Raw genomic sequence first — 144,179 nt, 5'->3', positions numbered from 1 at the left:
ATTGGGTATGCTAGGGGATGACTTCAGAGTAGTAATGGTCAAATCTAGGTCAATGTTCTAGTTACTATATAAAACTTGATATATTTAATGCCATGTCAATGGTATTTTTGCATGATCTAGTACCCTTGTGGTGCATCAAACCCTGGTTCTTGGGGCTAGGAGACCTTTTGAGAAATTTTACCATTCACTTGCCAAATGAAATGACCTTATGGCCAAAAACCTTTCTATCTACTAGTTCAGTGGGTCACCCATGCCCATGAAGATATCCCACATTCTCACGGTCCTTAGTAGAGACAACAGTCCCTTGTGAAGTTATGCCCCTTGGGAAGTAGATCTTGGTAGCCTCGAGAAGTGAGTGCACTGTAAGGGGGAGCTTGTGGTGCCAAGATTCTAAGTTCTCTACTCTAAATAAGTGCGATTAAACTTTAGTTCAAATGGGAATTCAGTGGATACAGTCCTAAAGCTTAGGTTGTGGTGTGTCTTTTCACTTTAACAATACCTATTCTTGTATTATTGTGTCTTGTGTGTGTGTGTGTAAAACATTAATCAAGATAAAATCCAACTTTCAAATTTACACCTTGGATACTATTCAAAACTTGTGAAAACTTCAAACATTTTCAAAACATTAAACCTTTGTCAAAACTTTACAAACTTTGTTCCAAAACATTCAAGAATCAAAAAACATGTCAACTTGTGATCCTGGATGTGCTTGTCATAACTTAGATTTCATCTTTGCATAGCATCCACTTATATTCACCATAGTTTGAGCCTCATACTTTCATCATCTAGGCTTTATCTTACATATTTTATTCCTCATTATGCATCTCTCATCTGTCATATTGCATTCCTTAGGGTTCACTTAACATCCCTTAATCTTTGCATTTCAACCTCAAATCTGCATCTTGCATCTCCCATTTGCATTCTTGCATTACCCAAAATTCATCTTTCACACTCTAATCATTATTCCAAGTGTCTTAATCATCATTTTTCACCTTCAATCTGGTCTTGGGACTATCCTCTACTATTTAGCTCACTATCACATCAATCTGGAAACCCCAACACCTTAATTTTAGCCCAATTTACCAACTGCACTCTAAAACTACCAACTACACCCAAACTAGCCCCAACTACACCATAAGTGTAGTAGGTATTTTTTGAGTGCATTGGTAGTCTAAGAACCTAGTTTGGACTTCTAGACAACATTTTGAGGCTTTAGCAATGCCCTTAGGTACCTGGATAGACCCCCCTATCTTAGCATGTCTTGGTCTGTATTTTGCATGTCCTAGCCATCATTTCCTTCACTTAGTACTTCTTTCCTTAGGTTATAACCTTTATTCTGCATATCCTATCCAATCATAACATCAACCCCAACATCCTAGCTCTTTGGTATACCAACTTAGCCATCATCTAGCTTAGAATCAACAAACGTTCAACCCAGTCTCATAGTTGTGCCATGAAACTACCAACTACACCCAAACTAGCCCCAAGTAAACCATAGGTGTATTTGGTGCTATTGGAGTGCACTTGGTACTAATAGAGCACACTTGGGTACTTGCATGACCATTTTGGGCCCCCAAACTACATTTTGAGACCCTAAAATTGCATTTAGAAGCCTATGTAGGTCCTTATTTTGTATATGACTCAAAATAGAATCTTGCACCCAAAACTTCATTTTTCATCTTAGGACCTTTGAATATTTCATATCCAATCATCATAGCCATCATTTTGAGCCCCCTAAACATCATTTTGAACCCAAAACTTTGAACTTAGTCAAAAATATGAATAAAGTATGAGTCCTAGAGTATCTCCTAGTGTTAATGGATGATGGATCTTGACTAGTCCTTTTGTCATTTTTATCATTTTCCTTTAGGAAAAATCTATCTATTTCTTGATGGATTTGACCTTGTTTTCTTTATGAACTTTATCTTTTGTCTTTTATCACTTTTTGGTCAAGATTCAAAGTCCATCTTCACAAGGTTAAACTCTTAGACAAAATACTTTCCAAAGATTTGATCCTAAGTTCAAAACCTTTTCGTGCACCCTTGTCATAGCATTGTCATATTCCTAGTCTCCTTAAACATCATTTTTACTTACCTCAGTGGTATATCCCCTTCATCTTGCATTGATCAAAACCCTAGCATCATTTCCACTATCAAACCCTATCACCTTGTCTATCAACCTACTTGTCTCCTTGATTACTTATCCTCATTTTGCATATCCCAAACATCATTATCAACCTTATTACACCATCCCTTGCATAGTCCACATTGCATACATCAACTTCCAACATCATTACCAATTCCAAAGTCTAACCATAATCATCATTTTGCATACCATAGAGTCATTTTCATCCCCTTTAGTCAAAATTCAAAAATATCATTTACATTTGCATTTACATAGTTTCCCTAGGACATTTGCATCCTTCATATCAAAATCCTAGTTCATTTGGCACTTCTTAGGTTGCATAACATCCCTAAACACCTAAAAATCTAAAAAACACTCATATCTTTCATACCCACTTCCAGATTTCCAAGTTTTGCCCTATTTTATCAACTGTATGCCTATTTTACCAATTGCACACTTAAGGTGCACAGTTGGTAGTTTTAGTGCACAATTGGTAGTTTTAGAGTGCACTTGGTAATTAAGAATTTCATTCTAGGTTCCAAAACCCTAATTTTCACTTCCATAGCTTACATTGCATCCCTAACCTTGGAAAACACTCAAAAACACTCAAATCATTCACATTGTACATTTTAGTCACCCTAACACCTCTATTTACTAACTACATACCTTCTACTTACCAATTGGCTACTTTTAGGGGCCCAAGTGCACCAAGGGTGCACTTGATACTATCTAAGTGTAGTTAGTAGTTTAGGTGTGCACTTGGGAGGTAGAGCATCCATTTAGGCTTTCCTCCATTGCATTTGCATCTTTAGGTACCATGCCAACACTTACAAGGACACAATCAACTTAGAGACCAGAAGAACTTTATCAACCCTTATTTTATGAGGTACAAACTCAACCAAAACCTCATCCAAGACCAAATAAGAGCAAGAAAGCCCAACAAACATTTGATAATGACCAAACGTAAGCATTAAAACCCTTACTTGTGGACCCCTTAAGCATGTATCCAAAAGGTCACAACCATCAAGGGATGTCACAACATGCCTACCATGATATTTATGTCAAATACTTCTCCTACACATGGAATGGTTCAATGGGGCCCTAACTTTGAACTTATATTCATATCAATACCACCTAGAGGTGGAAATGTACCAACCACACCTAAGGATGAACAAACACACTCCTTCAAATTCAAAAAACCCAACATGAGTACCTTCAACCCTAACACATCAAACATGCAAAAAGGTACTCTACACCTAAATGATGACTCTAACACTGATTATGACATCACTGGCAAAGAAATGGCTAGGATTTTCCAAAACAAAACTATCCGCAAAAACTTCAAACTTTTGGTAGCCTAAGAAATTGTCAAATTCAACCCAAACTTGGAGGGACCTAAGTCTAAAAATCAAGATGTTCCCACATTTGAACACATCCATCCTATGATCAATTTAGACTTATAAAAGGGTAGACAACCTTTGGAATTCTAAAATACAATGATGACACCTTTAAAATCCCATCAAGAATCAACCATCAAAATCTTCCAAAGTACTTTTGAACACATCAACATCAATCCTTTGTTTGAAGAACCTTCATCTATCAATAGAAACAAGACTCTTCCTAAATATCCCAAAAGGAAATTAAGGCTTGATCTCAATCACATAATGAAATAAGAAAATGTTCCTAATGGGACTTGTACTCTAGGGATGCCAAATATACATCCTTTGGAGGAAAATCAACAAAGTGCACCCTTGCTCCTAACTTTACCAAATGTTATAACATCAAATTTTATGGGGCCTCCCATGAGTAAACAATGCAAAACATCAATTGAAACAACCCCTATTGATATACAAAGGAAAATTTTTATTGACATTTCATCCATTCCCAAAAGGAACACATCTCATTGTTAAATCAATATGATGTTCCAAGGAGAAACATCTAACACACAAAGGTATCAAAACAACAACCCAAACATGATGTTCAATTCTCAAGGACATAACCAACTCCCATGAGAACATCAACCTACAATGGTACAAAGACTTAACATTTTTAATCCACAACCAAGTTTAAATCCACTCAACACATATTCAACATATCAACAACAACATCAACCACAACAACAACAATGACCTCAAGTGGTGCAAATATCCAACATCCCTAGTATGCAACCAAATGTAAATCCACTTGACTTTCATGCAATGTACCAACAAAAATAAGCCTTGTTTGCTAAACAACAAGAGAAACTCAAACAATAGTTATAATACCTAAGACACCTTGAGAAAAAAATTTCCTATCAACAACACTTGTTACAACATCAGCATGTGTCACAACAACCTCAATAGATACCTCTACAAAAAAATTCACATACATGGTCTCACATGCAACCAATAGAGGTGTCTCAACAACAACCACAAAAAATGGAACAACAACTACCATAATAAGTGATGCAGCAACAACACATGGTACAACAATTGCAGTTGATACTAAAACAAGTACCACAATAAATATGCCAACATGTATCACAATAAGGACCCTTTTATCTTTGGGGTACCAACATACCTCCACCACCTAGTGACACATCACTTGACTGTTCAGACATAGAAATGTTAGAACTTAGTAGACATAGTTCTCACCTTAGAAAACAATCTACTTGTAGACACAAAAGACTTGAAGAGAAGGCTATCATGCAAAACCCTAATGAAGAGTTATTACAACAATTCAAACAACTTTCCAAACAAGTCAAGGCATTGGGAGTCCCAAAGAAATAGACTATATATATAGAAAGAGACTTACATCCTAATCCATTTGATAAAAGTTTGTTTATACCTCCATTCCCAAAACATTGTGAGCCTCCAAGATTCAAAAAATATTGAGGGAAAGGCAACCCTATTGATCACATCAAGGAATCTTGTGCCTCTTTTACTAAACTCAATGATGAGCCCACCTACCTCATGAGACTATTCCCTAATTCTATAGGTGGGCCTACACTTGAATGGTACTCCAAACTTCTCGGTACCATAAAATCTCGGTCAGAACTCACATACAAGTTCATCTACAACTTTTCCTTCAACATTAAAAATGAAGTGACACTTTCTAATTTGTGCTCAACTAAACAAAAGATGGGAGAACCATGTATCACATTCTTACTACATTGGAGAAGCTTAGCCAATCAATGCTCACTAAATATTCTTGAAGAACAACAAGTTAACCTATACATTGAAAACCTAGTCCCCAACTTAATGTATGAACTCAAGATCAAAAGTCTAAGCACCATTTCCAAATCGATGAAGAAAAGGGAAAGTATTGAAGATGCTCTTATCTATAAGGGAATCCTTAAAATGAACAAGGAAAACACAAACACTAATTTGTCTAATGATAAGAAAAAAAATTTCTCCAAAAATAAGAATGTGACTAATGATGATATTGTAAATGCATGTACAATTATCATAGCACAACCTCAACTAAATTTGAAAGGTACAAACCCTATGAATTCACAAACTCTAAATCAAACACCACCTCCAAAAAAAAAAGATGAGACTTCCATGCAAGATGGACCTCAAAGATATCCTAGAACCAAAAATAGAAAATTCACATCCTTGGGGATACCTCTTGAGACTGCACTTCAACAATTACCTAGTAATAACTTCCTACAATTACCCCCAATCAAAGATGAACCACTAACTAAAGCCTCTTGGTGGGATGAAAAAAATTCTATGATTACCACCACACTAAAGGACATAAGACCTCATTGTGTTTCCAGCTAAAACATGCAATGCAATACCTTATTGATGATGATGTAATCATAGCTGATCCATCAGTGCTAGCATCCAACTTTGATCACACTATTTTTAAAGATCCTTTGGGTAATCATGACAAAGAGAAGGCCTCTAGTTCAAACTCAAACTCACAAGCTAATGTGAATTACACACACTGGATATGATTACAACATCAACTATTTCAATGATACTAATTCCCACATATCCACATTCACCTTAAAGGCTAAGGACCCTTGTTGTGCTATCACTACACGTCGTACCAAGATCACCCTACTTGGAGGTCCTTCTAGACCTATTGCCTCTACTAAATCTACACCCCCTACTAGACCTAATGCTCCTACTTCATCAGATTATTGCCTTGTTGAACAACTTAGTAAAACCCCTGCACAAATATCCATCTTGGACCTATTGTGTGTGTGTGTCTCCCCAACATCAAAAGATCTCGGATCAAGCCCTTAAAGAGTTAGTAGTCCTAGATAACATTGATTTTTCCCAATTCTAGGCCATGGTTGGGAACCTATCCACATTACAACATATCACCTTTTCCACTTAGGATATTCCTAAGGATAGACCCAACCACAATGACCCCCTTCATCTTGAAGTCTTTATCCATAATGCCAAGGTCAGACATATCTTAATAGGTGGAGGAGAAGGACTAAACATTTTTACTCTTAAGGTTGCAAAGGGTTTCGGTTATTCTAAGGATGTTGTGGATCCCTCTTAAAGAATCACAATAAAAGCCTATGATGATGGTGAACCTTCTCTACAAGCATCATCATCTTACCCATTAGAGTTGGTCCTAGATATTGAAATGAATTACAACATGATATTAGGACACCCCTGGATCCATGCTATGATAGAAATTCCATCTACATATCATCAATGTCTGAAGTTTTTCTACAACAATTTCGAGGTTACCATCCCTGGTGATCCAGATCCTTTCCATTTTTGTGCAAATCTGAGAGATGCTACTACATACCAAGTCCTAGTAAACAATGAAGCATAACCCATAGATTCCTCCAAATATGTGAAAGCTGATATACTCCTTAGGAAGGCCAAGGAAAAGCTAAAGATTGAAGACAAAGGGTGTGGAGAATACTTTATGTCTCAAGTATCCCACATTAGGGAGTCACAACTTTCTTCCCAATCTTATGGTAAATCACAACTATTGCAAGACCAACACTCTAAGATTAGTACACAAAATGCCACTTCTATCAATGAGAATACATCTATATGTATTGAGAAAGAAAAAGAAAAAAAAAAAACCACTTTGATATCTCTTAGCAAGTATGGACTTGGGTTTACTATCATGTAGAAATAAGGCTATGATGGACAAAGTGGTCTTGGATCTCATAAACAAGGAATACTTGAATATATCACTACAAAAGGATGACCTCCTACTTTGGAGCTTGGACTCAAACCATTGTAAATAGGTCCTCCTAGTAGTAAGGTACCTACGTGTAAGACTATGAATATTTTGAATGATGAAAAGGTATTTGAGGAAACCCAACCTAAAATCAATAATACTTATGCACTTAACCATATCTTTGTTGACCATAATAATACAATTGAATCTAATACCCACATATATACCTTCAATCATAGCCCATTCCATACTGATGATGGTACCCCCTCAAGTTATCTTGAACAATTGGATTGGGACCAGCATAGACCACTAGTTTTTGATCAATTTGACAATGATGATGCTATTGTAATAGACTTTGAAATATATGAAGGCACTATGATTCACAATCATAAAGAAAAAAATTATCCTAAAGTGAACACATTGGCATATTTTGGGGAGTCAAATCCATCTTCCAAATACAAAATTGAAAAAAAAAATGAAAAAAAAATGACAAGGATAGGTCTCTTGGTGAAAACTGAAAGGCACCATTAGACCATGAAAAATCAAAAGCTAAGTAGCTCCCAAGGATACAAGGTGAACAAATTGATGCCATGAATACAAGTGTTCCAGTGTTCAACATACCACAAAGTATTTTTGAGCTCTCTTGATTAGCATTCATGTGGAAAGTCATCGGTCTCAATCCTCCCAATCCTTCCTTATATCCAATAGTTTATCCCCCAATCCTACTACCTAATCTATCCAACACCCAAAATCAAGCCTCTGCCCAACAAACCTTTTAGTACATCATGAATCAGTGATATCCCACATAATAGATCCTTTGACCCATTTATCCTTAGATACCTTGATTTGCAAGATGCAAACATTCTCTTACATATGGTACATGATGTTATATCTCAAGGTCTTCCAATGGTTTGATTTTAGCTACAAGCTCAGAATGAATCCTGCATAGTTATGGTTAGTCATGGATCTAGAGATTATCAGCTAGTAGCACCAACAATAGATTTCTTCTTAGAATTTGTCAACAACATTCATGATTCCATCTAAAAGTCCTAAAAAAATAGCAAAAAAATGGCAAAAAGTCCTAAAAATATAAAAAATAAAGGCAAAAAGTCCTAGAAAATATCAAAAAAAGAAAGAAAAGAAAAAAGTCAAAAAATTCATGGAAAAATGAATGCCTTGATGAAAACTTGGCAAATAGGCATCTTGGCACAAAAATCTAAGTCAAGAGAAAAAATTCATCCATAAGTGAAAACTTGGCAAATAGGTGCATTGGGAAAGTACCATGGTGAAAACATGGAAAATAGGCACCATGTGTAATTAGTTGTTTCTCCTCCATCTATTGAGATTCCATCTGGTTTTTCCCCCTTTTGTCATTTCATGATTATATCCTTCATATTGCAAGACATCCCTAGTCCTCGATCATGGCCTATGAACTAGTTAATGTCCATTGTTTTCTTACCTAAGCATCACTTGTCTATGCATACTCTATCTTTGGCCTTTGCACATAGCCTATGTCTTATCTAGGGGAATATTACCTACATGGTGCATGAATTTAAAATTAAATTGGGGGCATAGCCCTAACCACTTCTTATCCATTAGACTTATCGCATAACAGATTGGAGCTAACACTTGTATATGATTTTATGATCTTGAGAAAATCCTAAAAATCATAACATGTCCAAAAAATTTCTCTAAAAATCATATAATATCCTGAACAAATTCATAAAATTCATAAAATATCTTGAACAAATTCACTAAAAATCATAACATGTCCTTAAAAAATTCACTGAAAATCATATAATGTCTTGAAAAAATTCATAAAAATCATAAAATTTCCTAAAAAAATCACTAAAAGTCATAAAATGTCTTGAAGTAAATGCTAAAAAAAAATAGTAAAATGTCCTAAAGAAACCAGTAACACAAAAACATCAAATGTCTTCAAAAACCCTAAAAATCACAAAACCAATCAAAAATTTGTAATAAACCTTGTACATAATCATCCCTTTTGCATAAACACTTGCACTTTTGCAAACTAAACCTCAAAGCACTATAGTTCAATGGCAATCACACTATCTAAGTAGTGTGAACCAACAATCAATCCAACATGTCACTATGAACCTATCAACTGAATCCACAAACAAAACCATCACATAATCAACCTATCAAACACTATTTGAAGGCTTAAAACACTAAAAAGAAAGTAATATTGGACAAGAATAGTTGTTGGCTCACATTGTTTAGTGAGTGATTTATTTTTTCTTTATTTTTCTTTGATCATGTTCCTATGCCACTCAATGATATAAATTGATCTATGAGAGTGGCCATGATGGTTCATGGTCATCTTTTTCTTTTTTTGTCTATTATACAATGTACCTTTAAGAGTCTAGGGCATGTGTATATGCCTTAGGAAGGACAAGGTCATTTTTATCTTCATTTTTTTGTTTACACAAAAGGTTTGCATTTGCACACTGGCCCGTTATGCCATGATGCATTGCATTCTATTTGTCATATCAAAATAATGCTCCATTTGACATATAGTGCACTTTCTGAAAGTAAAAGTCTTCAAATCAATATAACTAGTCATCATCTCACCTCCTTGATCTTCTATCATTAATCTTTTTAGCCACCACCATGATCATGTATTTTGATACACCAAATCATCTTCCTCCTTCATCTTGCATTCTTGTATCATCATACACTATTTGTCAACCTTCTATGGCTTTCCACCTGTTCTAGCCTTAGTCTAACCTTTGTTTGACCAATATTGACCAAATTTGATCATGTTTGACTAATTTCACCCATGTTATGGCCTATTTTTATCATTTTGGCCATGCATGCAAAGTATCAGGTCATTCCAAGTCTAGTCGGGCTGATTTTGGCGCTCAAAGACTTCTGGGGTGCAATTTACACTTTCAGAGCACACTTTGGCTTCTTAGGTGTGCTCAGGGCACATTTGGTACTATCATAGTTCACTTTGTCTTATCAAGTGCACACTAGGCACACTTGGGTGTGTTTTGGGTGCACTTGGGGTAGTTAGATGCCCATAACTACTTCTAGAGCAAGTATGCTGCACTGCGGAGCCCATAACTGTTGTGTTTCAACTCTAATTTTTAATCCATTAGTTGCATTGTATTTTTATCTTCATTGTGAACAAATTGAAATATCATTTTAATCATTTTGTAATTATCTTGAGTAGTAACCCCTAAAACTACTCTCGACCCTCGATTGACCCCCGTTCTACACTTTGGACTTCATAACTTTCGCATTTGAACTCTGATTTGTGATACGTTAGTTGCTATGGATTTTTCCTCTCATTGTTGATAAATTGACCTATTATATTCATATCTCCATCAATCTCTTGAGGGGCACCCATATATATCATCATCCCTACTAGGGTATGTTGCATGGCTTTCTCATCAGTTATTCTTTGACACAACACTCTATATCACATTGTATCAAAGAGGGGCAAAATGTAGATGCTTAAAAATGGTTTACATCTACAATTTCATCATTTATTCATATTAACTCATCCCATTTTTTTAATTTAAACAATTCTAATCTTTTGGCCAACTTGATCATCATTTGATTATAATATTCTTCATCATTTGTATCCTCTTTTGCATCATATCAAATAAACTTCAAATAATATCAAATCAACATTGAATTACCCAAAATCACCTAGAACCAATCTTAATTAACTTAAAGCATGTCAAACATCCCAAATATATCATGATTCATCCAACCTTGTCCATTTTCATGGCTCTCAATGCCTTGAAAACCTATCAATCTATCAAATCTTATAAATCTGACCTTAGTATTATCATGGCTCTCAGTGCTAGGTCAAACTATTATTCATGTCATTTGATCTTTGACATTTTCAAGTCTCTCAGTGTCAAATCATGGTATTATCATTCATTTAATAACATTTATAGTGTTTTTTGATGTTATTATGATCAACCCTATCAACCAATCTAGATCTTGTAGCATTTTACAATGTCAGTTAAATGTTACATGTCCTTAATTCATGTCATGTTTCCTTGGCATGTTATCAATTTCAATCAATCAATCAATTTGACCATGGATTTGGTCTATCCACCATCATCCTAGTCAATCTCCATTATCATCACATTTCATCGAAAGGATATTGTCGCACTTATTTAATCAAATTGGCCTATCATCAACTAATTTTCTCTATAGGATTAAATAACCCATAATTTAATCCTATGTCATTTTATTAATTGTTCATCCTAACTAACATCCTAAATTAATTGATTTTATTAATTAATTGATTCATCATTCATAAACTATGGGAATTCTTAATTTCCTAAGTTCCATTTTCCACCATTAATTTCATTTTTTACTAATTTCTATTTGTGTGGAATAATGGATTTTTTATTCAAATATTCCACATAATATTGACATCATCGTGACACACGGGCATGACACGTCATGGATTCTCCATTTGCACTTGGCTAAGATATGTCATAATCCACATATTCTTATTTCCTTATGCATATCTATATTTGGCTTTCATTGTCATAGATTCTTGGCTTTAAGTAGGTTTGAGGTGTCACGTGACACGTCATAGATCCTCTTCTATTTTTAGCCATGTTTGACTTCCAAGCATCATACAATCCTACATTTGGTATCTTATGTCATATGTTTAATCGATTATCAAAGGAATCTCTTGCAAAGTTGCATATCCAAGGTGAGAAGTCCAATACTCTCATCTTGCATGATGATTATAAATTGAGAATTCTTCCTCTCATTTCAGCCCCTAAGTCCTTGAGTCCTTAGGTTCTAAGTCTTAGTCTTTTTGGTCTCTCAAACTTAAATAACTTCTTCTAATATTCTCATATTATTATCATTATCATATTCTTTTGCTTGCTAATTGTGTGCATTAGGCAATTTGAGCTACATCACATGGAGAAGAAAGCACATGGGAGATACAAATGAAAGAGGGGGTTTTTAACTATATGCTACTTCCTTTTGTTTATTTTTATTTCATGGTAGACTAGAGGGTATCAATGTATGTTTATTGGGTTTGTGATTTTCTCATAGTATGTTAGATATCAGCCCATTTTCTAGTCCTACAGAAACATTTTTATTTACTTCTAGCTTTTCCATGCTTAATCAATAAAAACCCCTCGATAGGGATAATATCATTTTGATTCCAAAATAGCTTTTAACCACTCTGGCATGCTACATTAGCCACATAGTCAGAAAATTGATTAGTTTCTCTATAGTTGTGAGTGACAACACAATTTTCAAAGTAATTGATAAGATCAACGGCCTTACCTATAATATTATTAATAGTCCAAGAAGGACTAGTAACTTTATTAAGACAATTAATTATATTAAGAGAGTCTCACTCAAGCCATATCTTATTCAAATTCAAACCTTTTGCATGGCTAATACCATATAGGGCTGCACTTGCTTCTACCACATGGTTAGTTTGAACCCCAATAGGAATGGCCATTCCACTAACTCTATCCCCATTCATATTCCTAATGATGATACCATAGCCAGTTGTTCCTAGGCTGCCCTTCAAGGCCCCATCAAAGTTAATCTTATACTAATCCTTTGAAGGACAATCCCATCTAGCTAGATCCCTAAGGTTAGGAGCATTTTACACTAGACTAAGAGCATTCAAATTCCCATTCTAAAGCACTAATTCTTCCTAAGAATTTTAAGGTTGGTGCCCTTTTCCATAATATTTGACATTCTCAAATTCCATATTCTTAATCTTATAGAACAACTGATCTAAAATAGTTTCCTTCCCCCTAAATGCCCTATCATTACATTCCTTCCAAATGCCCCAGCAAAGGAATGGGAGTATAAAATCCCACAACATTATTACCAAAGTATTAGTAGAGGGAGACTTCCAACCATTGAAAAAATCTTGAATGGTAAAGGGGAAAACCTAGGTAATATTCAGCAAGCCACAAACCTTTTCCCATAATCTTTTAGTATAAGAAAAATGAATATTCATATGATTAACTTTCTCAATAGCTTCCTCATAGAGATAACATCTATTGAAAATGTTAAACCATCTCTTCAACAAATTATCCATTGTCAAAATTTTGTCCTGCAAAAGAATCCAAAAAAATATGTTAACTTTGGGAGTCATACCTTTAAACAAAGCTTTAGCCCAGCAAGGCTCTTGATGCTCATCAAAAGAATTAGCATACACCAAATACATAGAAAAAATATATTAGGATTATATTTCCATATCAGAGCATCTTCCTCTTGGCTTAAAAAGACAACATTTAGAATCTTGTTGAGATCATTAAGGTTTTTATCCAAACTATTGAGGTTAAACCAATTATTCTCCTCCTAATAGTCAACTACAAAAATTCCAAAAAGATTCTTACATTGCTCCATAAATTCATTCCACCTTTGATCAAAATTGAGGTGGTGATCTAGAATCCAAATATTATCCCAAAAAATGACAATCATCCCATTTTCCACCTTCCATCTAACCCCTTTATTAATAATCTTCATTTTTTTTGCATGTTTCCAAATCATTGAACCTCCTTGTAAAGTCTCATCATTAAGGAAGAGTCTAAGATCCTGATTCTCCCTATTATACTTATCATTCCAAATATCTCACCATTCTCCTTCTTCTTTATGCCATCTCCATATCAAGTTGGAAAGCAAAGAGTCATTCATAGAGACAACTCTTCTAAGACTGAGGCCACATTTATTGAAAGGCATGCAAAATTTCTCCCATGAAATCGACGCTAATCATTTCTTTTTTTCCATACTTGTCCATAAGAAAAGCTTCTAAATTTTTTCAATTTCCAAAGAAAACTTTCTTGGGATCTTAAAAACACTCAAAGAATATAATACAACATTATGTAGGGTGGATTTGAGAATAATAACCTTACTGACTAGGTTGAGGGGGGACCCTTTCTACCTTGCTAACTTCAAATGGATTTTATCAATCAGCGAACTCCAAAAAATCTTAGGTGGGTTCAGAAAAAGGGTTAAACCCAAATAAGAGCTCAATAAGGTACCAATCTCTCAACTAATAAGTCTTTTACTTTTATTCTACCTATTATCATTAACATTGAAGAAATATATCACATGTTTGTTCCAATTAATAATTTGTCCAAAAGATTGCCCATAATCCTCTAGACCTTTCTTGATATTTCTAGCATTCCTAACTAAATCTTCTCCCATCACTATAGAATCATCCAAAAATTTCTAAAGAGGACAAGTTAGCTCTTTACATGAGGGTTTGAGCCCAAAAAAATCCCCAGTAATCACCATTTTCTCCAAAAATCTACCTAAGCATTCAATGATTAGAATGAAGAGGATAGGAAAAAGTAGATCCCCTTGCCTCAAACCATGAGAAGCTTGGAAGAAAGGAGTTGGAGAGCCATTCACTAGAATAGAGAAGGTTGCAAAAGAAACTATCATAAGGACCATCTCCCTAAATCTCTTATTTAAACCAAAAGCTTCCAACCCTCTTAACAAAAAAACACAATCCACCCTGTCATAATCTTTCGACAAATCAAGTTTAAGAAGGAACCCCTCTCTCTTGGACATAGTAAGGGAATGAATATTCTCATGGACCATGATGATAGAATCCAAAATCTACCTATCCAAAACAAAACCATTCTACTATTTGGAAATCATATTAGGAAGAAAAGATAAAATTATGAGAGTTAGCCGTTTATATATAACTTTATAAAAAGAGTTACAAAGACTAATTATTCTAAACTGATCCATGCAATCAACACTTGACTTTTTAGGAATCAAAGAAAGGAAAGTACCATTTAGCTCCTTGATAATTTTCCTAGATTCAAAGAACTCCTTAATCTCATTACAAACATCTTCTTGGATGATTCACCAATACTTGTGGAAGAATAGGAAAGGGAACCCAACTGGCCCTAGTGCCTTTTCTCCATCAAAGGAGAAAATAGCCTGGGTAATTTCATCATTAGACAAAATAGTAGTGAGCAATTTATTCTAATTTCTAATATATGGTTTGGGATATAGAATAGAAACATATTATGTTTATCATTGTCCAAATTTGGATCAACTTTTAATAAATTGCTAAAAGAAATCCATGGCTTCCCTTTTTATAATCCCCACATCCTCAGTAGGAGCCCCATTAGCAATAAGTCTAGAAATTCTATTAGCCATTATATGTTTCAAGGTAGTCATGTGGAAGTACTTGGTATTCGGATCCCCTTCCTTTAAAAAGAATTTTCTATATTGTTGTCTCTAATACATCTCCTCCTTAGTGGTAATATCATGTAACTATCAATTTCACACTCCTCTTCCCTGGATACAGTGTCATATCCACCACTTGAATATTGTACTAAATCTCTTTAATTTCCTCAAAAACCTTCCCTTTATTGTCAAAAATGTTTGCAAATGTATCCTTATTCCATCTTTTGATATTCCTTTTAACATTTTTCAACTTATTTGCAACTTTGAATATGGCAGTACCCTCCACTACAATACTCCACCATTCCTTATTAAGGTTTTCCAGTCTTGGATGAAGGGTCCAAATTTTTTCAAACCTAAAGGGATAATTCTTCTTAAAGATTAAAGGATCAGCCATAAGTAAAATGGGATAGTGATCCAACCCAACTTGAACCTATGCAGAAAGAGAGCATTTATACTTTAAAAACTAGTCACTACTAATAAGGGCTCTATTCAATTTGACTTGGATGAGGTCCTTCCTAGATCTTCTACTAGTCCATGTATAGTCAACCCCATGCAAATCCATATCATACAAGAGATGATTGTATTAGAATTATTTTAGAATAATTGAGAGGGGGAGTGAATCAGTTATTCAAGGTCCAATAATGTCTAATACAATTTTTTTTTAATAAAACAAGGGTGAATCAAAAGTACTAGCCTTTTTACTTTCTTGTCAAATCCTTAATGGCATATAATTGAAATTATCATGCATGCAATTAAACATGCATCACCTCATAACACAAAGGATTTTGGTGACCTAGAAACCCTCTAGGAATAAGAAGGTAAAATTGGGGTGGGGATGACACCCACAAAATTACTGTGCAATTGATTTCAAACACTTTTGATGGTTTGCCCTGTTAAAGGCTTTACACACTGTCAGATATGACCTTGTTAAAGGATTTCTACACCCTTTTAGGAGTGTGCCCTATTAGAGGACTTAAGAACATTCAACTTAGAATGCCACCTTGTTAAAGGATTTACACAGAGTTGTTAGGCCCACCCAAGTCCATGGCATTTATAGTCACCTTCTCAAAAGAATCTTTTATCCCTCTCTAAGGATCTCCTATCCTTCTCCTGAGGATCTCTTATCCTTCTACTGGGGATCGTCTATCTTTTTCTTGAGGCTTATCCACCTAGCTGTTAAGCTAACCTAGCAATGTAGGATTTCAATGTCTAATACAATGATAAGAAAGTATTAGAAAGGTTTTGACCTGATAAACCTTGCAGCTCTAACCTTGCAGATTTCATATCACTCTTCAATTATTTTCTTTGCTTGGCTTTTCTTCCTTGCAGTGCTAACAACTTGTCCACCCTTCAAGATCTATCTCCTTGAATTCTTCCACTCATTATGCCAATACACTCTATGGTCACTTGATCAACTCAAAGTCTTGATGCTTTGTGCTTACTCCTCACCGTGTCCTCTTCTTGACACTTCACACTAGCCTTCTCTTGGCTTCTTCACATGACCACACTTATGACCAACTCACTCTCTCATTTTTGATCTTTGACCTAGAGCTCCTTATAAAGACATTCTATTCTTCATTTTTCGCTCAAGTCTTCCCACTTATCAATTTGAACTAATTTTAGAAATTGTTTTCCCTCCAAACTATTTCTTCTAGAAAATCCATTAGTATTTGCCTTGAATTGGTTTGCATGGTTTACATAAAATTTTGTGACATCTACTCATCGTCCTTATCATCCAACTAATTCACAAAATTTAATGTAAGAAAATGATTGTTACTAATCTGGCAATTCTTTTGACTTAACAAATAATGCAGCAACTCGGCATCATTAGTTTACTGATGCTCGACATTAACTGGGTTACTTAGCTTCTACTTCTATTTACTGATGCTCAGCACCCTAAGAGATTTGCTTGGCATCCACTACCTTTTTTTGATGCTCAACACTTGAAGGATTGCTTGGCACTCACAGATGAACTTAGTCAGTCTTTGCAAATGGTTTAGTCAAACCTTGCATTTTTTAGTGTCCATTTGCTCTATCTTAAAGTATGTCATTAATACATGATTTCATCATTGTCTTAGCTGATCCTTATACTTCATTACAACATCATAACTTTAACCTTTCTCTAGGTGTTATATTTACATCTCATCAATCAACTAAGTGATAGTATTTGGATCACTTAAGCAATTGTCATTCCTATAGTTAGCAAGTTTGACATCAATGACAAAAAAATGATTGAAAGAATTCTTTACTAATTCCATCATTCTTCATTCAAATATCTTTTCAATCATTTCCAACAATCTCCCTCTTTGGCAATGATGGCAAACCAAACTGATCAATTGATTGAGCTGATCAACTTAGTTACCACCAAAATTATATACCAAATAGAAAACTTGTTTTCATTACATATCTTCCTTTTTGTATCATGTCTCCTTCTTTTGTTGATACAAACTGAATCCTTTGTTCTGCTTCTCCCTCTTGACTACTGCATCCTTACTCTGTATTCCTAATCCTTCATAGCTATTTGCTGATTAGTTTCTTATCTCTTCTGAATCTCCCTCTTTCATCTCTCTTTTTTTTGGTCTACTACTGATCTCATACATTCTCATAAATCTCCATCTTACCTTTTATTAATCAGTTTCTCATAAATCTCCCTCTTTGACATAAATGCCAAAGGTGTAGCATCTTCAACATGCTTGGTGTAAGCTTTGCATCTTATGTCTTTTTCCTCTATCACCATGCTTGTGACTGATCTAGAATTTATGTTCTTGTTGTCATCCTCTACATCATTCTTGCTAATATTTCAATGATCAACTCCTATTGATGCAGGGAAAATTATTTGTTTCTTTAGACTGCTTGAGTTAGGGGCTTTACCCCCAACTTGCCTCTAAGATATTCATAAGTATCCTTGGGCAATGGTTTGGTGAAGATATCTGCAATTTGTTCCTTTGTGTGAATTTACTTCATCTTTACTTATTTTTCTTCCACCAATTCTCTGACATAGTGATACTTGATTGCAATATGCTTAGTTTTTGCATGCATTACTGGATTCTTGTATAAGTTTATAGCACTTGTATTATCACAATATAGTATCACAGGTTTGGTTACCTCTTCTTTCATTCCTTTCAATAGATGTTTGAGCCACACAATGTTTGTGCAATTGATTTCTACTGCCACATATTTTGCTTCTATAGTGGACTGAGATGTGCATGTTTGTTTCTTGCTAGTCCAAGTAACTATCCTTTTACGTAAGAATAATGATCCTCCACTTGTTCTTTTCTTGTCATCAATGTTGCCTCCTCAATCCATGTCTATGTATGCATTAAGCTCAAACTTCTCATTCTTTTTGTAGTATAGGCCAAAATCATCAGTTCCTTTGAGATACCTCATTATCCTTTTAACTTTCATGAGATGATTTTCTCTAAGATTAGTAGAGAATATAGCCACTATTCCAACTGCTAATGCTATGTCTGGTCTGCTATGTACAATATATTGTAGTTTTCTAATTATGGATATATACATTGTTTGATTGACTTCAGTTGATTCATCATTTTTGGATAGATTATGTCCTATTGCCATTGGTGTGCTGATAGGTTTGGAGTCTTCCAATCCAAAATTCTTGAGTATCTCTTTGATGTACTTTGATTGTGTCACGAATATACCATGTTTTAGTTGATGTACTTGCAATCCAACAAAGAACTTGATTTCTCCTAACATAGACATCTCAAACTCATGTTTCATTTTGTTAGCAAAACTTTTGCAAAGCACTTCCTTTCCTCCAAAAATTATGTCATCCACAAAGATTTCAAATACAAAGATATTCTTAACTTCTTCTGATTTGATGTACATGTTGCTGTTATCATCAGTTCTTTCAAATCCTATTTGTACTAGATACTTTTGAAATCTCTCATACCAAGCTCTAAGGGCTTGCTTTAATCCATATAGAGCCTTATGCAATTTGCATAACTTGTTTTTGTTATTTTCATCAAAAAATCCTTTGAGTTGCTCTATGTAGACTTCCTCTTCAAGTATACCATTCAAAAATGCAGACTTAACATCCACTTTAAATCCTTTGAAGGTTGCATATGCCAGTAAGGTTTTAGTCCTTCCAATCTAGCAACTAGAGCAAAATTTTCTTCGTAGTCTAGTCCTTCTTCTTGTGCATACCCTTTACAAACTAGTCTTTCCTTATTCCTTGTGAGTTCACCATTCCCATCTAACTTGTTTCTAAACACCCAATTGGTTCCAATTACATTCTTGTCAGTTGGTCTTGAGACTAAGGTCCATGTCTTATTCTTTTCAATTTGTTCTATTTCTTCGTTCATAGCATTGTACTAGTCATCATCTTTTATGGCTTCACTTACTATTTTTGGTTCCATTTTGTTTAGAAAACATGTCTCACTTCTAAGTCTATTCCTTGTCATTGGTCCTGCCTCTTTGTTTCCAATAATTTGATCTGCAAGATGATGTCTTCTTACATACTTTGCCAATACTAGTTCTTTCCTTGTTTACATGTTGTCTCTTTCAGAATCTAAATCTTCATGTGTATTTTCATCGAATATTTCTTCATTTCCTTCATGTTGATAGTTCTTAGAATCTAAATGAACAATCTCTATATTCTGTAGCTTGGCTTTTGAATGTGTCTGTTGCTCGGCATTCACTATCCGTGACTTGATAGATATTGGATTTTGTTGCTGATTGTCATTCTAAGTTGCAACTTCACCATTATTAGGTATACCTTCATAAAAGTATAAAAAGGTCTTGTATTCTTCTTCTTTCTTGGTGTTTTCAACACTTTGAACTTCTTTCACATTTTTTCTTTCTACTACTTTGTCAGTGTTAACATTCAAGCACTTATAAGCTTTGCTTCTAGAAATGTGCCTTCCTCACTCTTTGCATCAAACTTTTCATTTCTAGACTCTTTATATATATAGCATTTGCATCCAAATATTTTGAAATATTTTACATTATGAGAATGCCCATACCATAATTCAAAAGGTATTGCATTTGTAGCTTTCTTGACTTGAACTCTGTTGAGTGTGTAGACTACAGTACTTACAGCTTCTCTCTAGTACTTGAGTGCAACATTTTTCTCCATCATTAAGGTTTTGGCGTAGTCAATAACTAATCTATTCCTTCTTTCTACTATACCATTTTGAGGTGGAGTCCTGGGTGTTGATGTCTACCTTTTGATCCCTCTTTCATTGTAGAATTCTTCAAATTCTATTGATGTGGATTCACCTCCTCTATCAGATCTGAGACATTTTAGACTCTTCCTAGTCCCTTTCTCAACTTTTTCCAAGTACCATTTAAACATTTGGAATTATTATAATTTTTTTAACCTCATAATGGTTTTTGACACTTGAGCGCCAATACACTTAACCACTTTCTATATTGGAGCCGAGTACACCATATATGTTGAGCCACAACATAAGCTGAGTCAAGAAAGACTTTAGGTGCCGAGTGATCTTCATGTGCCGAATAGTCTTCAAGTGTCGAGTGAAGATCAGGTGCCAAGTGAAGTTCAAGTGCAAAATGACTTTAGGTGCCGAGCAGAATCAAGTGTCGAGCAGATATAGGTGCTGAGTGATATTCAAGTGCTGAGTCACAAATGATGCTGAGCAATACAAAAATGCAATAGGTGCCGAGCAAGCCAATTTGTCATTAGTGCTGAGCATCTGAAATCAGCAAGTGTAGAGTAACATAGAATGTGGATATGAGTTTGTAACTTCATTGATTCATATGTAAACCATTTTTATGGTTGACATGTGATGAATCTCAAAGGATTAAATGATAAGATCAAATATTTTATATTTCCTATGCAGCCAATAAGAAAAATGGAGAAGGCATGCAACTAATAGAATCAGTGTAAACAATGAACGGGAAATAGAGATTGAATATGGATCGTAGATTCATACCTAACCCTAAATCCTCAAATGTCTTTATAAGGAAGACAAAATTTTAGTGATAAAAAAAGGAGTGAGTGGATATACAAGGGTGTTAAAAGGAAAACTATTTCAGAGAAAAGAGTATCAGATCACAGAGGATCAAGATCAGAGAGAGCAGAATCAAGTGCCTATATTCAGCAATCGAAGAATTGTAATCTATCAGGTTTATTATATCTAATATTCTCTAGCAATTAGAATGAAAAACCCTATGGTGATAGGTTAGCTTAATAGCTATTTTGTACATCCTTTAAATAGGCGATTAAATCCTTTAACGTGGTGACACTTCATGTAAAGTGTTTGTAAATCCTTTAACCAGGTCACTATTGATACAGTGTAAAGCCTTTAAAAGGGCAGACCATCAGAAGTGGTTAAAACCTTATTGGTGCAGTAAATTTTGTGGGTATCATCCCCACCCCAGTTTTACCTACTTATTCTTGGAGGATTTTTGGGTTATCAAAATCTCAAGTGTTATGTGGTGATGCTTATGTGTTTCTCATAATTGTTTGATATGTTTATATGCATACAATCTACTTTTAGTTAAAAATTTTAATGGTAAAAATACAATACTTCAGATTCACCCCCCGCCTCTCAGAAGCATTCTTCCTATTTGAATATTCCAACAATTGGTATCAGAGCAATTGGTTCTCACAAAAAGAAGTCTAACAACTTGAAGAAAAAGATCTAAAGATGGATGTCTTCAAACTTGGGAAGATTATTAACAATCAAGTTATTGATATGCAACTGGCTCTACACAAAGTAGAAGAAGCAAGGGAAGAATTGAGAAAATCCTTGAAGAGAAGGAAAGATATAGCCATAGCTGACAATGATATAAACTACAAGGAGATTGATACCACAAAACTGTGTGCCAATGGAGACACTAAAGAGTTTGATCCAGCAATAGCAGAACTGATGGAGAAAAAAAAAGTTCAAGCAGAGGAGATAAGATCTCTCAAGATAGAACATGAAAAATAGGCCATAATGTTATGTGGAATCACTAAATAGAAGAAAAGAGTAGTTGAGGATAGAGTCATGATGGAAAATGACAAAATAAATCTTGCAAATAGACTTGAAGAAAAATGTACTGAATTAACAAGGATCTCAAACATGCAGATGGATACACTTTCCCAAATAATGAATTTTCATCATGAGCTTAATATGAAAGATATTGAGATCTCTACTTTGAAGATGCAGAATCAACAACTGTAGAATGAATTGAACAGAGAAAGAGAGATAGCAGAGAATCTCAACAAGTCAAGTGAAGCCATCAAGTATTTTGAACAGTTGCTAAAATCCCCAAAATCTTCCCATGATACATCAAGACTTGGATACAACAGTATTGAAGTTGGAGAATCATCAAAGAGTGTTGAGAAAAAAGATGACACAGGTAAGAATTCAAAACCCACTTGTCATTACTGTAATAATAAGGGGCATACTACTAATGTTTGCAAGAGTGGGAGATTCAATCAGCCAAATACACCCAAGAGCAAGAGCTACTATCACAAATGCAACATGCGAGGACATATGACACAAGATTGCAAATCTAGAATTACAAGGAGACAAAAATTTGATGGACATTGTCATAATTGCAAGAAGTATGGACATAGAGCATTTGAATGTAGATCAAAGCCTATATGGACATCAAATCAACCAACAAAATCAAAAGGAAGTGTAAGTCACTATCATTGGGATTACAACACCAGGTATAGCTGTCATTACTATCAAGAATATGGACATATACCATAGAACTACATAAGAACACATTTCAAAGGAAACTATAAAAGATGGTTGAATCAAAGCACATGTTTCAGTTGTCTGAAAACTGGTCATATCAGCAAAAACTGTCCTACAAGGTCAAAGGCACCTAAGAATGAAGAAAATAAGGGCAAATAAAAGATTGATGTCGAAAAGATAAGGGGGCAAGCGAATAAGACTTGGAAAAAGAAAGATGAATGCAACACGTCAAGTGGAGGGATCACTTCACCCAATGGGTCAAGTGATCACACTTCATCAAACTAAGCATGAGAAGTATATGGGAATGATATATAAAGCTATATCACAAACTAGTCCCAAGACAAAGAAGCAATGCAAAGTATAAAATCTGCATAAGACAAAATCTAAATGGTGTTGCCGAGCTATTTTTGGATGCCGAGTTAAACTCCAACACATGTTGAGTTCCTATCAAGCGACCAAGTTGATAACTGATGCCGAGTTGGTTAACTCCAATGGAAGCTAAGTAAAGTGAAAATATAGTGCAAGCTAACTTAGGTTAAAAAAATTTAGAAGCTGAGTTGGTAGTTGAGCATTTAATGTGATGGAAATAGGGTATATTATCGTGATTCCAATCAGTTTTCCTCATCATGATCAAGAAGTAAAGAAGAGAAAGAGAGAAGAGAAACTTCATAACAGAGAATCTTGCACTTCAAGCAGATTGCAACATCTCTCAATGCATTTCCATTGATCTTGAGGTATTTCTCATTTGTACTAAGTTATGTAGTTTCATATTTCATAAAAAGGAAACCCTAGTTTTCCTAAATGGCGTCAAGTTCCAAGAAAATCAAAGACAAAGAGTCATTTGAAGTTCAGTTAGTGTCAAATGAGGTCAAGAAACCTGATTTTCATCCCATTCCTGAAGTTGCATACAAAAATAACCCAGTTGGAGCTCTCTCCCAAATACCCCCAAAAGTTGTAATGGTTCAAGACGTGAGAAGATGCTACAATTGTAAGATAGGAGCCCTAGGAGATATGGAGATAAGGCAAGCCTATGGGAAATTGTGCTTAGATGGAGTCTTAAAAGATGAGTTCAAAATTGTTGAAAGAAAGGGTTTGACCCAAGTTTTGAGCTTTCCCACCGTATTCAAAATAAAATGGGTTAAACTTGTGTTAAGAAAAATTCATGGCAGAAGTTTGTGGTTGGAAGATATTCCCATCAAATTAACCAAAGAAATCATACATAGGGTAACTGGGTACCCTACCCTAGATCGGTTCAAAACCTTGAGAAGTGAATCAAAGGAGGTTATTAAAAAGAACACTAGTGCTCAGTGGAATAAGAGAGGAATGACAATTCACACCATTCAGGATCCTCTAATTGAGTTTGCTATTAGAGTCATTGCCCATAAGTTCTATCAATCCAGTAGACTCAACAGTGTGCCATGTATTGCAGTAGATGTAGGTTACAAATTGGTGAAAAAGGATCATACTTATGCTCTTGCAGAACTACAACTACAATAGATTACTGAAAACCTAGCTGCCATAAGAAGGACAAAGGGTGCTCAATGCAAATTTGGAGTAATTCTAATTTATATATTCTTTTATGTTCAAAATGAGTTTCCCTCTTTCGGAAAAGTTACATGGAGGAATGATAGAACTATCATTGCCCAAATCAATGAATATATAGAATAGATGGGAGAAAATTTTGATACCCTGATGACAAGTTATTTTGAAGATTTTAAGAAATCCATGAAGCAAAGGGTGAGAATACCAATTTCTTTAGTAGAAAAACATGTTAATGATATATGCTTCTTGGTTGATATTGACTTTACATATATTCAAGTTGCAATTCTAAGAGTGAGATGGCTAAAGCTATTTGGATATGAAATCAATGTTGATGAGGCATCTATAGCAATAACTACATTATTGGCAAAAGAGATAGATAAAAGTGCTCCACATTTTGGCACTTATGATGTGGTAAGATCAAAAATAAATATGGAATTAAAGACTGCTTCCACATTAAAGAAGAAAGACAAATTGTTAAAGAAGATTAAGAAGAAATTTGGTGAAGAAATTGAGGCTGAAGCAGAAGAAGATGAAGATGACAATGATGATGATGAAGATGAACAGGAACAAGGCCCAATGGAATTAACTCAAGGCCTAGGTGAAGACAAGGAGACAGGTGCAGAAGACAAAGAAGCCAAGGAAGCACCAACTGAAGCTAAGTCAAAGAAAAGAAAGACAATAGAATAGCCTCTAGCTTAGCAAAAACCAAAGAAATCTGCCATGCCATCACCTCAAAAGCCAACAACCCGAGCTACAACAAGGGCCTCCACTCAAAAGGCTAAAGAGGAAGCCACAAAGAAGAAACCAATCAAGGAAACACAGGAAGAGCCAAGGAAAAGAGAGAAGAAGAAAAGAAAGAAGAAGAAAAGAGGAAGAAAGAAGAAAAGAAATATGGAGAGGAGGTAGAGACATAAAAACAAGATGTAACGGCAACAATTGAGCAAGAGTAGCAACTAGACCAGAGTGTGCAAGACACATAATTGCCACCCTCTAGCCCTCCTCATGTACCCATCACATCTGCAGAAACTGTAACTATTATTGATGTCCCTGACACTTCTGGTTAGAACATCAATCCATTAACTGCAAAAGATCTCAAAAGAATCCTTGACCAATCTAAACATCAAACAATATTATGTGCAGATCTAGTATTGGTCAGTATGGATGAACTGCAAAAACTAGTAGAAAGCACAGTTAGAGATAAGGTGAATCCATAAGAACCACCTTCCATCATCTCTATAGCTACTAATGGTCAACCTCAAATGCCCATAGTTATTTCAACAGGCATAATTGACACCTTAATATAGAAGATGATTGTAGCTATAGAAAAAAGAACAGAAAAAATAGGACAGACTATTACATCTGATCCTATAGCACAAACACAAGGTGCACTTCCTAAGATTACTATAATTGATCAAGGAAGTAGACAAGAAGAGGAGAAAATAGAGGAAACCCCTAAAGAGTAGGAGGAAATACAAACACTAATAAATTTTCCTACCTTGTTAACTCCTTCACAATAGCCATTACAAATATCTGTACCAAGATCTAGTACTACAAAAGTTGCATGGGTACTTCACTATGGAGACCCTAAATTAGATGAGGAGATAGTCATACCAGGCTATGAATCAAAAACAATAACCATTGATCAAATCAATGAGGTGCAGGAAGCGCTGAATAGGAGAAAGAGACAAGAGATACTCAGGAAGGAGTATAAACAAAAGCAAACACGACATGAGATTAAGGACATCTTTATGGATGCCTTCAGTTTGCAATCACTAGATGAGTCAAAGCATATCATGGAGCAATTATCAGATATTCTTGACCAAGTGACAAATGAAGACCAAAAAAAAAATGCAAAACTTATGGAATGGTCTGAAGGAAAATTTCAAGAAAAAGTAAATGAGCAAATATCAAGTCAAATTGCACTTTCCCAAGTTGAATTGGCAAAATTAATAGACAAAGTGAAAAAGGTACTTGAAAATATATTCTCATTGTACAAAAAGTTGTGTGACTTTTCATATTTCACACAAGAGACAAGCCAAAAGATACTGAGCTTGAAGAGAAATTTAAACATTTCAAGCATACAGCTACCAAATGATCCAACTCAAAGTGAGAAGCATTTTGCTCAATCGCTTCACACTCAGAAAGAAATAGCTATATTAACAGTAGATGAGGCCAATATCAAGGCAAAACTGATACAACTATAGTCCTCCATTACCCCACATTTGGAATTACTCCATAAGGAACAAGTCTATCCAGAAACTATTTTTAAGAAAGATCCTAATCTTTTTACATTAGATGGACTTATTCATCTTGCTGTAGAGACTGCCATCTAGCACAAGTCACTGGAAATTGCTTTGAACATTTGGGATGCAGCTCTCAAGATGATTATGGAGGTAAACAGAACATTTTTGGTGAAATATGGTCTCAACCCTTAAAACCCTTTGACATAAGTGTCAAAAAAGGGGGAGATAAGAATAAAAGGGGAGTTACAATAATTTTGAATATCTTATTAACTAAGGGGGAGATACTATAAGATGCATAAGGCACAACCAACTCAGGGGGAGTTACAATAATTTTGAGGTATATATTGTAAGTTACAAATTTTGATCAAGTTTTCTTTAAACTCTGTATATACCAAATAGATTAGTGAATGTACTAATAAGGTCAGTTAAGTGTTTTTGTCACTCATGTCAAAGGGGGAGATTGTTAACCTCATAATGGTTTTTGACACTTGAGGGCCAATACACTTAACCACTTTCTATATTGGAGCCGAGTACACCATGTATGTCGAGCCACAACATGAGCCGAGTCAAGAAAGACTTCAGGTTCCAAGTGATCTTCATGTGCCGAATAGTCTTTAGGTGCCAAGTGAAGATTAGGTGCCGAGTGAAGTTCAAGTGTTGAATGACTTTAGGTGCCGAGCAGAATCAAGTGCTAAGCAATACAAAATGCAAAAGGTGCTGAGTAAGCCAGTTTGTTATTAGTGTCGAGCATCTGAAATCAGCAAGTGTCGAGTAACACAGAATGTACATATGAGTTTGTAACTTCATTGATTCATATGTAAACCATTTTCATGGTCGACATGTGATGAATCTCGAAGGATTAAATGATAAGATTGAATATTTTGTATTTCTTATGCAATCTACATGAAGCCAATAAGAAAAATGGAGAAGGCATGCAACCAATGGAATCCGTGCAAACAATGAACGGGAAATAGAGATTGAATATGGATTGTAGATTCATACCTAACCCTAAATCCTCAAATGTCTTTATAAGGAAGACAAAATTTTAGTGATAAAAAAAGGAGTGAGTGGATATACAAGGGTGTTAAAAGGAAAACTATTTCAAAGAAAAGAGTATCAGATCACAGAGGATCAAGATTAGAGAGAGCAGAATCAAGTGCCTATATTCAGCAATAGAAGAATTGTAATCTATCAGGTTTATTATATCTAATATTATCTAGCAATTAGAATGAAAAACCCTATGGTGATAGGTTAGCTTAACAACTATTTTGTAGATCCTTTAAATAGGTGATTAAATCCTTTAGCAGGGTGACACTTCATGTAAAGTGTTTGTAAATCCTTTAACCAGGTCACTATTGATAGAGTGTAAAGCCTTTAAAAGGGCAGGCCTTTAACAGGGAAGACCATCAGAAGTGGTTAAAACCTTATTGTTGCAGTAAATTTTGTGGGTATCATCCCCACCCCAGTTTTACCTTCTTATTCTTGGAGGGTTTCTAGGTTACCAAAATCTCAAGTGTTATGTGGTGATGCTTATGTGTTTCTCATAATTGTTTGATATGTTTATATGCATGCAATCTACTTTCAGTTAAAAGTTTTAATGGTAAAAATACAATATTTTTGATTCCCCCCCACCCTCTCAGAATCATTCTTCCTATTTGAATATTCCAATAGATTTTTGTTTCAGTAACATGACTATCATCATCCTTGAATAGTCATCCACAAATATCATTATGTATCTGTCACCTTTGTAGCTTTGCACTTCAATAGGACCACACAAGTTAGTATGAACTAGCTCTAATACTTCATTAGAAGTATAAGCCTTGCTTTTGAAAGTTGACTTGGTCATCTTCCCTAGTTTGCATTGTTTGCACATGGTGTTATCAGGCTTCTTCAACTTTGGTAGACCTCTGACTTTCTTCATTTTGCTGATGCTTACCAGATTATCAAAATTTACATGACATAGCCTCTTGTTCCATAACCATACATTATCAGTTTGAACAATGAGAAAAGAAGCATCTTCCATGTCTAGGTAGAACAAATTACTCCTAATCTAGTCACCTTTTCCTATTAGACTTCCTTGAGAATCATAGATCTTGGCAACTCCATTTTCAAATTCAACCTTGCATCCTATGTTTCCTAACTGTATGACACCTAACAAGTTATAATTCATCACATGATATCTTTTTAGTAAGCTCGATACTATCTTTCCCTTTGATCTGACATGGTGCATTGTTACCAAATCTAACACAATTTCCTTCATATTGAATAAAGGTAATGAACTTACTTTTATCTCTAGTCATGTGATGAGAGCATCCACTTTCTATGATCCATTTGTTATTCTTGTTCATGTAGGTTACTAGGGAAGTTGCTTCATCTTCATTTGATTCATCTTTCATAGCCACATAGACTACTTCATCATCATTCTCGTCAGAGTCTTCTTCAATGATGTAGCATCTTTTGCCTTTACCTCTGTAGTCCTTGTTGTCCTCTTTCTTGTTCTTGAGGTTGTCTCCATCCTTGTAATTTTTCTTTTGTGTGCATCTGGCTACAATGTGACCAACTTCATTACAATTGAAACAAATAATTGGTAGCTTACCTTTGAATTTTCCTCTTCCTCTATGAAATCTTCTTTCTAGTAATGCCTCCAATTGGTCTACATCATCTTCATCAGTGCTACTGTCACTAGATACATACTTTCCTTTTCCACTCTTTTTCTTTGTTTGCACGTCCTCATTGTCTTTTATTGTCATCTTGGCTTTGAATGTAGATTCAAAGTTTTTTGGCTTGTAGTTGTCAAATTGGATAGCTCAAAGGCAGTGAGTCTTCCAATTATTCCTTCAAATGACAATGTGTTTCCTAGTACACACCTTAGCTCTTGGATGGCTTATACTCTTATAACATAGATAGGAAGCAAAGTTCTCAAGTATTTGCTACATACTATTTCTTCTGATAACTGTCCTCCTAGGCTTCTTATGGCACTTACCACTTCTTTCATTCTTGCACCGTATTGAGTAGCATTCTCTCCTTCTTCCATTTTCATGTCATCAAACTTTCATCTTAGGCTCTCTCTTTTGGCTCTCTTGACATTGTCATCTCCTCCATAGATGTTTGATAATGTTTTCCACATCTAATGTGTAGTGCCACATTCTTTGATGTCATCATACTTGGCATAGCTTAGTGCTGAAGAAATCTCTAACATCGCTTGATTGTACTCCTTCTTCTTGTTCATGTCTTCTGCAGTGAGGGATCCTACAAGGTCTACATGATCAGCTATGATTGAGGTCTATGCATAGTCACCTATTGATCCAAGGTGCAACTTCATCAGACTTTTCCATGCAACAAAGTTGTCTTTGTTTAGCTTGGGAACTTCTCTCTTGGACATCTTGATCTTCATACTACTAGTACCTTGAAACAAATCAGTAGTGGGTTGTGATGGCAATTGTTAGAATTCTTTTAGAATAACTATGAGAGGGGGGGGGGGGGGGGGGTGGGGTGTGAATCAGTTATTCAAGGTCCAATAATGTCCAATACAATTTTTTTTTAATAAAATGGGGGTGAATCAGAAGTACTAGCCCTTTTACTTTCTTGTCAAATCCTTAATGGCATATAATTGAAATTATCATGCATGCAATTAAACATTGAACAATCATGAAAAGTAAACATGCATCACCTCATAACACAAAGGATTTTGGTGACCCAAAAAACCTCCAGGAATAAGAAGATAAAAATGGGGTGGAGATGACATGCACAAAATTACTGTGCAATTGATTTTAACCACTTTCGATGGTTGCCTTGTTAAAGACTTTACACACTGTCAGATGTGACCTTGATAAAGGATTTATACACCTTGTTAGGAGTGTGTCATGTTAGAGGACTTAAGAACATTCAACTTAGAATGCCACCTTATTAAAGGATTTACATAGAGCTGTTAGGGCCACCCAAGTCCATGGGATTTACAGTCACCTTCTCAAAAGAATCTTTTATCCCTCTCTAAGGATCTCCTATCCTTCTCCTCAAGATCTCTTATCCTTCTCCTAGGGATCTTCTATCCTTTTCTTGAGGCTTATCCACCTAGCTATTAAGCTAACCTAGCAATGTAGGATTTTAATGTCTAATACAATGATAAGAAAGTATTAGAAAGGTTTTGACCTGATAAAGATTGCAGCTCTAACCTTACAGATTTCATGTCACTCTTCAATTTTTTTCTTTGCTTGGATTTTCTTCCTTGCAGTGCTGAAAACTTGTCTTCCCTTCAAGATCTATCTCCTTGAGTTCTTCCACTCATTATGCCAATGCACTCTATGGTTACTTGATCAACTCAGAGTCTTGATGTTCTATGCTTACTCCTTACTGTGTCCTCTTCTTGACACTTCACACTAGCCTTCTCTTGGCTTCTTCACACGACCACACTTATGACCAACTCACTCTCTCATTTTTGATCTCTGACCTGTAACTCCTTATAAAGACATTCTATTCTTCATTTTCCACTCAAGTCTTCCCGCTTATCAATTTGAATTGATTTTAGAAATTATTTTCCCTCCAAACTATTTCTTCTAGAAAATCCATCAGTATTCGCCTTGAATTAGTTTGCATGGTTTACATAAAATTGTGTGACATCTACTCATCATCCTTATCATCCAACTAATTCACAAAATTCAATGTAACAAACTTATCGTTACTGATCTGGCAATTTTTTTGAGTTAACAAATAATGCAGCAACTCGACATCATTGGTTTACGGATGCTTGGCATTAACTGGGTTACTCGACTTCTACTGCTATTTATTGATGCTCAACACCCTAAGAGATTTGCTTGGCATCCACTACCTTTTTTTGATGCTCAGTACCTAAAGGATTGCTCGACACTCACAAATGAACTTAGTCAGTCTTTGCAAATGGTTGAGTCCAACCTTGCATTTTGTAGTGTTTATTCCCTGTGTCTCAAAGTATGACATTAATACATGATTTCATCATTGTCTTAGCTGATCCTTATACTTCATTAAAACATCATAACTTCAACCTTTCTCTAGGTTTTCTACTTATATCTTGTCAATCAACTAAGTGATAATATTTGGATCACTTAAGCAATTGGCATTCATGTAGTTAGCAAGTTTGACATCAATGACAAAACAATGATTGAAAGAATTCTTTACCAATTCCATCATTCTTCATTCAAAGATCTTTTCAATCATTTCCAATAGATTGTGAATAAGTTCCATTAATTCCAATTTGTTATTTAAGTTAGTTTGACATCCTCCCATCTTCTTATTTTCTTTCAATGGAGTATTAAAATCCACCATAATTATCCAATTTTCATCTACAAATTTTTTTCTCTAAATGGTAATAGCTTCCCAAAGTGCCTTTCTTCCCCATTTGGAATTGAGAGCATAAACATTAGTAAGCACCCAATTAGAGCCATCCTTTAAATTGGTAAATATAATGTTCATCATATTTCTATTTTGAGAGATAAGTTCCCCCTTTGTATATTTATCATTCTAGTAAATTGCCATCCCACCTGAGGCCCCATCAGAATAATTATCAATAATCTTACCTCCTCGAAACAACAAAAGACCTTCAACTTTATCCTCTAATATTTTTTGTTTCTTGAATAAGAACAATATCTAATTTGTTTTCCCTAATCATATTTTTCATTATATCTTGCTTGTGAGAATTATTTAGTCCTCTAATATTCCATGATATAGACTTTATTTCTTATGAAAAGATTTTGAGTCTAAGATAGTCCTTTGACTACCATCTTCTATACTTCTATTAGCCTCCAGTATTCTTCTCTGCACATTGGATGGCCTTCCTATGGAAGAAGGAGATAGACCAACATCTCTAGCTTTGATACCTTTACATGATAGTATTAGAGGTAAACAAGTGTCCCTAGCCTTGTTTTTCTTAAAATTGCCTTTTTTAATGCCTTTTCTAGATGGTGTGCTTAGGATATATCCTTTCTTATTACTCTTGGTTTTAATAGTGCATTCTCTTTATTCTTTTTAGAAGATAAAACCTCCATTTTCTCTTTTAATTTAGTGGTTTTTTTAGCCCCCACTTTCATCCAGTCTACCCTAGAGTCATCATCGTCCCCCTACAAAGCTTTAGAGATTTCTTCAACATCCCCCCACTTTTGATTACTCTCTATGGCTATAACATCTAAAAGAGGTCTAACCAAACTTTGAGTTTCCTTTTTGATAATGATACACTCATGTTCCTCATGGGATTCAAACTCATATTTGTTAATATCTTCCATCTGAATCTCCCCATTACCTTCTTCATCCCCTTTACTAGAACTATCCATATCTCTTTCCTGTGCTAATATAATATTTTTGGCTTCACTACTATGATCCAAAGGTAACTATTCCTAGTTTTTCACTTCGGCATTCTCCTTTGTTTGAGTTGATTCCACCTACTCTAAATTAATAACCACCAAGGTTCCCTTCACCAAAACACTTACCTCTTTAGTATTCCCTTCCTTACAATTTCTTTTCTTAGCTTCAACCTGATCATTCAAGCCTTTTTTAACCCAATTTTTTTAAAACTTTTTGGGAGCTCCATTTAAAGATGGGAATTTTTTAGCCCCCATATTTTTGCAATGAAAATAGACAAAGGGGATTGATTCATACTCTATTTTATGTTTCTAAATTCCTAGTTTAGATTTGAGAGAAATAACATCTAGCATATCCATACCTTGAAGAACTCCCACACAAATTCTTGCACAGGTCAATCTTCTTCTCAACATTGTAACTGGGTCCATAGAAAGAAGTTCACCAAAGGTAGTAGCAATACCTTAAAATACATCCTCCACCCAAAACTCTAGAGTTAACCCTATCAACCTAATCCATATTGGTGTTTGAATCCTAGATTCATCATGATAGTTCAAGTTTGGTGCCCATTTTTGTAGAATCAAAGTATGTTTACCCACAACCCAAGGACTATTGCATAGAATCTCTTGTTTATCATCTTCACAAGAAAAACTAAAGGATAGGTAACCTTTCACCATAGCAATAATGTCAACTTGGCCCTTTAGAGATCATTTCCTTTAAACAAAGGCATGAACAACCTCAATGTTGGGCTTGGCCCCTAAAAACCTCCCCACCAAAGTTAAATCCATCTTAGAAATATTTTTATCTATGTTTGATTTGGGATTTCTAGTGTTAACATACCTTGCCTATCCAAAGAAATATTCTTTACCAGTGAAAAGGAGGACTTACCTATTGACTTGATGCCAAATAGACTAGACCACTTTTTTGTCAGAAAGATAGCCTACCTAGGACCCCCCTAGATCCTCTATTGTCCCACCTTCATCAAGATCCTTCCCCTTTTTAGAGTCCATAATTGTCCCTTCTTGATCTCTAGATCCAAATGATTCTGCTTCATTCCCCCTTGAATTTTTGAATCCATCTTTCCTGCTCACCACACCCACTTTTCCCTTAGCCATCTCGCTCAATAGTATTTTTTTAAAAATTTTATTGTTATATTGAGTAATAAGTTGAGGATTTTATTTAATCCTATTTGGTGCTAAATGAACATGAAATTGTATACACTAATAAGTTTCTTACAATTTATGATGGTACAAGAATAAGATAATTATAACCTTTACCTTAATTATAACTCTAACCATAGTTCCAAGGATACCTTTAATTATATTTGTACTTGTATCCTTAATTCTGTTATTAACAAAACAATAACCTTAACATTAATAGTAGTGCTAACCATAATTATAATCTTACTCCAACGATAAAACATTCAAAATTAGTAGTTGTTATGAAACCCTTACGAAAAGTTGGGTAAAGAAACCTATACTATAACGAGATATGGATAACAAGAAAAAAGGAAATAGATGAGGTTTTCAATATTATCAAATAAAATAAAACAAAAGCATCATTTGATGAAGTTATAGATCCTCAATGTATTCTCAATATTATTTGAGTTGAAGTTGTTTAAATCCTAGCTTAGGTCTTACGAAATATGTTAAAATAAAAAAAAATTAAGTGGTTAGAGGGAATTTTTTTTTAAAAATCCATGTTAATAGGTTGAAGAAAGAAATGAGTAAGGTTTTACTATTAAAAATTCCATGCTAAATACTCCTCTTGATGTAAAATTTATTTTTCAACATTCTTGTAATAGTAATTATAGATATAGAGCATTGGTAAATCATTATTCAATGAAAATACTATTATGTGACCATGAGATCCTCTAAAGCTTTTAAGTGACACCATTTTGTTTTGGTCATGGGAATCACAATTTAACAAATGAGATAAACCATAGCCTATAAAAGATAATGCTTGAAAAGAACCAAAAAAGCAAAAAAGTGTATGCTTTAACAATCTTATCAACTAAAAAAATTGTCATTTTCAGAACAAGTTAAAAAAATAAATAAAATTAAAAAAGAAAACTTAAAAATGACTCCCAAAACATCTATTTTTTGGACCAATCATTTTTTTTATCGATAAAAGGCTTTTGCATATTTTTATTAATTTTAAACTTTACAATGAAGTTTTCCCTATTCAAAGTGGAGGCATTGGGGGAAAATGAATGGGAAAGAAAGCCCCCAATCTATCCCTGGATGCAAACATCCTATCAATATTGTGATATATTTAACTTTATTTTCATAAAAGACTTTGAAAAGGAACACCTTCTCTTACATGAGAAATATTATATCTTTGAATCATTTATCAACTTATTTTACTTTCTATTTGATAGTATTTCTATCTTTTCATTTTCCTTGTATTTTATGGATACTAAATGCAATCATCCATTACTTTTTTCAGAATTTGACCATCATTTTGACTTCTTTATTCATTTTCTCCTTTGTTGATATCAAATTACCTTTTTAATATGTTTAGTTGTTTTCTACTATACATATTGCCTTCTTGATGAATTAATGTTTCTTTTGATAATGCACATACTTTTAGAGCTTTGACTAAGATCAATATTAGTACTATCAACATAATATAGAAATCGATCTTGAAATTTTTCATTATTTTATTAAATAATTCCTTGATATGAGATATTTAATGACTCTCTATTTTGTGGAAATAAGAGATGAGGTAGAGAAAAATATAATCTAGATAATAACCTATCTTTATGTGAACAAAAAAAAAAAGAATAAAAGAAAAGTTAACTTTGCTTATCTATGTTATTCAAAATATGATGATAACTTTGCAAACCAAAGAAAGATCCTAAGGATGTTTGCCCCAAGTTTTTATATCCATAGATCTTATGTGGATTGTAGATATAACAAAAAAAGGAGAAATAATCTTACTTCAAAAAGTTACTTACTTAATGAAACTAGAATCCTACGAAATAGGAAAAATTGGGAAAAAAACAAAGACATTATAAAGAGGGCCATAGAAAGAAGGAAACCAAAATGTAGCTAACAAACCCATGAATAATACTGAAGAAAAAAAAAAAAAAAAAAAAACTTAAAGAGGGGGACTAAAAGGGAAAAACAAAATAGCCAATAAAAGAAATAACCCTTGTAAGAACTAGGATGGAAAGCACCCAACAACAAAAAGAAAAATAAGGGGAGAAGATAAGGAAAAGGCTAAGAGGGGGAAGAAACAAAAAGTCTAAGCCTTGGCTACCAAAAAAAATACTAACTAAAATGCAGAGGATAGCACACAAAATATAGACCCTGAATAACTTAGATTAAAATCATAGGTAGGTTGAGAGCTTAGAGAAAAATAACATCAGACAATAGAGATAAGATGAGCTATCAATAATAATGGCTACATTATGTATTTCACATGAATATTATACTCATAAAATTATGTTTACTAGCTAATACAATAATTAAAAACTTATATCTAAATCTAACGATTAAGAGTTTGATGAAACTTTTGTATTGAGAGAAAACGTATTAAAAGAGATATGACACATAAATCTGGATTGCTGAATTTAATTTAGGAGACCCTTAAATTAATGGTATTGTTGACTATAAAGTTTATAATTATCTATTCAAAACATGGTCTTCAATAATATTTCCAATAAAAATATCTAACCAAATACTAAAAGTTTTGTTTATTCTTGACATTGGATTTATGGAAATAATGAAGACAAAATGAAAGTTAGAATTAAACATTTATTATTCTTTAAATTACTATATTCTGATATATTTTAATTATGTTACTAAAATTTATAACAATTATATGTTCAATCATACTTGGAGAAAAATATATTATGATAGATACAATTCCTCTGTAAAGCTAAGAAACTAAGATTGACATATTCTTAGATCAATGGCATCCGAGAATGATTATGCTTGCTAATTCTTTTGAGTATATCCTAAATATATGAGATTGATTAGGGAATTTATTTTAAAACATTAAATTAACTTTTCTATCACATTTTTTTATTATAAATAAAATAGGTTAGAAGGGCCCCTAAAACCCTTTACAGTACAAGAGAATAAAGAATTAAAAGACCAAGCTAAAAAGAAATAGAGCTAAAGAGGGAAAACAACCAAAAAGTGCAACTAGAAAGGCCATCAAAATAGGGACAACTTGAAACAACACAAAAAGTACAACTAGAAATAGAAGTCCATGTTCATAAGGAGGTTCACATCCTCCTTCTCCAAAGTTTCCATCTTGCTTGCAACCTCTTTGATCTCAGTGAGCTCATTATTGTAATTAGAGACTTTGTTCTTCTTGCTAGACCTAGTCCAACTCCCTAGGCCTTTTGTATCAACTCCAACACCCCCATCATCTACAATGATCATTTCCTTTTCCATTCCATTACCCTCTAGTCTATTGATAAGAGCCTTGAGGTTTTCATTGGAGTCTTTTAGGATAAGGTAGCTCTGGTTAGACATGCCTTGTAGGGTAGCTTGAGTTGCATTTACTTTATTGGAAAGATCCAACACTTTAGCTTCTATGCTATAGAAAGCAACAAGGTCAGCATAATAGTTAGACTCAGCGTTATCCCCTTTTGCATAGGTCTTCTTTCCTTCCATTAGGCTCACTATCTCCTTAATCTCAGCAATCTAGTGGAATAACCATTTAATGGCCCTGAAGTTGTCCATTATGTTGCTCTTAGAATTTTTTAGAGAATTGAAGTCATCTTCCTTGCTAAATTCACTCATGGTCAACATAGTAGTGTCAAAGAGCTTCTATAATTCCACCTTCCCTTCCAAGTCTTCATGAATTTTTAGGCTGACAATTTCTCTGGTGATCTCTAAGAAGATGTTGTCCATGTTAATGTTTTTCCAAGTTGTCATCATCCCTTTAGCAAATGTAGTAACTATCAAATTTTTGTCTTTCATTTGTTCTTCCACAGGGTTGGTGGGAGTCTCAAATCCCTACTAGTCTTCCAGGTCCATATTATTGATAGGGCTCTACTCCATGTACTCCTCAAATCCCATAGTCTCCTCTTGATGTGGTTGCTTTTCCATTTCCTTAGAGGTCAATCTCACAACCTCTTCATCCCGTTCCATTTCCATCTCCTCACCTTCCTCCTCATCATTCTCAGAAGACATCTCCCTTCATTTCTTCTTCCAAGATTTCAAGGGATTTTCATCCTTCCTATATTTCTTAGTAGTGCTAGTCTTCCTGAGTGTATACAAAACCTCCATATCCATGCATGTGTCATTCTCACTAGAGATAAGATCATCTTCAGAGTTAGCATGGTTGTCCTTTTTCATCCTTTTGTGAAGCTTCTCTCTAGAAGTTTTTCTTTTAACATTTTTCTTCTTACTATTTCTTGGTTCAAAGTCCTCATCAAAGTTAGGGCCATCTCTATCCTCCTCCTCTGAGGAATCATCATAGTCATCAGAAGCATCCCCATCACCCTTTGTAGTCTTGATTTCAATTAACTTCCCTACATTGTTAGCTTTAATTTCCTCATAAATGAGAAGCACAAGGCCATAATAAAGGGGGGATTAGTAATAGTCTGATCTCTAATCCCATTGATGTTATTGTTTAGTGAATCATATAAATAAAAAGGAATAGAAATATTAACATTATGCCTAAAGTGATTAATCATAACAAAATGATACTTATAAACCCTAGATAATCTTCCATTAAGGGTAATATAGGAAATAATGGCCCTAAGAATAATCCTCCAAAATTTCTTCAAAGAGTTAGATTGAACGTAGGTAATACCTTTTTTCTTCACCTATTGCTTCTTCTCCTCGGGCATCTTTGAGAAGGTGCCCACTACAAAGTCAAAGATCTTCCTGTCTTTGTAAAAATTCATACCAATGATTGGGATGCCCATGACCTTGGAGATATACTCCTCAATGATGGAATACTTCCTTCCATTCATAGTCAATTATCCCTCATTCCAATTTTCCAAAAACAACTAGGTAACTTGGGGATTGCCCCCATGTAGCTTCTCAAGAAAAGTAGCAATACCTCTTTTTCTCAACACTTCCAAAATTTCCATTCTCTTCCTCTATTTATCACATCTAGCAGGCTCTCAACATCTTCTTTGGCCTTCCATTCCTTTTTTTTTGTATGTAGAGAAAAAGAAAGAGATGAAGGGAAACACAACAGATAACAAAAAGACCCAGAATCCATGTGATAAAAAGGCATCTAGTAGGCTCCCAATGTCTTCTTTAGCCTCCCATTCTCTTTTTTATGTATGTAGAGAAAAAGAAAGAGATGAAGGGAAACACAACAGATAACAAAAAGACCTAGAATTCATGTGATAAAAGGCATAGTTATGGTGAGTACCAGCACCACCTCTACCACTCCTCATAATAAAAAGTATATCTAACGTAGCATACATCACTATCTTTAATGATGACCCCTTTAATACCAACCATCCATATTTGTAAGATTTGACACATAATAGCCACGTTGGCCATGGTATCAGTAGCCCCATTGGCTTTATGGTAAGTATGACTAATGAAGTAGTCCTCAAAAGTATTGAGGATAGAAATATTTTCATTTATAATGTTGTCTATAATCCAAGAAAGATAAAATTGGCCTTTAAGACATTTTAGAATGTTGACTGAATCATCCTCTAGCCAAATTTTTGAAACAACCCTCTCTATCACATTTATTGCTAAAGGGTAAAGGATGAATTTAAACCCTTATAAGTAGAAAATGATATCATTCAAGTATTACTTAATTTTCCTATCATAATATTTTCCAGTATTGTCCTTAGATGAATTAGAGCTATTATTCATAAGATAATTAGTTGACATGTAGTCCTATGCCTTTATCATACTTCATTACTTTATAGAAATGAAGTGTTTATTTGAGTTTTTTTCTTAAATTAATATTAGTTAATGTGTGATTTTAGAAAAATTAAAGCTTCTTCTAACAATATGGGTCAAATATTTTTAAAAATATTACTTGATTAGGACTATGATATGATATAAATATGTTTAATAAGTTATATTTTTTAATAGTGATTTATATTTATAAAGACCATTCTTCTAGCTATACTTTATAAATAATTCTAGAAAGAGCTATACCCTAAATATAGGAATTCAGATGCAGGGCAAAAAGTAATATAGAAATCACATTACCAAATAGAAAACTATGATCAAAGTAGTAAACACCATAATTCATGTGCTTATAACTTGACTTATAGTTGATGCTTGAAAGTTTATATAAAATATTTCAGCTCAATTCTATATGATATAGGTGGATACCAGACAAAAATAGAAAACTTTGATTACCAAAAATCCCCATCCTAGGAAGATTATAAGGAAAAAAAGAGAATATAGAGAAAAGATAAAAATAGGACCCTAAATTCAAAACTATAGTAAAATAAAGATAGAGAGAGAGACAACCATATATTGTATGGAAACTAACAATATTAGACCTAATCCATAAAAAAATATTATATGAGTGACCATAAGTGACAGAATACTTGACCAAAAACCATGATTAAATCCTCTTGCACATCTTCATTGGAATCTAGGTCATCTAGTCCCAATAGCTGAGTCTTTTTTACTTGTCCTCTTGTTGTACTTATTAATATTTGGAAGTAGAAGAGTTAGTCAGTTGAGGTCACTAGCGTCAATTAAGGGAGATATATGAAACCCAAATATATTTATATATTTGTCAAAGCAGATTTCGTTATCTTCCAAGATAATTTCTCTCCAATATAGAAGAAACTAGAGAGTGTATTCCATCTCATGCCACACTTGGTTAAATTGATTGGGATCTCTAGTGAATAAATATGGTCAATGAATAATAAGAGTATTTAATAGACTTCTCAATCGATGTTCCATATAATATTCAGGGTAAGGGATTTCTAAAAGCCTATTGATACTTAATAAAACATGTTAAATACCTTCCAACCAAGTGGATTCAAATACATTTAGACAAATCCTAATAATATCTTAGTGAGAAGTTGATTCTTTGGCTAGAACAACTATGAAAAACCAAATTATAGAACTATTATTCATCCAGGTTCTTTTGTAATTGAAACATCATTATCCTAGTGCCTTGAAAATTGCATACCTAGTCATTTCATCTACCTTTTAAAGCATAAAATTTCATCTTTCATGTTTGGTATCCCCCTTAAAGGCCATAGAAATAATTTTATAGGAATAAAATAAAACTACAAAGGAATCCATTCTAAGAACCCATTTATGTAGGAAACTGAGAAACAAATATAAATATAAAGGAAATCTGAAAAGGGAAGAGATAGGAAAGGATGTAAATGCTAAAGTAAATACTAGAAAGGTCTAGAAAAATATAAAAATATGATAACAATGAGAATAATGGAATTATTAAAGTGATGAGAAACTGCTAATTTTAAAATCCACTTAGTAATATGATGGCTCATTTTCTCATAATAAAGATGTCCTTGTAACTTAGATACTAAAAAGATAAGTTAAGTCTAATGAAACATAAAAGAGGTATTATTGTCTAAAATATTATAAGATTTAGATCTAAATGTGAAGAGAGATTAAGCATAATACTAAAATACCTCTGTGTGTGTGTGTGTGTGTGTGTGTGTGTGTGTGTGTGTGTGTGTGTGTGTGTGTGTGTGTGTGTGTGTGTGTGTGTGTGTGAGAGAGAGAGAGAGAGAGAGAGAGAGAGAGAGAGAGAGAGAGAGAGAGAGAGAGAAACTAAATAAGGAAAGAAAGATTACAATGGAGAACCTAGGGAAGCTACCATAGAAGACAACAGAACATAAGAAAAGGGAGAGGAAAGAAAACAAGTGAGAATAGAACTAAAGAAGAAACTAGGAGGAAATTATTATTTGAAGATATATTGTAATGTTCAAAAGTAGTAATATTTTCAAACATACAATAACCACCCATAGCCAAATTTTGAAGAAAGAAGAGGGATACAGATAGCATAATTGGAAGGAAAAGATTATTATATACATAGGCTAGCCAAAAGGCATTAGTCAGAATGCTAAAAATAGAGAAAATCATAAAATAAACAAGGAGAAAAAAGGAAATGACCAATTGTTAAGGCACTATGCAAGAGCTAATTACCAATCTAAATTAAGAATAAAGTATAGATATCCCATATTCAATGATTCTTGATTAGGTCTAGAAAATTATTATGTTTAATTTCTATACTAATTGAGTATGAATTAGTTTTGATTATGAAGATTTATAACATCTATTTTCTAGTTATTTAGTTGAGTAGGTTGAAAAGAGTGTCCATTGGAAGTTCCTAAGAGTTGATTTATCCATTTATCTGTATTCCTTATTCAAAAGTAGTTATATTAATTTAATTTTTTTAAACTTAATTTGATATTGACCTAGATAAGAGATTTATGGTAGCAAGCCTTAGGGAAACTATACTAATCCCCATTTTTAGTTGCACTCTTTTTTACGAAACATCTTGGGTAAACTTTTAATTACATTTCATTTAGATTTTTGATGACTAAAGTTTTAATCACATCTCATTTAGACTTTATATAACTATACCATTAGTTTATTTGACGTACTACATGTATGCATTTACTTTAATCCAGATGGATCAAGTTATTCATCAAGAAGGATTGTTCATCATTTTCTCCTTTCTTAACTAATTAATTTTCTTCTTTATTTCCTTCTTGATATATATGTTTAATGGTTATTTCTTCAAACTTATCCAATGCTATAATAACATATTCATGTTTTGAATTTAAAGATCATTTTTGTGTGCTTCTTTTCCTAAGGGCATTTAATATAATTTCAAAATCCCCTTCTATTATTAATCTTTTAATCCCTATCTTCAAGCTAAAGTTTAGGTTCTCAATTAAAGCTTTTGATTCTGCTAAGTTATTAGTTTCGGTTCCTAACTACTTAGATTGCTTGATTAACCAAAAATTATTATCAGAGTGAATAATATAACTAAGGCTCACAAGCCCTCAATTACCTCTTGATGTCCCATCAAAATTGAGTTTGGCTTAGCCAAATGATGGAGGCTCCTATTTACAATTATATCTAGCAAGTTTGCTAGTTTTTAAATGAATTAATGGTAGGTTTATAAGATTAAACCATTTTTAATGCATTTCAACATCCCATTAAGATAAATACCCTTCTTCGATTTGATAGTTTATTAGATTATTATTTTCAACTTCTACAATGAATGCTTCTATTTTACTAATTAGAAAAGTCTAATACACAGTTTCATTGGTAAAGATCCTTTTGTTTCTCTCCTTCCATATCTCCCATATAAAAATTGAAGTGGATAGTTTCCATAGATCATTGTAAACTCTCGATTTTCCCTTTAGGTCAACTATTCACAAAGTATTTGAGTGTTTTTTGGGAACATTGTTGACTAAATCAATTTATTACATAACCATTTATGAAATTTATTAGTGTCAGGACATTGCTAAAGAATAAGTTATGTCATTTCTAAGTTGTTTTCACATAAAGAACATCTTGTGGGACCCTCAAATCCCTAGTTGGTGAATCTATCAGCTATAAGTATTCTATCTTTTCATGTTTTATGGAAACTACAATTGGAAAAAAAATTGTTTTCTCATTGATGTCAAATATACTAATGAGACATGTTACTATTTGATTGATGAAGAGAATTTGAGAAGTTTCTCATAACAATAGAAAATAAAGGAAAGGTTGAGTTATGAAAAGGAAGCTACAATGGATATTTGATTACTTAGACTCTAATAAGACAATGTGGTTGTTTATATCATGTTGATGCTCAAGTATTTACAATAAAAGTTAGGATATATCATTGATGTAAAGCTTGACCAAGCAATAGAGTGAAAGTGTAAGGAATGTCAAGTGATGCTAGTGTCAACCAAGCCACAGTAAGTACTAAGAAAATTCAATGTTGGTCGAGAATCGGTATTAACCAAGAAAGATAGTTGATGTCAAGCCAAGAGTTCTACAAGAATTGAGTAATTTAGTGATGATCAAGTGTTAGAACTTACCAAAAGCCAAGTGATAGTATTTTGAATGCATATGATAAATCATGATTTCTAGGTGACTCTATTGATTTCTCGGGATATGGAAAGTGCATTGAAGATAACATTAATGAGTTGGACCATTTAATTCAATTATATGATTAGTTATAATACCTATGATCAACTTTTATGGATGAGAAGTTTCTAGAAAAGAAGGAAGATAAATAGATATAATGAACCTGATGAATCAGATTGTAAACCCTAAGATCTATGGTAATCATGAAAACTGGAAAAGCTAGAATTACCTATTTAAGGAGGCATAGAGTCAAAGACAAAGTGTGTGTGAGAGAAAACCAAGAGAAAGGAAATGCTTGTGTAGATGTTTTTGAAGTTGATAAGTGAATTTGAGTAGAAGGATTAAAGTTTGTTATGAAAAGAATATTGATTTCTTGAAGAGTTGTCAAGAGAATCAAAGATGGATATGACAAGATAGAACTTATTAGAGAATCAAGACATGAACCGAACATTGATCTAAAACTACAAGTGAGTTGTAATCATACAGATCAAAATCCTACTATTTTCTTTCTAATCATTATAAACAATTTGCATTGAAATCCTTTTAATCAAAGATTAATCTAATAGTCATTGAAGGACTTAACAATCTATGTAAATCCTTTGGAAAGGTGACATTCTCAATGGAATGATCAAAGTCCTCTCACAAGGCCACTCCTAATAGGGTGATTAAATCCTCTAACCAGGTCACATTTAATAGTGTTTATTGTAACCTTTAATAGGGTTGGCTCCTAATAGATCTCACTTCAAAAGAGTGAAAAAGTGGTAACATGTTGTTGGTGGTTTTTCTCAAATTGGATTTCCATGTTAAATCTTAGTGTCAAACTTGTGTTGAATGTTTTGTAGTGTTTTACATTCAACAATTCTATTACCCTAGGAGAGTGAACTACAAGCAATTTATTTTATCAGTATATAATAGAGACTGAGCTACAATAGGATAAGCAAAACAGTGAATGTTTAATGTTTGATTTTTTAAATGGTACTTATGGACCTTGAGTAACTAATTCACCCCCCCCCCCCCCTCTTTCATTATTGTAAACATTTCTAACAATGTTGCACAAATAAAAGTGCATGCCTTTGGAAGACATGTGAGATTCCAAAAAAAATTGAGAGGAATGCCAATTTTTTCCCATTATTGAGAGTTTCATATCATTTTGTAGCCTTTCTTAACAAATATTTACCCAACTTAAATGGATCCCAAATTAATATACCCAACTTTTATTTATGGTTAGTTGGTCTATTATTTAGAAATTGATTATAAATATATTTTTCCTGGTTCGATAGATTAGTATCTTGGATGAATTTCCAATTCCATCAATTCTTATGGTTATATTGATAAAATTGCATATAATCACAAACTTGTTTGCCTAATATGTTAGTAAGAGTAGATTTTATGTTTGTTGGTAAATTTAAGATTTCAGGAGGAGGTAGTTTGTCCCAAGAATCTTCCCATAATAGGGCCTCCCTACCTAGACCTATGTCCCATGTTGGGTTTTTAGAGATACGTGGATGACATTGTAATGTGAAGTTCTATATTCTAGATCATTTAGGTGGGTTTTTAGTTCAAAAAGAGAAGTGGGATATGAGCTATTTAGGTATTTATGGAATAAAATTTAATGCACATCTACTATCATTTTCTTGATACATTCTCCAAACAAGATTTTCTCCCAAAGCTTCATTTTTCTAGTTCAAATTATTAATGCCTACTTCTGTACGTCCACAAATTTTATCCCATTGAATTAGAGCTTTCTTTTTTCTTTTCATCTACATACATTGATAAAAGAAGTTTCTTAGTCTATTATCTAATTTATTTTTAACTCTCAAAAGAAGGAGGCACAAAATTTGATGCGTAGGAATTGTTGATACTACAAATTTAATCATAATAGTTCTACCATCTTTTGTTAACCATTTTCCTTTCTAATTTTACAATTTTTGGTCTAGTTTTTTTTACAATAAGGTTCCAAGTATTAGTTTCTCTAATCCCTTTATCAAGTTGGATCTCTAAATATTTATAGAGGAAATTTACTTTCTTGTATCCCATAATGTTACAAATATTTCTTTCTAATTTAGGTGATATATTTAGGAAAAAGATCTCAAATTTATCTAGATTAACTCTTTGTAATGAAGATTCCATGTAAGCAGTAATAACTTGTTTAAAGTTCCTTGGATCTTTTATTGTTCTTTCTCCTTGGCAAATAGTATCATCTATGAATTATTAATGGGTCATTTTAGACATCTTCTATGCAATTGTGATTCCCCAAATCTTCCCTCCTAATTGAGCTTCTTTAATCACTTTTCCAAATGCTTCAACCATTATTATTAATAGAAAAGGGGATAAAGGATATCATTTCCCAATACTTTAGATACATTGAAATATCCTTCAAGATTTCCATTTATGAGTAGGGATATTTTAGGGGTGGATATGCAATTATAAATTACGTTTATCCATTGCTTGGAGAAAACAAAGGTTTCCATGACTTTACAAAGAAATCGCCAATCCACCTTACTGTAGGCCTATTGTATTTCTAATTTTATTTACATACAAGCTTATTTATTAATTTGAATCAAATGTATTAATTCATAAAATAATTATTTATTTGAACTAAATGTTGGGTTGGTCCCCAATTCAACTTGCTATTAATGTAATATTTGATGATTCAAACTTTTGTATTGAGCAATGATTTTGGGTTTTCTTTTTAATTCTTTCCCAACTAAGCTTTTGAATTAGTTTTATCAATAAAATATTATAGTGGTCTGACCTCTTTTTTCTAAAAAAAAATTATTCCATAAAATATTGATCTATTTGGAACAAAGCCAATTTGTTCTTCTAAAATGAGTTTTTGAAGGACTCTGTTGAGTCTATTAGCTAATGCTTTGGAATATATTTTATGAATAGTGTTACATAGTGCTATAAATCTAAATCTTGATGGACTTCATGTTCTAGTTTTTTTAGGTATTGATGTAAGAAAGTATTGTTGATTTTAGTTAAACAGTTCACAGAACTTATGGTAGCTTCAATAACTTCCCACAAATCATAGCCTAGGATGTCCCAACAATTATTGAAAAAAGAATGGTTCAAAGCCATCTAGACCTAGGGATTTATTTGGATTTATTTTAAATAGAGCCTTATTAATTTATTCGATAGAAAATTTCTTACTTAAAATCTTGTTATCCTCATCGATTTTTACTTTGGGAATATAATTTTCATTATATTTTGAGTGATGAGATTAGGTGTTTCATAATTATTTAATATGTTGGTATAATAATCTACAAATATTTTTTCTATTTGATCTCCATTTTTGCATATATTTCCTCGTTATCCTTGATTTTTTTTTATTATATTGGTATTTATTTTAATAATAGTGCTATTATGGAATAATTTCATTTCTCTATCTCCTAGTAACCATGACTCTTATGATTTCTATCTCTAATAAATATATTTTTTGCTAAGATATTTTCTTTCTTAGCTAGAAGTTATTTTTCTCTCATATATTTATCATTATTCATTCGCTTCTCATTGATTTATTCATTATGTTTTTTAATTTCCTCTTCATTTTATAGCTTTTATTTAAAAATAGTATTGAAGTGTTCCTTGTTCCATTTTAAAATCATTTTTTAACATTTTTAGTTTTTCTACAAAAAAAATATTCTAGATCCTTCAAAATTACTCTCATGTCACTATTGTATTATGTTGTTAAAAAATATTTCATCTAAATATCATATTTGTTCACATTTGAAGGGGTTTTTAGAAGGCTTTAGTTGTTTTTTTAATTCAAGTCTTACTAGGAAACGATTAGAACCTGCATAAGGGAGAATTGAAGTTTTGAAACTTGACCTAAAAGTACTAAGGTCCCTTTTGAATAAAAATATATCCAATATTTATGCTATATTATAGAATCCTATTCTTCTATTATTCCATGTTACATTTCATTAGAGATTAGGATACCAATCAAATAATTATCTAATAGTCATTCTCTGAAGTCCGTCATAATCTATGTGATTGATTGGGAGCCTCTATATTTTTCTTCTAGGTTAGGAATAGCATTGAAATCTCCACCTAATAAGATTTTTTTATTATGATTTTATTCTAAGAAAATACTAATTTCATTCCATAATTTGTTCATGTTCACCATAAAAATTGGTCCATACAAATTTATGAGTATGAATTGAATTTCAATTTTGAGACTTCTAATGTTTCCACCGATCCAATTGGTATATAAGAAGTTTGAAATCAATTTTACCCATATCCTAAATAATTCCAATGCCACCTAAAGCTCCTCAACATTATATCATTTTAAAGTTCTAGATTCCTAATTTCTTATTAAGTTTTTCTCCCTCTTCTTTATTTGGCTTAGTTTCTTGTAATAAAATAATTATTTATTCAAATAAGCTAACATTATGTTTTAATAATATTTATTTCTTAGGGATGTTTAGGCCCCTACTATTCCACATTGTGATTTTCATGGTTTTTTGGGAAGGACTTTCCCCTTCCCAGCATGTAATAAATAGTTAATCTTCCTTTTATTCATATTCAACCCTACTACTAACCTTAGTTCTACTAGTGATTTCCTATCTCACCTTTTATTTTTCTTTCTACATTTTGGTTGATCAGTGCCTTTTAAGGTAGTTGTAATACCTAACTTATCTAGATTATTATTGACATTTAATATTCTATTTTTATTGAATTTTCAATATTTACTTCATTTTCTTCCCTAAGCTCCTAAATAATTTTGTCACTAAATCCAGAATTAGAGTTTTTATCTTTACCTATGTTGTGTATTGCATCCACATGCATGGTTTGGTTCTCCATTTCATTGCATGTTATCTTGTCTTGTTCTATTAATGGGTTTTTTAGAATTCTAAGTTTTTTCTAGTGTTGAGTAATAATATCATTTTCTAGTGCAGAAAAAAGATCCTCTTGGTTGGCAATCTCGCAGTTCCTTATATAATTTTCTTCCTCTAAATGAACTTGTATGCCAACTTTATTTTTATTAACTTATTTCTCTTGGGAGTTAGTTAAAACTTTATCATTTTTAAATAGGCATTTACCTCCTTCTAGGTTTGCCAACATTTATGAAGTTTTTATTTTTATTTTTTAAGTTTTTTTGGTTATTTGAAGCTAAATTACATGTCTTAGTTTTTAATATCAATTCATTTATTACTATTATGCTATTAATTTTATTATATTTACTTCCATATTTCTACCCTTTCCCCCTTACTACAAGGACAAGTTAGGATATCATTTGTATGCCTTGAATTATTTATCTTATCTAATTTATGCAGTTTTTCAAGGATAAGTCTATTAGACTCTTCTAATGTCCCTAGTGAATAGAATCTATTTTTCACTATTCTATTGATTTGACTTTGGATTGAGTCAATGTTAGTTTCCTAAAAGAAATTTGTTTCTGAGATATTCTTAGTTACTATATCAATACCAACTTCTAGAACTAGGGGTTGCAAAATTGTTTGTTGATGTTTTGAATGTTCTTTTTTACCATAAGATTATTTGGTTATTAATATCATTTTGGATTATAAAGAGAACTTTCCTTAGTTGTTTACATGTATTCAAGTTTTCTTTAATATCTTCTAAATACACATTTTGATGGTAACATAAATTGTATTGTTGAGTGTTGTATGTTTTCTTGCTAGGAATATTGTTTATAGGTTATATACTCCTAGCTTCATTTAGATTCTTAGTAGATTATTCCTAGGCTAGGGCCTTATTGAATGTAGGACTACTAAAGTTGTCAACAGATTGGATCACTATCTCCTCTTTTATTTTTCCTTATTCAATATATCCTATAAGAACAATCATGCTAGCGAGACTGAGTTTTGGACCATATATTTGATATTAGTTTGGGGGGTGTGAACTAAATTTGGATTGTTTGATTTTTTCAATTTGATTTGATTCTCTTTTCCTTTCTTTGATAATATTAGCCAATATATTTTTTAGATTTTTCTTTCTTTTATATTCTTTAAGACTTAAGGTACTATTGTCTTTTTTACTTTCTGATACAAGAACCATTATATTGTGAGTACTTTTCACACATTTACTATAATTTATTTTATATATGCATCTATTAGTTAGAAGTTTGATTATTTTTCCATCTAGTTTTTCTTGTTTGATATTAACTAAGACCTTAACATCATTAGTTTCCTTAAAATTATCTTCAAATTGAATGAATTCTCCAATCAAGAATCCAATGTGTTCTATTAAATGAAGATTAAGTAATTTAATTGGTAAATATTTTATAGAAATCTATGTTGGAATTATTATTTTTTCATCTTTTCTTAGTTGTATTAGGTCTCCATTTAAAGAAATTAAAACTATAAACTTTATAAAAGAAAAAAGGATTTGATAGAAGGTTTTCTCTCCTGAATTTGTTCCTACAGTCAAGGTATACCAAACAATTAGAAAGGTTTGAAAATCTAACCTATTAGAATATAAATTCTCTTAAACAATTAGCTAAACCTAGATTTAATGAGACATGACCACTCTAGTAAGAAAAGATATGACAGTTTTCACATTCTTGCCAATATTGTTTTCTATGTTCATTATTGATAATAAGGAATTTTTCATTCTTGACTTGATTATTTAAGGTATTTATATTTCTATACTTGGTTAATTGCTCTCTATCTGAGATATCTGAGGTAAGGCCATTTTTTATTGTTCTTAATAAATGTTTCCTTTTGGTTGTAAAGACATTTATTCTTTGAATTAAAATTAGGGTTTCTCAAATTATTAGACCGGCCCTTATTGTTTGATTCTTTATAGATCTTCAAAATTACTCTGTTATTTGGTTTAGAGTTGGTAAAATAATCTACAACGTTCTTATTATTCTTTTGTTCCCAAGTTTTTAAATCCTTAGATCAACATTATTAAAAGGAATGCTAGGGTTTAGTTCTCCACTTGATGAATCCCTATTCCAATTAGGTTCTAAGATAGCTTTAGGGCTATTATCTTTATTGTGATGAATGAAATTAGTTTTCTTAACTAGATGAGAAAAACCTAAGTTGGAACTAATGTCTATATTATTTGAAGGCATCCTATTGGTCTAATTAGCAACCTATGTTTATCTCTAAAGCATTTTTTTTGTATTAATGGAAGACTTGATTTCCACATCATCTACTAGATTATAATCTATTTTCCCTGCATACAAATTAAGGGTTAGAGTAAATACCTTTTCCTTGACATACCTTCTTTGTGTCTTCCTTTGTTCTAGAAAATTCCATCTTTGAGTTGTTAATGGCTTGACTGAATTCAACCATGAAGCCTAGGCATATTTGATTTTCGAGAAGAAGAGTTGTCTTTCCTCACCTTTTCTTGTCATGTTTTTTTTATTTAATGTTTGGATTCCTTCCCTTTACATGGTTTTCCTTTGTCTTACTTAGATCTTTCCTTAGGGATTTATCTTTCAAACATTTCCATGGAAAAAATTTAGTGAAATATGTTTTAGTTATTCTCATTCTAGGTTTTTCTTTTCTTGATTTTTTCTAAGTTTGATCCAGCCTTCCTTATCCACAGTAATGTTACCTTAATTGTGATCAAGGGTTGATTGGTAATATCAAGGGGATCTTTCATGTTCTTATCTACATTCACCTTTAGTTCTTGAATAATTTCTTGATCCTCTACATAATTTTCTAGGGCATCAATTTTTTTCAAACATTGCAAAGGCATTTGAAACTATTAGAAATATGGATTACTAAGAGGGGGGTGGAGGGGGGTGGGTGCTGAATCAACAATCTATAAATGTTAGTCAAAAACTAGATATTATTTCTTACTTTAAACCATGCATAACAAGTTAATAAAGTAATGCTAAATAGTAATAGTAACAGTAGCAATGTACAAAGATAACTCGTAACACCATATTTTGTTAACTACAAAAACCCTGGCCAAGGGAAAACCTCTGTGGCGATGATACCCACTAGATAATATACTTATACATAAGTTCCTTATTAGAGGGTAGGCCTTTTTAGGATTCAATGAGTAAATTTAGTATAAGTAGTCCCTGTTAGGAGACTTTGAATACCTGGTAAGAGATTCCAACCCTATTAGGAGTTCTAGTATAGTAAATGCAAGATGAGCCCACTACCCAAACATGCACTTCCAATTACAAGAAGAGCTCACTGCCCAAACAAGTAATCAAATTTCTAGAATATAAGTATTGTATCTTCTTCCTTGATTGATCTCTAATCTTTAGCTCAATCTTAGATCACAAAATAGCTTGTATAAAACTTCACATATATTGCTTTCACAAAAGTTCACATACAATTGATCAAAATCTTAATTACATGATAGCACACTCCTTCTCACAAAATGTCGTTTGCATAAATACCATGCCTTTACAAAAAAATTGTTGGGTTAGCTAAGACCACAATCCACTTTTTCAACTTAGAGTAAACATCTAGGATGTCGACCCTAATTAGACAAGTAATTATCTTGTAAACAAAATAATCCTTTCCTTCAATTCTACTATCCTATTTTGCTAGAACATGATTATCTATGTTTTATGTAGTGCGTACTAACTTTCAAGGTTATATACATCATCTCCAACATGTATACCATCTTCATCAAACTTCACTAGTCATAATATGACATCAACGAAAAGTTATAGACAAAACAATACATTGTTGTGAATCAAATTCTATACTTAGACAATTTTTTGATTAACAAACACTAAGTATCTTTATTTTTGAGGTTTCCTATGAGCATGTACATCATGTGTTTCCATAAATGACAATAATTACATATCTCTATTAGCTAATTATCAACAATCTCCCCCTTTGGCATTGATGGCAACAAAATAGGGAAAATTGGCTAGGTGACAAAAACTTAACACAACAAAAAATAAGCAACACATTACATTACATCTTATTACAATTTGTCCAACTTTACGTATGATCCCTCTTACAATATGTTTCACATTATGTACTTACAATATTCTCCCCTTTTTTTTCTTTTCTTTTTGAGGGGTAAACACTTTGACCTGGAGCTATGAACTAGTGAGGCCACAAAAAGGGGACCTCATCCCCATTAGATTTGAACCTTGATGGCAAGGATAACAACTCAACAACTTAACCATCACAACATGCCACTATTGGCACAATATTCTCCCCTTTTGACAATTCAAGAACTTTTCATTTTTCTACAACTACTCCCCCTTTAACATCAATGAAAAAGGTCAAAATGTCAAAAATATATCCAAAACTATCAAAAATGTTGTCCTTCCTTATGATAATATGATCTTCATGCAATCATCAAAGTTTTCCTTTAGACTATCCATACCCTTAGTCCATGTTTCCTTGGTAGATTTAACTAAGGTGATAATTGCACATAAAGCATATGATGCAACCTCAATTACATTAAGATCTGAATAAAAAATGTTAGAATATGTGTCATTAGCCTTGACACATTCCTCCAATAGTTTCTCAATAAAATATACTTTCATAGGAATAGATACTCTAAAATGTAATATTCTCTTCAAAATTTATTCTTTCCAAAGTAGAAGCATGGTGGGCCCATAGCCCTTTCCCTAGTTAACAAAATATGGTGTTATGAGTTATCTTTGTGCACTATTACTATTACTATTCAGAATTATTTTATTGCTTTGTTATGCATGGTTTAAAGTAAGAAATAATATCTAGTTGGTGACTGAACTTTGTAGATTACTAATTCACCCTCCCTCACCCTCTAACAGAGACTTGATCTGATCATTGATTTTTCCATCTTCCCCATGTTTCATATGAGAGAAGTGATTAATTTATTTCAACATCTTTTATAAATTATTGTCACTTTTTGAGGAAGAATTTATCGTGTTTGGTGCAAAGATAATCATATTTAGAGTAGAGATATTCACCATGATTATTTTAATTATTGTTACTAATTAATAATAATAAGTACCTAAAAAATGACTTATAAATGATTTCTCTCTTCTTTTTGGCCTCGGTTTCCATAAAAACCTATTGGCTTTGGTCCTTCCTCTTCAGCTCCTCTAGGTGGCTTCAATTCATCTTCCTAGTTGGGTTTTATTTATTGTAAGCCATTAGATCCAATTCTAATAAGGAATTATTTCTCTTCTTTTATGGAAGATCTATTAATTTCAGTAAAGAGGAAAGTTTCCCTTGGTTTCAATTTTGTGATTCAGACAAAGGACTTATATAACATCTATTTGAAAGAAGAATATTACAAAGGGATGGTACCCAAATGTAAGGAAACTCAGGTGTGGAAATAGCTTCCTACACTAATCTCTTAAGAGAAGTATGGTGCAAATCCTATTAAAATCTTTTACAATTATAGATTCAATGTCATGCAAACAACAATATTTCAGCAAACCAAGCATAAAGAAAATAGATAGAGAAAGAAACACATAACACAAAGATTTGCCGGTGGGGAAAAACCTTTCAGTAAAACAACCCCACCCCTCCAGAACCTGCACAATGTATTATCTTCAACACAATGTTACAATACACTTGCAATGGAAGTTCAGCAGTGACAATAGAAGACTCCAGTAGCAACTGATAGTACCAACAATACACTTTCTCGAATACCACCTCTTCATAACCCTAAAAATGCTTATAACATGCGCTTCACTTTAGGGTTACTCCCGAAGGTAACCGTATTAGGGTTTTACCATTCTCTGAGAAAATAGGAACCCTAAAAAAATTTCAATGTATAGTACTCAAACTTATCAGTTGCCACATGTCTTCACCTATCATTGAATCTTCCTAACATATCTCTTAAGTGTCATAGGAATCCATCATAACTGTTTTAGCAATGATCTCCTTCTACACAATTCAAGATGTCAACACATCAACATTATTTGCAAGAAATACATATTACAAAACAAATAATAAGAATAGGAATTATCCAAGGTTGAGACACCTTATTCCTAACACCAAAGGGGCAAAAATAAAAACTATTTTGGTCATTCAATGAATGATTGCATATGTATCCTCCCCATAATCTCTTTCAATAAAAAATCTAGGGCTTCTGCTATTCCTTTAAGCCCATCCAAGAGGCCTAAGGGCCCTCCCTTGGCACATCCAATTCAAAAGAACCTCAATCTGGTTAAATATTTGATTAAAAAAATTCAAGTCCTAGTGTCATTAGTAGGAAAATAGAATGATTCCCCTAGGGTTTCAAATATTATGACTATGAAGGAGCCCAAAACTAGTATCATTAATTATGTCATTAAAAATGGTCTCTCATAATAGTGTCAAATAAATGGACTATTTTTAAAATGGATAAGTGAGGATCCTTCTAGAACCTGAGCGTGAGATTGGCTAGAGACTACATATGGTGAGAAGGTAAGAATTTCTTCTCTTAAAAATAATGTTCTCTTCCTAGATTTCTTCTCTCTAGAAATAGGACAAAAGTTACTGTATGGAGATCCAATTTTTTTTTAAGTCTCTCATTTTAAATTCATAAAATGGTAACCTAATTGCAATCTATATTCCTTTAATAATGTCAAATTTTTAAAATGGGTTTTGTTTAGAGAAATTCTGGTTGATTTTATGGAAAGGAACATTCTAGGTTGTAAGGAAACTCTCTAGGTTTTCTTAGAGGTTTAGAATATGAATTTGTGTCCTTTATTAATGTCAAGTTGTTAATTGAAATGGAATTTTCAATAGTAAATTGTAATAAAATAAGGATCATCACAAATAACTCTTAATATTACCTAGAACCATTAACTTTTTAAGTAAAAATTCTAGATAGAATTATATGACAGCCACCCCCATGTAAAAAATGTAATAAGTATAAATATCTAAAAACACTTGACACTTTGGGAGCTTCTCAATTGAACTATGATATTAATCTCTCTTGTAATCTCAATAGCATAGGGCTTATTATTACAAAAAGAATATCCTTTCCTATAGAAGGTATTGAGGGCATCCTCTAGATCCCTTAATGGAGGAAGGGGAAATTGTCAGGGAGAAGGGGTTGGTGGAAGTGGCTCCCACCACTCCTCCCTCCCCCAACAACTTGTGTTGATCTAGGATTGTCCATGGAAATGAATAATCTACATAGTACACCTAGACTTTCTCCATCAAACAATAATAGATCTGGTAGGAATGTTCAAGTTATCCCTCCCCCCTCGAATTAAAAATGTAGAGGAACCCCTTATTCCCCTTAAAACAATCTCTTAGATTCCTTTTGCAGAAGAAAATTCTCTATCTCATAGTGGTAATAGTACCTCTACCCATGGGATGAGTAATGAAGAAAAAGAAGCTTTCTGTGAGGAACTCATAGAAGATCTAATTAATACATTTATTAATGACTCTATCAAGGAGGGTTTGACTATTGAAAAGAGAAAAATATTTGAAAAAATCTTAAAACATTGGGGTGAAGGCCACACCCATGAGGACCTTAGAAATAATTTTCTAAGGATAGAGGATTCTAAAAATCTTAAAGGATTGTAACAATCTTAGGAACATCTAGCCTCTCCTAACTTCTAAAAGAATCCTAAAAATATAGGAAGAAAATCATTAATAATTTGAGAACTCAAGATGCAAAGGCAGAAAGCCAAGCCAAATTAACTAATCTATTTGATGTAGGGAAGGGAAAGTTCCTTCCCAAGAAGAAATGAAATTCATTTCATGGAATGTTCGGGACCTCAATGCCCCTAACAAAAATCACTTGCTAAAGTTTTATTTTAAATTAATATAAGCCAAACATTGTCATTATTTAGGAGACTAAATGAAGAAAGAGGAGTTAAGTGCTTTTAGAAAAAGACTAGGATTTAGAGAAATCTTTGGCAGCCCAGCCATAGGAGCATCAAGTGGTTTGGCTATCACCAAGAATCCATGTACAATTAGTATTACTCCCCCTATAATTGAAAGATATTGGATATATGCTTTTATAAGGTGTCTTAACTTTAATCTCCAATCTTCCCTAAGTAACCTTTATGGGCCTACTCCAATAGTAAACAAAAGGAGCCTATGATTAGGAATCGACTATTATATGTAGTCTCTCCAATCCCTCTATGTACTAGGAGGGAATTTCAATGCAATATCATCCTCTTCAAAAAAAAGAGGAGGTTTGGAAAAATTATCACAAGCATCAATGATTTCAATATTTGGATTTCCTAATTTGCCCTTTTGGAAATAAAACCTAAAGATAATTATTTTACATGGAAAAAAAGAAGGTAGGTATTTAGTCAAATAGAAGATAAACTAGATAGATTTTTTATATTAGGATTCACCCCCACAGAGATCTCTCATTTGGAATATAAAACTCTACCTTTCTTTGGGTTAAATCATTACTTAGATCTTCTAACACTTGAATTATGGGATGCATATTGGAAATCTTAATGGGAAACAAGATACTATAAGGGTGAATCATGATCTATAAAACTTTGTATTGATAAAATGATTCACTATATTCACACCTAATCCATCTCATATCATATAATCATAAAATTTTGATGTTGAAATGAAATCTATCTAAGCATAACATCTATATAAAATGTCAACACATAACACAATGATTTTGGTAACCTAGAAACACTTCAAGTTGAAGGTAAAACTAGGGTTGGGATGAAACTCAAAAAATTTTACTACTGAAACTAAAAAATTTGCCTATTAGGGCTATAATTCTATCATATTTGATGATGTACCTTGTGAGGGCTCTTCCCTACTAAGAGCATTTAAGAATGTTAGGTCTTACCCTATTAAAGGATTTTACACTTACATTAAAGTAAGGACTCTATTAGGAGATTTAAATAAGGCCTATTAGAACCACTCTATAAAGAGATTTTTCTTGACTCAATCTATTAAAACTGATTTAGTACCTGATCCTTCAATATTTTCTAAAAGATTATTATGGATCTCCTCTCTTAAAAATCTTAATATGATCTCATTATATTGTATCTTTGTTATATCCTTCCCTACTAGGTTTCTCTATTTAATCTCCTTTCAGACATAAACATCCTTTACTCTATGGTTAGCTCATGTCTCCTTCAAGCTCACTTCCATTCACTCTCACTCTTACACTGATCTTAGGGTCTAACCCTTCTTAAATAGATAATCATAGAAAGGTCTAGATTAGGATCAATGATCCACATTTCATCCTTTTGTCATTTTATCCTTCTAATTTTTTGATTGGTTAATCTTCTTTTCTTGGGATTAATATCATATGAAAAAATGCATAATATCCTCCTTAAATTTCTCTATAATCTTTAATATTATGTAGAAGTTGACTAAAATGACTTACATAAGTGTTTTTACAATTATAAACTCATATGTCAAAACTAGTTTACTCAGCACTTGAATGTTATGATGCTCAGGCATAACTACCATTCATGGTTTCACTCAACTTCTATGTGCTTGACATATACTGACTCACGTAGCATTAACTGACTTCCCAAATTTTTGATCTCTTCTATTTTACTTAGCTCATATGCTAGCCTAGTCTCTACTAAGGTACTCAATGACCTCTTACTTTCTCAGCCTATGATAAAATGTAGACAAGTTCTTTATAGCTTGACCTTCTATGGATAGCTCAGTCGTAGTGATGACCATCCAACATTACCTTGAAAAAGATGAAGTCTTAGACACAAATAGGAAACTTAAGCTTATAGATCAACAAAATCTTCATCAAAAAACTATTTAAATCTAAGCTAATTTGGTTCAAAGATGAATCATTAAATGAAGATTGGTGGGTAAGCTTGGAAGTTTTAGGCTCCAAAATATATAAGGTGGTTCAAAAACTCACAATAATCAAGCAAAACCTTTTCCAATGGAACAAAACTAAATTTTGTAACATTTTCCCTCTCAAGGATGAGATTGAGTTAGACATAGCAAGTGTTAACTCAGAAGTCATGAAGAGAGGAATGGATGAATACTTGTATTTCAAGAAAAGAAAACCTTCGACTAAGCTTGGAGGATATTCTAGCTAAAGAGGAAATTTTCTAGAAATAAAAATCTAGAGACTTTGATAAAGGGAGAGAACATAAATACCAAAAAATTTCATAACAATACCAAATTCACAAGGTTCATCAATAAAATTTCAAAGATAAAAAATTATGAAATACTATGTCAAAAAATCCCTCGAAAGTTGCCTTTGAGGTGATATCTTTCTTTGAATTTTTTTTGAACAATCTAGAAGAATCTTCTCTACTTGCGAAATCCATTCCTTATTAACATTGAAAAAATAATTAGGGAAGAACATAAAAAAACCTTATTAAGAAATTTTTAGAAAGAGGACAAGATAGTTTCCCTATCCTAGATGGACAATGACAAATCCCTAGGGTTGGATGGTTTCCCAGCCTACTTTTTTCAAACATGATGACACTTTTTAGGTGAGGAAATCATGGAATCTTTGAAGGGATTTAGAAACTTTGAACATTTTGTCAAAGAATTTAACCACACTTTTATGGTACTTATTCTCAAATAGGACTCTATGGAAAGTCTCAAGGACTACTAGCCAATTATACTTTGTAATACTCTTTATAAATTGTTATCCAAAATATTGGCCAACTGGTTGCTAAAACTTATTCCCCATCTCATTAGTGAGGAAAAAATGAGATTTACTTCGAGTAGACCTATTTATGATGGAATAATCATTTCTCAATAAGCTATCCATACTCTTCAATATAATGGTTCTTCAGGTGTACTTATCAAATTAGATACAATGAAGTTTGGTGATAAGTTAGACTAGATATTCCTCTATAAATGTCTACAACTCATTGGTTTCTCCTATCAATAGATTAGCTTGATCTTATAGTCTATCTCAACTCCCAATTTTTCCATTTTGGTCAATGGAACACTTGAAGGTTTTTTCTCATCATCTAGAGGCCTTGAATAGAGGGACCTTATTCCTCCCTTTCTCTTTATGCTAATATTTGAAGCTCTAGGAAAGGCTTTTGGATATTATAAATCATACCATTCTCTTATAGGTATGTTAGAATATATAGTCCACTAATATAACTGAGTGGTAGGATGTGGGGGGGAGGGTGAATCACTTATCCAACTAATATCACAATTATCAAGCTTAAACAATCTTAAATGTATGAGTAATATTAACTAAAACCACAACAAGATACTCATTCACAATTGTTGGAAATATAGATGGAGCAACTAAGAGGGGGGGTGAATCAATTACTCCAAAATAAATCCACAAATCCCTTAGATGTCTTAAATAACTAGTTACTACTGTCACTCAGTAGCCACACATAAAAATGTTGTAACTCGGTAGATAAACTATGTATTAACTTATTACTAATCTTTAAGCATTCACAATTATTAACATGCATGCAAAAGGAAATAACATGAACACAAGAGACACAAGATTTAATTTGGAAACCCAATTTGTGAAAAACCACCAACTAACTAGCTACCAATTTTCACTCTTTTGAAGTGGGCCCTATTAGGAGCCAACCCTATTAAAAGTTACAAAACACACTATTAGGTGTGACCTTGTTAGAGGATTTAATCACCCTGCTAGGAGTGGCCTTACTAGAGGACTTTATCATAATTCAATGGAACTAACCACTTTGTTAGAGGATTAACAAAATGGTTGTTAAACCAAATCTATTAGGAGATTTACAAATCACTGCTACAATGATGAAAAAACAACATTGAAGTGACCTAAATGAGATGCAACTAAACCTACTGATACAGATCTATGTTTTGCTTCACTAGATCCTCTCTAATCGAATACAACTTTGCTGCTCCTCAAGGATATTTGATCCTTCTTCAAAATTCACTCACACTTCCTCTTTCCACAATCAACTCACTTGCATGCTCGCTCATTCATTCATACCTTAGAATTCACAACTTGACCTTTTATTTATATATTACAAATTGTCAAATTGGCTCATTACAAGTTACATCAAACAATACATTAGTCAACTACAAACATTACATGAAACAATTAAACTTTATTTCCCAAAACAATGAAATTCTTCATTGGCCAACCCTACTCAATAAACACTTCTCTAGAAATGATTTCCAGTGTTAACCAAGTGAAGCTCGGTAAACACTGTAAACTTCTACAAAATCTTTTAGAGACTGAGTGAACTCAATAAGAACTAATTTTCCTTTTTTGACTTTGTGAGCTCGGTAGAAACTAACTTTCCTTTGTTAACCTTGGGAGCTTGGTTAACACTAACTTCTATCATAGAATCCTTTGACACTTGAGTGAGCTTGGTAGAAACTGTCTTCATAGTGCAATATTTAGGAACGCTCAGTAGACTCTATCTTTTGCTTTTCTAACCAACTAAGCTCGGTAGACTCTATCTGATAACTGATATGACATTTGTGTAACATCAATGACAACACATAATTGAACAATTGTATCCAACAATCTCCCTCTTTGGAATTGATGGCAACACAACATGTCATAGAAAAATGAAATTTGAGAACAAGTCTAGAACATTTGTCCCTCTTAGATTATATGCCACAAACTTCTTAAATATAGTAATCTCCCTCTGTGGAGGAATTACATAGCTTCTTTTCAAAAATCAAACTCTTCACAAAAAAATTCAAATTTTAGAAAGATATGATAGTATACTCTCCCTCTTTGACAACACATGCCAAAGACAACACAAACCAAATGAATAGTAATGTACCTAGAGTACTGATTCATATGCAATGTTTTCAAGATTATGTTGCATCAACTGATAGATCTTCAACTTGATACCTATTGATGCATCACTAAAACTTCATTTTAGTGAGCTTTAGATAGGGGAATGACCCCTAACTTACCTCTACAATACAAGAATGCATCCTTAGGTAAAGGCTTAGTGAATATGTCAGAAATTTGTTCTTTTGGATAGATATATTCCAATCTGATCTCCTTATCCTATACTAATTCTTTGACAAAGTGATACTTTATTGCAATGTGCTTGGGTTTTTAGTGCATCACTGGATTTTTAGATATGTTTATTGCACTTGTATTGTCACAAAACATAATAATAAGTTCTTTGTTTCCCTCCTCCATCACTTCCAATAACTACTTGAACCAAACAATATTAGAACAATTTACTGCTATTGCAACATACTCAGCTTCTGCTATAGATTGGGATGTATAATTTTTCCTTTTACTTGTCCAAGAAACCAACCTCTTTCCAAGAAAGAAAGCTCCTCCACTTGTACTTGTTTTCTCATCAATGTTTCCTACCCAATCTACATCAATAAACACTTTCAAATCCATATTACCTCCAATTTTTTACCATAATTTATAATCTTCAGTGTCTTTCAAGTATCTTATGATCCTCTTGATTACCATTATGTGATTTTCTCTTAGTTTTGTTGAAAGTCTTGCTAGAATACCAACTACAAGGGAAAAATATAGCCTTGTGTGAACTACATACTGAAAATTTCAAATCATAGATCTATATAATGTTTGATCTACCTCCTTTGATTCAACTTCCTTGGTAAGCTTTAGACCAGTGCACATAGGAGTTCCAACTAGTTTTTAGTCTTCCATACCAAACTTTTTCAATATCTCCTTGATGTATTTAGACTAAGTAATGTAGATGCCATTCTTACTCTACTGAATTTGAAGACCAACAAAGAATTTCATCTCACCAAACATTGACATTTCAAATTCCTTGTTCATTTGCTCTAAAAATTCTTTGCATAGGTCATCATTTCCTGTAAACAAGATATCATCCACAAATATTTCTGCCAAGACAATCTTATTATCTAGCCCTTCCTTGATATACAAACTACTATTATCATTAGTTCTCTAAAAACCTATTTGAATAAGATAATTATGCAATATTTCATACCATACTCTAGGGGCTTGTTTCAAACTATACAATACTTTGTGTAATTTTCTAACCATGTCCTTCTTGTTTGGATCAACAAAAGCTTTAGGCTGTTCAATGTAGACTTCTTCATCTAGTATACCATTGAAATTTTTTGACTTGACATCCATCTGATATACCTTAAATCCTTTGTATGTAGAATATACAAGTAGGGTCTTGACACCTTCCAATCTTGCAATAGGAGAAAAAGTCTCCCCATAGTATATTCCTTCTTCTTGAGTGTATCCTTTGCATACCAGTCTAGCTTTATTCCTTGACACCTTACCATCTTCATTCAAATTATTTCTGAATACCCACTTAGTTCCAATCACATTTTTATCTTTAGGCCTAGGTACAAGAGTCCATGTTTTGTTCTTCTCTATTTGCTCTATTTTCTCTATCTCTTCATTCATATTCTCAATCCAACTTTCATTTCCTAATGTATCTTTGACACTTCTAGGTTCAAAATCAACAAGTAAACAAGTATCTTTTAGCTTACTCCTTGTGATAGTACCTTTAGTTTTGTCTCTAACAATCTGATCTAGTGTATGATGTCTCCTAACATACTTGGCTAATATAGGTTCCTTGCCTTTTGAATGAATTGTGCTATCATCCTCTTGCACTTCAACTTCAAGTTCTGGCTATTCTTTATGTTGCTTGGGTCCTTTAGATTCGGTAGGCATTGGCTTGGTAGCATCAAAATATCACTCAATTTCCTTCAACTTAGTTTGAACTTCCTGCAACTCAATTATTGAAGACTCGTGAGTAGAAGATTCTTGATTGATAGGCGTATCTGGCACTGTATCAGGTTCAATGAAAACAAATCTCCTATAGTGTTCTAGTTCCTTTTTTCTTTCTTCTTCAATCCTTTCTGGAAACTCATCAACTTTCACATGCAGACTTTCTATGACTTTGTGAGTAGAAAAATTCAAACATCTATATGCTTTGCTCTTGCAAGAATATTCCAAAAATATTCCTTCATCACCTTTCACATCAAATTTACCTTTTCTAGATTCTTTCAAAATGTAAAATTTTCTTCCAAATAATTTTAGGTAACTTACATTGGGTTTATAGCCATACCATAACTCATAGGGGGTTTTGAATGAGTCCTTCTTGAATTGAACTCAATTCAAGGTATGAACTGCAGTGCTGATAGCTTCCTTCCAGTATTTGATAGAAATATTCTTTTCAATCATTAAAGTTCTTGCACATTCCATGATAGATCTATTCCTTCTTTTAGCTATTCCATTTTTCTCAGGAGTTCCAGGGGCTAATACATGTATTTTGATCCCTCTTTCAATGCAAAAGTTACTGAACTCATGGGAGATGAATTCACCACCTCTATTTGACCTCAAACATTTCAATCTTTTTCCTATTTCCTTTTCTACTCTGGCCAAATACCACTTGAACTTTTCAAATGCTTTTGATTTCTCTCTTAGATACATGATAGTCATCATTCTTGAGTAATCATAAACAAAAATAATGAAGAACTTTTCTCTAGTATAGCTTTCAATTCTAATAGGTCCACACAAATTAGTATGCATAATTTCTAAAACTTCTTTAGATTGATAGTTCTTACTTTTAAAGCTAGTTTTTCTCATCTTACCAATCTAACAATTCTTGCATAGACCAACATCAGGTTTCTTTATACTAGGAATGCCTCTAACTTTCCTGAATTTTCTTATCCTCACCAAATTATCAAAGTTCACATGACACAACTTTCTATTCTATAACCAACTTTCTTCAACTTGAGCAATAAAACATGAACATTCACTAAGTTCAAGATAGAGCAAGTTACCTTTCGTTTGAATGCCAGATCCAATCAGCTTTCCTTTGTCATCCAGTAGTCTTGTTTTTCCATGCATGAATTCCACTTTGAATCCATTATTGAGTAGTTGCACTGTACTCAACAAATTGTGTTTTACACCTTCAACCCAATAGGAATTATCAAATACAAGCTATTTGGTTAGTGAGATTCTTCTTCTTCCTTTTACAAAACAATGTTCATTATTACCAAACCTCATGTATCATTTTTTCTCACATGAGAGATAAGTGTCATTTTATCTTCCTCATCATTATTAGATTCATCTTTCATAGCAATGTAAACAATTTCATCTTCTTCTTCATCAAAATCATTAGAATCCTTAGCCATGAAACATGTTTTCTTACCTTTTTCGTTAAATGATTTGAAGTCTTTCTTGCCAATGCACTTGTGACCTTTCTTCTCATCCTTGTTCTGCTTATTTGGGCACCTAGCAGTAATATGTCCAATTTCTTCCCATGAAATATAGATTAGAGGAACCTTACCTTTGTATTTCCCTCTGCCTTTAGAATATTTCCTTGCAAGCAGAGCTTTAACCACCTCTAGATCACTATCTGAACTCTGTTTTGATTCTTCTTCACTTTCTGATTGAGAATCCTTTATCTTCTTGCCTTTATCTTTGAGTGAAAGCTTGGCTTCAAATTCTGATTAAATGTTCTTGGAAGTTGGAACATAGTTGGCATAGTTATCTAGCTCAAATGTAGTCAATCTTCCTACTATGGCCTCTAAATTTATCTTATGATTTTCTTCACATCTTCTTTCTTAAATTGCAGAAACTCTAATTGCATAAATGGGAAGTAATGTTCTAAGAACTTTACTCACAACTATTTCCTCCTCAATATCTCCTCTAGAAGCCTTGATTGCACTGACAACTACTTTGACTCTTTCAACATATTTAGCAATGTTTTCATCCTCTCTCATCCTCATCTGATCAAATTGTCCTCTTAAACTTTCTACTTTGGCTCTTCTCACATTATCATCACTTCCATAGATATCCTTTAGTGTGTTCCACATTTCATAAGCAATTTTACAGTCCTTGACATCATCAAATTCTTCATAGCTTAGGGCAAATGCAATGTCTATCATCATGGTGTTATGAGTCTTCTTCTCAAAAATGTCATTAGTAGATAATGTGCTAGACGGAGTCACATATGCTTCATCCAAATATTTTATTCCTGTATCTCCAATGGAAGCTAGACAGAGTCTCATGAGACCTTGCCATGCTGAAATTTTATCTATGTTAAGCCTTCAAATTTCCCTCTTGTAAGACATCCTGATCTTTAGCTTAGATCCTTGAAATCCTTCATGTAAGCACCAAAAGCTTTGATACCAATTGTTGGAAAAATAGATGGAGTGACTGAGAGGGGAGGTGGATTAGTTACTCCAAAATAAATCCATAGATCCCTTAGATGTCTTAAATAACTAGTTACTACTATCACTCAGTAGCCACACAAAAAAATGTTGTAACTCGGTAGATGAGCTATGCATTAACTTATTACTAGTCTTTAAGCATTCACAATTATTAACATGCATGCAAAAGGAAATAACATGAACACAAGAGACACCAAATTTAACATGGAAACCCAATATGGAAAAAATCACCACATAACTAGCTACCAATTTTTACTCTTCTAAAGTGAGCCCTGTTAGGAGCCAATCCTATTAAAGGTTACAAAACACACTATTAGGTGTGACCTTGTTAGAGGATTTAATCACCCTGCTAGGAGTGGCCTTGCTAGAGGACTCTAGAAAAATTTAGTGGAACTGTCGACCTTGTTAGAGGATTTACAAAATGGCCATTAAACCAACTCTGTTAGGAGATTTACAAATCACTGCTACAATGATGAAAAAGAAACAATGAAGTGACCTAAATGAGATGCAACTAAACTTTCTAATACAGATCTATGTTCTGCTTCACTAGATCCTCTCTGATCGAATACAACTTTGTTGCTCCTCAAGGATATCTAATCCTTCTTCAAAATTCACTCACACTTCCTCTTTTCATAATCAACTCACTTGCATGCTCCCTCATTCATTCATACCTTAGAATTCACAACTTGACCTTTTATTTATACATTACAAATTGTCAAGTCGGCTCATTTACAAGTTACATTAAACAATACATCAGTTAGCTACAAACATTACATGAAACAATTAAACTTATTTCCCAAAATAATGAAATTCTTCATTGGCTAACCCTGCTTGGTAAACATTGCTCCAGAAATGATTTCTTTTGTTAACCAAGTGAAGCTCACCAAACACTGCAAACTTTTGCAAAATCCTTTAGAGACCAAGTGAACTCAGTAAGAACTAATTTTCCTTTTCTGACCATGGGAGCTCAGTAGAAACTAACTTTCTTTTGTTAACCTTGGGAGCTCGATTAACACTAACTTTTGTAACAAAATCCTTTGACTCCTGAGTGAGCTTGGTAGAAATTATTTTTACAGTGTAATATTTAGGAATGCTTAGTAGATTCTATCTTTTTCTTTGCTAACCAACTGAGCTCAGTAGACTTTGTCTGATAACTGATATGACATTTGTGTAACATCAAAGACAACACACAATTGAATAATTGTATCCAACAACAATAACACCATATATGATAAGTAGGGAAACCCTTGATTAGAGGGAAAACCTTGATGGGGATGTTACCCACAAGATGATTTACTAATATAAATATTTCTTGTTAGAAGATAGACCATGTTAAGAGTTTGTTACAACATTTAGTATATAGAGTCCCTATCAAGAGACTTTGAATCCCTGTTAGGAGATTCCAACCCTGTTAGGAGTTGTGGAAAATAGCTAGACCTATTGCCCAAACAACTTCAAGGGAAATACCAATGAACTCACTGTCCAAATGATCTATGTATTATTCCTTGTAGAATAATACAATAGTATTATACTATTCCTTCATCTTTCTCTATCCTATCAACTAGATCTCTACTCCTTTTGATCTTGTAAGTAGATCAAAAATCTCACATCCAATAGTTCCCTTGGATCACTTACACACATTCAGTTAGCACTCTACTTCTTTTTGCACTTCACACTTCAGTAAAAATCAAAATACTTGAATACACTCTTCATGCTCTTTACAATCAAGGAAAACATATTTCCTTTATGCCATATCTTCATAATAATTCATTGAGTCAAGCTTGAGGATTTCCTAATTAATTATAGTAAGATAATTAATTAATTACAATTACAATAGAATTGTTTCCTTACAGTCTATACAAAAATTCACACATATGATACTAGGGCTTTTACACTTGCTGACATCATTAGTGGATTATCCTCTATCATTGTTTGACTATGCATCTCTTCATTACATCACAGATGTAAGATAGCCAACAACTATCAGGAATTTCTTTCCTAATACTTTGTCTCTAAAGTACTCTCTATAAATTAGGCACATCTTCCATATGTCTTTGAATTAGATACTGTGCACTTGACCACCTCATCAAGACACTATGTTGAACATGTCTGTAAGTGCACATACTAGAAATAAAAACTATTGTCTATATCATCAAGATCTTTTTCTACTACTCAGCCAATCTATACAAAAACTATACTATGTTGACATCAATGACAAACAAAGTCATGAATGCAACATGTCAATACTCTCCAATGCTTAGGATACTCCCCAAAGTAGTATATTCAGCATTCATGTTAACAATCTCCCTATTTTGCATTGATGACAACATATATGAAAAATATCTAAGTTTTAAGAATACCAAGTAATACTCTACTACTACTTATGTAATCATCTACTCAAATCCTCTCCATCAAGCAAGTCTAAAATCCTTTCGATTTATAGACTTGCATCAGCTATCCATACATTAAAAATAATCTCAAACACAATAGATGTACATAGGTGCATACTTCTTGGACATCAATTTTTTACTTCACAATACATCAGATGCACATTCCTACTTCTATTCATGAATCTTTCTAAATCTCTCTAAAAATATATCTCTCCCCCATACTTGGGAGATTTTTTTCATGCATATTCTCCCCCATTGACATCAATGTCAAAGAACTCAAATACATACAAAAATAACAATTATTATAACTAATTCTTTAACTCTTCAGTCAGCTTGAGTGTCCAAAGACTTTTTTCAATACCAAATACCAAGAGCCCTCAATGACATAGTACATACCAGATACTCCCACATATAGGAAGCATCAACATTTATTCTAGGCTAATAGTAGTGCTCTATACCACTAGACAGATGCACTCTTTGCATCATCTACTCAGAAGTAGGTAGGGGCATAACCCCAAGTGTACCTCTTAAGTACTCAAAAGTATCTTTAGGAAATGGCTTTGTAAAGATATCTACAATCTAATCTTTAGTACTTACATACTCCAATTTGATCTCCTTTTCTTTTGATTTCTCTCTTAGCACATGATATTTAATAGATATATGCTTAGTCTTAGAATGTAATATAGGATTCTTATACATACTCACTATACTTGTGTTATTATAGTAAATGATAATAGGTTCTTCAAACTCAATTCTGATATCCTTCAACATCTACTTCATCCACATGATTTTATTATAGTTAATTGCTACTACAACATACTCTACCTCAGATGTACTCTATGATATACAATCTAGCTTCTTACTTAACCAAGAAACCAATCTTCCTCCAAGAAATAATGCTCTACTACTAGTGCTCTTTCTTTCATCCATATTGCCTACCTAATCCACATTAGTATATCAAAAAATATTACAATAATCAGCAAACCATTTTCAATTTCTTTCAATTACAAGTTATTGTCTATCACACCTTTAGAAAATTCAAGCTTTGCTAAATAACTGTCCAACCTTGCATAGTAGATTCTAGGTGCTTGCTTTAGACCATATAAATCTTTCTTTAATTTTCATACCATGTCCTTATCTTTTCATGAAGGAAAACCTTTAGGATTCTCAATATATACCTCTTCTTCAAGTTCTCCATTTAGAAAGGTTGATTTAACATCATCTGATAAACCTTGAACTTCTTATTCACTACATAAGCTAGGAACATTCTTACTACTTCTATTCTAGCTATAGGTGCATATGTCTCCTCGTAGTCTATTCCTTCTTGGTGTGCATATCCCTTTCATACAAGTCTATCCTTATTCCTCACAACTTTTCCTTGTTCATTCATCTTGTTCCTAAATACCCATTTGGTTCCTATCACATTCTTGTCTTTATGTCTAGAAACTAACTCCCATGTATCATTCTTCACTATATAATCCAATTCTTCCTTCATTTTTTGAATCCAACGATCATATTTAACTAATTCATCTGCACTCTTAGGTTCAACTTGAGATATCATACATATCTCCTCATTTACTCTATTCCTTGTCATCACTTCTTTGTCTCTGCTTCCAATCATCTACTTAGAAGGGTGATTCTTTGTTAGATTCTTGTTAGGGGTAGGATTTGACATCTCAACTCTTATCTCTTCTCTTAGTTTAGATCATTTTCTCCTATTTTCTTAATAGTTAGCATATCATTCTAAAAATCATTATTAGTCTTAACAAAAACTTTAGTATTTTGTCTAACAATTTCAAGATTATCTTCTTCTCCATTTGAATTATAATCCATCATCTTTTCTTTAGTTCCAAACTTTCCATCAATCCTTACATTTGTGCATTCAACTATTGTCTTAGTTCTATAATTGAAACATCTATAAGCCTTTCTTTTCATGAATAGCCAAGAAACATACCTTCATCACTTCTAGGATCAAACTTACCAATCTCATCATCTCTCTTAATGTAACATTGTCTCCCAAATATTTTGAAATACTTAATTTATGGTGAATGAACAAACCATAGTTCATAAGGTTTCTTGTCCATGCCTTTTTTGATCTATACTCTATTCAAAGTATATATTTATGTAGTGACTGCTTCTCTCCAAAATTTCTTAGAAACATCATCACTCTTGTTGCTTCTACTACAAACTTATTCCTTCTCTCAGCAATCCCATTTTTCTTTGGTGTTTTAGGTATAGATATCTAACTTTTGATTCCAGTCTCCTCACAAATGTGTTAGACTCTCTAGAACTGAATTTCCTCCTCTATCAAATCTCAAACACTTTATCTTAACACCAGATTCATTCTCAACTCTATTCTTAAATATCTTAAACTTCTCAAAAGCTCCAAATTTCTCTTTAAGAAATTCTACCCACATCATTCTAGTGAAATCATCAAAAATATCATAAAAGATCTTTCACCATAGAATCCTCTTACTCTAGAAGGACCACTCAGATCGGTGTGAATGATCTCCAACTTCTCTTTGGTAGTGAACTTCTTGCTAGGGGATGATAATTTCTTTTGTTTACCAAAAATACATTACTTACACACAACATTAGTATGCTTAACAATCTTAAGCAAGTCTCTAATTGCAAAACTGCTACTAACCTTCACAATATTATCAAAGTTTATGCGATGAAATCTTTTATGTCACAACCAACTATTATCCACTTTAGCTACCAAAAATGTCATTTCAGTAGGATTCAACTAAAATACTTTACTTATGGATCTAGTGCTATTTCCAATCATCTTTCCATCTTTATCTTTGATAATACAGGTCCACTCCATGAACTACAATAGATAACCCTTGTCCACCAACTGTCCAACACTCAACAAGTTATGCTTCAATCCATCAACAAAATAGACATCATCAGTGTTAGTTTTAATATTGAGAGTAATGGATCCAATTCCTATTATATGATAGGATGCATTGTTACCAAATCTAACAATACCTACATCATGGTTCTTGAACTTAATAAACTTATTCATATCATCAGTCATGTGATGTGAACAACCATTGTCAATTATCCAATTAGACTTCTTTTCCACTTGGGTAACTAGATCTCTTTCTTCTCTAATTTCTCTATCAAGATCATCTTCCTTGATAGCCATAAATCTCAATTTGTCATCAATTTCACTTTGACCTTTCTCATTAGATTCTTCATCTTCATTTGCATACAAAAAATTTCTATCTCTATCTCTTCTAGGGTTAAACTTTTCCTTATATTTTTTCTCTTTTTTAGGACATTTAGATGCATAATGACCAAATTCATTACAAGTCCAACATTTAAAGATTTTTTTACCATATTTTTCTCTTCTCACCAGACAGGCTATCCTTCCTCAACCTTCATGTCTTCATAAGATTTTCTACTATCAACAAAATCTCCATGAGTACTTGCACTCCTTGTCAAATTAGGTTGAATGTTCAAGACACTAAATGCTATTTTTACTCTTGAAAGTTCTCAAGAATATCTCATATCTTCTTATATTGATTCTAATCTTCAAAGAAACATTTCATTTGTGAAATCCTTAGTACAGGGCATTACTAGGTGAATCATCTGAGCCATCTGCTTGAATGGCGGTGACAAAATTTTCAAGATCTTCCATATAACTTCATCATCTTCTTTGGTTTAACCATGAGACTAAATTCCTATAATAATTTTTAATATTCTACCAATATAACTTCTTACATATTCATCTTCCATCATTCTAACATCTTGAAATGCACATATCCAATTCTATAATCTCATTCTCTTTGCATGATCATCACCTTCAAAAGTAAATTTTAATATTTTTCAAATTTCATAAGATGTTTCAAGTGACTTTACCTAATTGTAATCATTCTCTAGAAGAGGTGTTAGTAGAGCTTCTCTTTCTCTTATGTTACACATGAACAAACATCTGTCTTCTTCACTACAACCCTCTAGCTTTACTTCTTAAACAATTGTCTTCTTACTCTTTGTCAAGATCCAATATCCCAGACCCATGCACAATATATGTGTCTTCATCTTCTTCTTCCAACTATCATAGTTGGCCCCATCAAATCTAGGACTATCCTTTTTGAAAATATTCACCATCAATATCCCAAAGTTTTTAAGCTTATCCTTCAAGGAATTGATTCTTTGATACCAATTGTTAGAATGTATAGTACATAGATATAACTAAGAGAGGGGGGATTAATCAGTTATCCAACTAATATCACAATTATCCACCTTAAAAAATATTAACCATATGAGTAATATTAATTAAAACCAAAACAAGATACTCATACACAATAACACCAGATATGTTAACTAGGGAAACCCTTGGTCAAAGGGAAAACACAGGTGGGGATGGTACCCACAAGATGATGTAGTAATATAAATATTTCTTTTAGAGGATAGACCCTATTAGGAGTTGATTACAACATTCAATACATATGAGTCCCTATTATGAGACTTTGAATCCCTAGTAGGAGATTCCAACTCTATTAGGAGTTGTGTCAACCCTGTTAGGAGTTGTGGAAGACAACTGGACCCACTGCCCAAGTAGCTTCAAGAGAAAGACCAATGAACCCATTTTCCAAATGATCTTGGTATTATTCCTTGCAGAATAATAGAATGGTATTGTATTCTTACTTTCTCTTATTTTTTCCTATTAACTGGACCTCTACTCCTTCTAATCTTATAAGAAAATTAAAATTCTTACATCTAATAACCCCTTAGATTCCTTACATGCATTCAATAAGAACTCTACTTCTTTTTGCACTTTGTACTTCAACAATAATCATAATAATTGAATACACTCTTCATGCTCTTGACAATCAAGGAAAACATCTTTCCTTCATACCATATCTTCATAATAATTCATTGAGTTGGCCTTGAGGCTTTCCCAATTAACTATAATAAGATAATTAATTAATTACAATTACAATAGCAATTTTGCTCATAATCTATACAAAACTTCACACATGTGATACTAGGGCTTGCATACTCACTGACATCATCAATAGACTATCCTCTATCACTACCTAATTGTGCATCTCTTCATTACATTTTAGATTTAAGATAGCCAACAACCATTAGGAATTACTTTCCCAATACTCTATCTCTAAAATACTCTCTATAAATGAGGTACATCTTTCATACACCTTTGATTTAGACACTGCACACTTGACCACATCATCAAGACACTATATCAAACATGTTCATAACTATGCATCACTAGAAAAACAAATCATTGTTTGTACCATTAAGATCTTTGTCTGCTTCTCATCTAGTCTTTACAAAAACCATGCTATGTTGACATTAATGACAAACACAGTCATGAATGCAACATGTTAATACTCTATAATGCTCAAGATACTCCCCAAAGTAGTACCATCAACATTCATGATAATAAGGTATCCAACTGTCCAATCAAGAAGATTCAATAACCCACCAATAGTTTGTGGATGATGTTATATGGAGAAGCTAGCATTAATGAGGAAAACTCTTTTAAATAGATTCTCCTGACCTACATGTTAGCAACTAGATAGGAAATGAACATATCAAAATCATATTTTTTCTTCTTTAATACTAAAGAAGACATGGAAATAGATATCAATAAAACTCTGAATATTAGAAAGTTATCTTTCCCATATAAATACTTGGACAACTTTTTAGAACTGAGGAGAAGATTTTCTTCTAGTTGGGATGTTCTTATAGGAAAAGTCAAATCTAAGATTTCATCTAGGAAAGGAAAATTGCTATCTTTAGTAGGAAGAATTACCTTTCTCAAGTTAGTATTATCAAGCATGTTGATATATAACTATAAGTTCTAGATCTTCTTGCTCAAAATAGGGATAGTATCAATAAAATATTAGAATATTTCCTCTAGAAAGGCTCAGAGAGTAAGAAATAAATGTCCCTCTTCACATGGGATAAGGTCTTTTGACTTAGGATTAATGGAGGCTTTGGGATTAGAAATCTAAGGATCAATCCATGGCTCTTGGGTCCAAACTTGTATGGAGAATGATCAAAATTTCCCCATTTAAAATGGGCTAGAGTTCTCTATAAAAAACATCTGAATTCAAATGATCCACTTAGTATGTATGTTTAGCTATAGATCCATGGAAAATAGGAAAGGGTAACCAAGTAAGGTTTTGAATGGACTCCTAGGGATGATATTAGATAATTATAAATATGGAAAATATATAGCAAACCAAACAAATTTTTGACGGTAGTCTTGGCCCTTGTCTAATCAATTATGTGCAAAAAATTGATAACTCTCTAGAGGGTTGGAAATGGAAATCTTTCTCTACCTTCAATATCCCTCCTAAGGAATCTGAAAATCTTTATGCATTACTAAAAGAAAGAAATATCACCTTTACTAAGCATCAAGGATAACTTTAAGAAACCTCACTTTAGAAAAAACTATAAAATTTTGACGAATCAAACGTTAGTTTAGGGGGGAAATTTTGATTTCTATTAGCAAATTTTTATTTTTAAGTAAAACTCTTTTGTATATTATTGGCTATTATTTTTCAATCATATGAAAATTCTATAAAATCCTAGTAAAACTTTCATTATTGATGAAAATCATGGGAAAAAGTACACAAACAATGATTTTATTATTATTATTCTTATTCTTATATGGAGCCTAATTAATTATCAAAATCTAAGGTTAAATTTAGCCCACATTTATCACCACAATTTCCCTCAAAATTATTGAATGGTGGTTTGGGGAAAGCATCTCTATTATTGTTAACCGTTGGATGATCCTAGAACAATGGCCTAAATCCTATTTCAAGTCAAACTTTTAAAAGGATAGCAAGTTTTAAAGAAAGTTCCCAAAGTAAAGACACGTGTCCCCAATCAAATATATTTCATAGAAAAGTGATAAAGGATAAAAAGTTTCATGAAAAATCTTTAGAATAGAGACACATTTCCAATATACATACTTAATTTATAGTGTAACATAAATATTTAGCAAGTATTGGTGAATATGACCATCAATTAAGACAATCATTGAAAATTATAGGCAAATATATTTAAATTACTACATAGAAAAATTAAATTCAATTGGCGAAGTCATCACTAAAATATAAATACTTCTATATTATTATTAGTGATTAGCCTAAGCATGGGACCCAATTTCGGTAAATTTTAGGCAACATGGACATCCCAAAAGTACAAAAAAAAAGCCAAATCTAGGGTCCCCAATGACTGAGATTAGCCAATTGGTGAATAATAGCCACTAAAGTTATCCTTGTTGAGCATGAAGATCATGTTGATTTGGGATGGATCCAAAAATAGAGAATATAACTCCAAATATGGTTATAATTATATTTATAGTCTAAGGCATCTGCCCAATGTGGTGCTACCCCAAGCCTTGTATTGGGATCCCTTATGTCTTCCCTAAGCTGGAGCATTCTTATGGATAGCTCTCCAGAAAAGAATCTTGATTTCAAATAGAATAAGAAAAATTGGCTATGAAGGACCTTCATGATATCCCTAATGTGAATTGATTGAGGAAGATGTTAACCACATCCCTCTCAATTTTTCATACACTTCAGTTGTTTGGTATTGGTTTTGTAACAAATTAAATTTTAGTTTGGCTTTGTCTAAGTGTATAATGTCCTTTCTCTAAGTGTATAATGTCCTTTCTCCAGTCATGGCATTAGTTGAACTTAGGATATATCTTTCATGGATTATGGATCACATCCCCTTCTATCATTCTTTGTGAATTATGGAAGGAGAGAAATAGGAGAATACTTTAAAAGCTAAGTATGACTTATGACTTATTTTCTATCAAAATAGAGGTTTTCATTATTTAAACCTTAAATTGCAAAATGTTTAGGGACAATGAGTAAACTCTACCAATGTCTCTTTCAGATGATAATAAGAGAAATAGGTGGACAAAATTAAAACTACCCCCATTTTATGGTAGGGATGGGGGTTAAGGGAAGTAAGGTGAAAAGAGCATAGTGTGTTTGGTCCCTTCCTACTTAGAATTGGGTAAAATTAAACTTTTATGGTGCCTCTAGAGGTAACCTGAGGATGATTGGTATTGGTTGTTGTATTAGAAATCACCTTTGTGAGCTTCTTGCAAAATGCTCAAAATCAATAGGAAAGGCTATGAACAATGAAGCTAAACTAAGAGCCCTTATAGAGAGTCTTTGGATTTTCTCAAAATCAAACCTAATTAGGTAGAAGTAGAGGGAGATTTGGCCATAGAGATTAATGCTCTAAAAAATCAATCGACATTGAATTGAAATTGAGTACTTTTCTTACCAAAGCTTTGGAGTTATCAAAAAAAAATTTAAAAATAACTATCAATCATATTTATAGGGAGGGAGATAGCATTGTAGATAATTTAGCTAATGAGGGAGAATATGGAATTTTTGAAACCATTATATACCCTCATCCATATCCACCTTAACTATTTATGTCTATAACTACTAATGAAAACATAACTTTACTACATTTAATTTTAATAAAATCTTGTGTTATGATGGGTTTTTCCTTGGTTCAATCTATCATTTCTATAACATTTATTTCCCACTTTGGCCTAAGCCATTGTGGCATGTCCTTACCATGTGAAACTCTCTTCTTCCCATGTGTGTGTCTTAAATGCACATTCTATCTTGGGTAGTGTTGGAATTCTGTAAGGACCCTCTAGTCCTTAAAATAAAATATGAAACATTTAGAAAGATAACCTATCTTATTAACACAATTCGCCAATCCATTTTTAAAAAAAATTATAGTAGATTTACTTAGGAGATTATTTTTTTTGTCCTTATATTGTCCATATAAGACTTAGTATTAATTAGCCAACCCGGGCTCTTCTATCATGGGCCAATTAGACGGTCCATTGGGTTAGAGTTCTACCTCACCGAGATAGGTGCTTAAGCATTTTAAGTGGACACCTTTGGTCATACCTCTACTCATACAAGGTAGGTTTTCAAGTAAGTGACCGCGATGCCGTACCTCCATACATCCAAGATGGGAACTCGATGAGCACACATAAGCGGCCTTCTTGGTCATACCTCTAAATCTACGGGGTAGGTTAACAATAACAAGTAAGTGACCTAGAAGCCATACCTCCATCTTATTGAGATGGGTTATTAAAGAGGATAGGAGTAAACATTGCTTTGATCAGAGTCTTTCACCCTTCGAGACCAATTTGGGTTCGGGTGGCTTGCAAGAAGTTACACAGTCTGCCCAAAATTGAGCCAAGGTTCTTTGCAAGGTTTATCTATACCAATAGGTCCACACCTTTCCTTGGATTTCAAGCTTTTACCAAGACCACCGAGAGAATTACTAAGTCCTATACCCCTTCTCAAGTTTTGGGCATCGGGCCAAGTATAGGTACCTTCCTAGGGATCTTTAATTAACTTCTTTATGTTTCTTTTTGTTACTTTGAAATGAGTTACAATTTAATGAGAGTTAAGTAACCACAACACCTATGTCCAAAGTATCTGTGCTCAGGAGGTATTCTTCACCTTCTAGGTTGCCTATATACCCGTATCCATGAGATCAAGATATCAATGGAACGCGCACTCGCTACTGATATGTAGTTCTATTTGTTCAAAGTTTGATGTAACTACTATGGACATGACCCTTGTGGGGTTCTCTTCATTTTTGAGTAGTTCTTCACCATCATACACCTACTAAGATGAATCAGGCGACAATCTTAAGCATCCATTATATTATGTATAAAACTAGGTTTTTTAGAGATTTTTAGTTTGTCCATGTACAATGTTCCCCTATGCGTATGTACCTTAATTCCTCACTTGGTTAGTTATCATATGTAAAGACTTCTCAATAGTTGTACATACCATGCTAAAGATAACATACTATGCCTATACTACAAAATGGGTTCTGAGTTTTATTTTGCACTAAAGGATAATGTTTGACATGTAAGGTTAATCATTAACTTATTTTCAAGGTTCAAACAAAAGGTAACATTACACAAATGCCATTCTTTTCTATTTTAATTAAATATAAAAACATATTCTAGCAATTGTTTAAGGATTTTTGAGGTTTTAGTTTCCAAGTAAAATCAAGATTTGCAAATATACGTAGAAATTTCAAATCGATATTTTACTTTTGTATTAAGTGTAGTGAATTGATATTTTTAGAATACAATAAACTTCAACAAACTCTATATTGACACACTTCAAATTCCAAATGTAGATCTCATCCAAATCACATATGACACAATTCCAAAGCCATTCCTTAACAACCCAAAACTTCCAAACACGGGGAATAAGAAAAATTCAGTATCACTTAATTTAATGACTGGCAGGGGTGAAGAATAATAAAAATGACAATTTAACTATTTTGCTGCTATACTGAGAAATAGGTACAGTAGGTCACTCCAATTGAAATGCATTAATTGAACATACAATAAAAGTAAGAATATACCAAATAATAGGGTTTGTTGTATAGTGACAATTTTATATCCAATTGATCAAACTATTTTTGGCTAACATTTCAAATAGCACAAACATTGATATATGAACATTCCTAATCACTGATGGCTCCCAGTATCAAGAAGTAATACAACTTTGCAATATAAACTTAGAATGAACCAATCAAATTTTATGTGTACATTTATCAACAAAACAAATTAAGACTACCCCAAAGATGTATTCAATTATAACACTACCATAAGAAAGCAAAACAACAAAATATAACTAAATAAGTTTCCTTAATATCTCTCAGTTGTAATTCTTGTGCGACAACCTCCATACATAACTAAAACAACTAAAAGAAATGTTTTTCCCAAATAAATTTTACATACCTGGTTTGGCTGATAAAGTGGAGATGAGGAAAAGAATAATTGGAAATTTGTTACTGTGATACCAAACAGCTACCTCTAGACTAATACTATTCTCTTTCTTGCTGCAAATTCTATATGAAACTGAGATGTTGGAGCAAAAGACTAACTAAGGTTCAGTCATTCTTTATTTCCTGAGACTCCTAGCACATATCCTCCCCCCTCCCCATCAAGAGAACCACTCTCCACTTTTTATCCCCATTTTTGTGGCAGCAAAAACCCTATGGCCAAACTCTCTCCACATTCATGCTGCCCTCTTTTGGATTGACCCAAATCCGATTCGCTACTTCCCCAAGCTTCCACATTGCCACTGCATGGGAGGACACCCCTGTACCTACCACATTATCTCCCATTCCCTCCTGGTTCAACACATCTCCTCATCTAGCCTTGCCGGTTCTTGTGCCTGCCTCTTCAAAAATGAAATATGCTCCATTCCTGTGGGGTTTATAACATTAACTTAGCCGCCTGAGTCTTATATTACCCCAAAAAAAAAAATGTTTATACTTTTAAATTTGTTATGAATAAGAAACAAAACATTTGTAACCTCCTTATCTAATATAAATCGATGCATCACGTCTAAAGCTTTTTGGCTCATTTCATTTTACCTTTGACCTTTATTTGATCCCCTCAATATTTACCTTTAATCATTAGTTAAATGCTTAGTTCCAAAATTGTGAAATTATTCTTTTGTGAATGTTTTTTTTTTTTTTTTTAATTATTTTAAATTTCACTTTTAAGAAATTTTCTTAGTTAGTACTTTAATGTAAAAAAAAAAAAAAAAACTAATTTGCTTTATATATATATATATATCATTTTATTTATTTTATTTAATTAATATCTAAAAATAAACATAAAACTTCTTATGTATTAATTATTATATAAAAAAAAGACTCCCAAATTTTTCTAAAAGAAAAATAATAATAATAATAATTTCATTAAATAATCGCAAAATTGATTTATTTTTAATTAAATTACCTCTAAAGAAAACACATTAAATATTTTCAAACTAAAACTTGATAAATAAATCTCAAGAAATTATTTTTAAAATAAAAGACAAATTATTTATTGGAATTGCAACAAATGAGTAATATAGGGGTCATGACATCCTTCCCCCCTTAAAAATGCATCGTCTCGATGCATTAAAACATGATATCAGGAGACAACATCAGAAACAAGGTGTGCATACCAAATTTGTACATATAAATTTGTTGGTAAGAATAAAAATAATCATAAAATAACTCTTTTTATGCTAATACAGTAAAACTATTTATAAAAATCAAACCCTACCAATCCTATTTACATGCTTTATAGAGTGTTCAAAACATCTTATATCACATGTCAATTTTTATGCTAACAAGTGCCAATTCTTCGTAAAACAAAATATCATTTAAAAAAATATTTGAGCCTTCGTAGAGTTTATCCAAAATAACATCAAAATTGGTAAGTTTATAATTGGTTTTTTTTTTCCCAAAATATATTTGGGTAATGTTTTTTCATTTCTGTGGTATCCTCTCAAGTTGCATTCTCTGCTAAATATTGATCCCACTGGACTTTTGTCATGTCCCCTTTTCAAATAATTAAAAATAATAATCTTTGCTAAGGCAGACAGGCCCAAAAAGGTGAAGTTTCAGCAAAAGGGCTAATCTTTGGAATCCAATGGACTAATAAATGAAAATTATTATTAAAATATGTTTTATTAACCCCTCTTGGATGTGAGTTAGGGTTATGCCCTCTTTTAAGGGATTTGGTGGCATTTTGGGCTCATTCCAAAACTTGATTTTTGCTCATTGCTTTGTTGTTCTTCAGAGGCTGCCAAACCTGTGGAGAAGGAGACCCAAGGATGGGAGTTTGTAGGTTTCCAAGAAGGCTAAGGATGGGATTTTAAAGCCATTCTATGTGCAAGCTCATGCAGAGTTTTCCCTTGTGCTAAACAGTGCAAATTTGTGGGTTTTTTAATGTGTTTTTTTGTAAGAGTTTGGTGTTTTCGATTGAGTATTTCATATCAGTTTGGATTGTTGCTGTATTTCAAAAGTTAAGATTTAAAAATGGATTTGAATACACTTATTTGGTTGTGTTTATAATTTGGTGATATATTATTAGTGTTTTTGTGGTGTTTTCGAGCTATTTTGTGTTATTTTTGGGAGCCCGATGAGCATTGTTTTTGTACTTCGTTTGGGAGTTGTTGTGTAAATGCTATACAAATTTGAAAATTTCTTTTTTTAGGCTGTTATGCTGGTGAAATTTCTATAAAATTCCCACTTTCAGATTTATTAATAATATTTGAAGCTGTGAAGTTTTTGGCACTATTTCAGGCATACCCGATTTGGGTTTTATTGAGAAATTGGTGGATCTTTGAAATATTGGTTGTTTGATTTTAAAAACCTGATTAGAGGCTTTAAATATCATATAAAATAAAAAATGGGACATTTCAATGGTATCAGAGCTATGATCTTGCTAGCCTGAGGGTTTGTAGAAGTTTGCATGCAACTAAGTGAAAGAGAAAAGAGAAATTTGCAGCGAGAAAAGAATAAATTTTTTTTGATCAAATCTCCAGTTGAAAGTAAAAGTACAAAATCCAAGTAAGGAAAAGGTATGGATGATCTAGATGAGATGGCAAAGAAATTCTTTCAAGACATCCAAAATACTCAAAAGCAAACAGTGGATAGTTTGGCAGAAACTAGAGAGGCTTTGCGAATATTGACAGAAAAACTGCAAGGAGTTGCATCTATTAATGAGAAAGGGAGTACTTTAGAGGAGCCAAGAAATCTAAAACCTGGACCCTCTAAATAAAAAAAAACTATTTTCTTTCTTGTAGATGAACCACGAATGTCAAATCCAGCCCTTAATCCCGTGGAAGAGGTTATAGGTAACTTGATTGCATTAAGAGCTACTTACAATGGCTTAGATGACGACTTTTGCAGTTCAGTTCCTTTTAGAGAATATGTGGATATGATGAACACTTTGATGCCCAAGAAAGAGTATAGGAGGGAGCATGACATAAGTGGAAGAGAACTCAAAAATAAAATAAGCAAGTTTACAACACCTACTTTTGATGGAACAAATAAAATTTCAGCTAGAGCATGGCTACAAAAATTACAAACCTTCTTCACACTTAACCCCATCAAGGAGAGTTATGTTGTTCAATTTGTAAGTCTACACTTGCAATATGAAGCCTATGATTGGTGGTATCATGGAATGACTACTCAAGGTCATGATCAGGTAACTACATTTGATGATTTTAGTCAAAGAGTGATAGATAGATTTGACCTCAAGGATGATGAAGAGTATTTTAAAGAATTGTCAAAGTTGAAGCAAACCAAATTAGTTAATGAGTGTATAGAAGAGTTTCAAAAATTGGCTATTATGGTACCTGATATGAGTGAAAAGAGGATTGTTTATCTTTTTCTTGATGGTTTGGAAGATTCTGTTAAGTGTTTGGTTAAGGCTTTCTCACCCTCAACCTTATAGGAAGCTATCAAAAGAAGCTTGCAACTTGAAACTTGTGTGCCTCTAAGACCAGTCACTAATTAAAAACCCCCAAATCTTTGGCAACATAAGGGAAATTTTCAAAAAAAGACTTTTCCAACACTAGCACCAAAAAATGTGATAAATGTGGCAAAAAAGAAGGTAGATGAAGAGACTAGAAGTGAATTACGAAGGAAAAAGCTTTGTTTCATTTGTAGAGAACCATGGGTTCCAAGAGATAGATGTTTGGGAAAGGTCAAGTGCACTATATTGAAGTTGCTTCAGAATATAATTTAGATGAGCATGAGGAATTTCATGACACTAATGAGAAGGAAGAAGAAGAGAAAGAAAAAGAAATCAGCAAGGATGACACTTTAGCAGCATTATCAAGAGTCCCAAGATACCATCCCTTTTGAATTTGAGGGGTACTAGCAAGGAAAAGGTTGACAGTTCTTCTTGATAGGGGGGCAACTCACAATTTTATTGATGAGGGATTTGTCATGAAAAGAGGGCTTAAAGAAGAAGATTTTAAGGGATTCAATGTTACTGTAGCTGATGGATTCACTATGCATTGCACATGGGTGGTGAAACAACTCAAGATGACCTTAGAAGATTATGAGTTATGTGATGACTTCTATGTTGTTGGCATTGGGGAGATAGATCTTGTATTGGGTGTTCAATGGTTGCACTCTATTGGAGACTATTACATGAACCATCAAACTATGGAGTTTAAATTTTATTCCAATGGGAAAGAAGTCTTATTGAGAGGCTTATCAAATGGAGCACATAAGGTGGTCTCTACAAAGATGATGGAGAGGACTTTTTGAAGAGGACAAGTAGCATGGGCAGCAGATAAGCATAGTATAGTTTTCAATGACTTGCCTCTAGGATTACCACCAAATAGAGGTTTTGAGCATGTTATAGAGTTAGAACAGGGTGCCAAACTAGTTATAACAACCCCATATCACCATCCAAGAGGTTATAAGGAAGAAATTGAAAAAACTATTAAGGAACTCCTAGACATGGGATTCATAAGGCCTAGCTCTAGTCCATTTGCATCATCTGTTACTTGTCAAGAAAAAGGATGGTACAATGAGAATGTGTATAGACTATAGGGCTCTAAACAAGAAGACCATAAAAAATAGGTATCCCATACCACACATAGATGAACTCATTGATAAGTTACATGCTGTTGTATACTTCTCAAAAATTGACTTAAGATCATGGTACCATCAAATCCGAGTGAGGAGTGAAGATCTGGAAAAGACTACTTTTACATGTCACTATGGGCACTTTGAATTTCTTGTTATGCCATTTGGTCTCACTAATGCACCTGCAACATTCCAATCTTGTATGAATAAGGTATTTAGCCAGCATCTTTGAAAATTTGTTTTGGTATTTTTTGATGATATCTTGATTTATAGTAAAATATGGGAAGAACATCTAAAGCACATAGACATTGTTTTGGGAATCTTGGAGCATAAATCCTTCTATGCTAAGCTATCTAAATGTGAGTTTGGTTTGACAGAGATCTTATATTTGGGACATATTATAAGTTCTAAAGGAGTACAGGTTGATCAACAAAAAATTCAAGCAATTTTGGATTGGCCTCCACCCACTAATCTTACATGGTTGAGAGGTTTCTTTGGGTTGTGTAGCTACTATAGGAGATTTTCCAAGAGATTTTCTTAGCTTGCTTCCCCCTTGACTGATTTGACAAAGAATGGAGCTTTTTTTTGGACAAAAGAGGTACAAAAAACATTTGATAAGCTTAAGGAGGTAATGAGTTCATGCCTTATGCTTGCAATTCTAGATTTATCTTTACCTTTTGTTGTTGAATGTGATGCTTCTAGAGAAGGTATAGGGGCTGTCCTAACTCAAAGGGGACATCCAATAGCATTTGAGAGTAGAAAACTAAATCAATCAGAGAAAGGTTACTCCATCTATGATAAGGAAATGTTGGCAATCATGCATGCACTTCATAAGTTTAGACAATATTTGGTATGTGGTAAATTCATTGTAAATACAGACCATAATAGCCTTAGGTTCTTCTTGAATCAAAGGGATTTGAATGATTATCAAAAAAAATGTGTAAGGAAATTGCAAGCTTATGATTTTTATATTGAATACATGAAAGGAAAGAATAATGTGGTTGTTGATGCTCTCTCAAGAAACACCACTTTTTGTTCCTTAACATCTATCTTTGCTGCTTGGAAAGTCTCCATAATTTTAGAGTATGCTAAAGATTCTTTTGCCACCAAGATTTTGGATAAGTTAGTGGATGATAATAAGTACAAGGTTTTTGATGAATTGATTTATTACAAGAACAAGATCTTCTTAGTGCTAGGATCAAAAACTAAGGAGAGGATATTGAGGGCCTTTCATGACACACCTTTAGCTGGTCATCAAGGATACTTTAAGACATACAGGCAAATTTGAGAGCAGTTTTCATGGAAGGGTATGAAGGAGGATGTCCTTAAACACATTAAGGAATGTATGGTATGCCAACAAAGCAAGAGTGAGCAAAATTTTCCTACAGGGTTGTTGCAGCCACTTCCTATTCTTGAACAAAAATGGGAAAGTATTTCCATGGACTTCATCACTAGGTTGCCTAAGGTTCAAGGTAAGGATTGCATATATATGGTGGTAGATAGACTAACTAAGTATGCACATTTCTTTTCTATCACATCTAATTTCAAGGCATCACAAGTGGCCGAATTGTTCTTCAAGGAAATTTTTAGATTACATTGCTTTTCTAGAAACATTGTTAGTGATTGGGATAGTAGATTCCTCAGCTCTTTTTGGAAAGAGCTCTTTCATTTGGCAGGAACTGAACTCACTCTCAGTACTAGCTATCACCCTCAAATAGATGGACAAATAGAGATAGTTAATAAATGGATAAAGGGATATTTGAGGAACTATGTTTCAAATCAACAACATGCTTGGGTGAAATGGTTGCACCTCAGGGAGTATTATTACAATACATCTCATCACATGTCTATGGTATGCCTCATTTTCATGCTCTTTATGGTTATTATACCCTTTCCTTTGTTGATATAGTACTTTCAAATAGCAAAGTACCTACAGCAAGTGATTTTGTCAAGCAAAGCCAAGACATAATAACGTCCCTCAAGGATAATCTTTGACATGCACAGAACCAACAGAAGTTGTATGCTAATAGGAAAAGGACCGAAAGATCTTTTGAGGTGCAAGATTTGGTATTTTTTAAGTTGTAGCCATATAAGCAAAGAACCTTGAAGAGGATTGGGGCAGAGAAAATCAAGCCAAGGTTCTATGGGCCTTATAAGATCACCAAGAAGGTAGGAGAGGTAGCTTATGAATTGGAGCTCCCACCAAACAGCAAAATACATAATGTTTTCCATGTATCTTTCCTGAAGAAGGTTTTGGGCCAGAAAACCATAGTATCTACATAATTACCACCTCTTGATGATGAAGGGAAATTAGTTTTGATACCAGAAGAGATTTTGGATACAAGAGAGAAAAGATTGAGAAATAGGAGCATCATAGAGCATTTGGTCAAATGGAAAGGATTACCACTAGAGGATGAAACTTAGGAAGGAGCACATATTCTTGAGCATTCTAACCTTCATTGCTTTAGGACAAGCAATATTTGGGAGGGGAGGACTTTTCATGTCCCCTTTTCAAATATTTAAAAATAATAATCTTTGCTAAGGCAAGTAGGCCCAAAAAGGTGAAGTTTCAGAAAAAGGAGCTAATATTTGGGAAAAAAATGGACTAATAAATAAAAATTATTATTGAAATATATTTTATTAACCCCTCTTGGATCTGAGTTAGGTTTATGCCCTCTTTTAAGGGATTTGGAGGCATTTTGGGCTCATTTCAGAACTTGATTTTTGCTCATTGCTTTGTAGTTCTTCAGAGGCTACCAAACTTGTGGAGAAGGAGACTCAAGGATGGGATTTTGTAGGTTTCCAAGAAGGCTATGGATGGTATTTTAAATCCATTCCATGTGCAAGATCATGCAGAGTTTTCCCTTGTGCTGAACAGTGCAAATTTGTGGGTTTTCAGATGTGTTTTTTGTAAGAGTTTGGTGTTTCCGGTTGAGTATTTCACATCAGTTTGAATTGATTCTATATTTTAGACATTAAGATGTTAAAATATAGTTTAATACACTTATTTGGTTGTGATTATACTTTTGTGATATATTCTTAGTATTTTTGTGGTGTTTCTAAGCTATTTTGTGTTATTTTTGGTAGCCCCATGAGCATTGTTTTTGTACTCTGTATGGGAGCTATTGTGTAAATGCTATAAAAATCTAGAAATTTCATTTTGTAGGCCATTATTCTGGTGAAATTTCTATAAAATTCCCACTTTTAGATTTATTAATAATATGTGAAGCTCTAAAGTTTTTGGCACTATTTTGGGCATACCCGATTTGGGTTTTATTGAGAAATTGGTGGATCTTTGAAATATTTGTTGTTTGATTTTAGAAACCTAATTAGAGGCTTTAAATATCATATAAAATAAAAAAGGTGACATTTCAACTTTACATTGATCCACCATTCTGTTGCGCAACTGGTACTGCCGCCTCTTTATGATTTGTTATGGTTGGATTGTTATAGTTCCTAGTTCTTCCACCTGCAGTGCATTCCAGTTCAAAATATGTTTAGGGTCAGGTTTATACCTTTTTAGCAAGGATACATGGGACACATCATGACTGCGACTCAATGTTGGAGGCAAAGCTAAGCGATAAGCTACTGGATTAATCTCCTCTAGGACTTCAAAAGGTCCAACAAAGCATGGGGCCAATTTGGATTTCCTTCCAAAAGGTATGGAACTCTTATGAGGATGAAGTCCAAGAAACACTTTTTCACCAATTTGGAAATTCTATGAAGTTCTACGTTTATCTACATAGCTTTTCTGCCTGTCAGTTGCTTCCTTCATTCTCTATCTGATTAGTTGCACTTGATTATCCATGTCCTGCAACATCTCAGGCCCAATTATGATCCTATCCTCCAATCTGTCCTAGCTTAATGGTGTTTGACACTTCCTTTCATAAAGTGCTTCAAATGGAGCCATACCAATAGTATCCTAAAAAGAATTATTATAAGAAAATTCCACTAATGGTAAATAGTCCTCCCATTTGGTTTGTTGATCCATACAATACATACGATGTAGATCTTCTAAAACTTGATTAGTTCTCTCAGTTTGCCTATCAGTTTTTGGATGGTATGATGTACTAAAGTTTAGTTGTGTTCCCAAGGTAGCTTGTAAGGTGGTCTAAAACCTGGATGTGAATTTAGCATCCCTATCTAAAATAATCTTTTTTGGTACACCATGTAGCGGAAAAAATTCTTTAATAAATTTTCAAGCTATGGCTGGGGCATCATCTGTCAAATTTCCTAAGATAAAGTGGGCTTCTTTGGTAAGCTTGTCTATAATCACTAGAATGCAATTATGTTTATGGGATGTCATAGGTAACCCTTGAAAGAAATCCATGCTTATAACGTGCCATTTATATTGTGGCACACTATGTGGGTAAAGTAATCCTGCTGGGTGCAAGTGTTTAGCTTTTATCCATTGACATTCAAGGCATTTAGGTATTGTGGTGACTAGGTCCCTTTTTATACCCGGCCAGTAGTAGAGTTTCTTTAGATCAGCATACATTTTTTCACTCCAGGGTGTCTCGAGTAGGGATCACTATGGTCTTCAATTAAAATAGTTTCTCTTAATCCCCTAAGATTGAGAACATATATCCGACTTTGATATTTCATCATCCCACAGGGCTCTAGAGTGTATCCTTCATACTTGGGTTCAGTAGAAGAGTTTTCAAGTGCATCCTTAACCTGTAGATACCATGGATCTTTAACTTGATCCATAAATTTTTTTTTTTTCAAATCTATTTGTAAGGTAGATATTGCCAAGATATGCCTTCTTCTACTTAGAGCATCAGCTACCCGATTTTCCTTCCCCTTGATATATTCAATTTCAAAATCATACTCACTTAATTATTATAACCATATTCTTTGCCTTGCATTTAAATGAGGTTGAGTAAAAATGTACTTTAATCCTTGGTGGTTAGTTTTCAACTCAAAAGGTTTTCCCAGCAAAAAGTGCCTCCATTTTTGTAGAGCATGCACTATGGCAGCTAATTCAAGATCATGTGGAGCATAGTTTATTTCATGAGTCTTTAGTTTTTGGGATTCATAAGAAACTACACCTTCATCTTGCATCAAGACTCCTCCAAGACCTTCTATAGATGCCTCTTTAAATATTGTAAAGTGACCATTAGTGTCAGGTACCCTCAAAATAGGTGCTGATGTTAATCTTTCCTTTAAAATTTGGAATGCTCTTTCGCATTTTTCCATCCATATAAATCTTGTATTCTTCTTTTGCAATGTGGTAATAGGATTGGCTATACTTGAAAAGTCCTTAACAAACCTTCTATAATACCCAACTAAACCCATGAAACTCCTTACTTCAGACACATTCTTAGGAATCGACCATTCTATTATAGCTTTGATTTTATCAAGATCCACAAAGATGCCTTCGGCAGATATAATGTGCCCCAGGTAATGAATTTTCTTTTCAAAGAAGGTACACTTGGATAACTTTCCATATAATTGATGTTTACAAAGCCTTTGCATTACTAATTGCAAGTGGTCTAAGTGTTCTTCTTCACTTCTAAAGTAAATCAAAATGTCATCTAGAAACACTTTCACAAATTTATCTAGGTAATCATGAAATACACTATTCATCAGATTCATAAAGGCAACAGGTGCATTAGTTAGCCCAAAAGGTACTACTGTGAATTCATAGTGGCCATATCTAGTTTGGAATGTTGTCTTTGGTATATCCTCATCCTTTATCCTTAATTGATGGTATCCTTATCGTAAATCAATTTTTGAGAATACTGATGCTCCTTTCATTTGATCAAATAAGTCATCGATTTGAGGTAAAGGGTACCTATTCTTAATAGTTACTCTGTTCAACATTCTATAGTCAATGCATAGCCTCAAGGTTTCATCTTTCTTTCTAACAAATATTCCAAGAGCACCCCATGGGGATACACTCAGTCTAATTAGCCCTTTATGTAATAGTTCTTGCAATTGTATTTTCAATTCCTATAGTTTTGTAGTATTCATCCTATAAGGGACCTTAGAGACTAGAGCTATCCCTGGCATTAATTCTATTGAGAAATCAAATTCTCTTTTAGGTGGCATCCTTGGTAATTCTTCAGGGAATACATCCTGATACTCAAGGAGAAAGGGGCTATTCTCAAACGTAGGAGTTTCCTTTTCCTCATTTTCGTTTAATATTGCCATAAAAATTTGGTTTCCCCTTTTTTGCCTTGCTTTCTTTAATTGCATAGCTGAAATAGTTCCTATGGCTATGGGTTTGTATATGCCATAAATCTTAGCTTGGTACCCATTATCATCTATGCAGTATACTATCTTATGGAGATAATCCCTATGGCTTTATGTTCAATTAGCTAGTTAATTCCTAGGATCACATCATAGGTTCCCAAGGTAGTGACATATAAATCCACCCAATTATTTATCCCAAGAAACTCAACCAGTGCATCTGTTAGACATTTTTCAACCGTCCTAATAGCCTTATCCCCATATTGGACCATCCATGATGTGCCCATTTCTATTACTGGTAATAACATTCTTTTAACTAGTTCTGGAGATATGAAATTTTTTGATGAACCATTATCTATCAACATGTAAATAGGTTTGCCAAAAAGTGTACCTATAGCCTCCAAAGGTGTATTTTGATGATGGGTTTGGTGATTTCTTATTGCAGCATAGATTTGGCGTTGTGATGGCAATGGTTTAGGAACTATTCTTGGTCCCCCTGGATAATCCCTAGCAAAATGGTCTCCCCCACATGTGAAACATCCTCTAGTAGGTCGGGTGGGAGCTTGGGGCTGTGTGTTTGTCCTATTCTATAGTGCATTCCCATTATAGTTACTTTCTTGATTCCAATTTGGTGTTGACCTGTTAGCCCTCTTTTGTCATCATTTTGTCCTCTAGAGTCCCTATGTTTTGCTCTTCTTTTGAAGGGAGGTTTCTTATCTTGGAAAGGGTGCCTAGCAGCTACCAAGGATCGAAGTTTACTTTCTTGCTTCCATTCTTTTTCCAACACTTGATTCATCCCTTTGAGAATAAACATATCCACTTCAGCTCCAATCTCAGTGTTCAACCCCAAAATGAACTTCCTGGCTTGAGCTCATTCATCCTTTTGGTAAATAGGGACAAACTTCATCAATTTAGCAAAACAATCCCAATATTGTTGTATGGACAACTGACCCTACCTCAGGTTCATGAATTCTATCATTTTTTCATCATAGTAAAGCTAAGGAAGCCATCGTTCTCGAAAGTGTTCTAAAAAATTTTCCTAGCACAAGGTGGCTTTAGTATAATTGAATTGTTCCTTAATATTGGACCATCAATTAGCTACTTCACCTGTAAGTTGATAAGCTCCCCAAATTGCCTTCATGCTAGCTGGGTAATCCTTTAGTTCAAAGTACTTCTCCATCTCTATTAACCAATCCTCTGTAGCATCCCCGACATGTTTTCCATCAAATTTAGGTGGGGCAATCTTTTGTATATCTTTTGAAGGATCAAATATCATTCCAAATTTATTAGTTCTATCACTTGTGTTCTATTTAGGGGGAACATTTGTGAGTGTTGGAATTCCCTATTCAACTCTGTGATGATGGTGCTTCTCATTTCTCTTTGGGTTCTCCAGAATATTCTCAATCTACCCTTGTCAATCACTGAGATCATTCACATTTTTTTGGAGGTTATGGATTTGATCTCGTTGCTCTGTCATCAAATTGATGAGCATCTCTATCTCATTTTCAGCTTGTTCATTTAGATTTTTCTTCAGGGTAGGGGTTGCAGCTCTACCTCCCCTTCTACCATGCAAACCCTTAGTTCGAGCCATCGGTACCCTAGCATATACATACCATAATGATTATTCGTTAATATGTTGATTATTCATTAATATGCAATATTTTAACATTTTAATCCTGCTCTCTAGTCTATTGAGATTTTTCAACTTCAAAGGAACATACTTCTTAAATAACAAAGTAAAAATTATTTTATGGTTTTTTTTTTTTTTGCAATATCATCGTTATTTTATTTATGTTTTATACAAAATGTTACAAAGTTGCATATTTATAGGCATAGACTTCACTGCTATGTGTTTGCAATTATACACCACTCTTTACACTTTAAATTTTGAATACACAAATCTGTACACTGTTTATATCTATACAAGTCTTCTTAGCAAAGAACCTACTCTACTTCCCTTTCCTCTTTGGGTTCCTCCTTAGAGTTGGAAACAATAGATACATTCCTTGGATGCACTTGTTTGTAATGCTTCATTATTTCCTTACTAATAGTAGGGGCATCACATCTTGTTCCAAATGGAAAATCCCGCACAACAAAAGGTTTCATTGCTCTTTGTGTTTGCCTTACTTCAGCTTCCTTGTTCTAAATTGTTTCTGGAATGCCTATATGTGGTGGTGGGGGAACATCTGCTATTACACTTGAGGTTCAAGTATTGTGACTGTAGGGGGTTTTCTCCTCCCTCGCACATAAACCTTTTCGGCCATTCTATAACATTTTATTAACATTTTTTAGAAGTCCCTCTAAATAGGTCCTACTTTACAAATTTCAAGTCTTTTATTAGTACATTCATTTTCATAAGTTTTAATAGTCAAAATCTGAGTAGTAAACCCTCAAGCTAAGTGTTTAAACTTGGCTCTGATACCACATGTAAGGACCCTCTAGTCCTTAAAATAAAATATGAAACATTTAGAAAGATAACCTATCTTATTAACACAATTTTCTAGTTCATTTTTAAAAAAATTTAAACTATATTTACTCAGGAGAATTTTTTTTTTGTCCTTATATTGTCCATATAAGACTTAGTATTAATTAGCCAATTCGATCTCTTCTATCATGGGCCAATTAGACAGTCTATCGGGTTAGAGTTCTACCTCATCGAGATAGGTGCTTAAGAATTTTAAGTGGCCATCTTTGGTCATACATCTACTCATATGAGGTAGGTTGGCAAGTAAGTGACTGTGATGCCATACCTCCATCCATCCAAGATGGGAACCTGATGATCACACATAAGTGGCCTTCTTGGTCATACCTCTACCTCTATGGGGTAGGTTAACAATAACAAGTAAGTGACCTAGAATTTGTACCTCCATCTTACCGAGATGGGTTATCATAGAGGACAGGAGTAAAGATTGCTCTAATTAGAGTCTTTCACCCTTCGGGACCAATCTAGGTCTAGGTGGCTTACAAGAACTTACACAGTCTGCTCAGAATTGAGCCAAGGTTTTTTGCAAGTTTTATCTATACCAATAGGTCCACACCTTTCCTTAGATTTTAGGCTTTTATCCAAGTGTAAGACCACCGAGAGAATTACTAAGCCCTATACCCCTTCTCAAGTATTAAGCATCGAGCCAAGTATAGGTACCTTCCTAAGGATCTTTATTTAACTTCTTTATGTTGCTTTTTGTTACCAAGTTTTTTTTTTTTTTTTTCTATTTAAGCTTTGAAATGAGTTACAATTTAACAAGAGTTAAGTAACCACAACACCTATGTCCAAAGTATCTATGCTCAGGAGGTATTCTTCACCTTCTAGGCTGCCTACATACTCCTATCCATGGGATCAAGATATCAATGGAATGTGCACTCGCTATTGATATGTAGTTCTATTTATTCTAAGTTTGATGTAACTACTATTAAGACGACCCTTGTGGGGTTCTCTTCATTTCCGAGTAGTTCTTCACCATCATACACCTACTAAGGTGAATCAAGCGGCAATCTTAAGCATCCATTATATTATGTATAAAACTAGTTTTTTTAGAGATTTTTAGTTTGTCTGTGTACAATGTTCCCCTATGTGTATGTACCTTAATTCCTCACTTGGTTAGTTATCATATGTAAAGACTTCTCAAAAATTGTACATACCATGCTAAAGATAACATACTATGCCTATACTGCAAAATGGGTTCTGAGTTTTATTTTGCACTAAAGGATAATGTTTGACATGTAAGGTTAATCATTAACTTATTTTCAAGGTTCAAACAAAAGGTAACATTACACAAATTCCATTCTTTTCTATTTTAATTAAATATAAAAATAGATTCTAGCAATTGTTTAAGGATTTTTGAGGTTTCAGTTTCCAAGTAAAATCAAGGTTTGCAAATGTACATAGAAATTTCAAATTGATATTTTACTTTTGTATTAAGTGCAGTGAATTGAAATTTTTAGAATACAATAAACTTTAGCAAAGTCTATATTGGCACATTTCAAATTCCAAATGTAGATCTCATCCAAATCACATATGACACAATTCCAAAGCCATTCCTTAACAACCCAAAACTTCCAAACACGGGGAATGAGAAAAATTCAGTATCACTTAATTTAATGACTGGTAGGGGTGAAGAATAATAAAAATGGCAATTTAACTATTCTGCTACTATACTGACAAATAGGTACAACAAATCACTCCAATTGAAATGCATTAATTGAACATACAATAAAAGCAAGAATATACCAAATAGTAGGGTTTGCTGTATAGTGACAATTTTATATCCAATTAATCAAACTATTTTTGGCTAACATTTTGAACAGCACAAACATTGATATATGAATATTCCTAATCACTGATGGCTCCCAGTATCAAGAAGTAATACAACTTTGCAATATAAACTTAGAATGAACCATCTACACCAATCAAAGTTTATGTGTAAATTTATCAACAAAATAAATTAAGACTATCCCAAAGATGTATTCAGCTGTAACACTACCATAAGAAAGCAAAACAAAAAAACATAACTAAATAAGTTTTCTTGATATCTCTTAGCTGTAATTCTTGTGCAACAACCTCCATACATAACTTAAACAACTGAAAGAAATGTTTTTCCAAAATAAATTTTACATACCTGGTTTGGCTGATAAAGCAGAGATGAGGAAAAGAATAACTAGAAATTTGTTACTATGATATCAAGCAGCTACCTCTAGACTAATATTGTTCTCTTTCTTGCTACAAATTCTATATGAAATTGAGACATTGGAGCAAAAGACTAACTAAGGTTCAGTCATTCTTCATTTCTTGAGACTCCTGGCATGTATCCTCCCCCCTCCCCATCAAGAGAACCACTCTCCACTTTTTATCCCCATTTTTGTGGCAAAAAAAACCCTATGGCCGGACTCTCTCCACATTCATGCTGCCCTCTTTTGGATTGACCCAAATCTGATTCGCTTCTTCCCCAAGCTTCCACATTGCCACTACATGGGAGGACACCCCTGTACCTACCACGTTATCTCCCATTCCCTCTTGGTTCAACACATCTCCTCATCTAGCCTTGCCGTCTAATGTGCTTGCCTCTTCAAAAATGAAATATGCTACATTCCCATGGGTTTTATAACATTAACTTAGCCGCCCAAGTCTTATATTACCCCAAAAAAAAAATGTTTATACTTTTAAATTTGTTATGAATAAGAAACAAAACATTTGTAACCTCCTTATCTAATATAAATCGATGCATCACATTTAAATCTTTTTGGCTCATTTCATTTTACCTTTGACCTTTGTTTGATCCCCTCAATATTTACCTTTAATCATTAGATAAATGCTTAGTTCCAAAATTGTGAAATTATTCTTTTGTGAATGTATGTTTTTTTTAAAAAAAATTATTTTAAATTCCACTTTTAAGAAATTTTCTTAGTTAGTAATTTAATGTAAAAAAAAAGAAAAACTAACTTGCTTTTTTTTAAAAATCCATTTTATTTAATTAATATCTAAAAATAAACATAAAACTTCTTATGTATTAATTACTATATAAAAAAAAGACTCCCAAATTTTTCTAAAAGAAAAATAATAATAATAATAATAATAATAATTTCATTAAATAATCGCAAAAATGATTTATTTTTAATTAAATTACCTCTAAAGAAAACACATTAAATATTTTCAAACTAAAACTTGATAGAAAAATCTCAAGAAATTATTTTTAAAATAAAAGACAAATTATTTATTTGAATTGCAACAAATGAGTAATATAGGGGTCATGAAAAATTCATAGCTACTTTTCTTACCTAATAACCAGAGTGTTGGCTTTGTTCTTCATTTCAAAGCCTTGAATACTCTGATAAGTCTTCACACTCTATCCCAACGCATGGCCTTTGATGCCCTAATTAAGTTGGATAGAATTAGGCAATTCATCCCAGTGAGAAATATGGTCATTTAGAGGGTAGTGCTTTGATGCCTTGTTATTAATTATATCAATTATCCTAACAAATTTAGCTATGGTGCAGACATATTTTCAATATCCATCACAATAGCAAGGCACTTCTCTATGGAAAATTCCCTTATATCTAGTCTACATCAGGATTTATTTGAAAATGAGTTATTGGGAGGCTTGGATAGAAGCTTGGTGAATATAAGAGGGGATCTTATGATTTTGTTGGTAGAAAATTACAATATGCTCTACATTAGGAGTGATAGATTCAAGTTTAAGATTGAATATGCTCCAAAAAATTATCTAGTTTGGAGAAGGTGCTATTGTGGCTTTTGTTTGATAAGTTTCTTCAACACCAATTTTTTTTCTTATTTAGATACCATCATCTAGCTTAGTATGTTCTTCATCTCAGAGTTGATTAGGAAGGATGTGAGGTAGGGAATAGTGTCCCTATTAGAAATGATAATTTTGTAATCTCTCCATTGAGAGAACTTTGTAACATTGATTCACCTGCATTAAATATATCAATTATAATCGATGTATTTCTTAATACTCTATAAAAGAGGGTATACCCTCTTTAAGATCCTATGTAGGGCATCTAGACTCTTTTTAGAGGACTTCAATCTTGGGCTACATTAGGGGTTTTCTTAACCTCATTCTTTTTCTCCTAGTGCCTACACTTGAACAAGGTAAATTGTAAATATTTCTAAAATTAATAAAAATGGCCATTTGCCTCTTATTGATAAAATAATTATAATATTCACTTATATTTTAATAATAATTAAATTTTAAAAAAATTGGACCAATCATATTATATATAAATAATTTCTATAATATTTTTAATTGAGAAATCATATTTATTTTTTAAAATACAAACTTCCACTTTTGATGTGTGTCAATGCATCTAGTAGTAATTTCAAGGACAAGTTCTAATAACACAACATAGAAATATAAGCTCATCTATTATATTGATAATGAAGGATCATGTGTCATGCAAAAGAGGAGCATGTCAACATAAAACAAATAGGTATACATGTACATCAACCGTGTCAAATTCCCTCTTGGAATCCTATTAGGATTAATGAAACAAAAATAAAAATTACATTAAAATATAACCAATATTAGAAAAATATTAAATTGTGCATAAAAGAACACAATAGACAAAGGTCTAACATGGTTCACCTAATCCCTGGGCTACATTTACCAAATAATGAGTCCAATATTCTTATTATCCAATGATTACAACCTGATTACAATCTCTAATCCCTTACAGATCAATACTATCACAAGAAGCTACAACCTTATCATTCAGTATGAAATCCCTAACCCTAAGCCATTTATAGAAGCTTTTGTAGCTTACAAAATTAGGGCTATAATAATAAGAGTAATAGAAAAAACATAATTCTTGATGCCTTTTACAATAGTAAATTCATTTTTTGCTTCAAGAGCACTGCCCCTTGACCCCACCCTATATCACAATCTAGAGTACACCTAGGGTTGCTGACTCTAGGCCCTCACAAGGGGCACTAACCCTTGACTCTACCTAGGCTAGTATCTTAGGAACCCACAAATGGAATCTCTTCTTGACTCCTAGAGCATTAAGGCGCTACCCTCAAGCCCCCATAGTAAAACCTAGGGGGAAATCACACCAAATGAAGTGGGGAAAATTAAACTCTGAGTTTGATGAAGCTCCATGTCACAAAAATCTCCCACTTGGAGAATAATTAGACTCCAAAATAATAACCTCCTACCTGGAGGTTGATCATATCACCGCTAAACTTGTAGCTCCCATTGGAATGTAAAACCATCCCATACTTTTCTACTCTTTTATTCTATTTACTCTAGAAGACCAACTAAAGTTGAAGAGGAGTTTAGCTTCTCCCTTTTCACTGTCTTTGTGAAAATATTTTTTTGATTATCATATGTATGTATATTTTCCATCTTTAACTATCCATCATGTAAAATTGACCAAATGAAATGGTATTGCAACTATATGTTTTTTGTCTTGGAACGTAGAGAAAAATTATTCACAAGCTGAATAGAAATCTAGTTATTTGTAAACAAATAATTTTTTCATCTAAGGATGCCCCAACTCTTTCATGAATAATTGAAGCCATATTTGCAATCTCCTAGAAATGGTCATCTAGACTATGAGCCCCCTTTCTAGCAATTTCACATAATTTATCCATGGCTTATCTTTGATCAAATCATCAAAATATATTTATTCAATTATAACCTATGGTTTGACCACTATATCCCAAAGTTCATATTTAATTAAAAGGAACATGTCCCCCCTTTAATTAAATAAAATGACCCCATTTATCACTTATCCTAAGTGTGCACACATAAAGCATTGTTCCTATTTTCAACATAAAATAAAAGGCATTTTTGTCTACACATGAATGCACAATTTTCTAGGTGGGAGAAATCTTCTATTCTTTTTAAAAAATTAATTCTCCTCCACACATTTCAAACCCTCTCAAAATTCAACTATTGATTGTGATTGGTGGAGATGCTTGCATACATGCATCTTACAAGATGCATTCTCCTCTCTTGATTAGGCCTCTCTTGGCTTTTAATCTCAATCATCCAAAAAAAAATTAAAAGAGAGGGCCCTCTACTCATTTTTAGGTACTTTTGGAGCATTTTCATTCTCATACTAGTTTCCTCATACTTGCATCTTGCTCCACTTGCATTGTAGCTTAATGGCTTTCTTCATAACTTAGTTTTCCTTTATACTTTAGAATATCTCACATAGTTTAACCACATAGTTATTGTAACTCTCTTGTTAGATTGCATCTCATTTATTTTAGTTCATCCATCATTCATCTTGAATTTTCATTTCATATTCTTGATGCTTAGATATTTGCACCCATTTCTTTTACTTTTTGAATCTCTTGTTCTATGGTGCACCTTGCAAGGGTTGCATATCTTGGTTCATTTGAGAGCACTTCTATTTGCACCTTTGCACATTATATATAGAGAGTTATAAGACACCTCTTAAGATGCCCTCTTTCATGGGTATTCTTGAGTATAATGGTTTATAGAAGTGTGACACTTTTTGTACACACATTTTTGGCACCCACCATGGGGTTTGAATCAATTTTATAACTCTATTTTCTTTCATTTTAGTTTCATTTCTCATTTCTAGATTTCTACAACAACTTATTGGATCTAATCAAGTGGTTTTGTAGGATTTTCACTTTGGTTTTAAGGCCAACCCTTGTGCAGATTGGTTTGAAGGCCAAAACCCTAGTTTTTGAAAGATTTGATCATATCCTTCCAACCTCTTGGAGTTTGGATCTGACTTTTTTCTTTGTAGGATGGGGATGCATCTGTGATGTCTCAATCCAATTTTTATATTTTTTGAGTTGATTTGTGTTGGTTATGATTTTTTCTTTCTTTCATAAAAAATTGTTTCTAGTCCCAAATCAGAGAAATTTTTTTAAAACTTTACATTTTCAAAAAGTTCTTTAAATTATATAGGGGATTACTTCTTTGTGTTCTAAATTTTGAATTCATATTCAAGCTCAATAACTCAATTTGGCAAAACTAGTTTGTTTTGACAAAATAGGTCCCTAGGGCACAAATTAAGAGATATAGTTGAATTTCTTGCATTTTTTGAAAGCTCTCTTGTTTTTAGCAAGGGTCTCTTCTTTTCATTTCTAGTTTTGGATTTGAAATAATAGAAAACAAATTAGATTATATTGACTAGGTCAAAAGAATAAATTAAAAAAGAGAGCATTTGTGATTACTTTGCACTTTTTTTGCATACACTTTATTGGAAGATAACTTGAATTTTTGAGGCAACTAACCACTTTGTGTTTTAGCTCTTACTTAGTTTTATTTCCTAACCTTTTTTTTTTTTGTAGGGGTTGCACACTTGCTTTCCCAAAAAAAAGAAAATCACAATTGTCAAAGCTAAAAGAGCTACTAACATCTTTGCAGGGCTGCCCAAAGAAAACAAACAAACCAAGTCTTTCTTGTATTTTATTTCATTTGCAAATGCAACATTATATTAGTCATTTCATTTTATAGAAACATAAAACTTGCGAGCAGGGTTCATTATTGGTAGGAGAGTATGCTCTTCATCTTATAGGTGAATCCAACATCTTGACCCTTCCTTCAATCTTGAAAGTGAGTAGGATACTCCAATTTTTAGTGGTTTTAATTAATCTTCTTGGAATGTTTGGGGGAAGAGCCAAGGAATAGGAGAGTATGCTCATCTTCTAAGGTAAATTAGAAATCTTGACCGCCTTGGTGTGGATACATTTTGTTAATCTCACTAGTGAGGTCTTACCTTTAGAGGGCATACTATTGGCAGAAAGATGTCAATAGGAACAACCCAAAGTGGGAACAAGAAAAACCCAACTAACTTGACCCAATATAATCACAACCCCTTGAAAAAGTCCAAAGCGTTGGGGGGGCATAACACTTATATCCATCTAGTGGGAGTACTTGTGGGATTGTGACCATGAGGAAAATGCTAGGTGATAATTCTTAAGGTACTCTTATGGCCATGAGGTTCATTACTTATCATATGATAAGGTGTCTCATATTCGGAGAAAGGTAGGTGTTGTGAATAGAACCCTTACTAGACACCTTAGGATTAGAGGCACCCTATTTTTCCACTCAATATCTTGGTGCAAGGATTGATCCTAGTTGACTACCTAGATCACCCCAATATTTGACTCACCATATTTGTTCCTTTAGGTATGGGTAACCCATATATGACAAAACCAATATCTATTGTAGGCAAACACTTTGTGTGAGGCAACGGAGCATCAAGTTGTGGGCCAAGGTATTAAGTAAGGAACCATGTCCTTTAGGTAGATATTGTTTGACATGTTCTCGAATGTGCTAAACCCATGGAAATCTTTTAAACATACCCTTATGGTAATTCTAGGGTTTTCCTTTTTATACCTCACATATTCTTGTATCATGCAAGGTTGATTTGTCCCTTGCTTAATTTTTTGAAGACTACTCCATGTGTCACTATCTTGCCTAGAAAAAGCTTACTTTTTAACATCAAACTTTCTATGCTAGCAACTATTGTAAAAAAATTTCAACAAAATCAAAACATCAAGTGCAAACATTTTCTTATGTTTCTAGCTAATGGGAGTTTCATCATTTAACTCTTCTTTTCTATGACTTTGGTTCTTGAACATTCTCAAAGTAGCTTGTTGGTTTTATCACCCTTGGTATTTTCCATCTTCATGGTCTATGCTAGCATACTAAGAATTTATTTTTCTGAAATGGTTACCTTGATCTCTTGACTACACTCTTTGATTCAAAAATTTGTTCACTTGTCATCTCTCTTGCTTTATCTACTCTTCTATTTTGGTTTCTTTCCTATATCTTGATTTGAGTCACTCATGTCAGAAGTTGCTTGGAAATTTTGTTTGACAATTCACTCATTCATTGCTACCTCTTTTGGACAAGTGAACACTCCACCTCACTAGTTTGGACATCAAGTTATCTTGGGTTACCTTATTTAAGCTTCCTCTAGTCTCCTTCATGCTTGATTTTCTATCTACCTCTATGGGCTTGAAACCTTGTGCTACCAATCCTCAATCATGTATAGATGATAATTATTTCTTCTATGTTGCTAAAGAGTTTCAAGATCTACATACTCAATACAAAGAACAAGAAGAAAGAGATGGCCTTTCTTAGCTTCATCTCACTAAGAACATGATAGAAATTAAGTCCAAATTTGAGAAAAGGTTAGAGGAAAGAATATAATCATCACATGAGCTTCCCTTAAGATCTCAATTTGTACATGATTCATCTTCTTCAAGATCCTACTCTTCCTCTTATTCTAAGTCTACACACTATGTCCCTCCAAGATATCAATTGACTTCATTTATTGGATATAAAGACCGCCTTAGAGATCATGCAAGTGATACCTCCTTTGAGCCTATGTCTATTGGAAATGTAAAGGAGTAACTAAGAGGGAGGGGTGAATTAGTTATCATAAAAAAAATCCAAAATTCCCTTTCAAATGTCAACACAATATAAAACCAATAACTTGTTGTTACTTGGTTAACATTGAATATATTATTGTTACTTGGTTAACACTAAACATGCAGATCTTAAGATATTTAAATGTGATTAACATTAATTAACTTATTTGTAGAAACATAAATAAAATAACATAAACACATGAGACACAAATATTTAATATGGAAACCCAATTTGGGAAAACGACCAATTACAACAAGTTATTGTTTTTCACTCTTTTGAAGCGAGGCCTGATAAGAGCCAACCTTGTTAAAGGTTACAAAACACACTATTAGGTGTGACCCTATTAAAGGATTTTATTCACCCAGTTAGGATTGGCCTTTTAGAGGTCTTTATGTACTTAAATCTATAAATATCACCTTGTTAGAGGATTTACCAAATAGTTGTTAGGCTAACTCTTTTAGGAGATTTGATTCACTACTACAATTATTAGAGAGTAACAATGTCTTGAATTGATTGTTGATGCAACTATCTTTGCTGATTTTAGATCTCTATTCTAGCTTGATTACTTGATCCTCTTTGATCAAAATGTTCTTCGCATCTTGGTCAACTAGGATACTTTGTCCTCTTGTAGATATCCTTCCAATTCACTTCCTTAATTCATCCTCTTCAATTTCATGCTTACATTCTTCAATACTCAACTTGACCTTATACTTATATGAATAATCTGGTCAAGTCATCTTGAATATACTTTTACTCAAACAATGTTCATCCCTTAAGTTGGCTTTAATTAACCAATAAATCTATCAAACTCAATATGTTTTCAGCTGACTAATATAGAATTGAGTACTTGGTCAACTCAGACAAACTTTTCATTAAATGACCCAACTCAATCAATACTAATTTTGAACTAACTTTCCTTTGGTAACCGAGTGAACTAAGTCAACATAGAATCTATGATAACTTTTCTTTAGTAACTAAGTAAAATCGGTTAGCACAGGATCTTCCTTTGATGCCTGAGTGAGTTTGGTAAGAACTACCTCTAAACTTGTTATAATTGGAATTCTCGGCATACACAAGAAACTATCTTCAATGCCCAAATGAGCTTGGGAATCACTGATTTGTTTGGTAAAGTTTAACATTTTGTGTAACATCAATGATAACATACAATTGAATAATTATTTTCAACAATATCCCTATTTGGTATTAATGGCAACACAACATTTCATGATATAAGGAAATTTTATAGAAAAATAGAAGGGTAATATCCTTAGTTTCATTCTTATTCTCATCCATGGGAACTCCCTCTATTAGTGAGAACCCCCTCTAAAATCAATTTCTTCCTTTGGAATGATTCTCAAATTTCTTTGATAGTAATTTTTACCTCTGATAGCCAACTCTCCTTTGTTATTAATAAAAAAAATAAAAATTTATGATATAAATCCCTACATCTTTGACATCTCATGCCAAAGCCAAAAATCAATGGATATTCTATATACCTAGTGTACTAATTCATATGCAATCTACTTTAAAAATATTACATCAACCCAACTATTCTTCAAATCCTCAGTTGATGCATCACTAAAATCTAATTAGTGAGCAAAAGGTAGGGGAATGACCCCTAGCTTACCTCTTAGATACAAAATGCATCCTTAGTTAATGGCTTGGAGAATATGTCTACAAATTTTTCCTTTGTATTCAAATATTCCAATCTCACCTCTTTTTCTTACAGTAATTCTCTCATAAAATGATATTTTATTGCAATGTGTTTAGTCTTGGTATGCATTACTCAACTCTTGGAAATGTTAATTGCAATGGTGTTATGATAGATGATAACTATTGGATCCTTGATTTCTTCCTTCATACTTGAAAATAGTTGTTTGAACAAAATTATGTTGGAACAATTAACTACTACTACAACATATTCTTCTTGTGCTCTAGACGAAGAGATGCAATTTTGCTTCTTGCTTGTCCAAAACACTAGCCTTTTTCCAAGAAAGAATGCTCCACCACTAGTGCTTTTCCTGTCACCAATACTTCCAGCCCAATCAACATCAATAAAGGCTTTTAATTTAAAGTTGACTCCTTTCTTATACCACAAACTATAATATTTAGTACCTTTTAGATACCTCATAATTATTTTTATTGTCATCATATGATTTTCTTTTGGATAAGGAGAGAATCTTGCCACCATACCAACTGCTAATGCAATATCAAGTCTTGTGTGTGCCACATACTGACCTTTTCCAATCATTGATCTATATTTAGTCTGATCTACATCTTTGGAATCATCATTTTTGGAAAGCTTATGTCCAGTAGACATAGTTGTTCCAACTGGTTTGGAATCTTCCATTCCAAATTTCTTCAATATCTCCTTGGTGTACTTTGATTGAGTAATGTAGATACCATCTTTCTTCTATTGAATTTGAAATCCAACAAAGAATTTAATCTCTCCAAACATTAATATTTCAAATTCTATACTCAATTCCTCATAAAAATATATTCATAAATCATCATGTCCAATGAATAATGTATCATCTACAAAGATTTCTACCAGCACTATCTTCTTATCTGGTCCTTCCTTGACATATAGGTTGTTGTTGTCATTGTTCTTTGAAAACCAATCTTTACCAGATAAATATGCAATATTTCATACCATGCTCTAGGAGCTTTTTTGAGAACATAAAAAGCTTTGTGCAGTTTGTATACCATATCCCTTTTGTTGGGATCTATGAAACCTTCAAGTTGCTCAATGTAGACTTCTTCTTCTAGGATTCCATTTAAGAAAGCTCACTTTACATCCATCTGATATACTTTGAATCCTTTTATTTGTAGCATAGGAAAGTAGTGTCTAACACCTTCTAGTCTTACAACAAGAGCAAAAGTCTCCCCATAATCAATAGCTTCTTCTTGAGCATAACCTTTGCAAACTAATCTTACTTTGTTTCTTGAAACTTCTCCATTTTCATTCAACTTATTTGTAAATAACCATTTTGTGCCAATTATATTTTGTCATTAGGTCTAGAAACAAGAGTCAAAGTTTTCTTCCTTTCAATTTGATCAATCTCTTCATTCATTTCCTTAATCTAGGTTTCATTTTCTAATTCATCTTTAATAGTTATAGTTTCAAACTAAGTAAGAAAACATGTACCTTTTAATTTTTTCCTTTTCATTGTGTCTTTGGACCAATCTCCAATGATTTTCTCAAGTACATGATGTTTCCTAACATATCTAGCAAGTATAGGTTCCTTCTTTCTCGATTCACTCAGTTCACCATGCTCAAAATGATCTTCTAAATCATGTTCAAGTCCCACTATCTGTGACTTGGTTCCTTCAGACTATGACTTAGGTTGCACTAGCTCTAACTTAGGTTGAACTAGAGATTTTGGGGACTCGAGTGGTGAAGATTCTTGATTTCCAATTGCATTTACTTGAATCCTAGGTATAGTATCAGGTTCATAGTAGACAAAGCTTTTGTAGGTTTTAGGATCTTTTTTGATTTGTTCTTCACACTTTTAAACAAACTCATCAATTTTCACATGTGTACTTTCTATTACTTTGTGAGTAGAAAGATTTAGACATTTATATCCTTTCCTCTTGTTGGAGTATCCCAAGAATATTCCTTCATCACTTTTCACATCAAATTTTCCTTTCCTAGATTCTTTCAAGATATAATATTTTCTTCCAAATACTTTGAAATAATAAACATTAGGTTTATAGCCATACCATAATTTATAAGGTGTTTGATGTCAGTCCTTCTTTAGTTGAACTTAGTTCAAGGTATGAATTTTTGTGCTGATTTTTTCCTTCTAGTATTTGATTACAACATTTTTTTCTATCACTAGTGTTCTTGCACAATCCATAATGGATGTATTTCTTCTTTTTGTTATGTCATTCTGTTGAGGTGTACTAGGTGCAAATACCTATCATTTGATTCCTCTTTCATTGTAGAATTTATTGAATTTATTTGAGATGAGTTCTCCTCCTCTATCTGACCTTAGACATTTTAGTTTCTTTCATGTTTCTTTCTCTACTCTAGCCGGATACTAATTGAATTCTTGAAAGGCATTAGATTTATCTTTTATGTACATAACTATTATCATCCTAGAATAATCATCAACAAATAGATGCAGGAGAATCCTGGGTTGCATTTCTATCCTGCATGTTTATCGTCTTTCTTTTTTTATTTTTGAGCTATTAGTTGTTGTCGAGTTCTTTGTTGTTGTCACACTCTTAGTTGTTACCAAGCTCCTAGTTGGTGTCAAGCTCTTTACCCAACTCATAGTTGGTGTTGAGTTCTTAGTTTTTGTTGAGTGCCTGATGGTGTCAAGTGCCTATTAGTACCAATTTCTCTATGATTTCTAAGTTTTTGTATGTGTCAAGCATTATCAAGTGCCATTTTTTCCTTGGTCCTTCTTTGACCGAGTTGTCTATGTCTAGTTCTAGTTTGAGCCAACTTTGTGCATTTTCATTTAATATTTGTTGAGAGCTGACTTGTGGCTTCATTTGAATTTAATGCAAGGGTTTTTTTAGTTAGTAATTTTTAATAGGTTGACTTGTGGCCATGCAAGTATTTAAAGGGGTCCTAGGTAGAGTCTTAGGCAAGATTCATAGATGAGGAAGAGTAGAAGTAGAGTGAGAATGTAAAGATCATCCTTGAAGATCAATTTTTAACTGTATTTTTGGTTGTAACCTAGAAGGCCTTACAGTTGGGCATGCATTTGGATGATTTGATGAATTAATAAAGTCTTTTTCTCTTCTATCTCCTTTGGTTTTTGTTCTTTGTGTTGTGTTTTTGTAGTGCTTCTCATTGTTGTAGTCTATACCTTGTTATATTTTGATACAAGAGATATTTGTTACCCATGTTATTTTTACATTTGAGATAACGTGAGGGTCATATGTTATACTTTGATTTCTAGTATCATAGATATTAGATTACAATGTTGTTCAATTGATCATATATACATGATGATGCCTTTTGAGATGGCATTATGCTTTATGATGATATCTAGTTATCTGGTATTTGAACATATCTCTGATCATGGTATATGTTGGATTTAATGTTTTGGTAATTTACTCCATTCTTGCTTTGTTATGCTTTCTATGAACGTGAGTGATGTAAATGGGTAAATTTAGTATAATTAAATAAATGGTTAAATTAGGTTATTTAATGCATTTATTACTTTGGCTATGTTATTATATGCAATTGCACTTGATCATGTGTTTTAGTGTGTAGGATTTATATCCCTAGAAGTGGCACATGGAGTTAGTGATTTAGCAGTTCATATTTAACCAATTTCATCCCTATATGGTTGACATATAATATTTAATTATTTAAATTAAACCTTCTAGTGATTTGATAAATCCAAACTCATTTGCATTATGTGATTAGACCTATGAACATGTCGAGTGAAAAGTGAATAAGTATCCAAAGAGGAAATTTATTGCTTACTTCTCACTTTTGGAAATTAGAAAATTGAGAGATTTGTCAAAAATACTCATCTAGAGGATTGTGTTTCTATTTGTTATAGGAACTATGGATGTGGGATCTTTGTGAGATTGGTCTCATTGGATCTAGCTCAAGGAGATCTTGGTTTGTCACAACTTCTTGCAACTTCTTTAGGATAATTTATTTTATATGGTTGATTTCTATTTTAGCCCTTTTGGCTATCAAGTAGGGCTCTCCCATTTTTATGTTTCAGCTCCATTTCTACTTCCATTTATGGTAGTTGTATGTTTGGAGGTCAAGAACTAGTATTCCTCTCTATTTATAATTGCTAGTTTTGTCTAGTTGATTGAGTATGGACATTTCACTTATTTTTGGGATGAGAGTTTGGGGTTTTATACCGTTATGCTGGCCATTTTTGCATATAGTGTTTGAACCTAAATTTTATAAGATTTTAGTCAATTTTTATCCCTAAGAGCAAATGGGTTTTAATTTTGAAGATTTTGAGTTTTGATCTTTTTACCTCTATTTGTGTGTTGCCTAGTTTTCTTAGGTTTTCTTGGCATGATGTTGGTCATGGACTTGGATTATCCATAGAATGTTAGCTAGACCACTATTGTACTTTTATATTTCATTAGGATGTGTGTCCCATCCATTCTCTTGAGCTTTTATTCTCGTCCAACCCTTGTTTTATGATCTTCATGATGGTGGTGTACCACACACGAGAATGTAAGCATGCATTTGTTAGGTGACTTGCAAGGCTAGATCTCCTAGTTATATTTTAGTTGAGTTATATTCATTGGGGTTGGGTTGGGAATATGCATGCCTATAGGAACTCATCATTGTGATGAGCATGGGTATGTAGGGTAGCATGGAGGGGCTTCTCTCACAACCTTAGTGACTCTTTCCTAAAGGGTTTACTTCAAGAGGTTCTAAACAAGTGATAACTAAATAAATTAATCAGGTAATAAATTTAAGATAATAAAATGTCATATGAGTATTCAGTTGGGTCTAAAGATATAGGATTGTGCTCCTTCCTAAGGGGTGTGAGCTACCAACACGAGCTTGGGCTACCCAATGCCAAGTTGCTTACCCTTTAGCGAGCCCCTACGTAGTGGTCCATTAAGTGTTTGACTAGAACCTAATCCACTTGCATTGTCTGAAGATCTTGGTTGTAGTCCTCTTTATTTTCTAGTGTGAGTGTTAGCCACAGATGTTTTCTTTGTGTGTGTTTTTTGTTGGATCATTATCTCCATTAGCATGGCTAGAGTGGACCTATGGGTTTTACATGGTTGGGAGGTGTAGCTACCTATACCATTGTTGGGGACCGGTATACAAAGATGGTCTTTTAATCTAGCATGATCAGTGCTTGTTGTTTCACTTGGTACTTTAGGTTTTGGAGTATGTTATCTTGTGATTTATGCTTTTATTAGGATGCTTGGATATCATGCCTAGATGATGTTAGTTCATTTGATGCATTGCTTTATTATGATGTTAGCATATGGTTAAATGATGAGATTTACTTAGTCGAAATATCTATTGCTTTATTTTTAGAGAATAATTAGATGTTCTTGTTCTTATGATGTTATTATGTTTAGTAATGATGCCCTCATAAAATAGCTTTGACTATCAAGTAAATAGTTTTGGATGTTATGCATGAGGGATGGCTAGGACCTTTGAGGTCTCATGATGTTATTATTGTTGGGAGGAACCATGCAAGAGTTTAGTCATTTTTTTACATTGTGATGTTTCTTTCAATACATTTCCTTATACTACTATGGTTTGGTTGGTTGGTTTCTTTTTCCATCTTGCTACTCTTATTTTCATGTCTCCAAGCCTCGATTCATGGATCTAGTACTCCCCATGTGGAGGAATTATTTTTCGTACCTTTTTGTCTTCTTTTTTCCTTGGTTGTTGTCATACTTCCTTGCATTAGAGAAGTTTTTTCTCATGCAAGAATGTGTTCTCTTATGCCAGAAGGCATTCTCTCATGCAAAGTGTGGTGGAAGCTCATGCAAGATTATACTCTCTCCTACATGACACATGGAACTTCCTTGCATAGATGTGGGCATTCTCTCGCACAAACCTTGGCACCAGAGAAAAGAGAATTGTTGGTTTTTCCAAAGCATATACTTGCATGACAGTGTAGTTCCTTGTGCAAGCTGGTGCACTTCCTCACGTGAAACTATGGTTGCTTTTCCTTGTATGAAAAATAGTAGGTATCTCTATTATTTTTCATGAAATACATTTTGGTGTTTTGAGTACCCTTTAAGTTTTCTTGTATTTCTAGGCTTCGAAAAATCAAATATTTTATGTTCTATTATCATCTTTGGTTCTCATCCTTCTATTTGAGCATGTTAGTTGGTAGTGGTGCTTGGAGATTTGTTGGTTGTCAAGATTGTTGGTTAAGTCTTCTATTATGATATTTGTGATCTTTATATGTTGATTGCTACATGCATTCATACTTTCTCAAAAAAAATCTTAGCTTTTATTGATCCTTGTTCCAAGGATCTCCAGGTAAGGCATTACATCTAGTATGAGAGCCCATGTTGTAACATTGAGATCTTTGTGTTATGCATCCACTATGTTATGGCTTTCAGTTCATATATTGTTATCTTATGTTTCTTATTCTAATATTTTTTTTTGGTTCATGCTAGTGACTCTTTGATTGTGAAGTATGGTTCTGACCTTATCTTGTTGCTTCCATAGGGATGCCTCATGCACATACACCTAATGGTCAGTGTAGTAACCAACAAAATAACCATGAAGAAGAAAACCAAGAGGAAGAGCTTTAGGTTGGTAGGGAAGAATAGGGTAAAAATGATCAGGGTGGCATTGGGGCATTGATGCCTTTGCTATAGGAGATCATAGCTTGGTTGGGAGCTCATGTAGAAAATAACCAACATGACCAAGATCAGGAAGAGGGATCTCATCATGGGGATTACCTCATGTATGAGCATAGAGAGGAGCATGAGTGTGAACATTACCACACACCATCAAGTGGTAGAAGGTACCATCAGGGTGGTAGGGACTGTGATGGTAAGGATTCCATCTATTTGGATATTATAAAATCTCTTCATTTATCCAAACCTTCATTCTATGATGGCAAGGGAGGTGCCCTTGGGGTAGAGACTTGGTTATTGGATATGGAGCATTACTTTTCCATGTATTCATATGCAACCAATGTAAGGGCCCATTGTGTAGTTATGTTGCTAAAGGACCATGAGTCCATTTGGTGGTATATAAAGGGGAAGAATCTCTAGATCAGCATCATAGATTTCACCTAGGGGATCTTTGAGGAGAGATTCACATAGATGTTTTTATCCCCTCAGTTTAGGGAGGCTCGTGTTGATGAGTTCCTCAAGATTAAAAAAGGGAACATGCTAGTGGACAAGTGCAAGATCAGATTCTTTGAACTCAAGTAGTACTCATGCAATAATCATGATGAGATACTCCTTACTTGGCATTTTTTCTAAGGTATGAAGGACTCCCTTATTGGAGAGGTTTAGATGCATCAACCTAGGACACTTATTCTTGTTGTAGAGAAGGCTTAGATTGCATAGAGTAATTTGGCTGAGGGATTAAGTGGTAAATCAGGTTCTCATAACCATAGTGTATAGACTTCAGGATAGGATACATAGTTTACTCATTCTTTAGTAAATGGCCAAACCTAGACAACACCCTCTTAGGGTGGTCATCATCATAAGAATCAACAACATGGGTATTGGTCTAAAGGTAGATAGAATTTACGTGCTATAGGGAAGAAAAGGGATGACTAGAGTCATGGCCATAAGTCTCACCATGAACACCCTCCTTAGAGTAGTCAATAGAACTCTAGTAGGGGTAGTGCACCATATTCTAGTACTACTTAGGGTGGATGTGTACCTAGTTCCATCTTTACAAGAGAATGGTATTCTTGTGGCCAACTTGACCATAAATCAATGAGTTTTCTTATTAAGCCTTTCTCTAGACCTAGTAGAGGTACAACTAGATTGGAGCCTACTATGGGAGATGTAGGTAGAAGTCATCACATCTTCATAGTGGTTGATAATTATCAAGTTGAGAACTAGGGCATCATAGTCGAGGCTATAGGTACATTAAATGGTATTTCATCTTCAATATTTTTTAACTCAAGTGGTTTAGATTCTTTTATTCCACCATCTCTTGTTTAGTGATGTGGGCTAGTGATAGCATGTCAGCTTGATAGGTGTCAAGTTGAGTTAGCCACAAGATCACAAGTGACTATGGACTCCTTGGTTAGTGGTTGTAGATTGAACTTGGATACCTTCATCACCATAGTGAAACTTTGCATCCTACCTTTAGGATCTTATGACATTGTGTTGGGCATGTATTGGTTAGTTTCCCATTAGGTGATTATAGATTATCACCACAAATTGATACAATGTTTTGAAGACACAGATGGGAAAGTGGAGCTTTTAGGGGCCTAGATACTAGTCTCACTTCGGATGATCTTAGATAATCAGTTGAAGTAGAGTGTGCAGAAAGGATGTCAGATGTTTGTAGTTTTTGCCAATGATCTTAAGGAGGTCAAGGGTTTTATGGTGACACTTGATGATCACCCACTCCTTCATGAGTATGTAGACATGTTTTCTAATGAGATACAGAGTATGTCACTACAACATGACATTGATTTTGAGATCAATCTCATACTAGGAGTAGAGACAATATCATGAGCTCCTTACCACATGAGTACTCAGGAGTTGAACAAGCTTAGATTATAGTTTGAGGAATTTTTAGCCAAGGGCTATATTCATCCAAGTGTATCCCCATGGGTTTCACTAGTCATATTTGTGAAGAAGGAATATCTATCATTATGTTTATGCATTGCCTACCGGTAGTTGAATAAAGTGACAGTGAAGAACTAGTACCCTTTGTTGAGGATGGATGACTTGTTCAATCAAATGAAGGGAATGTGATTATTTTGAAAGATTGATCATAAGTTAGGATACTGTCAGCTTCATATTTATGAAGCTAACATTCATTGGACAACTTTTTGTACATGATATGGGCATTATGAGTTCATGATTGTACCCTTTGGGTTAACAAATGCATCATCGATGTTCATGAATTTGATGAATGGATTATTTCACACATACATCAATTGATGTGCCATTGTATTCTTTGATGACATATTGATCTATTTGAAGACTATAGAGGAACATGAGACCCATTTACACCAAGTGTTGTAGTGCTTGCTAGATCATCAATTGTATGGAAACTTGGGTAAATATGGATTCTTCCAGTTAGAGGTTAAGTATTTGGGGCATATCATCACTTGTAATGGTATTGTGGTGGATCAGGAGAAAATTTGAGCCACCATGGATTGGCTAGTACCCACTAATATTTATAAGGTTCATAGTTTCATGGGATTAGCAAGTTCTTACCATTTCTTTGTAAAGAATTTTTTACATGTGGTTCATCCTATCACTTCTCCTTAGTGGAAAGTGAAGAATTATGTTTGGTCTAACTAGTGTGAGGCAATAGTCATTGTTCTTAAGGAGTGTTTGACCAGTGCACTAGTCCTTGTCGTACCTAATCTAGTAGGTGATTTTATGGTTTGCATGGATTCTTTATTGGAAGGTGTGGGTGCAGTGTTGACACAAGATGGTCGAGTGATTGCATATGAGTCTAGAAAAATCAAGGACCATGAGCTTAACTACCCCAGTCATGATTTAGAACTTGTGTTCATGGTGCATGCTCTTGGTCATTGGAGGCATTTCTTTTTGGGACATGGGTTTGAGTTGTATAGCAACCATAAGAGCTTGCAGTATCTTTTTACTCAACCAAACCTAAATGCATGATAACATCATTGGATGGAGTCCCTATGTGAAAATGACTTTGATGTTCACTACATTAAAGGGAAAGAGAATGTTATATTGGATGCATTAAGTAGGAGGTGACATGAGTTATTAGTGTTGTCATTGGGAGTGGATTTTTGAGGTCATATCTTGGAAGCCTTACCTAATGACACATGGTATCAAGAGGTGAGGCTAGAGATTGAGTCTAGACATGCCCTTGAGGGGAGGTTTTTAGGTTATTTGTTTGAGTCTAATGGACTACTACAACACTTGGGGCATATTTATGTACTAGTTTCTAGTGATCTTCGTACCTTTATTTTGTTGGAAGCACATCTTGCACCATATACCACACATCTCAGCATCAAGAAGATATACAAAAATCTTAAACAGTTGTAATTTTGGGTAGGGATGACGAGTGATGTTTCTGATTTTGTTGCTTGATGTCTCAAATGCCAAAGAGTGAAGGCAAGGCATTAGCATCCAGTGAGTCTTTTATAGTTGCATGCAAGCTAGAGTGGAAATGGGATACCATATCTATTAATTTTGTCAAAGGATTTCCTATGTCATCATGACAACATGATTGTATCATGGTGACAGTAGACAAGTTGTCCAAGGTAGCACATTTTTCACCCATTAGGACATCCTACACAACTTCTTCCATAGCAAATATTTTCTTGGAGGACACTATTTGATTGCATGGGATCCCTCGTCAGATTATTTTTGATAGATATCTAATGTTTACTTTAGCAGTACGGATGTCTGTCTAGCATACTTTTGATGCACCACTCAAATATAGTTCATCTTATCACCCAAAAACTGATAGTCAGATAGAGAGGATGAACCAAGTCCTAGAAGACATGTCTTACATGTATGTGATGGATAGGTAGGTGAAGTGGGAGGATTATTTATACCTTGTTGAGTTTTCATGTAACAATGGGTATCATAGTTATCTTGTCATGTCACCTATTTAGGCATTGTACAATAGATCATGTTGTACCCCTTTGAGTTGGGAACATTTGGAGAACTAAGTACTTCTAGGTTTAGAGATGCTTCAAGATATGGAGTAGTAGGTTGTTCACATTAGAGAGAAATTTTTTACTACTCAAGATAGGTAGAAGAAGTATGAAGATACCCATAGGTTGGATTGTCACTTTTATAAAGGTGATAGGGTGTTTTTGAGAGTGTGTCTGAGGAAGAGCCCCATCCATTATAGGAAAGGCTCTAAGTTGGCACCACATTTTATCTAACCATTTAAGATCATTGAGAGGATCAATCTTGTTGCTTTTTTACTAGCATTGCCAACTATCCTATCACACATCCATGATGTTTTCCATGTTTTTATTTTGAGGCAGTACATTCCTGATGTGACCCAAGTTCTTGATTGGGATGCTTTGCAGATGAAGGATAGGTAGCTTTCTTTGGAGCCCATTCATATCCTTCAAAATTAGAGACTGATTTTGAGAGGTCAGGACATAGAGAAGGTAAGGGTCTAGTGCGACCCAAGTGATGAGAATTTTGCTACTTTGGAAGATGCTACACAATTGAGATATTTGTACCACTTTCTTTTTGCAAGCTTCCATGAGTAATCCTATGCCTAGTGGGGGAGGATGTAGTGCCTCTCATGGTTGCAATTTGTACCTTGTTATGGTAGTTTACTTCATTCTTGCTTTGTTTATGCTTTATACAAATGTCAATGATGTAAATGGATAAATTTAATATAATTAAATAAATGGTTAAGTTAGGTTATTTAATGCATTTATTGCTTTGACTATGTTATTATATGCAATTGCACTTGATCATGTGTTTTAGTGTGTAGGATTTATATCCCTAGCAGTGGCACATGGATTTAGTAGTTCAATAGTTCATATTTAACCACTATCATCCCTATATGGTCAACATTTCATATTTAATTGTTTAAATTAAACCTTCCAATGATTTTATAAATCTGGACTCATTCTCATTATGTGACTAGACATGTGAATGTGTTTGTGCATTTTAGAAGTTTGCATTTGTTGTGAAAGTTTGTAATGTTTTCTATGATTTTGGTTAAGGGTTTTTGGGCTTTATTTTTATTGATTTTAATTCCCAGTATCTTTTCTATAGATGAATTCCAATTACTTGGAATAGCCTATTTTTATTTGGGTTGATTTAGGGTTTAACTAGGTTACCCATTTATTTATCCTAATTGATTATTCACTCAAAAAGTGAATAAGTACCCAAAGAGGAAATTTATTCCAAATTGAGAGCCTTTTCAAAAATCCTCTTTTGGAGGATTTCATTTTTTTTTGTTGTAGGAGCTAGAGGCATGGGATCTTAGTGAGATCAATCTCATTGGAGCTATCTTAGGGAGACCTTGGCTTGCTACAACTTTTAGTAACTTCCACAAGATATTAATTTTATCTGGTTGATTCCTGTTTTAGCCCTTTTGGCTGTCAGGTAGGGCTCTCTTGTTTTAATGTTTCAACTTTGTTCATGCTTATATTTCTAGTAGTTGTATGTTAGGAGGTTGAGAACTAGTGTTCCCTTCCATTTTTTATTGATAGTTCTACCCAGTTGGTTGAGTATGAACTTTTCCCTAATTTTTTGTGATGATGGTTTGGGGTTTCACACCATTATGCTGGTCATTTTTGCATATGGTGTCTAAACCTAAATTTTGTTAAATTTTTATGGCTTTTGTTTCATAAGACCAAATGGGTTTTAATTTTTAATTTTTGAGTTTTGAGGTTTTTACCTCAATTTGCACATCACCTAGTTTCCTTAGGTTCTTGGATTATCCATAGGATTTTAGTCATACCACTATTGCACTTTTATGTTGCATTGGGATACATTTTACATATGTTCTCCCAAGCTTGTATTTGGTTGAGTGTTATTTTTCTTGTGTTATCATCCAGCCCTTTTTTTATGATCTTTGTGATGGTGATGCAGTGCACATGAGCACATGCATGTGCATTTGTCAGGTGACTTGCAAGGCCCAATCTCCTAGTTGTATTTTGGTTGAGTTATGTTCATTGGGTTTGGGTTGGGAATATGCATGCCTACGAGCACTCATCATTGTGATGAGCATGGGTATGTAGGGTAGTATGGAGGGGCTTCTCTTGCAATCTTGGTGACTATTTCCCAAAGGGTTGGCATGAAGAAGTTTTAAACAAGTGATAATTAAATAAATTAAGTGGGTAATAAATTTAAGATAATAAAATGTTATGTGAACACCCTATAAATTCTAAAGACACTAGATTGTGCTCCTCCCTAAAAAAGTGTGAGCTACCAACACTAGCTTGGGCTACCCCATGCCAAGCTACTTACCCTCCAGTGAACCCATACATAGTGCCCTATAGAGTGTTTTACCAAGACCTAATCCACTTGCATTGTCTCATGATCTTGGTTGTAATCCTCTTTATTGTCTAGCTTGAGTGTTATCCATGGACATTTTCTTTATTTGTGTTTATGGTTGGATCATTATCTCCATCAGCATGGTGGGAGTGGACCTATGAGTTTCATGTGGCTGGGAGACATAGCTACCTATACCACTGCTAGAGACTAGTGTAGAAAGATGGTCTTTTATTCCACTATGATTGGTGCTTGTTGTTTCACTTGGTACTTTAGGTTCTAAAGTATGTTATCTTGTGATTAATGCTTTTATTGGAATGCTTGGATATCATGTTTAGATTATGTTATTTTATTTGATGCATTCCTATATTATAATTTTAGCATACGGTTAGATGATGAGATTTACTTAGTTGGAATATCTCTTGCATTATTTTTGTAGCATGATTAGATGTTCTTGTTCTTCTGATGTTATTATGTTTAGTAGTGATGCCCTCATAAGATAGCTTCAACTATCTAGTCAATAGGTTGGGATGTTACGCATGGGGGATGGCTAGGACCTTTGAGGTTTCATGATGCTATTACAATTGGGAGGAACCACATAAGAGTTTAGTCATATTTGTACATTGTGATGTTGCTTTCAGTATGTTTCCTTATACTCCTATAGTTTAGATGGTTAATTTCTTTTTCCATCTTGTTGCTCTCATGTTCAAGTGTCCAAGCCTTGATTCATCGATCTAGTACTCCTTGGTGTGGAGGAATTGGTTTTCCTACCTTTTCATTTTCCCTAGTTGTTGTTATACTTCCTCACATTAGAGAAGTGTTTTCTTGCATGAGAATATGTTATCTCATGCCATAAGGCATTCTCTCACATGAAGTGTAGTGGAAGCTTGTGAAATATTGTACATACACTTCCTCACATAGATGTGGGAATTCTCTTGTGTGAACCTCAGCACCAAAGTAGAGAGAATTGCTAGTTGTTCTAAAAAGTTTCATCACATGAGAGGGTAGTTCATCATGTGGCATGGTGCACTTTCTTATGTGAAGTTGTACTTCCTTGTACAAGATTATGGTTTCTTTTCCTCATGCAAAAAATAAGGGTTATCTCCACTATTTTTTGGGAAATGAATTTTGGTGTTTTGAGTACCCTTTAGGTTTTCTTGTATTTCTAAGCTTTAACAAATCGAATATTTTATGTTCTATTGTCATCTTTGGTTCTCGTCTTTCTATTTGAGCATGTCAGTTAGTAGTCGCACTTAGAGATTTTTTGGTTTTCAAGATTTTTTTTAAGTCTTCCATTGTAATCTTTGTGATTCTTGTATGTTTATTTTCATGTACATCCATAATTGTTCAAAAAAAAATCTTGGCTTTTATTGATCCTTATTACAAGGATCTTTGGTCGAGGCATTATAGTTTCCATTGTGTTTAGTCTTGTAGGCAACTTTGGTAGCTGGTGTTACCTTTGGCACTTATTATCCATCATTCTCCCTATGTCAAGTGGTATCAGAGACCAAGTTTCATCCTTGCAAAGATTGGATTATGTTGAGCTCTAAGTTGATTTGGTTGTGGGGTAACAGATCTTAGGATTTGACCTACAACTTGTAGAGGGTTATGATCTTGTAGGAACTTGATTGTAAAGATGGTTCAAGGTAGAGGAAATGTTGACAATGTCATATTGGATTCATTGAGACAAAATACAGCTAGATTAGATGCTTAGAGATAGAAAAGAGGAGATAAGTGCATCTTGATGAAGTAGCAACACTAAACCCTAATCTAGAGCATGAAGAAGATCAAGATGAGGTAAGATTGTTGAGAGTATTGTCTAGGGAAAATTCAAATCCTATTGTATAAGTTGTTCTTTATGATGGAAAATTGGATACCAATGCTATGTAGGATTAGATCTTTGATATGGAGAAGTTCTTTGAGTATGAAAACACACTTGATAATAGGAAGGTGAAGATTGTAGTTATTAGGTTGAAATTGCATGCCTCACTATAGTGGGAGCATTTGCAAACTAATAGACAAAGGAGAGGAAAGGAGAAGATCATAACTTGGATGAAAAGGGTGAACAAGGTGATGAACAAGTTCCTTCTTGTTGATTACCAAGTTAGTTTGTTGAGAAAGATGCAAAATTTGAGACAAAGGGCCATGACTATGAAGGAGTATAATGAGGAATTCTATAGATTGGACATCAAATCTAGACATGTGGATCATTATGTTGAGAAAATTACAAGGTACATAAATCGATTGAGATCTTGGATTCAAAATGAGATAGTTTTCATGAAATTAGAAAGTGTGGATGAAGCATATCCATATGCCTTGAAAGCTAAGGAGATCTTGAAAAAGAAGCATGAAAAAATAAAAAGAGGTAGAGGTGGTAGATTCTAGAGAGGTAGAGGTAGCTCATATGGATAAGGTGGAAAATCTAACAAATTTGTGCAAGATAAAGGGAAATCTTAATGGAATAATGATGAAAAAGGCAAGACAAATTGGAAAGGTGGTGACTCTTACTGAGGAGGCACTGGTTCTTATCAATGAAGAGGTAATTCGTATTCTAGAGGTGGTTTTTAAGTAATTGTTTTAAATGTGGTAAAGAAGGGTGTTGGCTCCTAATTTAACAAATTTTGAATAACCCAATGATATAAACAAATACATCTAGGGGTAGCTGATTCCCATGTTAAACATACCTATTTACACATTGGGGCCAACTATAAGGAAAACTCCTTGTTCTACTTTAGGCTCTACAAGACCTAGGTGGGTGAACCTATTGCCTCCATCTAGCCATGGGCCACACATGCATGAGATTCCACTTTAAAATAGACATTTCTTTAAGACATATTATCTATTGAGTGTTTGGGTATAAAAACACAAGTAAAACCGCCCATGGGACCAATGTTAGACTAAAAACTTGGTTGTTTCCTCCATTTTACATTGCAACCCAAACCAAGAATGCAAATGAATAGAACTATTTTATGGTGTTAAAAAACCACACTCTCATCCATTCTCTCCTTCAATCTACTGAGATGAATAGATCCCTTCCAACAATCACCAATGCTTAGCCATGTCCATGTTTGTTAGTAGGAAATCAAAAATAAGAGGGCATGAAAGATGGGAAGTCTTGGTTTGATGATTCCTTATGGCGCGTCTATCATCAAAGTCACATGCCTTTGGGTAATACACCAAAAATAGTCAGTAGTTGATTTATAGTCAACTATCCACATATGCACTAAGTTGAGTGGGATCACTTCAAACCTACAACATAAAGCATCCATATTTTATCTCTAGATTGATAATTTTTCCTTCCACAACATTCAATCACACATCTAGTAAAAATACACCTTTAATATGGACACACGAGATCAAAATTGAAGTGTGGCTTACCTTTTTCCTCTGCTGACAATCTTTTATAAACTGGCTCCAAGTCAATATGGAAACTAAAAACTAAATCAGCAACCTTCCTTTTTGTGTGGTCAGTTTGCAGTAACCCCTATTTGAAATTCTCTAGTGTTTCACATACCAACTTCACAAGCTGGGAGTTGGTGCAAGTTTGTTTTTGGAAATGATATTTTGTAAATTTAATGTCATCTTGGCTCTTAATGTAGATGTTCAAACCTACTTCTTTGACTACACTTCACACTTGAGAGATGGACTTTCAACTTTATGATTTGTATATGGCTAAACTCTTCTTTGTCATGCGTACAAACCAATTATAGGACACTATAGGAAATACAAACAAAAAAAATCACCCCTTCATTTTAAAACACATTAGCTAGCACACAAAAATGTAAATAAAACTCCACATCTCCCCATGTTTGAACAATCAATTTGATCAAATCAGCGAGTTCAAAAAGCATGTAGATAATCTTTGTAAATTGAGAAGGCCCAAGTCCATTCATGGGTCACATCCAAGACTTTGTAGAACTCATGTAAGCTAGAAAAGAAATTGGATTGGGCTATGGCTGGGTACCATTAGCTAAAATCAACATCACTTCACACATGCATGAACATCTCATTTGTGATTATTTTCCTTGTAGACCTAGAATGGTATTTGGATTCAATCACCTTCATCATTCCTCCAATATTCTTCCTATAATTGATATGCATAAAGGACATTTGGAATAATACTTGTGCTCTTACATATATTTTGAGTATATATTATAATGAAGATCATCACTACAGCCGTAACCATTTCTAGTACTGGATTTTTCATTATTTTATGTCTATAGATATGTCGTGATATGAAACTTGGTTAAAATAAGTACTAAAAATCAACCACAATCCATATTTGATTTAGATCTTTATTTTAATCATAATAAAGATAATGCATAACTGCCTCCCTCATATATATTTTGGATTTTTGATAGATTGCATTTCTCTTTGGTTCCAAAGGATAATCTCAAACCTCATATTCTCATCTTGAAAAAAAACAATTATCTTTACTAACAGCCCATACTTGCATTCAAAGTGCCCTTATACATATATAAAACCTCATCATTCATTTGATCAATTACCACTTGGAATTTGGTAGTGGTGGTAATGATGCACATATTTTAATTCCATCCCACTGATAGAGGAGTCATAAAATATTATCTTGCAAAAGAAGAAAGATGTGCACCTATACCAAAGCATTTTAATGATTAAAATCATTAAAACAACTTTAAGATCTCTTCAATCTCTGCACAACTCCTATCAACTTGAAGAAATCAATCGGGCCCCAAAATGGGTCTAACTAAAAAAAATCAAACTAAAACACTTGATCCTTCAAAATGATCAATTAAATTCATTTCACTAATTAAAATCAAGTTTGATAACTGGTTGATCACTTAAAAACTCATTTTAGCCCTTTCTATAAACTATGATATTTGTGTCAAGGCCTTTGAACTAGCCTTAAAAACCAACCAAAACACCCAACCAAGCCTTGAGACATGGCACATTAATTCTCTAGTCCATGTACATCTATCCTAAAAAAAAATTCCTCATGAAGGAAAAAAATTCAAAATATATTGACCATCAAAGTTACATACTACAAACTTCCTACAAACAAACATGTCATAAAATAATTAAAATGTGTTTGGATTTGGCTTTGAAAATAGATCAAATGAACACTTAGAGACATAGAAACTAGGGAATTAGTTTATTGTCACATGGAGAGTATAAATCTATAGTTTGGGTATGAAAAATAATTGGGCTCATTTGGAAAGCATGTGAAGGTGGGTACTTGGATTCACAAAACTAGGAACACTAGCAGAACATTGATTTTTATGAAAGGGATGGATCTGGAAAAGTGTGAACACGGATTGGTCAAGACTTGAAGACTAACACACTTAAAGTATTTTTGGAGTAGAGCATAGTAATAAAATCTATTTGGACTCACGTATCATGGATTTAGAGTTATGACACCCTAATTAGGGCTACCGATCAATCTATACTTCTAAACACCAGTAAAACTTTATAAATTGTATATGGAATTGCATCTGAAAACTAGTCAAATAGATTCATCATAGGCTCAAATCTGAAACATAGCAAGTGTCAAACCCCTAGAAAGTAATGAAAAAATAATTTTCTTATTGTGGTCAACTAGGTCAAAGTTATAATTGGTCAAATAGGGCTTCCCATAATTCTAAGAAATATGCATCAGCATGACAACATTAAACAACCAACTTTGAGTGATTCAAAACCTAGTCAAAACATATCAAAGTGACTTGAAATATATAACATAGGTTCTTTGATATGCATACTAAACACTCCCAAAGTAGTGATTCATGAAACTTAACCAGGTACACATGCACAAAAATATTTATAGGGGCTCAATTTGACTCACATTTAGAATGTTACTCAAAATCAAAGCTTCAATTTTGAGTCCCATCAAAGGGTATAGATAATTTGAGTGTAGATCCTTTGAAAGTGGGAAAGGTAATAGAATTTTTTTGGTTCAAGGAGACACCAGGGGTTCACCTAGTGGACCTAACACTAGAGAAAATCTGATGGTGAGAAGAACCTTATGTAATAAGGGAAGTGATGGGGAACTTGTCCTAAGGAGAAGTTTTTTCAACACTAGATGTAAGATGGCTAGAAAATGTTCCAAGGTGATCATTGACAGTAGAATTTCTACAAATTTGGAATCAAAAGAAGTGGTTAAAAAGTTGTAGTTATGGAGGCTAAAGCATCCTAAACCCTATCATGTTTCATGGATCAAAGATGAGCAAAAGATATATGTAAGTGAGCAATGTATTGTGAAGTTCAAGATTGAAAATTATTTTGATGAAATTTTGTGTGACATTATGCCTATGGATTCTTTTCATATTTTTTTGGGTAGACCTTGGAAATGTGATAGATATACTATACATTATGGAAGATTGAATCAATATAGCTTTTGGGTGAATGGGAGAAAGTAAATGTTGTTTCCTTTGATTGAAATTCCAAATGAGGTTAATTGTACTACTGTGAAGATTTGCATGGTCAATGGGTGTATCATCTTAAAATGGAAGTAGTTCCATGTTAAGAGTGTTTATCCCTCTAAGTAAGTGGTCTGGGGTCATGTCAAGTGCCTTGAATTGGTTTTTGCATGGATTTAATTCTTTTCCCCTTGTTCTGCTTCTCTCTCTCTATTTCCAACCTATTTCTGATAAATTGCTTTATGAAAGTAAGGACTTTGGCCTCTGGTTCAAGTTCAACCTCTACCCTAACCTATGTCAAGGATGACCTTGACCCTAATCTAGGGCATGGTCAACCTCCTCCCTGACCCTATGTCCTATTTTCAATTTACAGGAGTTTCAAGATCTCAAGCTTCAGAAGGTTTCTTTTCGCACTTTCAAGTTGTGTATTTCAGGTTTTGGCATGGTAGACTCTTAAATTACAATTAATATAGGTCTATTCCTAGGGGTTAAGGTTAAATGGGATTTAATACTCCTATGTCAGCCTTCTTCCCTCATTTTGACATCTACCTTTTATAAAGAGCATCCATGCATATCTACAAGCTATCTACAATCTACTTGCAATCAATGAAGTGAAGTTCTACTATCTATCAACAATTCACACATTCAAGTGTTCAAGAATCCAATTCATCAAGGAGAACCATTGTTAGCCATTGAAGGATTGAATCTCGATGGAACCCTCTTATTGAAGATTTCTCTATCCACATTCATCCAAGCCTTTTCTATGAAAAGATACATTCAAGATTGGTGTTGAAGATTTAATGACATTGATTTGAGACATCCTACATATATTTCTACATACATTTGGAACATCTGTACTTGTGGGTTCAAGGATTTGAATCCTCCATAAGGATTTCCACATAATCAAGGTGAATAATTCCATTTATTTTGTTTATGCATATTACAATTTCAATTATATTTCAAGAATAATTAAAAATTAGGGTTTGACTGAGGCAAACCCCATATCCAAAAAAACAAACCATTTTTTTTTCTTATATAGGTGTGGAAGAGCGAATTAGAGAGTAGATTTGGATACCCTTTTCATTGAACTTGTGAGATTCATAAATAGAAATTTTGTCAAAGCAGTGTAGGTCAAGGTCAACTTTTTGGGGTACAATTATGCCCTAGGTAAGATTGTGCCCCACAAATAGGGTCAAGGTTGACTTCCATTCAAAAAGACAAAATATTTATGGGTTTTCTCTGTCTCAACATTTCCAGTTCAGATCAAGTTGTAGATTTTCTAGAAATTACATGAAGACATCAAAAAATAGCATTTTCTAGATTCAAGGTTAGTATTTGTCTTTTATCTATTTTAGGATTTAAGCACATACCCATAATAGGAAGATCATATAACCTCCTTCCTCCCTTTTTTCCATCACTTGATCCATTTCTACATTGAACACTTTCTTGTCCTTAATCAATTTGGATCATTCCTTTTGGAAATTAGGGTTGAGAAGAGGTTTCCATTTTCATCCTATTCATTTGGTGAACCCAACACACTTACCCTCTTTTCTTTTGTGGAATTAGATACCCTATTGTGTTTTAAATTTTTCTTTATCTTGTGGTGTTATATTTCCTTTTATTTTATTAGGTCTTTTCTTGCATTAAGATTAGATTTAGTTTATCCTCTTGTATTTTAAATTCAAAAATACATAAAACATTGTAAAATCCTTTCAAAATACAAAAATATTGTTGTTTTGTAGTTTAGCTTATTTTTCTTGTATTGGTTTATGAGTTTTATTATTTCTAGTCCTACTTCTAATCTTAGAGTTAGATTGAGTCAAAAACTTATGGGTACCTTTGAGCCTGAGTCTTCTTCTCCTTTCCTTAGTATTTTGGATGAAATGTTGATTCTTCCTGATTCTAATCCTCTTATGGAGAAAAACTATTCTCACTCGTCTCATGATGAGGCTAATGCTTTAAGATTTCCTCCTTAACAAGTTCAAAAATTTTCAAATGAACTTGATAAAATGGGGAATTGGCTTCTTGAAGAAAACCATAATCAAGATTCTATTCAAGCTATAGAGGCTCTTAAGAAATTTCTTCATGATAGTGACCACGGTGTTAATCTCTTGTGTGGTATTACTCACCTTGTGCAATCCAATGTTAAACCTTTAGCTCAAGAAGCTCAAGATTTAGGGTTGTTTCCTCTTGTCACTAATGTCGAACCTTTTTATGTTCCTTTTCCTAGTGTTCCTACTTATACTCCTTCTTTGGTGACTACAATGGTTCCCTCTATCCCTATGAGTGTTCCTCATGTGTCCCTTCCTACATCACAACCCTCTAATCATAATATTCTTTTTAGATATTCTACTTCTATGTCAGCTGTAGTTCCTATTGTTCCTCTAGTTGTGTCCTCCATTCCTACAACTTATTAAACTTTACCTAGTGTATCTAATTACTATTCCTCCTATTTTTTCTCATGATTCTATAATTATCAGTTTGGCTCAAATTACATCATCTTTACAATAACAACTTGCATTCTTAACTCAAAACAAGTTTAGTATCCCAACTTGTGACATGGGAAGTCCTTTGTCTCAGGATATTATTCATACTCCCCTTCCTTAGCAAACCAATATGCCTCATCTTGAGAATTATAATGGTAAGGGAGACCATGTTCTTTATGTTAAAAGATTTCAAATTCTTTGTAGTGATTATGCTCATGATAATAGGATTTTAACAAATTTGTTTGGTTGAACTTTTCATGAAAAGTCCTTACAATGGTTTTTTTCTTTGACTCCTTATTCTATTCATTCATTTCCTCAACTTGCTAATGTTTTTTATTCAATAATTTCAAAACAACATTGGCTCATGAGTGTCTTTGACTGATTTGATGCATTGTAAACAAAAATCTAAAGAAAAAATGACTAAATTTATTGGTACATTTAAGCATTTTCATGCTTGAATTTCCTATCTTGTTCCTAATACTAATATTCAATGTATGTTTATTTCAAATTTGCAAAAGGATATTAGAGATAATACTTTTCTTATTGAATTTACTTCTTTTCAACAACTTTGTGCAGTGCTTCATCATTATCAATTACAAGTGAGACAATTTAAGAGCACCACTCCAATGGCTCCTATTCCTATTGATAAATGTGATGTTGCTCCTAATCCAAATAAAGTTCAAAAATTCAATAACTAGTATGTCAAGATAGACAACAAAGAAAACATAGTTTTTGATCAAATTGTTGTTGCATCTCACATTGTCACTTCTGCATCCACTTCTTTTCAATTAAATCATAGATTTACTCCTCTCTCTGAATTTTTACATTCTATTATGAATAGGTTGTTAACTACTAATATGATTACTTTACCTCCTATTTATCCTCTTGTGCCTACTACAATGGCAACTAAATCTCTTTATCTGAAAGATTTTTGTCAATATCATCGCTAAAATGGTCTTGATACTAAGAAATATTATTCTTTAAAACATAAGGTTTAGGACTTAATTGATTCTAATACTTTATCTATTGATAATTTTGATGGTTGTTGAAATAAATTTTTTTATCCCCCTAATCAAAATTTATAGATGTATATGAATTATTTACCTACACATGATACTAATACTATTGGTTAGCCATCTTCTATGGATATTGTGTATGATTCAAAGATGGATGATCTTAATCATGTGGTTAATCAAGTGGAGCATGTAGTCCAATCTATATCTCCACCTCATTCTCAACCTCCACTTCAATCTCAAGTTTCAACTCCACCTCAATTGAAACCTAAGAAAAAAAGACCTTGAGAACATTTGAATACCTTTGATGGTTTTGAGACTATTAAATGTCCTAATGATCCCCTTTATATTTATGCTAAGGGTGTTGATATACCCACTCATGGTTGTCTTGTTGATCCTACCTCCTTAGTCAATGTTATTACAGAAGAAAAACTTTTTATGAAAAGTTTGCAATGTGATTTTTATGATAAATTGGATCTATGGATTCAAACTTGTAATGCTTTTCTTTAACCATAATTTGGTTTTATTGATTTACCAATTGAACTTTGTGGAAATATTGTGAGCACCACCTTTGTTGTTGTTCCTACTTCTGATTAATTTCAAGTTAAGCTTGATTTACCATGGTTAAATGCCATGCATGTTGTTGCTTCACCTATTCATAAATGCCTTAAGTTTTTTTATTATGATGAAGTGAAGATGGTTAATCATAGCTTATACCATACTTCTAGGCCTATGGATGCTACTACCATTGACTTCTTTTTTCCTTCATTACCTAATTCATGTCCTACTCAACCTGATCATCTTTTCTGTTCATATCACTTTTTTAAGTAGTAGAAGATTCTTGATTTAAGTTTTTCTCCTATGGATTTTAACTGCATTCTTTTTCCTACACCTTCCATACCTCCTTTATCTATGGCTTCTACATCTTTTAATCAAGCTTCTCCTATTTCTTTTTAGTCTATTATTAATCCTATTAATCCTCCTATAGAACCTATGAAGGATCTTGTAATTGTTTCTCCTAGTTCTCAAAAAATTTCAAGTAAGGAAAAATGTACCCAATATGTTAATGAGCATCATAAAAAGTGTCATGCTCAAGTTAAAGCTTGTAATTCTATTCTTAAAAAATCCTTATCTTCTTTGGATACAACTATGTATGATGTGTTAGAAGAAGTTGTTGGTAATAATGATGTTAAGTTACATGAGTCTAATGATTCTATTCATATCTTAGATCTTGTTTTGATTAATCTAGATGAAGAAGATACTCTTGATGATGTTAGTGATGAATATGAAACTATTGTCATTGATGTTTTTTTACCTAATATTATTTCCTCATAATTGATACTTACACCTAGTATTGAACATTATGATTCTCAAGAGGATCCTTGTTTGGAACTAGCTATCATTCCTACTGTGTTGGATATAGTCCCTCTTGTGAGTTACCCACTTTAAATGATAAAAAATGAGATGGAGACAGTAGGTAGCATGCTTGATTGGCTAATTCTTCATGGTATTCTTTGTTGTGTGTTTTTCTGTTGTCTTATATTTTCTCTCATGATATGTTTCCTAAATTTTTTCAGATTCTTTTATATGATCTTTGTTGCTTTATTGGTGCAAGGTGATAAAATAATTGAACCTATTTTATTATTCCTCTATATGTATCTTTTTTCTTACATATGTTGTTTTAGGTTATGTTGTACTTTTGGTATTGTTCATACATGTTTACTTGTGTAATTTACTTGGATTCATGACTTGGTAGCACTAATTCTTTTTGGTCTCTTGGTCATGGTCCAAAAAGATTCTTCTTTTTATTTCATATGTGATCTTTCCTCATTTTCTATTGTAGTTCTACTTCTTTGGGGAATGATGTTAATTTATTTGTAATAATACAATATATATTATCTTATGATCATACTAATCCCATAGTAGGTAGATCCCTTTTGTGTTCTCTATATGTTTATGTGGTATTTCCCTTGATTTTTCTTCGTCTGGGGGCATCTCATAGTGGAAACATAATCAGTGGAGTTGTTTATGTTTCCATCAAAGCCATTGCTCTTGTTAAAGTGTTAGCAATGACTTTGACATGGGGATATATGCTCTGCTCTCTTATTGCACACATGCACTTTTTATTAGAGTATTTTTTTATTTATACTTATTAATTAAATCATATTGATTTAATTATATAAGTTTCTATTACTCTAGTTACTTAAGCTTCATTTAGGTGCATTATTAATTAATAATGTGGAACCTAATTTTTTAGTTTAGGGTTTCTATCTCACCTTTATAAGGTTGAGCCTTGTACTTTTTTCATTATCTCTTATGCATGTTTCACATTTGAGAGAAACTTTTCTTATGTCTCCATTTTTCTTCTCTTGTAGTAGGTTATTAGCTAACAGGTTCTTCTTGGGTTGTGCAAAATTGACATTAATCAATTCTTTCACTTTTATATATATATATATATATATATATATAATTTTTCAAGATAATGTTTCTACCTTTATGGATTAGTGACTAATCCTTAAAGCATGGATTTATATTTTAGTATCTCTTGATCCCTCTAGTTTCAAATATTTTTGATCCCTTAAGGTCAAAGGTGTCCTTAATATTGGATCTCTTTTTCTTTTTGGTTTTACTTTTATAGAATAGAATATTCTTAAGAGTGAATCCTTCATGGGTTGACTAGTGAGTAGCCACATTCACTAGGTGGTTCAATTCCATCTTTCTAGTTGCATAGTTTCCTTGTGTGGTTCATGATGGGACATAAGTTTTCATTGGGTGAGATAATTGCATAATCGCACTCTTTTTTTCTTTTCTTTTTTTTCTAGAAATGTCTTTCTTATTGTGATCTTAGAGTTGATGAAGACTTTAGTCTATTGGGGCTTGAGGATTTCTTTGTCCCTTTGATTTTAATAAGATTATCTTTTTGGTTACAATCTACTTTACCAAGAATTTGCATTGAGTCCATACTCTTGATAAAGAGTGTTTAGCCCTCTAAGTAAGTGATTTGGGGTCATGTCAAGTGCCTTAAATGGGTCTTTGCATGAATTTGACTATTTTCCCTTTGTTTTGCTTCTCTCTCACTATTTCCAGCCTATTTATGATAAGATGCTCTATGAAACTAAAAACTTTAGCCTCTGGGTCAAGGATGACCTTCTAGGTCAAGGTCAAAATCAACTCTAAACTAGGTCAAGTATGACCTCGACCTTGACCTACAAAAAGTTTGACCTCGTCCCTAACCCTAGGTGCCATTTTTAATTTCTGGCAGTTTTGGGATCTTGAGCTTCGAAAAGTTTCTTTTCAAGTGGGGTTGCAAGCTTTGGGTTTAACCATATAGGAAACTCTATAGACTTAGGTTGGAGTAGTACTGGGATAGGTGACCTTTGGGGACGTCTTAGTGCTTCACCCCTATGAGCATCACCTATATCTAATGAGTTCTAAGTGTTTTATTTATTCTCATGAGAGATGTATTCACATTGAATCACTACTCATGCAAGATGGGTCAATGAGTTTGACTCAAAATCACATAGTTAAATCCTGATAGTGTTAGAAATGGGAATTATTGAGAGGGGGGGGTGAATCAGTAATCTACAAACTTTAGTCACCAACTAGATATTATTTCTTACTTTAAACCATACATAAAAAAATTAATAAAGTAACGATGAATAGTAACATTAATCATGCACAAAGATAACTCATAACACCATATTTTATTAACTAGGGAAACCCTAGCCAAGGGAAAACCTTGGTAGGGATGATACCCACTAGATAATATACTAATATATAAGTTCCTTGCTAGAGGATGGACCATCTTAGGAGTCAATGAGAAAATTTAGTATAAGGAGTCCCTATTAATAGAGTCCACTGCCCAAACATGCACTTCCAATTACAAGAAGAGCTCACTACCCAAAAAAGTAATCAAACTTTTGGAATATAGGTATTGTAACTTCTTCATTGATTGATCTCTAATCTTCAACTTGATCTTAAATCACAAAATAACTTTCTTGAAAATTTTCATATATTGCTCTTACAAAAGTTCACATATAATTCCTCAACATCACAATTAGCACATATAATCACCACTTCTCATTGCAAGATGTCCTTTGTATAAATACAATGCCTTTACATAAATTGCTTCTAGGTCAGCTAAGAACATAATAATTTTTTCCAACTTAGAGTAAATGTCTAGGATGTCATCCCTAATTGTACAAGTAATTATTTTGTAAATAAAATAATCCTTACCTTCAATTCCACTATCTTACTTTGCTAAAAAATAATATCTATTTTTTGTACAATCTGTACTAACTTTCAAGGTTATACACTTCATCACCAACATGTATACTATCTCCATCTAACTTCACTAGTCATAATATGACATTAACAACAAGTTATAAACAAAACAATGCACTATTGTATACCAAATTCCATACTTAGAAATTTTTTTGGATTACCAAAAGCTAAGTATCATTATTTCCAAAGTTTCCTATAAGCATGTACATCATGTGTTTCCATAAATGAAAACAATCACATATCCTCATTAGAAAATTTTCAAAAATCTCCCCATTTGGAATTGATGGCAACAAAATAGAGAAAATTAGCTAAGTAATAAAAATTTAAGAAAAATACATTCATACTACATCTATTACAATTTTTCCATCTTTATGCATGCTCCCCCTTACAATATAATTTACAATCCTTTTTACCTATTTTATCTATCCTCTTAAATGTACTTCTTCCCTTAACAATTTTCATGTGTACTTCTCCCCCTTTGACATCAATGACAAAAGTCAAAATGTCAAAATTTACCCAAAATTGTCCATTTGTTGTCACACATATTGTCCTTCTACCTTAAGCTGATAGAATCTTCATGGAATCATCAAAATTTTCCTTAATATTATCCATAGCTTTTGTCCATGTCTCCTTGGCTGATTTAGTAGAGGTTAGAACTGCACATAAATCATTCCTCATCAAATGACTTTAGTACTACATGTGCCCTCTATTTTAGATCTACTTTTGTGTGTTGCACTACCAGAGTATTGTGTAGTCTATCAATAACCTCCATCAGGGTTTTATATAGGCTCTTCACTAATATATTCTTCTAAATAAGTTTTGAGAAGGATGAGATCAAATCAATTTGATCATCATCATCAATTTCTAAGTTGGCAAGTGAAAGTGGAGTAGATGAACTAGAAGCTTTAGTTTAATCCTACCTTTGCTTCTTGGCTATCTCTTTTACTCTTCTCTCTTCTTCTTCTTTCTTTTCTTTTTCCTCCTCTTTCTTTCTTTTCTTCTCATCCTCAGGAAATTTTTTCTTTCCTTCTTCTACTTTCTTCTTTTCTTCTTCAAGTAACCTCTTTTCCTCTTCAATTTATCTCAACTTGTCTTCAATATCTTTTGTATTAGGTTCATTAAGTTTGTAATCTTCAAATGAATTAGTATCATCAATGTTAATGGTAACATTGGTCTGATCTATCTGTATAGTGTCACCACTCACTGACACTTCCAAGGTTCTGGGTGTTGGTGGAGATGTTGTCTTAGATTCTTTCAATATCTAGCTTACTACTACTAGAGTCTCACTTCTTAATTTATCTTTCTCACCCACCATAAGCAAAAATGGTCTTATTTTATTTCTCAAGTAAGATGTAAGATTATTCAATAATCTCTTAATCTCTTCTTTGTCATCAGTCTTGCAAATAGTTCTTAGCATAGACTTTTGAAGTTCTAAATCTTCTTCTCTTGCTAGTGCCTTCTTCTCAATATGTTTGTCATAGAGTTTCTAGTTTACTATACCCTCAATGTCCTTCTATTTTATATTATTGGTTATAATGTATCTCACAGTAGAGATATCAATCTAATCTTTCTCAAAATTGTTATACAAGCGATAAAATTTGTTCATCTAAACAAAGCTACCTCCAATAGAAATAGCTAAATTAATCTTTTCTCTCTTTGACTTCTAGGGTTGCCGAGTTTTTCCTGCTCATTTTTTTGTTAATTTCTCTACTTGGATGACTTCTTCTTCTTCTTCATCTTCTTCATCACTAGATTTCATAGTCATCAACAATTTCTTTTGCCTCTTGCCTAGTCCAATGGCTTATTGTTTGACCCTTTTATCTTTGTGGTCACTACTTCCACCAATCTCTCAGATTTTCTCTTTAGCTCAATAGGTTGCACATCTAACACTACTGCTTACAAAATTCTCTATTCTAAAGATGTCTCTTCAATAGATATTGGCAAAGGTTTCACATTAGTATTCTTGGTTTCATGGTTTTCCTAACTACCTCAAATTCACTCTCAATCATATCATCCTCTAATAAAGCTTCCTTCATGATTGACTCTATCTTCTTGTTTGATGCCTTCTCAAAGGATGTCTGATGAGCTGACTAGGTAATCTCATCATAGGTTCCAAATCTGTATTATGCTTTATCCTTCTTTGATTTCAACAATAAATCAATATAACCAACTTCTATATCATCATTCAATTCATAACCCAAGGGATCAAGAAATGTTTCCTGAGGTTCTACTACTTGAATATAAGTATGATTTGTATCAACCATAATGCAAATGTCTTCTTTAAATCTATCTACAATTGCAAATACAATTTTGAATCTCTTTCTCATTGTGAAATATCTTCATTATCAGGTTCCCACTATCCAATATCTTATCTATAGGATATCTATTGCATATACTTCCATGATCTTCTCCATTATACATCTATCACTACTCATTAGATATGTGACTGAAAAATATGGAAATCTTTTAAGCACATAAAAGAATATGTGATTGATTAGTGACTGAAATCTAAACACACTATTCTTAGTCCTCTTGATCTTTTCTAGGTTTTCAAGTAATTACATTCTCAAAATTTCACTGAGGTTTACTTTCTCCTTCTCTACACATATCTTATATGATGCATAGATAAATCTAACTGATAATTCATCAATCTTTGAGCTTGCACATGTAGAGTAGGCAATGATTCTACTCAAGAATCTTACATCATCTTTCTTAATGGTGTTGATCACCATAGTCTTTCCATTATACACTAATTTGGTATAACTTTCAACTTTCTTCTTAACCATTTTCTCACCTATAGGTACACTACCTTGCTTACTAAGACCAGTTACCTCATGAATAAGGTTGGGAGAAATATCAATTACACTATCTTAAATCCATATTTTTCCATCATGTATCCTACTTAATATGATCTATTTCCACTCATCTATGTCTAATTCATGATAGAAATGATATTCGAATAGGTCTAATTCTTTCAAATGTTAAAATCTAGGCTTCACAATCATTTCATGATTGAAAACTAATTCCATATCCTTGTTCATATATTCACTCCCAATAGACTCAATTTAATATTAAGATAACTACCTACATCTTCCAAATATACTAAATTGTTTGGAGTAATGGATAACACTGAGTTAGGGTTTCCTTCTATAGGTCTCATAAAAAAAACCTTCAACTTAGGTTTGTCCTCATTTTCAACACTGTGCACTACTGGCATATCCATGCTTCTATCAAATATGAACTTTTACTAAATAAATTTGTAAAAAAATGATAAAATACCTCTTTCCAAAAATAGGGTTTTCTTTGAAATCACCTTAACAAGTCACTTCTGAGTACTCTTCACTTCTAATGTATTCATTATGAAGTGAAAATCAATTTTTTACTCCATTTATTTCATCAACTTTAACTTGAATTAATTGCATACTTTGCAAACATGAGAAAGTTGTCAATTACATTCTGTAACAAAATAATTGGTCAAGATCATCTAAACAATCTTCAGATGCCACCACAAGTTTACTATAGCCTCCTTTCATCATGATAATGCTCCTCAAGACTTCACAAAATTCTTTGCAAAGCATAGTTTTCATCTTCAACTATAGAATTAACCTTTTCTATAATACCAATAGCTCTTAATTCCTTCATAACTTATTTAGATAAGCTCCAAATTACAAGCAAGCTTAAGTACCATCTAAAATTAACTAGATACACCTTTTCCCAACTTCTCTACCTTGAATTTGATCTCTGAATGAAGTTCTCAAATTTTTGTGCTATAAACAACCTTAGTTCAACTTACTTGAATCAAACTCAATAACTTACTTTGATCTTACCGTCTCATCATCATCTAGCTTTTCTTTTGAGATTTCCAATCCTTTTACAAATGCCTCATTGAGCCCTTCTTGAATTTCACTATGTTTCTTTATTCCTCGTTGGCTTTGTTAGTTTTGAAGTTCCTTTTATGGTTCCTTCTATCATTTCTGATGTTTTTTTCATCATTCCTTTTGTTTCTAAACTTATTCCTTTTGTTTCTAAACTTTCTTCCATTTTTCCTTTTATCCTAAAAGTTTTTGTCCATTCTATAATACTTTGTTGTATTTTTTAAGTTGTTGCATTAATGGAATACTAGTGCTCTGCTTCTAGGATTTTTCTAATCATTAGGTGCATGACAATTTCAAGCAATGTGTCCAGAGTTGTTACACTTATAACACATGATATGTCTTCTGTCTTCATAAGGTGATGCAAGAGCATCTAGTGGTGTAAGGGAAATCTTGTATCACCCAAAAATATGCTTAGTGTTAGTTTGTATTTAATGTGTTTTCATTTCTAGATACCCATTTGGGTCAATTAAAGGTTCCAACTCTCATAGTTCTACTATTAGTTTTCTGGGTTAGAGTTTTTGAGAACCTTGGGATATGTGCCAATGTAGAAAATAGGTGATTTTTTAATTAGGCCATAATTATGATGAGTTAGAGGGTGTAATTTGGATGGATGATTATAATTGTAATTCAAAGCACTCTAGAAAACAAAATTAGGTCAAAAGGCTTTACGATTTGAAAGTTATTACAGTTTTAAGTTGCCTAGAGACCTCTTAAGAGCACTTCAAAGTCAAATTTGAGGCACTAAATGGCCTTGTATAGGACAAAAAATGGGGGATGAGAAAAGCTGGTCCATAGGCATATAGAGCGCTCTGAGATCTTTTTAGAAATGTGAATGGTTCTTCAATCGAAGTCTCGGATCAAAAGTTATGCCTCTCGAAAGTTGGACTACCATTTCTGGATTCTTCTAATTTTACACTAACTTCTGACATGATTTCTAGAATGTTCCATTTTGGTAGTGGATGACAAATGGAATATTTTAAAATGTCTTCCTAACTCTAAACCTAATTGGGTTTTATTTAAGAAAATTTATGCCATTATAAAGGTAGTTTTTGTTGGAGTTTGAGAGAGGGTACTATGAGGAGGATTTTTCTCTAGAATCGAACCATTATGAGCCATAGGACATGTCCTTGAGACAATTTTCATTGTACTAAATGTAATAACATATCACTTTTGATAATAATATTTCCCTTTTCCTACTATGTCCATTTTGGTTGTGGATTGTGCCATCATCATAAGGTCTTTCTTCTCTCGATGTCTTTTCATTAGATCTTCCTCTATCTATAGGGTTAGTATTTCTAGACAATATGTTATTCCTTCTATCATTATCATACTTAGGTTTCCTACAATCAATTACTTTAGGACCCATACCATGACAATTATGAAAATAGAAGTCCTTAACATGATTAAATGACTTATCTGTAAAATCTCTTTTCATATGACCTATTTCATTACATAAAAAAAACTTACCTATAAATTCATGCTTGGTTTTCTTAGAAGATTCCACTTGCTCTAGTTCATCCAAAATTTCAACTTCTTTTTCTTGTCCAATTTTTTTAGGTTTATCAAAAGATTAATTGGATTCAATCTTATCATCAATTTTGCCTTTTTCTTTTGGATCTATTCTAGTCTCAAGTTTCTTCATAGACATGTTAATTAGATAACCAAGACTAGTCTTATCATAGGTAGGTCTTTGTATTGACATTGAGTCATCAAGATTTTCTCTACTAGAATAAAGCTTCTCAATTTTTTGCTTGCACTGAGTTAATTCACCTTTCACAATGGTATTGTACTTGTGAAGTTCTTCATGATCTTCTTTCAATGTTTAAAATTTAGATGTTTTCTTTGCTAGACTTGCTCTTAGATCTGCATTCTCAGTCTTCAAATTAGATTCAACTTTTCTAGGATCATTTTGTAAAGTCAACTTTAGATTTTTAATCTTCAATTCATGCTTCGATATCTTGTACTATGCCTTTTTCTTTGAATAATCATCATCACTAGCTCCAGATTTAGTAGATTCAGGCTTGGATTTGAGATGTTCAATCTTTTTCTTCAATGGTCCAATGTATGCTTTGGAGTCTTCATATCTATCTTCTAGCTTATCTCTTTCTTCAGTAAGGAGATCAATTTTTTCAAATGCCTCTTCAAGGTTCTTCATCAACTACTCCATATCCATAGGGATCTTACTCAAGCTGTCAAGCCTCTTCAAAGTACCTATCCTTTGATACCAATTGTTAGAAATAGTGATTACTGAGAGGGGGGGTGAATTAGTAATCTAAAAACTTTAGTCAACAATTGGACATTATTTCTTACATTAAACCATACATAATAAATTAATAAAGTAATGTTGAATAGTAAAAGTAACCATACACAAAGATAACTCATAACATTATATTTTGTTAACTAGGGAAATCGCAAGGGAAAACCCCAGTGAGGATGATACCCACTAGATAATATAATGATATATAATTTTCTTGTTAGAGGATGGACCCTGTTAGGAGTCAATAAGAAAATTTAGTATAAGGAATCCCTATTAAGAGACTTTGAATCAATGTTAGGAGATTCTGGCTTTGTTAGGAGTTGTAGTATAGTAGATGCAAGATGAGCCCACTGCCAAAATATGTACTTCCAATTAGAAGAAGAGTTTTACCCAAACAAGTAATTAGACTTCTAGAATATATGTACTATAATTTATTCCTTGATTGATCTTTGATCTTTAGCTCAATCTCGGATCACAAAATAGCTTTCACAAAACTTTGCATTTATTGCTCTTACAAAAGTTTGTATACATTTGCTCAATATCACAATTATCACGTATAATCACCACTTCTCATCGCAAGATGTCCTTTGTATAAATGCCATTCCTTTGCATAATTGCTACTAGGTTGGCTAAGACCATAATAGATTTTTCCAACTTAGAGTAAACATCTTGGATGTCAACCCTAATTGGACAAGTAATTATTTTGTAAACAAAATAATTATTTCTTTCAATTTTGTTGTCCTATTTTGCTAAAACATGAATATCACCTTTTTGTATAGTCTTTACTAACTTTTGAGGTTATACATGTCATCTCCAACATGTGTACTATCTCCATCTAACTTTGCTAGTCATAATATGATGTCAGCAATAAGTTATAAACAAAACAATACACTATTGTATACTAAATTCCATACTTAGACAATTTTTATATTACCAAATGCTAAGTATCTTTATTTTCAAGGTTTCCTATAAGCATGTACATCATACATTGCCATAAATGACAATAATTACATATCCTCATTAGCCATTTGTCAATAGATAGAAATATCACAAAGTTATTTTTCCCACTTCTAGTTTAGCTATTTCAAGTTTCGGAATGCTAGAATCTTAAATTTCATTTAATCTAGGTCTATTCCTAGGGTTTAAGGTTAAATGAGATTTAATTCTTCTATGTCAGCCTTCTCTAGGAGTTCATGCCCTAGATCTCTATATAAGGATGCCTTATTCCCTCATTTTTATATCTACCTTTTATGAAGAGAATCCACGCACATCTACAAGCTATCTACAATCTACCTGTGATCAATGAAGTGAAGTTATACTTTCTATCAAGCATTTAAGCATCAAATTCATCAAGGAGAACCATTGTTAGCTATTGAAGGATTCAATCTCTATGGAACCCTCTTGTTCATGATTTCTCTGTCCACATTCATCCAAGCCTTTTTCTATGGAAAGATACATTCAAGATTGGTGTTGAAGATCTAATGACATTGATTTGATACATCGTACATATATTTCTACATACATTTTCAGCATTTATACTTGTTGATTCAAGGATTTGAATCCTCGACAAGGATTTCCACATAAGCAAGGTGAATAGTTCTATTTACTTTGTTTATGCATATTACAATTTTAATTATATTTCAAGAATAATTCCAAATTGAGGTTTGACTGAGGAAATCCACCCATCCAAAAAAACAAACTATTTTTCTTGCAGATTTAGGTGTGGAACAATGAATTTGAGAGTAGATTTGGATACTCTTTTTGTCGAACTTGCAAGATTGGTGAATAGAAATTTTGTTAGAGTAGTGCAGGTCAAGGTCAACTTTTTTGAGGTACAATTGTGCCCCAGGGTAAGATTGTGCCTCTCTAATAGGGTTAAGGTCAACCTCCCTTCAAAAAGACTAAATTTTTCTTAGTTTTCTTTGTCTCGACATTTCCAGTCCAGAACAAGTTGCAAATTTTCCAAAAATTACATATAGACATCAACAAACAACATTTTCCAGATTCAAGGTTAGTATGTTTTTGTTATTTATTTCAAGATTAAATCACATAATCACCCATAATAGGAAGATCATATAACCTCCTTTCTCCCTATTTTCCATCACTTGATCCATTTCTGCATTGAACACTTTCTTGTGCTTAATCAATTTGGATCATTCCTTTTGGAAATTAGGGTTGAGAAGAGGTTTCCATTTTTATTCTATTCAATGAAAAAAAAGTTGAAAAATAAGTTAAGATGAATCAAGTCTACTTTTCTATAATTTCTTGGAAGCTGAGTTGTACTAGTAGTAGTTGAGTGACAAAAAATAGTGGTGGCCGAGTAACAGCTAGTGATGGACAAGCAACAGAAACTAGGAGAAGTCAATTACCAACAAAAATTGAAAACTTGTTGAATGAATATAAAAATTTTTGGAGATTATATTCTTGATGGTTTACCATCTATGAGAGGTATAAGTCATAATATGGATCTGATTCTTTGAGCTAGTTTTCCGAATAAAGCACCATATAGATTGACACCTACAGAGAATGAAGAACTTAATAGATAAGTGCATGAGTTATTGTTGGAAGGTTTGATCAAATAAATTTTTAGTCCTTGTGTTGTACCTATTGTATTAGCACCTAAGAAGAATAGAGAATGGAGAATGTGTGTTGATTCTAGAGCTATTAACAAGGGTATAGTGAAATATAGGTTTCCTATGTTGAGGATGGATGACATAATGGATTGTTTGAGTGGAGAAAAGTACTTTACCAAGATTTATTTGAAGAGTGGTTATCATCATATCAAAATAAGATAAGGTGATGAATGAAATACTTCTTTCAAGAAAAAATATGGTTTGTATGAATGGTTGGTAATGCCTTTTGGATTGACTAATGCACCTAGTACTTTCATGAGGTTGATGAATGAAGTTCTCAAGAGATTTTTGGGTAAGTTTGTGATTTTTTATTTGGATTATATTTTGATATTCAATAAGACTAAGGAAGAACATCTTGAGAATGTTAGACATGTATTGCAGAGATTGAAACAAGAGAAGTTGATGATTAACTTGAAAAAGTTTTCTTTTATGCAAGAAGAGATTGTGTATTTGGGATTTTTTTACTTCAGCCAATGGTTTGAGAATGGATCCTAAGAAGGTTAAAGAAATTTTGGAATGGCCTACACTTGAAAATGTGGGTGAGGTAAGATCATTTCATGGTTTGGCTAGTTTTTATAGGAAGTTTATGAAGAATTTTAGTTATGTTTGTAATGATGACTAAGACAATAAGACAAGATATAAAGGATTTCAAGTGGACACATGGAGCTGATAATAGTTTTGAGAATTTGAAGAAAAATATTGCCAAGTTATATGTATTGGCTTTATTTGATTTCAATAAGGTATTTCAAGTTGAATGTGATGCAAGCAGTAGTGCAATAGGAGTTGTATTGAGTCAAGAAGATAAACCTATTATTTTCTTTAGTAAGAAGTTGAATGATGCTAGAAGGAAGTATTATGTGTATGATCAAGAGTTTTCTGTAGAGTTTTACATTTTTTTAAAGCATAAAAGTGGAGTCATTAAACAAGTTGTTGATGCAATGAGTAGAAGACATTATTTATTAACCGAGATGGAAGTTCAAGTTCTTAGTTTTGATCAAATGAAGGATTTATATGACACTAACCCTAATTTTTATGAGGTGTGGAGAGAGTGTAGAGCATCAAAATATCATATCACATGAGTAAGTATGATGACTATTTCATTCAAGAAGGTATGTTGTATAAAAGAATCTAGTTGTGTATACCTAGAAGTGATATGAGAGTTAATCTAATTAAGGAAAAACATAGTGGTGGATTGGTTGGACATTTTGAAATTGATAAGACATTGAGTTTGCTAAAAGATAAGTATTATTGGCCACAAATGTATAAGGATGTTCAAAAACTTGTAAAGAGTTGTGGATTTTTTCAAGTTGCAAAAGAAGTGAGAATGTTGGTTTGTATACACATATTTCTATTCCTGAGAAACTTTGGAGTGACATCGATATAGATTTTGTTCTTGGATTACCTAAGATAGAAAAGGGGTAATGATTCTATATTTTTTGTTGTGAATAGATTTACTAAGATGGATCATTTCATACATGTAAGAAGACATCAGATGCTGAGCATGTTGATGAAATTTTTTTCAAAGAGATTGTTAGATTGCATGGATTACCAAGAAGTATTATTTCTCATAGAGATAATAAGTTTTTTGGTTATTTTGGAAGACTTTGTGGAAGAAGATGGGTATAGAGTTGAATTTTAATTCTACATTCCATCCACAAATAGATGGATAGGTAGAGGTTTTGAATAGATTCTTGGGTAATTTGTTGAGATGCTTATTTGGAGATGAACCACATAATTGGGAGTTGGTGTTAACACAAGATGAGTTTTCATATAATAATTATGTGAAGAGGAGTATAGGGAAAACACCTTTTGAGATTGTTAGTGGAATGCAGCCTAGAGGGATAGCTAAATTGAGAGATGTTTCTTGTTAAGAAAAGAAAAGTGTTGCAAGGGTAGAATTTTTTTATTTTTTGGATTCTTGTATAAGGAAATGAATTTTAGGTTGGAACAAATCAATCAAAAGTATAAGGACAATGCTGATAAGTCTAAAAGATATCATGTTTTTGAAGTTGGTGATGAAGTTATGGTTCATTTGAAGAAAGGTAGATTTCCTAGTGGAACATATAGTAAGTTGAAGATGAAAAATTTTGGACCTTGCAAGATCTTGAGGAAGTTTGACAATTGTAATGCTTATGAAGTTGAGTTACCTGATGACATGGATATATCTCCTATATTCAATGTTGTTGATTTGTATAAGTATCATAAATCAAATGGTGAATTTTTTTTATAAAATGATTATACTAAGAAGCAAAGTGAAGAGGTAGAATAGGTATTGAATCAAATATTTGGTAAAGGTACAAGAGGAAAGGATATGTATTAGTATTTGGTGAAGTGGAAGAATAGACCAATTGAAGATGCTACATGGATTTTTGAATCTATGTTGGATTCAGCTCAAGTTGTGAAACCTACATCATTTAGGAGAATAATTTTTTTTTAACCCTAGTTGTCTAATGCAGGAGCATCCCAAGTTGTATTACTATCCTACATGTTTATCTTGTTTCTTTGTTATTGTTGAGCTCCTAGTTTTTGTCGAGCTCTTTGTTGTTGTCAAGCTCTTAGTTGTTGTCAAGCTCATAGTTGGTCTCAAGTTCTTAGTTGTTGTCAAGTGCCCAATGGTATCAAGTACCTATTAGTGTTGAGTTCTATGTAGTTTCCTAGTTCATGTATGTGTTGAGTGTTTAAGAGTGCCATTTTTTCCTTGGTCCTTATTTGATTGAGTTGTGAGTGTCTGGTTCTAGTTTGAGTTGACTTTGTGCATTTGCATTTAATATTTGTCAAGAGCCAACTTGTGGCTTGATTTTCATTTAATGTAAGGGTTTATTTCGTTAGTAATTTTTATTAGGCTTACTTGTAGCCATGCAAGTATTTAAAGGGGTCTTGGGTAGATTCTTAGGTAGGATTTGTAAATGAGGAAGAGTAGAAGTAGAGTGAGAATGAGAAGATCATCCTTGAAAATCAAGTTTAAACTATAATGTTGGTTGTAACCTAGTAGGCCTTATAGTTGGGCATGTATTTGGAAAATTTGATGAATCAATAAGTCTTTTTCTCTTCTATCTCCTATGGTTGTTGTTCTTTGTGTTGTGTTTCCATTGTGTTTACTCTTGCAGGGGACTTTGATAGCTAGGGATGCCTTTAGCCCTAGTTATCCACCATTCTCCCTATGTCACAAATAAATGAAGTACTTATCTCCATAGTAGCTTTTTATTCCAATGGGTCCATAAAAATCTATATGAACCAACTCCAAAACTTTTTCAAAATGATAGTTCTTTCTTTTTAAACTTTTCTTTACCATTTTTCCAATTTGACAATTTTTGCACATGCCCATATTAGGTTTCTTTAGAATAGAAATGCCTCTCATTATTTTTTTATTTCTTATGTCGACTAGGTTATCAAAATTCACATGACACAACCTTTTATGCCATAACCAACTTTTTCCTACTTGAGCTAGGAAACATTAACTTTTAGTTAGATCTAGATAGAATATATTACCTTTTGTTTGATTGTTAGTCCCAACTAGATTTAATTTCCCATCTAGTAGCTTGGTCTTTCCATTCATAAATTATACATTGAATCCAATGTTGTTCAACTATGCCACACTAAGTAGATTGTGTCTCAGTCCTACAACCCATTAATCATTATCACATCTGAGTTCATCAGTCAATGTAATGCAACCTTTTCCTTTTACATAACAAGGTTTATCATTTCCAAATTTGACACTCCCACCATCATAGTGTTCCAAGTGCTCAAATTTTGATTTCTTGCTAGTCATGTGGTGAGAAAAACCACTATCAATAATCCATGTGTCATTTTTGCTAATACGAGAAATGAGGGGCATCTTATCATTTTCATCATCTAATTCATCTTTTACCACAATGTAAACCATTTCATCTTCATCATTACTATCAGAGTCTTTACCAATGTAAAAATATTTCTTACCTTTATCCTTGTAGTCTTTGTAGCTTTTTAAATTTTTCTTGCCTTTGAAATTTTCATGCTTATTTTCTTCTTTACCTTCTTTTTTTGGACACCTTACAACAATGTGACCAACTTCTTCATAAGAAAAATAGATTAGAGGTATTTTACCTTTGTACTTTCCTTTTCCTTTAGGGAATTTTCTTATAAGTAAGGCTTTAATGACTTCAAGGTATTCATCAAAATCATCTTCATCTTCCCTATTAGACTTTTTGCTTTTAGATTTTCCCCCTGTCTTCTTGAGTGATAGTTTAGCTTGAAATGTAAACTCAATGCTACCAAAGTTAAGAACATAGTTATCAAAGTTATCTAGATCAAAGGTTTTCAACTTTCCCACTAATGCATCTAAATTTATATCATTTTTAGGATCAAATCTCATCTCTTGAATAGATGACACTTTAATTGCATAAATAGGTAGAAGAGTTCTAAGCACCTTGTTGACTACTATCACATCATCTATTTTCCCTTCTAAGGCTCTAATTTCACTTACAATTGCTTTGATTCTTTCACTGTATTGTGCAATGTTTTCATCTTCATCTAATCAATTTG

Source organism: Cupressus sempervirens, chromosome 7, assembly GCF_028749045.1.
Source record: "Cupressus sempervirens isolate cs-2001-9-10 chromosome 7, ASM2874904v1, whole genome shotgun sequence".
Classification (NCBI taxonomy): Eukaryota; Viridiplantae; Streptophyta; class Pinopsida; order Cupressales; family Cupressaceae; genus Cupressus; species Cupressus sempervirens.
This window is presented reverse-complemented; position numbering follows the sequence as displayed.